At 39.8% G+C, this 110,335-nt stretch overlaps 8 protein-coding genes across 13 annotated transcripts; 5 read left to right on the top strand and 3 right to left on the bottom strand.

Annotated features, from left to right (window-relative positions):
• Positions 1-32,728: 32,728 nt before the first annotated feature.
• henmt1 (HEN methyltransferase 1) lies at positions 32,729-42,005 on the top strand. Its single transcript, XM_026346204.1, has 10 exons — positions 32,729-32,814; positions 33,045-33,157; positions 33,489-33,623; positions 33,734-33,916; positions 34,040-34,226; positions 34,637-34,826; positions 35,421-35,532; positions 35,785-35,942; positions 36,650-36,784; positions 41,353-42,005. Exons 1-9 carry the CDS (start codon positions 32,731-32,733, stop codon positions 36,751-36,753), a joined length of 1,266 nt encoding a protein of 421 aa, XP_026201989.1. The 5' UTR covers positions 32,729-32,730; the 3' UTR covers positions 36,754-36,784; positions 41,353-42,005.
• Positions 36,971-54,507, bottom strand: fam102bb (family with sequence similarity 102 member Bb). 2 transcript variants are annotated; one of them, XM_026346205.1, is made up of 11 exons: positions 54,247-54,507; positions 50,058-50,178; positions 49,168-49,197; positions 48,013-48,129; positions 47,779-47,825; positions 47,089-47,183; positions 43,846-43,947; positions 43,070-43,304; positions 42,015-42,151; positions 40,710-40,779; positions 36,971-39,544 (listed from the first exon to the last, which is right to left on the bottom strand). In XM_026346205.1, the coding sequence occupies exons 1-11, from the start codon at positions 54,390-54,392 to the stop codon at positions 39,502-39,504; spliced, it is 1,143 nt and encodes a 380-aa protein (XP_026201990.1). In that variant the 5' UTR covers positions 54,393-54,507; the 3' UTR covers positions 36,971-39,501. The 2 variants fall into 2 exon arrangements, with proteins under 2 accessions (XP_026201990.1, XP_026201991.1); XM_026346206.1 differs by having other exon boundaries at positions 43,846-43,944.
• A 1,586-nt stretch (positions 54,508-56,093) lies between these two features.
• On the top strand, positions 56,094-66,458 carry slc25a24 (solute carrier family 25 member 24). 2 transcript variants are annotated; one of them, XM_026345827.1, is made up of 10 exons: positions 56,094-56,636; positions 59,064-59,190; positions 59,389-59,476; positions 61,309-61,420; positions 63,261-63,419; positions 63,565-63,717; positions 63,861-63,968; positions 64,429-64,596; positions 64,715-64,865; positions 65,215-66,458. In XM_026345827.1, exons 1-10 carry the CDS (start codon positions 56,457-56,459, stop codon positions 65,394-65,396), a joined length of 1,428 nt encoding a protein of 475 aa, XP_026201612.1. In that variant the 5' UTR covers positions 56,094-56,456; the 3' UTR covers positions 65,397-66,458. The 2 variants fall into 2 exon arrangements, with proteins under 2 accessions (XP_026201612.1, XP_026201613.1); XM_026345828.1 differs by lacking the exon at positions 56,094-56,636 and adding an exon at positions 58,897-58,994.
• On the bottom strand, positions 65,792-68,437 carry LOC113152532 (transmembrane protein 69-like). The gene is made up of 3 exons (XM_026345829.1): positions 68,305-68,437; positions 67,876-67,920; positions 65,792-67,791 (listed from the first exon to the last, which is right to left on the bottom strand). Exons 2-3 carry the CDS (start codon positions 67,918-67,920, stop codon positions 67,027-67,029), a joined length of 810 nt encoding a protein of 269 aa, XP_026201614.1. The 5' UTR covers positions 68,305-68,437; the 3' UTR covers positions 65,792-67,026.
• A 1,413-nt stretch (positions 68,438-69,850) lies between these two features.
• Positions 69,851-73,501, bottom strand: tm4sf4 (transmembrane 4 L six family member 4). Its single transcript, XM_026345945.1, has 5 exons — positions 72,991-73,501; positions 72,088-72,177; positions 71,152-71,300; positions 70,705-70,891; positions 69,851-70,394 (listed from the first exon to the last, which is right to left on the bottom strand). Exons 1-5 carry the CDS (start codon positions 73,159-73,161, stop codon positions 70,377-70,379), a joined length of 615 nt encoding a protein of 204 aa, XP_026201730.1. The 5' UTR covers positions 73,162-73,501; the 3' UTR covers positions 69,851-70,376.
• Positions 73,502-74,867: 1,366 nt separating this feature from the next.
• On the top strand, positions 74,868-83,987 carry LOC113152903 (glutathione hydrolase-like YwrD proenzyme). Of its 3 annotated transcripts, none has more exons than XM_026346422.1 (12): positions 74,868-74,997; positions 75,869-76,022; positions 76,102-76,255; positions 76,679-76,885; positions 78,382-78,534; positions 78,614-78,701; positions 79,933-80,104; positions 81,232-81,388; positions 81,746-81,928; positions 82,042-82,126; positions 82,571-82,666; positions 83,782-83,987. In XM_026346422.1, the coding sequence occupies exons 3-12, from the start codon at positions 76,136-76,138 to the stop codon at positions 83,925-83,927; spliced, it is 1,407 nt and encodes a 468-aa protein (XP_026202207.1). In that variant the 5' UTR covers positions 74,868-74,997; positions 75,869-76,022; positions 76,102-76,135; the 3' UTR covers positions 83,928-83,987. The 3 variants fall into 3 exon arrangements, with proteins under 3 accessions (XP_026202207.1, XP_026202206.1, XP_026202208.1); XM_026346421.1 differs by having other exon boundaries at positions 74,868-75,055; XM_026346423.1 differs by lacking the exon at positions 74,868-74,997 and adding an exon at positions 75,089-75,256.
• A 2,745-nt stretch (positions 83,988-86,732) lies between these two features.
• Positions 86,733-91,902, top strand: tm4sf18 (transmembrane 4 L six family member 18). Its single transcript, XM_026343572.1, has 4 exons — positions 86,733-87,050; positions 89,135-89,203; positions 89,718-89,860; positions 90,706-91,902. The coding sequence occupies exons 1-4, from the start codon at positions 86,871-86,873 to the stop codon at positions 90,902-90,904; spliced, it is 591 nt and encodes a 196-aa protein (XP_026199357.1). The 5' UTR covers positions 86,733-86,870; the 3' UTR covers positions 90,905-91,902.
• A 973-nt stretch (positions 91,903-92,875) lies between these two features.
• cp (ceruloplasmin) lies at positions 92,876-100,822 on the top strand. Of its 2 annotated transcripts, none has more exons than XM_026346193.1 (24): positions 92,876-93,170; positions 93,625-93,869; positions 93,966-94,178; positions 94,432-94,605; positions 94,684-94,775; positions 94,896-95,058; positions 95,184-95,322; positions 95,437-95,576; positions 95,701-95,841; positions 95,938-95,982; positions 96,076-96,290; positions 96,864-97,014; positions 97,149-97,361; positions 97,536-97,740; positions 98,130-98,269; positions 98,427-98,555; positions 98,977-99,083; positions 99,188-99,243; positions 99,396-99,467; positions 99,628-99,719; positions 99,817-99,956; positions 100,065-100,121; positions 100,413-100,518; positions 100,630-100,822. In XM_026346193.1, the coding sequence occupies exons 1-24, from the start codon at positions 93,010-93,012 to the stop codon at positions 100,653-100,655; spliced, it is 3,222 nt and encodes a 1,073-aa protein (XP_026201978.1). In that variant the 5' UTR covers positions 92,876-93,009; the 3' UTR covers positions 100,656-100,822. The 2 variants fall into 2 exon arrangements, with proteins under 2 accessions (XP_026201978.1, XP_026201977.1); XM_026346192.1 differs by having other exon boundaries at positions 93,966-94,184.
• The last annotated feature ends 9,513 nt before the right edge of the window (positions 100,823-110,335 follow it).

Genomic DNA, 110,335 nt, shown 5'->3' with positions numbered 1-110,335 from the left:
GTAACACATGACACCAGGAAACACTAGCTTGTGTGCATGACAATCTTGAATCACACAGGTCATTTTATCGCACGCCTCTACTGTGAGCTAATTGCACTCCTAACAATGACAGTGTGGTCAGATGTTTTAGGGGATTTTGCCATTAAAACACTCGCCCAGGCACCAACTTCACAGGGTATTTATCCCAGAAACATGTGCCGCCCTGCCTCTTTTTCCCAGCACAAGTGTCTGTTGACCCTCCAAACACAAAAGAGATGGTTCTAGTATATCCCTAGTGCACTGTGGAGAATAGTGGCCTTTCAAAGCTGAAGCACTGAACGTGACTTGATGAAAAATGCAGCATTTCCTTGAGACATGCAACTCCCCCCACTGAAATCTGAAGGTCTTTTAGCAGCTTACATAACATCCCTCAGTAGGGAAAACTGTGAGAGAAAAACAAAGATGAACACTTCTTGCCATACGTGCAGAAACCAATACATGTACTGTACAAATTATTTTTCTAGACTGTGTGAAATCTCTGCTTTACTGCAAACCAGTACATTGATGATACTTACTTACTTACTCATGGCCAGAGTTGACTTCTTTTTTCTTTTGTGATTAATATCAGTCTCCTGAGAGCTTATTATGGTATCTGACCTGGTCTCATGCCATCATGGTGAAGCTGTGAAAGATGTTTTGTTGCAGCATAATAAGTAATTGGATCACATTGCTCTCACATTCAGGTTTTGTTGTTTGTTTATTTAGTTTTTGTAAACATTACTTAAGAGAAAAGTATTTTACATTTTAAACATATTAATCTCAGAGCAGCTCTCTTTAAGTAGAGCTTAAATGTGTAGATCGGGGGATTTTAATGCAGCTGGCACCTCCTACAGCATGTAATTTATTTGGTTAAGTTCATCAGGAGTAACATAATATGTAACATGTATGGGGAGACTCCCAAACACAATTCCCTGGAAAGACATAACACTTCAAAAGGATATCTCACTGTCTTAAAATTGCCTCGAGGTGCTTTAACCAGTCCTATGATGCAGTGTTTATACATCGAGTAACATGTCAATATCTAAGTTTTAAAAAAAAGTAAAGTAGATTACACTACGCTCCAAAATACTGGAACATGTGACTGACAGGTGAGTTTTGTTGCCCAGGTGTCCAACCAATTTGAAATGTCCTAAAAAAAAAAAAAGAAGAAAGAAACCACTGGTGAATTAAGTAACAGACGTCGGATGGGTAGATTAAGGAAGACAATAACAGCTGATGACAGAAACATTGTGAGAGCTGTAAAGAAAGACCCTAAAACAACTGTTAGTAAGATCAGCAACGAGCTCCAGAGGGCAGGAGTGAAGGTGTCACAATCTACTGTTCGTGAACAGAAGGACAGAGGGTACACCAGGAGATACAAACCACTCATTAGCAAGACGAATAAACAAGAGGAGTAAAATTCAATCCACCAAAGACTCCATTTTATTATTGTTTTTGGGGTTTGCAAGAATATCATGTTAATTTTTATACTGCTACCATAGAGTCTGTTGTGTTGTTGCATTATTAGCTAACTTGGAAACCTTATAGGCAAATTAAAGGTTTGATTTTCTCTGCTTTGTCAACAAGCGGAGAAAATTATGGGAGCACACACATACCTATCCCCAAGGGTCATCTTTGAGCAGTCTACTATCCAGCAGGCTTGCAGGATCCTATCTGACTCTTCTCTGAGTATGTGCTGATGAGGTATAGGATTTCTTTGTGTTAGCACAATCTTTATAAACAATCATGTGTCTCTTTATTAAAATTAAACTCATTAATACTGTTAAGTGAGGACATTTTCCCAAAGTAAGGACAGTCCTCACTTTTTCACACCCCTTATAACGGCCATTTGAGGGTTAAGACTGGGTTTTTAAAGTTAAGTTTAGAGTGTGGGTTAGTTCTTATGATAAGAGGCTAGAATGCATTATGTCAACACGTGTGTTTTTATCCTTTAAACTAATTAAATGTGTTAAGCAATTACCCTTATTTCAAGACAGCTTCCTCTAAGGGAAACAATTAAAGTGATGTTGCCGCACCTGGCCTCTCCACTTCTGCATATACTTGGGGGATAATGTTCTAATAAGTATTTTCTCAGAATATGTAGATGAATGCTGTCTGTTTGAAGATTCTCAGTCATCCAGGTCATGGTTATCCCAAGATTGCTCTTCAGTATTAACTGGACTAAGTTCTTGAAGATGTTTCGTCCTCTATCCATCAGCAATCAGTGCTAAATGACTAGAGAAGTTTATGGAAAGTTGCATCACTTAATGCCTTCTGACCTGTAACAGTGTCTACTTTGGGATAATATCACAGTCACATAAAAATACAATGAAATATCATGGTGTTCACATCACTTGTTCTTCTTCACCATGTTTTAAAATTGCTCTATTGTTTATGCAGGGCAGCTAAAGTTTCTTGGCAGCTTTATGGACTGTATCCACTTTCATGTTGACTTCCTTTTTTCTAATACACGAAGAGGAACTAGGAGGTAATAGCCCTTTATTCTACTGTGATAAAAGATTCCTTTCAGCCCAGCATGTAGCCTACATAAGGCCATCTTAGAGATTAGCCCATCTGGGAAGAAGTTCATTTGATTTAATCTAAAATCCATAACCAAACTCCTCCGAACCTTTTAAAGCTAACAGTGTAAAGAAGGCCGGTGTTAACACTTTAGAGGGTGATGTATTTTGTATGTACGTCCCATTTAAATAGAGTCCCATTTGTCAAGTTTGCATTCCTGACTTCGGTTTCAGTCGCACTTTGCTTGGAGAGCCCCTCCCAAGCTTTTATGTTTTTGGTTAGGCCATTTACAGTGTTCTCGTGTATTGTCACAGGGATAAAAAAAAAAAAAAAAAACTGTTAACCCAGAAACAGGGCCATGTGTGAAGTCAGAGCATGGCTTTAGTTCTTTGATATTTACTGTAACATGGATGAGGAAGACTGAAAAGAAAGAAGAAGATAGAGTGAATAAATGGATGACATTTTAATTTCTTGGATAGTCTTTAGACAATATGCATTTGGTTCAACTTAGGTTCATGTTGGAAGTGATCTTAAGTGTCTACTCAAGGAGCGTGGGCTGCGCTCTGAATACACAACTTATCACTGCTGCTTAGACACCTGTGATCAGATTTATATTTATAGGTAAAGTAAATAAAAGAGCAGTTCACAGATTGATGGAAGAGATGTTGATATTCTATCTCTCATTGTAGCCTGATCCTAAATTCTCCTCAAAAAATGCTTTGACATTTATCATATGAATCAAAATATCAAAATAATAGTGATTAAAAAACACAAATGTGTAAAGTAAGTCTTTTTGGCTAAATGCAATCATAATGCTGAGTGCTTAGTTCATTTTTTCCCAAAGTGTCTTGTTTTAACTTAACTATGGTTCATGTGAATTTTTTTAAATTAGATCTCATTCCTTCCAGGTTTTCTTACTTCTTGTTTTTTTGCTAAATGATGTATACATGCTGTATGAATAACATGTTCTCAGTTTTGTTTTTTGTCTAAGTTTTGTATTCTGGCTCTTAGGGCCACTGTATAAAAGGGTAGAAGATATCCTACTATAAAAATATCATACATCAACTAATGAGACACACACATTTTTGTTCTTTGGATACTGGAGGTGTAGAGGTGAATAAAACGTACACAGAGCAGATTCAAATCTATTGTTTTTAACATTATTTTACTCCTCTGAAGCAGATTATTGAAACACTGAACAGACATGGTGAACAACGCAAATTAGTTCAGGAGGTTGTGTAAACTGATAGATGCGTGACAGCCAGTGTGTGAGCAAGAGAAGGGCAGAATGAGAGTCTTGTCATCCTCACTTCAGGTAAATTCACCAACATTTCCTCTGTCCGTCCATCCCGCCCTCTGTCCCTCCCACCTGTCCTGTTCTCAGGGCAGCTCTGACTGCCTGGGGCTGTTGGTGGGACAGCCTGTCCCCATTTGGAAAATACTGATTGGTTCCCCAACTCCCTGGGTTGAATCTCTAAAGAATAAAGAACACCTTTTGTACTTGACTCCCTTGTATACTAAACTAATTGTAATCCTCCAGTCAATGTCAAAGATGGGATTGTTGGGAGCCATAAGCTTTTCTTTAGTATTGGTATCTTTAACTCAGGTAAACAGAAGTTTGTTTTATGTTAAAACGTGTAAATCTGTTTATAGATATACTGTAGTATCAAAATTTTTGCACCATGTTGCTGATTACATTGTTTTTCTTATTTACAGATACCCAAAAGTGCAGAAGGTGCAGAAGGTAATCAAATCATTTATCTGAAATAATATATTAGGTCCCATATTATTAAAGAGCTTGGACTTTAACATTTGTTGTTATCAATCAATTACTAGAAATCATTGATCACTGAACATAAAATTGAGTCTATAAGTGAAATCCAGATGCTAACTAATGCCAAATATCACACACAGTGTTTCCTGCCCATGTAATGTTCACTGTTCAGTAAACTTAAATAACACAGAATTATGAATTGCCATCTTTTGCAGAATGCAAAATCTTGTCAGCGACTTCGCCAAGCGCCTCATCCATGGTGATAAAATGGGAACCATATACTGGGGCAGCAAGTTATTTTTTGGACATTCGGATAGTAAACAACACAAACGTTGTACCGATTGTGTTGAGCCTGCAAGCAACTGTGACAGAGAAGACGGTACAAGGTCTGCGCCCCGGAACCGAATATATTGTGACTTTCAAAGTCTTTAAGTTTTTATTCTCTGCAGTGTGTGTGACTTCAACTACGGTGTGGACAGGTAGGCCTAAAGAAGGAAACAGTTAATACCACATTTACGAAGAATTACAGTTACAGAGTTGTGCGCAATTACGCGCGGATAAACGCAGCTAAGACGCATCCTTACAAATGTTTTCTCCACTGTTCTTTCCTCTCAGTTCCCGACACGTCGCAGATAGAAACTGGCCTGGCTCTAACGAGCACTTCCATTATTTTAAAATGGACTCAGGTACCTTCAGCACAGCTCTACTACCTGGAGGTAATTTCTCAAGCCACCGGAAAAACGGTTACCTTCACCTACACCAACTTCTCCGCTGTCGTGGAAAACCTGCAGCCCTCCACCATCTACGACAGCTTCATTACCACAGCTAACCAGGGCGGCCTGGGAGGGAAAAGCAAAGCGAGGACAGTCACGACCTGTGAGTAACCAGTTACAGTCCGTTTGGAGTGTATGCACAAATCATATGAATTATATTAATTAAAGCACACAAAATCAGCAATAAATTCAATATGCCCAGTGTTTACAGATTATACATTTCTGCTTACTTGCATAAGATACATTGATTATCAGGGGATGGTGACTTTGTTTCAGGGATAACATGTTATTACTTTACAAAATGCAGTGTAAAGATTCGAAACGTTCAGATGCTGAAAGCCATTTCCTTCCACCCCAAACCCAGCACCTAAAAACAAAACGATTGGCTCCTCCAGAAGTAGTTTTGATTTGGTTCAGCACATTATTTAATATACATTTACTATAATAACATTTGTAATTTGTTATTGTAGCAGACTTTTTTCTTTTCAGAGATCATAAGTGTTTCAATACTTATTTCTTAATATTATTATTATTATGTGCTTGTATGTACAGATTTTGTAATCCCAATTGTTATATTGTATGACATTTCCCTGTTTGCTTTTAGTGGCACAGCCTCCAGTGAACATCACAGTAACACAGATGAGCGTGACCACAGCGAGGGTGGCGTGGCAGCCGGTTAAGGAAGTTATAATATATGGATTCAGCATCCAGAACGTGAATGACCCCAACGTCAAACTATTAGTCCAGAATGTTTCAGACACCAAGGTGGATGTTTCCGGCATACTGCCATGTTCCACCTATCTGATATTGGTGTCCTCACTCAGCAAGTTCCTGGTGCCAAGCGAACCCACGTCTTACACATACACCACCAACAGTAAGTGAACAGAGCCACGACAATATCAATAACTGGTTGATTATGATCTAGGTCAGCTATTCTCTCGGAGGTGTTCCTTCCAGACTTGCAGAATATGATCCTGAGGGGAAAAAGAATAAGATGCCCTGAGAGCCTAATTGGAGTTGAGACTTGAACATAAACATAAATATGAAAAAAAAAAAGATTTTCCAATTTATTTATTTTAATATATGTCACACGGATCTGTTCTCATGTCTCCTCTATGTCAGTGAGTTAAAAACAACAACACCACCCAGCTGAACTGAATAGTTAAAAGTCGAATAGGTTTGAAGCTACGACCATAAGCACAAACAGATGTAGACATTCTGTGTTGCCTACAGTGGCATATGTACAATGAACCTCATATGTACATTCTGTACAAGTCCTCTACAGGTACATCCTGTTTTTACCAATTTTTAATTCTGTATATACTGTAATTGAATTGCAGAGCTGGAACCAGTTTCATTCATAACAGTGGACTACACCTGCACCACTCAGTCTGCAGCGGTGTCTTGGATAGCTGTGCAAGGGGCAGGCTCCTACATCGCCACAGCAACATCCGAAAATGGCACTCAGCTGACGTGCACCACCAGCAGCAACAGCTGCCAAATCACTAAGCTGAGCTGTGACCAGAACTATGTGGTGAACGTAACACCCATATCAGGGAACTGCAGGAACACACTGAACGTCACATCGGCTACTTTTCCCACTGGTGAGAAAATTTCTCATGCACACATTATCATGGGCCTCCTGAAGATGCCTGTGTAAGCAACAAACACACAGGCATCTTCTTCCTGGTCTGTTTCGACCAAGTTTGTATCTGTACTTATGAAATCAACCCAGTAATGCCAGCACAATGTTTATTAAATGTTTGTATGACGCACATATTTACTGCTCCGCCCTAACATCTCTTTTGCACAGGTAGTTAATCCTTTCATCTCACATATCACTCTATTCTGTTATAGAGCTTGGTTGAGTGTTTCTATGCAACCCCACCCCTGGTGCCACATTATGCACAGCCAAAACTTAGGTGATGCTCAATATGACAAGATGCATGTTGTATATACAGCCATTTTACTGTGATCTACACTTAAATAATGACATTTAATGCCATTTATGACACTTTGATTTCCTTGTTTTCTTTAGCGTCTAAGTTCACACGTTTATTGAGTCCATCACTAGGTGTCTCCTTTGAAACTGGGTCTCCTATTGAGCTCTACTGTCTGTGTCTTATTGTGTTGTGTTAAACCTGAAACCTCATACATACAAATCTCATACAAAGCAACACTAAAGCTTAACCTTCTGTATCAGGGTGTTTTAATCTGAAAAGTGATTTGAGAGCTTCATCTTTGATGTAGATATGAAAACCCTATTAACTTACATCTATCTGCTGTTGCTCGTGGAGCAGAGTATATCTGTAAAAACACTTGAAAAACATAGTTGAATTTATAATTAATGGATAATTATCATTTTTTTAAGCTCCCTGTCCTCCCAAGAACCCGAGGTTGTCTCGCAACTGTTCCAACGAAGCCATTGAGTTTTCATGGGACAAAACGAACAATACAGACTTCTATCAGGCGACGGCAGTAGACTCCAAGGTACAGTATTATGGGATAAAAATGTTTGCAGCAACAGTATTCAATGTATTAATATGTCAGACAATCCCAGCATTGCTGGCAGAATGAGGTTTGGTAACCAAGTAGGCTGCTGAATTGAATTAGAGTATCATTTATATTTAATACTGTGTGATTTGTCTCCATACAGGGGGAGGTCCAAGAGTGCGTGTCTGTAGCCAACATGTGTAAATTCACACACACAGTGTGTGGACGACACTATTACTTCACAGTCTATGCAGTCTCAGGGATGTGTTTAAGCCAGGTTAGCTCCACTGTTGACATTCGCACAGGTATGACCACATAAATATACAGTACATTAATTCTGTAGTTATTTTTATGCATTGTGCCTATATCTCTGCAGTAAACATAAAAATCTTATTGGTTATGTCAAATGATTTTCTATAAATTAAAGTTGCTGCAGCTTTTGGACTATACAATTTAAAATAATTCTTACTGCTCTATGAGGAGTCGAACTGAGCTCTGGGACAGTTATCTACTCCAATGCCCTCTGGTGGATACCTTTAAAAAACATTATTAAGTTGCTTTAAATCTGGGCCTGTACTGATCAAATACTAATAAAGGTAAAATAATAATAAATGTGCTTTTAGTTTTATTATTAGTCTTATTTGTAAGATGAAGAACAGGGAACTAACAAATGTCTTTATTAAAACAAACAAGCTGTATTTTCCTCAGCTGCTGCATTATAACTATCGGTCTTTATTGCTTACATTTTTCAAACTGCAGATAAAAACATAAAATTAGCTTAAATACCTTTTGTCTTTCTCCAGCGCCATGTATTCCCCAGAATCTGCAAACATCGTCTGACTGCAGATCAGACATTCTGCTCAGCACCTGGGACCTTGCAGAGGGGGCCCTAAGCTACACCGTGGAGGCCTATAGCACCCGTGGAAATAACACCTACCACACCTGCAGCTCACTGTCCAACAGCTGTGCTATAGAGGGCATCGAGTGTGGAGACTACTTGACCATCTACATCACAGCTTTTGATGATGAATGTGCCAGTCCGAAGGTGCTCGGGACAGAGGCTGACACAGGTGAGGAACAACTGCTAGTGCCTGTTTATTAGCTATCTGTAGTGGTGGATAAATAAGTCTGTGTTGACATGGTCCTAGTTACAAACAGGCTAAAACTACAAGTTTTAATCATATCGATATGTAGATAAATTGTTGTCTCCTCTCCTCCAGGTCCGTGCACTCCCCAGAATGTGTTAGCAGTGAAGGAATGTGGAGCAGATGCTATCACGGTGAACTGGGATTTGTCCAGCGGTGCGATTTTCTATGTGGTTATAGTGGAGGACAGCGACGGTGTCATTCACAACTGCAACTCCATGGATCTGACCTGTAAGGTCGACGGCTTGAAGTGCAGCACCAACTACACAGCCTACGTCATTGCGTCTAACCTCGCGTGCAACAGCTCTGATAGCAGGAGTGTCACAACAGAGACAGGTACTTCTATTACTACTGTTCTTTATTTCTACATTAAAGCTGTTTAGGTGACTTTTCAGATGGACAACAAGGGCAAAGAATCTTTACCTCGTAGATGAATTTTCCACTCTACAAATCTCAGAAGGAGATATCACTGCTATTTGTCAGCATCCCAAGTACAGTGTTGTTTTGTCTCACTCCGTGTCCCTTTTTCTCATTTCAGCTGCTTGCCCACCAACCAGTGTCACTGCCTCCTTGGATTGTGCAGCCAATGAGGCTCTGATTTCATGGCTTGGTCAGCCCACACTGAACTCCTACACTGCCACTATTGTGGATGAAAACCAAGGACTTCTCAGCTGCAGCTCTACCACAACCAGCTGCAGGATACCAAATCTGACATGCGGCAAGCTCTATACTGTGACCGTCTGCTACCATGATGGCATCTGCCCCTGCCTCCCCTCTAGAGCCATCTACTTTGACTCTGGTTGGAATATATTTTGTTTGCATCTTATTTGTGTCTGTTGTTTAGACTATAATCTGTAAACATCTTAGACCAGCAGAGCACCTGAAAACCCCAAACTCACTCACTGGGTACTGATTTATTTGTTGAAATTCGATGTGATTGAGAATATACCCAGTTAAAGCTGATTAAACTTTTTTTCTGTTTAGTTCCTTGTGGTCCAGCCAATGCGCAGGCACATGTCGACTGTGCATCAGGTGGACTGACCATCGGCTGGAACGCAACGAGAAACGCAGAGGGCTATATTACTGTGATCTCAAACAACAACACTCAAAACATTTATAACACCACGCAGCCAGCGTTGAGCATCAACACGCTGCAGTGCGGATTGGAATACACAGTGAAGGTGACGTCCTTCAATCACACTTGCGTCAGTTTTCCCTCGGTCCTACCTGTCAGGGAAAGTAAGTTTGTAATAACTTTACGGTAAAACATTCCTTCATAATACACAATAGATTAAACTAAATGAATTGAACTGATCTGAGATGTCTCTATCCCCCAGCACCATGTGTGCCTTCTAATGTGGTGGTGAACAGAAACTGTAACCAGAGTTTTATGGAAGTGGCGTGGCAAGCAAGTCGTGGTGCCAAGAACTACCTTGCAGCTGCCGTGGGTAAAGATGGCAGCCACCTCCAGTGTGTGTCCAATATGACGTCGTGCAGGATGGACGGCCTAATATGCAGCCAGGTCTACGATGTCAGCGTGGCTGCTGTGGACGACACCTGCACCAGCACAGGGAGCCCCACGGTGACACATCCAACAGGTAAAAATTGTCAGATATCAGTGTTTTGTTACTCTGAAATGTGTACGCTCAAATCATCATGGGTCAACTCATACTGTCCATCTCCACAGCACCCTGCCCTCCTTCACAGCCCAACGTCACTCTGAACTGTAGCACCAACACTGCAGTGTTAACCTGGAAGAGCAGCCCAAATGCTGTGTCCTACACTGGCAAGGCAGTGAGCACTGATGGACACACTGTGACCTGTGATGCAGGATCATCGCTTAGTTGCCAATTGCAGGGTTTGCACTGTGGCAGAGAGTACAGCTTCACTGTGTCGGCCTCAGACGGCAACTGTCACAGTCCTGACAGCAAGGCAGTCGTCCAGACAACTGGTGAGAGGAAGTGGCTCCTACACTTTCTATTTAACCCCCTAAAAATACATTGTTTAATCTGCTGTGTTTCTGTAGAACAACTAAAAGAAAACTGCATCTGTCTTCTTACATCTGTAATCGAACTACCGCTGAGTGTAACTCTTTGTCTCCTGTGTTAGCCCCATGTGTTGTTCAGAATGTGGTCAACACCCTGAACTGCAGCACCAACGTACTCACCATCAGCTGGGCGCTGGGATCCATACCTCTTAACTACAGCACAAGAGCCTTGGCCAAAAATGGAACTGCACTTGTCTGCATTACACAGGAATCTAGTTGCGCTCTCACTTTGATTTGTGGCGAGCAGTACACTGTGACAGTCAAAGCCATCAGCAGCACCTGCGAAGGACAGAGCAGTGTCCCGGAAATTGTTAATTCAGGTGAGTTTGATGGTTACACGTAAACATTGACAATGTTCTCTCTCTCAGTTATCAACTAGTTCTCTGCTTTTCATTTTCTCACGCCTCTCTTTACAACATCATTTCTCTCTCAGTTCCCTGTGTTCCTGCTAACGTCCAAGGCGTTGTGGAGTGTTCCACTAAGACGTTGAACACATCCTGGGATGCAGCTGCCGGTGCAGTGTCCTACACCTCCACATTGAAGGGACCACAAGGGACCAATTCCTGTTCCACCACTGACCACAGATGTGTCTTCCCTGGCCTCCAGTGTGCTCAGACTTATACGTTCAGTGTGGTCGCCCTCAACGACAGGTGTAACAGCTCTAACAGCAACATCATTTCAGCAAAAACTGGTATATTTACATTTTGGTTCCAAACTAATTTGACCTTTAGGGCACCTCAAAAGTCAAACAGTAAAGATTTTTTACAAAACAGCTAAACAAACAGCAAAAGAGCTAATAAAAAAGGACTAAAAACTTATTTGATGACATTTTAATTCACATTAATAATTTTAACATACTGAATATTATAACTTAATAATTGCTCTCAGGTCAGATTGTGAACTTATAATAGTCTTAATCTTAATCTTTCCTGTGGTTCTCCAGCACCCTGTGACCCTACAAATGTGACTGCTGTCCTGAACTGCCTCTCTGGTGTGGTGACGGTGACTTGGGGGGCCAGCGCTGGAGCTAATTATTACACAGTTGTGGCTGAGACCAGCACACTTGTTGATTCCTGTAATTCCACCGGCACTTCCTGTCATCTGAGTCATCTGCAGTGCGGGGAGGTTTACGCTGTGACAGTGTTTGCAGGGGATGGGAAGTGCAACAGCTCCATACTCGCCAAAACCGATGTAACCACAGGTAAATGCAGACATGATAAAAGTAAAGAGTCGTTATGTTCCGTTTTACTAGGAAATGATTGATGATGATGATGATGATTCTTTTATATACCTTTTATCAATATACTGCATTAAGTCAGTTTTTAGGTTGTTAAGAATCCTTAAGTGCAGCCGCCCAGTCAGTGGTGCAGTGGGTGCTTCACAGCTAGAAGGACCTGGGTTTGAATCAGCTGACTCAGTTGGTGCAATCCTTATGTAATCCTGTGTCTAGCTCCCTGCGCTCCAGTAATCCGGGACCACACCCTGAACTGTAACTCCAACCACGCCTTTATCTCGTGGGTTGAGGACAAGGACGCCATTAGTGTCACAGTCAATGCAACCTCCAGCCTGGGGCACTCAGCGTCGTGCACCTCCTCCACCAACAGCAGCTGTGTCCTGAATGATCTGAAGTGTGGGAACACCTACAGCGCCCAGGCTGTTGCATTAGGACCCCAGTGTATGAGCAAACCCAGTTCTACATTTCAGATTGTCACAGGTAAGTTATTATTTAGGCAGTTTTGACAAAATACTGTGAAAGAAATTATTTTGTGTACAAATCTGGCCTCTAGGGTTTGTGTGTATTTGGATGGGAGATAATCATGTAAAATAATATACTGTAATTTCTCAGTTAACTCAACCAATAATCTGTTCAAAACAAACTCCTGGTTGTAAATTCAGTTTTTGATAATCTTCAGAGTGTGGATATTCTACTACTTCAGTTGTCTTTTACCTGAGCATTGGATTCACGGTTAAGAAAGGATTGTGTTAGGTATTTAAGAAACTTTTACCCTCTCTCCCCCCAGCGCCTTGTACCCCTGCACATGTGGAGTCCACATACTCCTGTGTCACCAGCATTGCCGTCCTGACCTGGGATGAGACTCTAGGCAGAAAAAGTTTCTACGCCGTTGTCCAATCTGGAACCAGCATAGTCTCCTGCAGCACAAACCAAACAGACTGCTCCCTTCCACCACTGCTCTGTGGTCGCACATACGATGTGAAGGTGATAGCTGTGGCTGACCATTGCAACAGCAGTGTGCCGGGGGTAACACAGATACAGACAAGTAAGAGGACGATCTGCAGGCTAAACCTTTATGCACAGTAAACTTTACAGCTAAACATTGACAGCTGACATTATATATAATTAATTCCATACAGACAGTGATGATTAAAGATTTTCAGAAGACTTCATGTGTTATATCAAAAGGTTGGATTTTGTTTGTTCTCCCATCAGAAACATTAAATTCCTTTGTCTTGTTTTTCATCAGGCCCCTGTGCCCCAGCGAACGTGTGGGCCTCCCTGGTGTGTGACAACAACACAGCAGCCGTGAGCTGGCAACCCAGTCTGGGTGCAGTTTCCTACAAGGTGACGGCAAACGGCAGAAACGGCGACACGAGACAGTGTACCACAAACGACACAACTTGTTACCTACCCAACTTGGTCTGTGCCCAGACCTACGTGATCACCGTCAGCCCCTACTCCTCAAGCTGTAAGGGCGTCGACAGTAACCCATACAACTACATCTCAGGTGAGACTGACCACAACAATTCACTTTCACATTTGCACTTTGTCATGAATTACATTTAGGATGAACACAGACCACTTCGGTTTTTGGTCCCAGGTAGGCCCACCACAGCCAAACTGCACAAGAGTCAGTGTACAAGTAATTTCCCATCTGTTCAAAGGGTTCTTTAGTTCTTTGCACCAGCCTAGACTATCTAATCCAAACCAGCCTATACCAACTAAACTGCACAATCAGCTGAGGTCTCAAAGCTCCTGAATACTAAGAAGAAGAACTAACATATATGTGCGGCAAATTCTTCATCATAGGACCTCAGTAGCTAATCTCAAGTGTCTTCAACATTTGATGTCTCTCCTTTTCTTCCACTTTCAGGCCCCTGCCCTCCCACCAATGTTCACGTGTCCCTGCAGTGTGCAGGTAACGTGGGCCTTGTAACATGGAATGCTGCTCTGCAAGCAGATTTATACGTGGCCACAGCTGTCGATGAACACGAACACACCTGCAGCTCTGACGGAACAAGCTGCAACCTCACTGGCCTCATCTGCGGCGAGACGTCCGTCGTCACTGTGGTCACCATCGAGAGGGGCTGCAGTAGCAAACCCAGCCCACCTGTCACTTTTCAGTCTGGTCAGAATAAAAATAAAAGCTTAGATCTTGTATTTAATTGATGAATTCATCATTTTTTCTAATCATTATCTCTTTCTTGTTTTCACAGTTGTCTGCCCACCCACCAATCTGACTGCAGTGACAAATTGCAATAACAATGACATCACGGTACAGTGGAACCCAAGTCCTAGAAGTGGCGTTAACTACTTGCTCTACTCTCAAGAAAGTGGCGGAGCCAGTGCCAGCTACTCCACAAACCAGACATCTTATGTTATCACTGCTTTGCAGTGCGGCATGGTATATACGTTCACCGCAGCTGCCAGGGACAGTTTCTGCACCAGCGTCCTCAGCAAGCCGATAAAAACGGAAACTAGTAAGTATGCTGATATATTATGGTTACTCGCCTATGGTACCATGCTGTATCCTGGTTACAGCACATGCTATGTACTTTTAAAACATTCTTTCATTTCTTATCATCTGTTAAATGTCTTTCTTGACAGCTCCATGTCCACCGACCAACCTCACTGCCTATGCAGAGTGTGGTACCAACTTGGGAATGCTGAACTGGCTGCCAAGTGCCAACGCTATCTCCTACACAGCTACAGCGACTAGTAGCCAAGGCCATATAGCATCCTGTTCTTCCAACACTACAGCCTGCTCGGTGAAGCTGGACTGCGGACATCAGTACTCAGCAGTCGTGGTGGCTTCCAGTGCAACATGTTACAGCATCACAGGAGCTAATTTAACATTTCGCTCAGGTAATTAACCTACTTCTCATTGCATGAATTGCAATCTTAATGCTCAACCATTGAATCAATGACTCAGTAAATAATAATCCTTGCCCTCCTTCCACTTACCACAGCTCCATGTCTGCCTGACAAGGTGGTTGCAGAGGTGGACTGCATTTCCAACTCCTTTTTAGTGCAGTGGGAGGCGACCATTGGCGAACCCGTGTCTTACACTGCAATTGCTATTGCCAATAACAGCACACAATCATCTTGTAATTCGACTAACACCACCTGTAACATTATCAACCTGGAATGTGGCCTCACCTACAGCATTGTTGTCACTACATCGTCAATCAACTGTGGCCCCATCGAGGGTTCGGACTACAAAATGCAGACAGGTAGCAAACGTTTTATCAGGAGTGTTGTTAAAATGCATAATAATAAATAAAATAGATATTAAGGGCACATGAAATTACTACTGCACGTACACATGGCCACTAGTGGGAGTAGTTTTATGAGGAAAATCAGATGGTACAGTATTCATGATCCTTTTTATTATTCAGGAATCTTTCATTCTGTCTCTCGTATCTCTTCTTCTGCTCGTCATCAGCCCCGTGTAAACCAGACAAGGTTTTGGTGAATCTCCAGTGCAGCACTAATGAGGTATTGGTGACTTGGGAAAACTCAGGCCCAGACCAGATTCAGGTGGTGACAGCTGTGGACAGTAAAGGAGACATCAGCACCTGCACCTCCAGCAGTTCCAACTGCCACTTCAACAACCTGATCTGCGGGGAGAGCTACAATATGAGTGTAGTCGGGCACACAAATACATGCAGCAGTGAACCGGCTTTTGCTCAAGTGTTTAACACAGGTAGAGTCAAAAGAATAAGCCAGGAATAATGCTGGTCAGAAAATAAAATAAAAGGAAAAATTACATCTGTGGATTAATTAAAATCCCTTTTACAGTAGCTAACAAACGTAGAAAGTACTAAACTTACAATAAGTCTTTTCTCAATACATTTAAAAAGAAAAGAGCATTTAATTAGACACTGCTTTTCCAGCTATAAGTCTAAATGGCTCAAAGAAGTACAGTACATTAAATGCACATATGTTTCTGTTTCTCTCTCCCATTAGCCCCGTGTGTTCCCAAACACCTCACAGCCCAAGTGGATTGCCAGACCGGCATCACCACAGTCACATGGGATGCTGCAAGTGGTGCAACATCTTACATCGTCTATGCTCACAGCAGTGTTGACAACCAAGAATGTAACAGTACAGACACTAACTGTGAATTCTCCAGCCTGGTATGTGGGGAGAACTACAGCATTACGGTGGTGGCTCGTCATGACTTCTGCATCAGCTTGGTTAGCGATCCCATCAGTGTCACGACAGGTGATAAAACACAACTAGTACAATTCATAAATACATAAGGATATGTGCAGGTATTCTCAGTCTTAGTAGAGGGAGCTTCTAAATGTTCTATTTGGTGGAGAAATGCACATTTCTGCAAAGAACAACAATGACCAGGAGGGTATATGGGGCATGAGCCTCTGTCACATCTGTTAAAGGCCAACCTCAGGATTGGTTGTAAATCCACATGAACCTTTTCTATCCATTATTCTAGGTCCTTGCCCTCAAAGTAATCTAAAGACTACATTGGAATGCAACACCAACAAAGCTGTGGTGTCTTGGACGCCCGGCAGAGGGATCTTGTACTATAATGCCTCAGCTGATGCCTTGTCCATCGGACAACAGCGGACCTGCTCCACCAGTAGCTCCTCCTGTAACATCAGTTCTCTGAGCTGTGGGGTGAGCTACAGGGTGAGCGTCAGTGGACAGGGACAGAACTGCCCCAGTCCAGCCCAGGACTGGAATATAATCAACTCAGGTAACTTATTTTAACAATTAAATTAGTTATATTAAGAACTAATATCTATCATATCTATCTATCATATGTTATTTAACCAGCACCATTCATCATGTTTTAATTATAAATGGAATCAATTCAGACCTATTGTAGCTTTGAGTCTTTCTGATAAAGCTGAACAGTCAAAGAAAACATAAAGTCAGTAATGATGTATGTAAATAATTAAATAATTCTCCTTCTATTCCTCCAGTTCCCTGTCCACCCACCAACCTTAGTGTCAGCACTTCCTGCAATTCGAACACCATAACGGTGTCATGGCAGGCATCGCAGGGATCGATCTCGTATGAAGCGGTGGCTGTGAATGAACAGGGACGCCAGTGGTCGTGCAACACCACCAGCACTAGCTGCCAGATACCTGAACTGCTCTGTGGGCAGCAGTACCAGGTCTATGTTGTTGGTGCTGATGAAAAGTGTAATGGAGCCAAGAGTAAGACTGAAGTGATTCGCACAGGTCGGTCTTCTGAAGTCATATGTGACTTGTCTGCATGTTTAAATTTAAAGTAGCCTAACTAATGGACAAATAGTGATTCATTTAGCAAAGACATTTAAAAAGCTGTAGGAACCTTTTCACTGAATGCTCTGATATGTGCTGATTTATCCCCATCTCCATGAATCAGTACAAGAGATGTGGTTAATGCAACATTAACACAACCGATACACGATCAAACATCGAACACAAAAATATTCCATTCAAAATAAACCAGAATCATACAAGAGGTCTCTCAGGTGTACGAGGAACTAGTGGCACTGGTACAACAGCATTTGTAATTCACCTAAAAACTATTTCTCTCTCTTCTCACTCTCTAGCTCCCTGTGTGCCACAGAACGTACAGAACTCTCTGGATTGTCTGTCTGGTGTCCTGAATGTCACCTGGCAGTCGACAGGTTACTTTGTACAGTTCCGCACCATAGTGGTGAGCAGCAAAGGTCAAATCAGCACCTGCACAACAGATAAGCATCAATGCATAGTGCAAGATTTGCAGTGCGGTCTGACCTACGGTGTTACAGTGGTGGCGGAAGATACTGCCTGCAACAGCTCTCAGAGCCCCACACAGCACATCCTTACAGGTTGGTAAATCTGCAGGTGGTTTTAGCCATTTGAATGTTGCTGCTGTGAGAAAACCTTGAGTTTCTTTAAGTACAAGAGTTTATTTTTCTTGAGTTTGTTTAAGCCCTAAGAAAATTAGCAAATCATACAAAGTTGAGATGTAATGCTTTCAAGCGACAGCAGGAATAGTGTCATATTTTACTGTCATACAGTTTAACTTTGTTTTTCTGTTTTCTTATTTTGACTTGCCAACTGCTCTTCTTCCTCTGCTCTTCCCCTCAGCCCCCTGCCCTCTTGCGTCCTTCCTTCCCACTCTCGACTGTAGCACTGGAGTTGTATCTATAACCTGGAACAGCAGCGAGGCAGGAGTCGTGCACACGGTGTCTGCAGTGGACGGAGCAGGTCACCAACACAACTGCAGCGGCACAAGCAGCGGCTGTAGTCTTAGCACACTGGAGTGCGGGAAACAGTATGATGTCAGCATCACACCCTCCAGGAACGGATGTGTCGGCAGGACCAGCTCCACAACAGTCATCACAACAGGCATGTATAAAACAAATCCTTGTTTTACTCTTTATGTATGTGTTGTTTCCGCGTTGGACTTGTTGCAGATAGGTGCTCACCTTGCCTTTATTTTAAGATAACAACAATGCACGAAGTCTAATTATCAAAGCTGTTTTTGGTCACCTCCAGTTCCCTGCGTACCTAAAGTGTCTCACGTGGAGATCGACTGCCTGACAAACTCAGCATGGTTGATATATGACGAATCTGACGGCGCTGAAGACTATGTTGCCATAGTGACAGACACATGGGGAGAGGTCCAGACGTTAGAGTGTAACTCCACGTCAAACGGGGTATGCTCTCTGCCGGAGCAGGAATGCAGTCAGAACCTGACCTTCACCCTCGAGGCCCGCAACAAGCAGTGCTTCAGTGCACCCAGCAATGCTGTCATAACCGAGACAGGTAAATGGAACATAGAGTTAAACTACACAAGAAGCAAAGATTCAAGGTTTGTACAGGATGAGAGGGATACGCAGGAACCAAAATGTACCTAAAAGTGTTTCTCCTTCCCCAGCTCCCTGTCCTCCTGTAGATGTAATAAATTCAGTCGACTGTGACAACAACACAGTCAGCATCTACTGGTCGCCCGTGCCTGGTGCAGTGAAGTACACGGCCACGCTGGAGCAGGTAAGCGGAGGCACCACCTGCTGCACGTCATCAGGCACCAGCTGTGACATTACCACTCTACCATGTGGAGAAATGTACGTCCTGCTCGTCACGGCTGAGGGACGAACCTGCAACAGCACCCAGAGTGAAGGGAAAATGTCCAGGACAGGTATGATCCAGGACATATCACACATACAAAAACATACACAGTCCCACTTTAGAGAGGAGTGGGAACAGAAGATAAAGTGAAATAAGTGTCCATATTGGCCTCTCCCACCAGTGCCGTGCATTCCTCAGAATCTCAAAGGCAATCTGAGCTGCAGCGACAATGTTGCCCATGTGTCGTGGGACCAGAGCAAAGGAGGACAGCTTTATAGAGTGAGGGCAGTGAGTAGCGATGGCCACGAGGACGAGTGCATTTCCTATGACAGCCAGTGTGAGCTGATACACCTGGAGTGCGGACAGAGCTACACAGTAACTGTGACAGCAGAAGACATAGACTGCAGGAGCAAACCGAGTGACAGCATCACAATCAAGTCAGGTATGTTTAGACAGATTTTAACTGCTGAAATCTGCAACTGTTTATGACAAATACCGTTATTTAGTGTGTGCTACATTGAAGTTTTTATAGAAAATATGCGTTAACCAAAATGTCACACAGCATATTTTCACAGACCTTTATGTGAAAGCTCTCTAACAATCACACCATCACTACACATTAATGCTCATAATTTTAATAGATTTTTTTACTATAAACTGTTTTTGGTCACTGAATTATATTTTCAGTCCTCACACATTAAGACTTTTAGCTCTGCCTTAAACCTTCTGTCCCCTTCTTCTCACCAGTGCCGTGCACCCCTGCAGCGGTCACCTCTGTGGTAAACTGTGAGGCCAACTCTTTGATTGTGTCCTGGTCCCAGAGCTCGGGAGCTGATTCTTACATCGCCACAGTGCAGGACAGCAACAGTCAGACCACGACCTGCCAGGCTACAACGGAGGGCTCCTGCAACGTGACGGGAGTCGGCTGCGGTCAGATCTACCATGTCTCCGTGGTGTCCTCTGATGGACACTGCAACAGCCCAGCCACTCCTGTGGTTGACACACCCTCAGGTAGAACAGAACTATCTGAAAGATACACTCAGTTGGCAGTTCTTTTTATAAAAGATTAGGATAATGTTTTTTGCTTTTTTGCTTTTCTGTCAGTACAAAAAAACTCCTCCAGATGATGTCATGTGGTGTTTTCACAGATATGAGATCTTATGTTACACAGTGTAAATCCACATTAACCTTCTATATCCATTATTTTAGATCCTTCCCGTCAAAGTAACCTGAAGACTGAAGTGGAGTTTAGAAAGTGCCAGAAAATAGACAAAAAAGTCAAATTCTGAATATATATTTTAAGTTTTGTCTCTGTCTTTTCACATAAACTCATATTTTATTTTTTAGCATCATTAATAAGCTTAGTGTTAGTTTTGTATGTATAAATAAGTGTGAAACATATTAAAGTCATGACTGCCAGCTTACTTTATCTGTCCTTTCTCAGTCCCCTGTGAACCAAGAAATATCAAGGCGGTGTTTGACTGTGACACGCAGACGGCCATGGTGTCCTGGTACCCAAGTGATGGAGCCTTCCTGTACGTGGTGACACTCACCACCACATCAGGCCCCAGTGTCACCTGTGAGACCAACAGCACCTACTGTGATCTGAATGGGCTGCTCTGCGGTCATAATTACTCCGTGTCTGTCAAAGCTGTGGGACAGACGTGCAGCAGCATTGCTTACTTCGGTAGAATGCTGGTCACTGGTGAGTAATGGCGTGTGTACTTAAATGTTATGTATTATAACATTATATTATTAAGACAATAAAATTCTGCTTGTTTTGAATTATTCTCAAGAATTTAGTGTCAGTATCTTGATACTAAACAGAATATAGGTAAAATCTGCACTAGAAACAGAAACAGTACTTTAATAAAAAAGCAGATTTTTCCAGATAGATAGTGCATCTATTTTCAGTAATGCAGTACATCACTTTTTCCAGTCAGTTAATTAAAGACCTGAAACATACAACCCCTTTTTTAATTTTATGTTTTGTAAAGTTGCAGATTATTAATTCTCTGTTGTTGTACTAACTCTTGCTCCGTCTTCTCTTTCAGGACCGTGCATGCCTGTACAAATCACTACTAAGTACAGTGTGTCAATCGGCCAGGTGGTGTGGGACGTAGTCGCTGGTGCTGATTATTACACAGTGAAGGGGGAAACACAGCAGGGCAGCGTGGCTTCCTGCATCACTAACGACACCTACTGTGTCTTGTATAACTTAGATTGTGGCCAGTTGTACAGCCTCAGTGTCACAGCAAATAACCAAGTGTGCGTAGGTGTGGACACCTCAAATGAAACAGTTACAATTACAACAGGTGAGAAAACTGTAAGAGTTTCCTGTTTCTCTTTGTCCAATACGGTAGTAAACATTATAGGAAAACCTTTAGAGACTTTGGCTGACTCTTTCTCTGCCCACAGAACCTTGCCCGCCCAACAATGTGGAGACCAGTGTTCAGTGTCAGACTGAAATTGGAACTGTGTCATGGGAGCCCAGTTATGGAGCAGTGAGCTACATGGCCAGTCTTGCTGGGCGTGATGGCCACTCTCTGTCCTGCATCACCAATGACACCTTCTGCAACATCGAAGGTCTCCACTGTGGAGTTGTATATTACACTAACGTTATTGCTATTGGAGTGGCACTCAACAGCACTGCCTCCACCACTGTAACACTGATCTCAGGTAGGTAAAGGAGGTAGGGGGTAGGTTAAGATGGTGGCTTCAGTTTATTAAAATACTGTATCTAATTCCCCTTCTGACACTTTTCTGAGAGCTTATAGAATAAAACCAGAACCTCATTAATGGTGCACTATTATACCAATTAAAGGTACTCTGTGGATTTTCGGCCACTAGTAGTGCTAATGAGCAAAGTTTGAGGATCTTTGGTTTATTCACATGAAGGCAAGTGAATATAGCTCAGTTTGTTTAGGCAACTGTAATAGAGTAGTAACAGGAAACACAAAGTGTGGCTTCATAGATTCAATGTATATTACTGACTTCACAGAACATATTTTATGTTCAAATCATTCCTCTATCACTGTATGTCATGCATATGCACCTAGTATGTGTACATAAAAAATTAGTGCAGCTTTATTCTTGCTTGTTCATGTCCTTGCTCTTCTTCCTTTCTTTCTCAAGCTCCCTGTGCTGCAAGCCATGTGGTGGCTCACGTGAACTGCAACAATAGCACTGCTGAGATCTCCTGGAGCGCAGCCAGTGGAGCCATCTCTTACGTGGTGACTGCTGAAGCAACTGACGGCGTCCCAGCTTCATGTGAAACTAACGGGCTCCGGTGTGAACTGACGGAGCTGCGGTGTGGTCAGACTTATAAAGTTAACCTCCTAACCGTCAATGACCACTGCCAAACTGAGACAAAGACAAATGTCAGCTTCAGAACACGTGAGTGGAGTTGAAGAGAATTTCTCCTGGATAGGATTTTTTTTTCCATTTGCGATACTAAACTAAATGTCTTGTCCAGGTCCTTGTATGCCTTTGCACGTTGGAGTGGACCTGCACTGTGGGACACATACAGCCAACATGTACTGGGAACAAAAAGAGGGAGTGGAGCTCTATCTGGCTACTGCCTTCAGCAGCCTCGGTTTGACTTTGCAGTGCAACTCCACCAACTCCACCTGCCAGTTCTCCAACTTGCACTGTGGAGAAACCTATGAATTCTCTGTAACTGCATATAGTAACAGGTGTTACAGTGAAATCAGCAGTACTGTGGACACACACGCAGGTATAGCTTTATCAGAAATATGAATGAGTTAATAGACAGGCCTCCTTTCCTGTCTATCATGTCCATTACCCTCTACTGACAAAATAAATAAAATATAAATATATATATATAAATATCCAACAGATTAAATGTTTTTCAAAGATTTGACTCAAGATTTTTTCAGTTAAATTATAGAACTAATACACATTGAATTTGACAGACACCCACAAACATTTAATAGAAGTTATATCAAATTTAATACCAGTGGTTAGTTATGGCAGTACAGTGAAGCAGTATTTATGCAGTAATGTGTTTGTTTTAACACCTTCTTCACCAGAACCCTGCCAGCCAACTGGCCTGACAGTTCACGGGTCATGTAACAGTGAGACAGTGGTGTTGAATTGGTCTGTGGTTAAAGGGGCACTGGTCTATGAGGTGACGGCTACAGGAAACTTGGGATACATCATGTCTTTCCAAACCAATGAAACAACGATAGAGACTGAGCTGCCCTGTGGACAACTCTTTACCTTCACTGTAAAAGCACAAGATGACCAATGTGACAGCGCCGTGAGTTTGCCTGAAACATTCAAGACAGGTATGAGTCTCACGGTTTTTTTTTGTCTCGTGAAATGCACAGTAGGTTTGTCATGATTCAGTAGTTCACCTTTCCCTCAGGCCCCTGCATCCCTGAGAACGTACAGAGCTACACACGCTGTGAGAACAATCTGGGCTCAGTCAGCTGGGGCAAGAGCGACGGGGCAGAGTCCTACCTGGTTATTGCAAAGGGAAAGGACGGCCATGTCCACCTGTGCACCACAAACACCACAAGCTGCACATGGGATGACCTGCACTGTGGGGACGTGTACACCGTTCATGTCATCGCCAATGACCAACTGTGCAGCAGCATGCCAAGCAACAGTACTTCAATATGGATGGGTAAAGAAACTTTTACACGTGCACAGTAATACACTATATACAAGGACCACACAGTTTTCGTAATATTGGTAAGACAAAACAAAACTATCCAAAACATTACCTTGGCCTCTGGGAAATTATAATAGTGATTATACATATGTCTATTTCTGACATGGTATCACAACTTTTTGTTTTGTTTTTAGCACCATGTATACCCCAGAATTTGAAATCCTCTCTGGACTGCCGTTTAAAGGTGAAACATTTTTAGTCTCTCTCAAAGTCTCTTTTCTTTATTATTTTTAATGTTGTATCAATTAAAACTAAAATATATCTATTTCTAAGGTGGGATCTTTGACCTGGAACGCCAGTGAAACAGCAGAGTTCTACATCGTGACTGCAGAGAACACAAACAGGAGCCACATAGTGCAGCTCAGCACCAACGACACATGGACCTTCATTTCTGAGTTTCAGTGTGGCCAAGATTATTTCCTGTCTGTTCAGGCGGTAGACTCTGTGTGCACAAGCCGCCCCAGTCAGCCTTCACCGCTTACATCAGGTAGAGTCCTGTTACCCCCACTGGTGATTTATCATCCATACCACTCAAGACTGATCACCTAATGGCCATGTTGCAGTTGTCAAACACTATAGGAGAAAACCTCAGGAACATAATCCCCACACAGATGCACAGATTATACCAGAGCCATCTACAGGTCACTAGCTCCTTGTAAGGCCTCCCAGCTTTATCCATTCTGTTCTCCTTCTTTTCCTCAGAGCCCTGTCCACCCACTGGTGTCTCCAGCTTCATGAACTGCATCGCTAACATTGCTCTTGTGTCGTGGTCCAGTGCAGCAGGGGCGATGTTCTACACGGCCACATTAACACAGGAAGATGGATCCTCAAAAAGCTGCTGGTCTGATAGCGTGCAATGTGGTTTGCCCAACGTGAACTGTGGACAGAACTACACAGTCACTGTCACTGCCTCCAATCTGCACTGTAACTCTGACCCTAGTAAGGCAAACACCTTGAAGTCAGGTAGGTGAAGTTACGCAGTTCATTGAATATTTTCAAATAAAACATGTAAACATGATATTGGAACTTGCTTAGGTGTCATTTTGTTGTCGTTGTAGTTCAAGATAATCACTCTTTCTTTCCCAATGCCTTTCTCCAGCACCTTGTGTTCCTACTGATGTGGGTGTACAGATAGATTGCTCCACAAATCAAGCTCTTGTGTCCTGGAACATGAGTGAGGGGGCTCTGACTTACACAGTGACAGCTCAAAGCACACAAGGACCCATCTCCTCCTGTGAGAGTACAGACCTGAAGTGTACTCTGACCAACCTGACTTGTGGACAGTCCTACTCTGTCCAGGTGGTAGCACAAGATGATATCTGCTCAAGTCTGCCTAGCCCAGCGATAAAATTCGATTCAGGTAGAAAGACTGTAATAACAGTTTATCTGAAAGTGTCACTGCCTTGTCTGAAGGTGACCTAACAAACGCACGTTTTCTTTCAGTTCCCTGCAAACCCAACATTGGCTTAGTGACTCTAGACTGCTTCACCAACTCGGCCCTACTTGAATGGTCCTACGCTGAGGGCGCCCTGAACTACATTTCAACAGCTCGATCCTTGAGCGGCCACGTTGCCACCTGCAACTCCAACAACACCAACTGTGAGCTAGAGAACTTGCAGTGCGGTCAGACCTATAATGCGATTGTTGTGGCCTCCAATGAGAACTGCAACAGCCCTCCAAGCAACAGGGTCAGTGTGGACTCAGGTAAATGCTTGTTGCAGTGATGTAGAAGTACATTACTGTGTTCATTACATGCTGCATATCTGACATGACTGATACACCTGCTGTAGGTGTGATTACAAGAGCAAGCCACTGACACTGAGACCAACCTTATCAGTCATCTGTTACTGTACTTAGACTTTCTCTTCCCTCCCTACCAGCACCTTGTCCTCCTCAAAACCTTGTTCCTGTACTCGACTGCTCTACGAACACAGTCTGGGTGGAATGGGAGGCCAGTAGGGGGGCTGATTCCTATATTGTGCAAGCCTTTGGTGAAGAAGAACCTGAGTCTGTCTGTGAGACAAGCTCACAGTCCTGCAACCTCCCAGACCTCATCTGTGGCTTCACCTACAACATCAGCGTGATTGCCCTTAATAGCGTGTGCAATGTATCGGAGAGTGATATTAAACAGCTGAAAACAGGTAAGGATTTATAATATATTGAGACCACCATTATTATAGAAAACGATTTTACAGTAGTGAGCTCATGTTGTATGAATGATACCTGAACCTATAATGATAATGAATGCAAGATCAATATTTCTCTCTCTTTGTGTTTAGTTCCCTGTGTACCGCAGCAGGTGGAGGCACAGGTGGATTGTCAGTCTGGTGCTGTAGCGGTATCCTGGGAGCCGAGTGCAGGGTCATTATCATACACCACAGTTGCTCAGGGCAACGGCGGCTATGCATCAACCTGCAACAGCACTGACACAACATGTCTGTTCAGCAACCTGTTGTGCAGCCATGACTACTCCATCACCGTTCACGGTTCAGATACGACATGTAGCAGCGCTGAAAGCTCCGCTGTGAAGATCAGCACATGTAAAAATTCAGATTTCACCTTAATCACATTGCACCTTTGTTAGAGAGAACTGTATTAATAGCTTCAATAATTCTTACCTGTCTCTCTGTAGTGCCATGTGTACCACAGAAAGTAACAGCAGAGATCGTGTGCAGTAATGACACAGGAGTGGTGTCATGGGAAAAAGAAGACGGTGTGTCCTCATACGAAGTACAAGCCTTTGGGCCCGATGGTCACAAGATTAAGTGTAACAGCACTGAAACCAGTTGTCAACTACCCAACTTGCACTGTGGTCAGCTCTACAACCTGACAGTGACAGCTCAGGATGGACGGTGCGACAGCAGCCACGCCTTCCTTGACCTGCAGTCAGGTAAGTGTAAGAAAAATGAGAGAAGACGTTAATAACTTGAATAAGACTTAAACAAGAATTTATTGGAACCAGATAAAAAAGGAAACCAGTTTTCACAATCAAATCTTAGTGGTCCTTTGCTTACACCATGTGTTGTGTACCCGCGAACACAGCACTTTTAATATTTTAATTTGCCGTAGTCAGTCTTTTACTAAACGAGTGATCACATATATTGCAGAAACTGTCTCACCTCCTCCTCCTCCTCCTCCTCCTTCTGTCTCTCAGTGCCATGCAAAGTCACCTATGTCCAGGCCTCACTGCACTGCCAGTCAAACTCTGCTGCAGTGACATGGGAGCCAGCCAGCGGAGCACTATCGTATTATGCAGTGGGTGTCACGGCAGACAGCATTCATCAGAGTTTGTGTAACAACACCATGACTTACTGTGATCTGAACGACCTGCAATGTGGTCAAGTTTACAATGTCAGCGTGTTCAGCCAGGATGAGTCTTGTTCCAATGTGCAGAGTGATGATGCTTATGTGCTGACAGGTAAAGTTTTCTTTTGATGACAACAATAGATCTCCTGCATGGTGTAACTATACTGTATTAATCTGTATTAATCTGCCCTCTATTTCCCCCCCTCAGCCCCCTGTCCACCCCAGAATGTGATTGTGAACTCAGGATGTGCTGAAGGTACCATTACGGTGTCTTGGTCTCCCAGCCCTGATGCCCAGTACTTCCATGTGGCAGCAGTGAGCAGCAATGGGGCGCGACTCCACTGTAACTCAAGCGGCACTACTTGCACTATAAACATGCTACCATGTGGACAGAACTACAGCGTTACTGTGCTGTCTGTGAGAAATGGCTGCGAGAGCAAACCTAGCACTGTGGTGCAGACTTCTTCAGGTAAAGTAGGAGCAAAAATGTACAGTTTAATTCTTCTCAAGTGGGAGTTGAGCAATTGCTATCAGACCAAATGCACCACCTGTAGCAAAGGATAGTAATAATTGCACCACCTGCATGATCATATAGTTGTTGTCATTATTTCTTGGCAAATAATGACAACAACTACATTGTTTTCAAGTCTTATTCTTAAAAACATGATGATAAAAAGTTATTTCTTGAAAATCAATGTTAAAAATTGAATATTAATACTTGTAATTTGTCAATATGAATTGTTTCTATTTCACCCTCCACAGCTCCATGTGTACCCAGGAACATTAAGGGCAGTCTGGACTGCATATCAAATTCTGTCTGGGTGACGTGGGATAACTCAGAAGGAGCCCTCAGCTACTATGTGTATGCCCAAGGGCCCAAAGGTCTCAACTCCAGCTGCAGCACCACATCCTCTACCTGCAATGTGCCAAATTTGAAATGTGGAACTCTTTATACCTTCCACGTGACGGCTATCAACAATTATTGCAGAACTAATGACAATAACACCTTTAGTCTCGAAACAGGTATTCAACAAAGATCTATACCCTTGAAATACCCACATTGTGAAGATTACTATCAGTTTTAGTTATTACAGTCTTTGAAAAGCTACTAGAAAACTCATCTAGTTAGCATTTTACCAAATGACTGCATCATCACCTCACCCCAGATGTTCGCCCATTTGACGTTTGGTATCATGGTGTGGTGGAAAAAATAGCATAATTAAAATTTAAAGAAATATAGTTTAGTTTTATTTTTGGTTTGGGAAATATTCTGGTGCAAATCTTTGATCATATGTGGTTCATCCTCTAGGTCCTTGTGCTTTGAGCGCTTTGAGTGTGGTAACACAGTGCAACAGTGACACCATCCTGGTTCAGTGGGAGCAGACGGTGGACATGCCGCTGTACCTGGTGACTGCTGAAGACCAAGATCAAACCATCATTTCCTGTAACAGCTCCTCCAATTCGTGCGAGCTCCAGGGTATCCGCTGTGGCAAGCAGTACAGTATCATAGTGTCAGCGTCATCTAATAAGTGCAGCAGCCTCCGAAGTCCACCAACAACTATTAAAACAGGTATTTCTGTGCTTTCAGGGTAACATCTCCATCTCTACTCAACACGTGTGTAACATGTAAATGTTAAAGGTTATTTTGTCTTCTTTAGCACCCTGTGTCCCAGACACTGTGACTGTGGTACAATTATGTGAGGGGAATGGGGCTGACGTGAGGTGGAGAAACTCCTTTGTGGCCACATCCTACCTGCTGACAGCCACAGGAAGGGATGGACACGTCGCCAGCTGCAACACTTCAGTTAACAACTGCACACTGGCTAATCTGCACTGCGGCCAATCCTACAACTTAAGCATCACTGCCAGGGGAGACAACTGCACGAGCAACCCCAGCGCTTCATCCTTTACAACAGGTAGACACACAATAATACATTATCTGGTGACTCTTTTTTTTTTTTTAACACGAATCATATCTGACAGGAGTTTCCCTCTGTATTTCCTCTCAGTGCCGTGTGAGCCGTTTGGTCTCACTGTGGATACAGATTGCAAGACCAACACTGCCTTCATGTCGTGGATCGCCAGCGAGGGTGATGTGATGTTTTACGGTCAGGCCCAGTCTATAGATGGAAGAGCGCTCTACTGTTACAGCAATGTCTCTTCCTGCACCTTCGAAGGCCTGAAGTGCGGCGACATATTTAATTTCTCCGTTAAAGCTTCTAACGGCGTCTGCAACACCTCGTTTAGTCCACTACTGACAGCGGGAGCAGGTAAATATTAATGGTTAAAATGAATGTTGGTTTAGTGTTGTTTCTAGTCCTACATACATGAAAGAACATTTGGTCTGATATTACAAGTTGAAAAGCTGGACCACTACTATAAAGCTTTAAAAATGTAAGTGCACTTATTACACTGGTCTGTTTCGTCCTTAGTTCCGTGCCCTCCGGCTGCTGTCCATGTTCGTTTGCAGAGGATGGAACATGCTTACTGGGCCAGGACAACGTGGGACAGCGTCAACTGCTCTGATATCGAGTACCTGGTGGAGATAACCGGTCGAATCAAAAACAACCCACAGACTCTGATGGAGGTCTCTTCTTACTGGCTACCCAGGAGATACTTTGAGATCCCGCTACCTTGCAGCACCGCTTTTAGCGTGACTGTGCGCAGCAGGAACCCAGCTGGCATTGGCAAACCTTCCAGCGCCTTAACTGGAATAACAGGTAACTTTACACTGTACTTATTCCTGATTTTATACAGAATGGAAATAACAAATATAACTCAACTTAACTTAACTTAACTAACTAAACGGAGGCTGTTTCATTAACAGATAATAAATTACAATGAAATAAAAAACTGTGTTATATCCCTGTTTTGTCAAACAACATACATTGAAAGCGCTCATTGTTTCCTTCCCAGAACCCTGTGCTCCAGAAAACGTGAAATACAGTGGTAATACACAGTCTGCTGTGCTGTCCTGGGATGCGTCAGTATTTGCCACCAGCTACACAGTCTACAGTGTATCAGGAGGAGGCTATACTGTCCTTTGCAACACCACCGGGCTCTCCTGCTCAGTGACAAACTTCAATGCCAGTGCCACTGTATTGACAGCGAGCAATGCTGTAGGAGAGAGTAACCCTACCCAAAATATCACAGGTGAGACACTCTAGTCTTAGCAAACTAACTCTCCATGATTTCATTCTGTTGTGGATGCAACTCATTGGATATATGATATATTTCTCATCTTCCTCAGGTCCAGTGGGAGCGCGCAGAAAACGAGATTTAAGGGCCACTGATGTCTATGCTGATTTAAATGATTTAAATGGAGGTACTTGTGGTGTTGTTACATGCTGTTGACATCAGTCACTAATAAGACTTCATTACAGGTCAACGGTTTGTCCTAATAAGCAACTGTTAATTTCTCTTTCAGATCTTAAAACTCCAGAGGTGCAGACTGTAACAGTAAGTGGTGTTTCATTGTATGTGAAGTGGGCAACGGTGAAGGGTGCAAGCGAGTACACGCTCATCATTGAGAGGGAAGAGCAGCACAATGAGGAACCGATAGTGAGAACGATTGAAGGTGATTATCACAATGAGACTGGTCTGAACCCCGGGACCACCTACTGCATCAGGCTCGCAGCCAAAAATGCCATGAATCAAAGCAGGTACTCCACACCAATGTGCCGGAAAACCGGTGCCTCGTAATGAAACACCAGAGATCAATTTAAATATAAAATGGACTGTCTTCTCTGCTCGTCCTGCTCTGGCATCCATAACAGAAGTGTCACATTCAATTTCTAAGCACATTAGGGGTAAAAGTCTAAAAATAACAAAACAATTACAAAGCTATATGTAATGATACACATGTAATGTATGGGGTACATTTTGTCAAAGATAAATCATCAAACCTGAGGAAAACCTTAAGATTTGAATGCTCATGAATCTGTGGTAGTACTAGTATTTACATAGCTCATGCAGTAATTGTGGCTGGTATCATAGCAAACTTTATTTATCTACTTTGTTAAAATGACTATTTTTGACTTAGATCTTCTGAATGATTAAGTGAAATGGTAAAAAAATTGGTGAAATGGTTAAGCTAAGAAAAGTAGTGTAAACAAATAAACAGATAATATATAAAGCAATGTTTTAAAACCATGCAGTATCTGTTCTTTATGGTGTTTCATGTGACTTCCTTTGTGAACTCCGACTGATTTTGTTTTTTAACAATCCCAGAAATAAAGAAACAAAAAAGATCTGTGAAACATTAAATCATCCCTCTGTACAAACATCACTGAAAACCTTTCATTTTCAAGTCAAAGTGTGCGTGCATGTCTTTATTACATTGTGTTGACAACCTTTATGTCAATAAATATAAGTCCTTAAGAAAATGGTTGATGTTATGCTCTGTGGATTATCCAGAGTAACATTGTATTAACATGTGCGTCTCTTATATATTTTAAAAGTAATATATAAGGGTTTCAGTATCTTGCCCAAGGACACTTCGACATGTGACAGGAGGAGCTGGGAAACAAACCACCAATGCCGTGACTGGTCGTCGACTGATGTACCTGTAGATAAAACAGACATCACTATTAAATAAATGTTCTCTTTCAGTCTCTTCCATCTAAACAAAAACAATGAGTCAGTGTGCACAAATGCATGACAATGAAAATGAAGTGGCTAAATGAAATTCAAGCATTTTTAATGTCTTTGTCAGCTTTTCCTAATGCAACATGAAAAATATGTTTTTATCTCCTCATAACAAAAAGACCTGTTGATTGGGATCAAGAAATTAATCTGATCTGATTCCCCTTAATTAATGATAAAAAAATCTACTTGTATAGCATATTTTTGAAAATATAATTCAATAAATCCAACATATTTATAAGTAATTTAAAAAAAAAGAATTCATAAGAAATGTACACTTTAGTTAGTAATAAAAAGCAAAGTGCTGAGGGCTACACACAACTGAAACTAAACTGTTTTAAAGGAGAAAATAATTATTGTAAATGTTTTTGCTGTGTCACAAAAAACATAAAAATGTGACAAATAGAGACGGAAAATTTAGCAAATAATAAAAAACAAAGAAACAAACAACGATAATGTTCAATGATCTCTTACAGCTGTCAAGTAACAGATTGACAAAACATTTTAGTTTTCTTTTTTTCTTTTTTTATTTAATGACATAGCCTATCCAAAATAATTGGTTTATACTTGCTGATGCATTAGTGTGCAAAGATTAAAGCTGCACATGGTCTAAATTGAGCGAATTTAACTTTGTTTAATGCCAAGTGATGATATCATAATTTACAGCTGTACAGTAATTGAGTAAATGTACTTGGATACTCAGCACCACTGCTGCCGCGGCAGCTCTACGCTGTTCGACCAGCAGGTGTCGCTGCTAAACACTGTGTCGAATGGGGCTTCAAGTATTTAATTCTTTGTCGATTAAATTAGCTGCAGATCTCAATGGTGGACGTAAAAACTTAAATCAGAGCTACTACACGTGTTAAAAAAAAAACATTTCTTTAAACACGTCTTTAGTTTCCAAGCGTCGTGTAGCGGAGGAACAGCGCGTCCACGCTGGATAACAGCAGCTCCCTCTGGCGGCCGGCGGCGCTAACGTCAGCTAAGACAAACAGAACATGGATCCGATGTTTAGTCCGGCGCTTCACAGGCAGCGACATCAATTTGTCGTTGATTTTGTGAAGGAAAACAAACCCAAAAAAGTAGGTGAAATGTTTATCTTTTATGTCAAACACTTTAGCTTCACAGTCTGCGTCTGTTGGAGTGACGACAAGCTAACAAGTAGCCTCAGCTAACTTTAGCTTACGTCGCACTTTAGCTAGCGTTAGCTGTGCGTTCACTGCAGCGATGACGATAAATTAGACATTTTTCGTGAATGCGGCCAAAAAGTCGACAATGAAACGTGCAATATTTTGTCCCTTTTTCTCCTCAGGTGGCAGATTTGGGCTGTGGTGAGTGCACCCTCCTCAAAAAGCTCAAGTTTCACCGTGAAATTGAACTTCTGGTGGGAGTGGACATCAACGGGGCTAAAGTCAAGAAGAAGATGTATGTTAGCTTTTAAAAGCACTGTGCACATGGTTCAAATGTTATTATTGTTTATAAAGTCACTGTCTGCTCTACATTATGTAATTTAGAGAGCACTATTTTCTGACATAAAAATTCATTTTCACTTAAATATTGACTATTAATTTAACATATAGAGTAAAACATTTGTAGTGTTTAGTAAATGTAGTTTCTAGACTGCACCTCATCTAAAGACCTTTTCAAATTGAGGATTTTATAATCTGTGACTTTTTGTCACAAAAAATAAATGAATGATTTGCCCCTTGGTGCCCAGTTGCTCATGATAATGTGCTGACTCTTCTCCTTCTTTCAGGAATGGTTTGGCTCCTATATCCACTGACTATCTTCAGCCAAGTTATGATCAGCTGCGCATTGAGCTGTACCAGGGCTCAGTCACACAGATCGACGCCCGACTCAGAGGATTTGATCTGGTGACCAGTATCGAGCTGTAAGTGATTGCTCATGTTTTGCGCCCAATGTGTGGCTTTTCCTCTTTCTGTTTCTGTCTGTGTTATTATTTTTCCCCCCCCACGCGTCTGCCTCCCTGGCTGTTTCCAGCATTGAGCACCTCTCTCTCGCTCATGTGGAGAAATTTTCTGAGGTGGTGTTTGGTTACATGACCCCTCTGGCTGTTATAGTCAGCACCCCGAACTCGGACTTCAACCCCCTTCTCCCTGGACTGGCAGGTTTCAGGCACAGTGATCACAAGTTTGAGTGGACCAGAGCTGAGTTCAGATCTTGGTACAGTACATCGTTTTAAAGATTCATTTTCAGGAATTTGTAATTGTAGTGGTTAAATGATAAGGAATATAAATTAATAAACTGAACAGTGCTGTTAAATATATTTTCTGTGTCCCTGCTCAGGGCTCTGAAGGTGTGTTTGGAGTTTGGTTATGAGGTGGAGTTCACTGGTGTTGGACAAGCACCGTCAGGGCTGCAGGAACAAGTCGGCTTCTGCTCTCAGATTGGTGTGTTTCACCGGCTCGGGGGTAGAGATGGCTGTAACATGTTGTTTGGTGATGACACAGAGGATGTTTTCTCATATACGCTGGTGAGTACATTTGATTTGTAGAACAGGGTTTTTTAAAAGATTGTCACATACATCGCTTTCAGCATCTCAGATATTTTTAAATTGTGTAGAAATACGAATACCTGGTTCCTGACAACTCCTGCACCGACACTGATTATAGATCTGCCGCAGAAAATAAAATGGATGAAGAAGCAGTGAAATCTTGTCTTGAGTGACATAAAATCTATAATTTGGTGATGAAAGCAAAGGTGCAGTCCACATGTAGCAAGGCTAGAAATTATAGGACTGATAATAACTGTACATGTGCAAACATTTGTTTAAAACCAGTGTTTGGATCTCAGATTTTTTCTTAAAGATCCATCATTCTTATTGGAAATTAAAATGCAAATGAGAAAAGATGATAATGTTTTTGTACTGTGTTTCTATATCAGCTGTATAGCATAAACTACCCCAGCCTGCGGGACAACAACATCTTGCGGAGAGTCTTGGTGAGTGAGGTGTTGTACTGGGCAGAGAAACTGAAGAGTAGCAGGACAGAGCAGGAAACTGATGAGAGGAGCAGCGTTTCAGGGGAGGAGAGCCTCTTGGAACAGCACATGGAGATGGAGGAACTACAGACAGGTAAGCATCTCCACAAATTTACAGTTTCTAAAATGCTGTGGCTGTATTTTGTCTGATCATGTGGAAACTATTTTTGCAAAGTTCTGTAGTTAGTAAAGGCAACAAGCTGCAAAGGTCATATTATTTTTCTCAGTTCCTTTGATATGTTTGTGTAAATCCAAGGTTTATCCAGAATATTGATATATTTGTTGTGGTACGGTGCAGTCGTCTTAGGCACTCAAACTAAAAGGATACTTTAAAAACAAGGTAGTTCATAGTTTTTGTTCAACAATGAACTGAAAAAGATGTCACCACCTGTTGTGGTTGTGCACAGTTTGTCCAAACATCTCGGAGAACTTGCCACAGTTGTTCAGTAGATTCAGTTTGTGTGTCTCTCTGCATTTACTGTAATCCCACAATGAATGTTTAGATCAGCGCTCTGTGGGGCCTGACCAGCTGTTGCAGGACTCTTTGTTCTTATTGCTGAAGATTATTATTTATGACTCTAGTTTTGGTTTGTTGTTGTGCTTCATATTGAAATTGGGACCTCCCTGATTTGATATAACAATATTAAATGCACACTGTGTGCCTCCTTTTTTATATTACATGTCACAGCAGCATGTGGAGTACAGATGAAAAATCCATTGGAGCAATTTGTGAGGGAGAAGGATGAAGAGGTGCTCCGGAAATGTTGCCAAGGACAACAGGAGTCTTGTACATTAAACAGGTGTGTTTTCCTCAAGGTAAAGTCCGACAGCACTTTATGACATACAGGTGATGACCAGGGTCCTTGTAGATGTTTTACTTTTCATTTGCTACCAACTGTTAAAGGGTATTGAAATACCCCATTTAATGTGGATCTTTCATTGTTCAGAAACATTGTTTGAGAACCTGCTATCCTACAACTTTTATCCTTAATTAAGGTAGAAGTAAATCTGCCACTGATGTCATTTCAATTACCTTGAGTTTGCATTTCTAGGTGTGTTCCTGTATCCCTGGCTGTGCTGTGGTCCTGCTGTCCCAAAGTCAGTGCCCTGAGTGGAAGTCTGAGCAATCTCCGAGCTCTACTGATGGATGAACCAAAAGTTAAACTGAGCCAGGACGGCTCTGCTGTGCTTCTAAACTACCAGGAAGAAGGTACAATTATCAGCCTTTTACTAAAGTGTAGGGTAGAGTGTCAACATTAAGAGAGAAAAATAATTGGTAGACTACAACTTCAGGGCAGAGCAGCTAAATCAAAACTGATATAGCATGTTAGTGCTAGCTATGTGTAATTTGACAGATTTTGACTCAATGAGTGTGAGTTACGACACCAGTCCAGGACTGTACAGAGCATATAAGTCATTCATGTTTTGGAGGCTCACCATCATTAGCACGAAATGGTCTAGACTCTTCATAATGTAACATTTTCTGTACAAGACAGCAATGATTCATGTGCACTTACTGGTCACTTCATTAGGTACACCTGTATAATCTCATGCAATGGAATACAGCTACTAACTCAGTTTTTGTTGAAACTGTGGTAGGTGATAATATTTGAGGTCATAGTGGGTGTTGGAGTGCATTTTGCCCCTAACATTTATGTAAATACAGTATCCCCCACCCCTTCATAAAGTGGCCAGTGAGTCTCTTTATTGTCTGAATGGATTTAATTCTTCCATGCAAAATGCAACACTAGCATCTGTCCAGCAGATGTCACCATTTCTTTTCACTGCACATGAACTTCATAGCGTTAAGCGGAGGTTAGTTTCCACAATTGTCACTCTCCAAACTTAGATCACTGCATTTGCCCAACAATTTTCACATTCTATGAATTTTACTGATTTAATATTTCTGTGTTGTAGAAGAGGAAGAAGAGGATCCTTATGATTTGGAGGACAGCGGGTATGCAGAGGCCCGTCAGTGCTCCCACAGTGAGGAGCAAGAAGACTGGGAGGCAAATATTTGATCACGAGGGTACAGCTGTTTTTTCAAGACAAGTAGGTGATGTGTTCAAATTTAACAAGATTTTTCATGGACAGTGGAAATCGTGGTAACAAAATTAATCTTTAGGAAAAAGGATTGCAAATTTTATTTTTTATACATGGAACTTATGTTTAAAGGCAAGTTAATACGATAAAATAGATTAACCTAAAATATGAATGTAGAGACTTAATAACAATATAAAGTGAGAAAATTGCGTATGTTGTGACTTATACACAGTTGAAAGGGAAACTTTTAAACAGTTTTATTCAACAGTGCGAGGTACACATTTGAAGCATCCAGTACACTTGTTAAGGAAGCAAATGTTGGTCAAAAGAACAAGTGTGCAACAGGAAACACTGGACAGAACATCACTTTACAGGAGAATACATTTTACAGTTTTATATTGACAACAGCTTCACAGAAGAGAAGAAGCAACCATGTTTGTAACAACATGTTAGGTACCAACATACCTGTTTCACACAGGTGAAAGTGATTTTATACAAATAGACAAAAACAATCTCCAATAATTGATATTTGGACGCCAGAAATCATAAATTTAATGCTGTCATAGCTGTGTAGTGAGAACCCCCCCTTCCCAACAAAAGATTTCGCAGTGATATGGCACAATTAATATCAATAAAAACAATAGTAGCCAAAAGCTGTCATTTCCAACATACAACATTGAAACCAAAAAAAACACAGTATTACACTTATACACTTAAGTGTGTGCAGATATCTGCTCTTAACATGATGTAATGAGAACTAAATGGATTCCTACATGCTAAATGAGCAAGTGTAATTGGTCCTTCAGTGTGGAAATACTGAGATCAAAAGGTGGCACAATATCAAATTAGGAGAAACATGACGTGCTGAGTTTTCCAGGCTAACAAAGGACATTTAGTCATGCAGAACAAAACGGAGAACACTGACGTATAGTATAGTTAGAACACCATACACTGACGACACTTGTGCAGATACTGATATCATGTATAGAGCTTTTCTAGAAGAGGTGTTTATCCTCCTTCTAATATGGCTTATGACAGGAGGCAGAGGATTGCAGATACTGTGCAATCTGGACCGTAATAACATACCTAACGTTCTCAATACAGATAATGCATAGGCCTGACGGGGCCGCAGGTAATAAGTGTGTAATTTGCTCTGAGCCAGATAAAATGTGCACTCAATCCCCTATTTGGCTAGAAATGCATGCAGGGTTTAACTTGTAGCAGATTTATACTGTTTGTAGTTTAGATTTCTGTCTATAGCACTATTTAATATCTGATTGCTTGAACTGTTAAAGCCAAAGCCTTCAATTTTTAAGAACGGACATAATGAGAGATACTAGTGCTGTAGTTTCTTGGCAGTGGATTACTTAAACTAGTCCTTTGCTCTCCAATCCTAACTTAAGCAAGATGGCATCAGTTGCACGTTCTGCCAATGAACAGGTGAGTGTAAGTCTCAGTTTACAATAGATGCATATCTGAAAGGCAGAAAATTATATATATGGCCTTTACAGCATATTTGTTTGAGCTCATTTCATTAACTGTCCTAACTGAACTGGTTGTAAGTCGTTAGCCTGCATTTGGAAGCTGTGTAGCACATAGAAAATCTTAATAAGTTTATTTTATAGCTTTTAGGATGATCATTCTACCACCCATATTAATGCCATTGAATTTACATCTAGCTAATAATGCAGATAATGCTTGTGGATTTTTGTAAGGGAGGTGAACACACCGTGTGTAACAAGCAATTCAGTTTTCTTGTTGATTTAGGTCAAAATTGATGCTGTTCATTAATTTTACAGATTCCAACTCAGCTTTGACTCTATAATTTTTGTACTGCGTTTTGCAATTGTAGGGCAGCTTATAACTGTGAATTTAAAAAATAAAAATAACCCACAGCAGTTTTCCAATTTAAAAAAACAAAAAATAACATCTTATTAAAAGGAAGCAAATTTGTTCCTCCCATTTTCTCTTTGCAAGTACCAACATAACATTCCTTCTAAGAGATCATATCACATCCATCCACACATTTAAGATGACAGTGCAACTGTTACTACACATTAGTCTCCTTAGCACATACCAGACACACACTCACATTATTATACACATTCACACATCTAACAGCTCAAGTCTGACGCCTCATTTAAAATAAAATGTCTCACCTTCAAAAACCAGTTGTCAGAGTGCAAACAACTACAGTTTTGTAGCAGCTTATAGGTGAAAATTAAATAGCACATCCTGTTAAGAAGGATGTCCAAAACAAACACTGAGAGATAAAAGGAATGTATTGAAAAGAAACATGGCGTACTCCTCTTCAGTGTAGATTTCACCTGTCCTCCAGTCCTTTGTTAGAAATACAGACTTAAAAGTTCTCTTCCCAGTCCTAACAGGTTAAAATAGGCTGAATTTGGGTGCTGGGTGATAATTAAAACATGTGGCCAATCTACACTCGGACAACTAGAAGTGGCAAGTTTCTGTTACATGTTAAAGGTTTTTAACAATCTTCTTCTCACTGATTCACAGTGGTCTGTTTGCATTGAGGTTTTAACTGTCCATCTTCTTCTATCTCCGAAAAACTCAGGAAGCCACATTGTCACGTAGCAGATATGAACACAGGACGACACAGTTGTAACGTACCTCTGGTAATGAGCTGGAGGAATGGAAACTGTAACAGACACCGCCCTTTCTCCAGGTTTGGGATATAAGGAGTGCCAGTCCATCACTAAGTTTTAGCGCTTTATTACCACCTGCTCGTATGCTCCAGCTCCAACCCTGGCAGAATGGGAAAGGGAGAAAAATGTTATAAACCTTAATTATTACAGCGTGATGATATATTTACTACTCCCTGAAATAGTCCAATAGCTTCAATATGCAAGTACTGGAAACTAAATGTAAACCACCAATTTCCTGCTCAGTTAAATTATGCTCTGCCCTCCACCTAAGTCCTAGACACGGTCTTGACTAATGTAGATGTCAAAAGATCTATGATCATATGTAAAACAGCTATAGTGACGTCTTCTAGCAGATGATATTCGATATGTAGTAATTGACACTGACCTGAAATTGGACTCTTTCGAGGAATATTTTACCCAAAATTCAAAAGAATTAAGTCTTCTTACCAAACGTGAAGGTCTTATCGGCAAGGTGCCAACAGAGGTGGCAGCAAAGTTCACCTTTTAATTTTGGGTAAAATATTCCACTACTAGCCTAAATCAGAACAAAATATCTCTGCACTGCTGCCTGGCTTTTGACAGCACCTCCCCACATTAACGCTATATACAAATATATTTATATTGTAAAGCTACAGTATGTATCTTTTCCTGAACTTTTTTAACTAGAAGTACGTTTCAAACCTCTTGTATTGTGGAGATGTGCTGTTGATGTTGATGATGAACATTGCTTTGTAATTTTAGCAGCTTTCTCACTTATTCTTATTCTTGTACTTGCATATTGAGCTTTGAGCCCAAAGCTACAGAAAAACAGTAAATGCCATTTAATATATTTTGCACGCTTTCCTAACATTCTTTTTAAATTTTTATATAAACCTAATTTAAGCCACATACACAATGCTGCTGCAGTAAATACTAAAACTAGTATCTTTTAATAATTATTCCCAGAAATTAAGTAAGTTTATCAAAACTACATGTTCAGGTTTGATTATTACTGTAATAAGTGACACAGTTGTGACAACATTTTCAGTGTTTATAGTTGGGTCCAAAAGATCTCATTGGAAATCTGTGATCTTTTCTGTAGTCAAGACAACACAGATGGACTCAATGTGTTAAATTTCTTTCCATGTCAGCTGTCAAGTACTGAGAAAGTGAAGCAGTACAATTACTTATCATTATTCTCCTAGACTGCAGCTATTTGTCAGAATCATCACCTACTGACCTACTGTTTACATTTAATAAGCTTTCAGGTCAGTGATGACGCTCACCTGGTGGGAAGGTGATGGCTTCCTAGGGCTGTGCTTCCCCCAGGCCCAACAAACAGACGCAGTCCTTCCTCTGAAAAAGACACAGTCGTAGTAAGATTCAGTTAGTAGAGACCACCCGCATCCTCCTGTACAGTTCTAATCGTGAGGAACAGGCAGTTGCTAGGCAATCTATAAATAATCATGTATTGACAGCAGCTTTCTTTTCCCAGCTTTGAGCAGGATGAGACCTTGGAGGAAAAAAAACAAAACAAGAAACAATGCCCTAGTCCTCAAAGCACACACACTGACTCACAGAGTAACACAGTGATGTCAAGTTCATTATTGTGTTATGCAAACTAGTTGTGCTCTGAACACACACACAGCCGTACCACAAAGCAGATCTGCAACTAACGATTATCATTGTTATTTTTATATAGCCATGAATAAATAAATTAGTGGAATATTTTGATAATCAATGAAAGGTTTAAATATGTTTTCAAGCTAAACTATTGACTTTTGTTTGATCACACCAGCTTCCCAGTTTTGTCTGTTCTATATTGTGGTTTATTACAATTTTAATAGTGATAATCTCACTTTACAGTAACAGATTTTAACTCTACAATGACAGAAAACACAGATTTCTGAATTAACTTTTTTTTTGCAGGTTAAGAGAGGAACAGAGAGTGGAAAGAGACACAGCTGATACAGACGGTTTGCACTGTATAAATGTAAAAGAAATCCCTGGAGGAAAGCAACTTAATCAGTATTATTTGTGTTGTATTACGTATGTTGTTATACAGTGTTATCTCACTATCTATGACCTAAATATACAGATATACGGATATTCTTTTGTTAGGTACTCAGTTTTCAATTTTGATATTTAATAATAATATAATTATATTATCATTTTATGTTTGTTTGTTGTTGTTCTTTTACCTTAATGTGAGATATCAGTAATATTTAAGTGTAACTGCACTGTTAAAATGTAAAAAAGCTACCTCTCAGCCTGACATCATCTCACTCATCGCAGTGAACATTGGAGGAAAAAACTGAGTTTAGACTGTTTATCTACCAGTTTCCACACAGCAACATTTTCTTTAATTATAGAATTAAATTGTGTGTGTGCCATACTTCCAAAATAAGTCAAAGGCAGAAGGCTAATCAGATTACTTATCTGCTGTAGATAAACATAGATTTCCAGTAACTAGGTTTCGTTGTCTGTGTAAACTCATTCCCTGATTACCTGTATTATCTGATTTCTCTAACCTGATCACTTAAGTGCATGTAAATACACTCATGGCAATTGTGTAAGACTGCGTATTTTACCTTCAGCACTAGAGTCCAGTAAGTTGGGTGTGAAGTCTTGACTCTGGAGAATCTTTTCCACAACATCGTCAGCGTCCACCCTCGTGTCGTCCATTCTCTTCAGCTGAGACTCCATGGAGTCCTGTTTTACTGGGTGTCTGGGGAGAGAATGTAGAAGGCATTTTGTGTTTTTTGTGCCGATGCTCATACCTCACATTTCATTTAATGCTGAGAAGGGATGTGGTCAACCAGGGAGTCAGGGACACCACTTAAGCAGCTGGAAGTGATTTATGTTTGTAGGTTTTACAATCTATGTAGGGATTCAATTATTAAAGCTATCCTTCAAATCAATATTTTCACATATAATATATATATAGTTGTGTATTCTGTTTGTGTTGTTGGTTATTATTGGTTTGTAGGAAACTACCCAGCATGCCTTGTTCCAAAGATAACATGATTTTCCTACCAGCATCTCTAAATTTCAATAATCATATGCCTTGTTAAAAAAGCAGGGGTTATAGGCTACTAACAGTCTTATATTTACATATAACAATGAGAGAGAAGTATCACTGTGCTCATTTAACGCTGCTGGAAAATCAAGAAGCATATTTCACAAAAATTTAAACAGTTGCCCTGAAAAACCAACCAACGTACATAGATGTAAAATGACTTGAAAACTACAAGACACACTTGCCTGCAGAGATATCTAAAAATAAACTGCACCGTAAGACGCAGAAGTACTCAAAAGCAGTCTGTTGGAGCTACTTCGCTTGATTCATCTGGACATTTTTAGATCCAACAACACAATGACTAACTTTTCTATAAATAATAAAAGCCCCTGTTGACACCACAGATCTTTCTCTGCAGTATTTTACTGTGTGACAGCTGCTTCCTGAATTGTGGCACAGATCTCAGGTGTGATTATGTAAGTTAACTTACAACAACTTACTCTAGAATAACAGTTTGTTGTTCTGTATAATAAAAAGAGGTTACCACGTTTGAATCGTTGAGTGCTTTCTTTTTTCATTATTAATAAATCTTTATCTCTTACTTCACTTAGAAACCCAAAGACCCACCTGTTGAGTCGTTCACAGGATGAGGCACTCCGTACTGGTGTGGCTTGTGGGTTGCTAGTGGCGGCGGTGGGGGCTGGGTGTTCGGGCAAAGCAGGACAGGGTCTGGACTCTCTGTCTCGGTCCTCGTTGGGTTCTGGGATGCTGCCGATTCCCGTTGAGGCGCTGCCCACTGAGTGGTTTCTCCGGTGGCTGAACTCTGATATACTAGAAGAGCGGGAGTGACCTGTGCTGTAGCCTGGGAGAGAGAGAACAGTTCTGCCGTTGAGTAGACCTGAAGTGCAACTTGCAGACGTGCTTAATGATTTAGCAGTTCAGTAGACCTGAACTGACAGCAGTGAACTATTTAAAGAGACATTTCATAGCTTCAATTTTCAGAGCCAACTTCCCACACACTCATGAGGTTCAGATAAATCCATCAAGACCTACATGTGGCCGGAAATACATTTTAAAATTGAGAATTAGAGGACCATTGGAGCTGTGCTCAGTGCTTCTCTCCACTTCCTCTGATCTTTTATTACTGTCACCTGATCTGCCTATAATGGAAATTCGAGCCTCAGGTCTGAACTGCTCTGGAGGGTCACTGGAAAATAATTTTATCACTTCCCTTCTGCTTTGTCAGAAGATTTTCTTAGTCTTTTGTCCTCCATAAAATATTAAATATGACTCCCCTGTCATATCACCAATCTATTGCTTCTAAAAAAATATGATCGTATAAATATGTATCGCCTGTATGATCTGAAAACATATTTCCAATTTCGTAATGGGTTGCCCCCTACCTGAGAGTTTGGACTGTTGGCTGGCGTAGCTGGATGTTCGAGAGTGGCCACAGCCTCCGAGCTCATCAGAAACAACAGGACACTTCCCTTCTCGACTCTCTGCTGGATTAGACAGAACACAGGAATAGAAAGACGGGATTACAAAGAAGGAAACAAAAACATCCTAATATCAGTAAAAATACTACATGTACAACTTTTGTTGGAAACTGGGAACAATTAATCCCTAAAACATCAATGAGCTCCAAGCTGTGAACTTAGTTTACACTATGGTTCGTTCTCAGCTCAAAACACAAGATATGTTTGAGATAAACCAGGAACAACTGATCAAAGTGATCCAATGTGTGTCTGCAGTAAAAAATCTGTGTCAAACAGACCTCTACAAAAGTAATTTAAATTAATTAAAAATATAACTGCATAAGTATTTATCCTCTTTAAAGTTATTCACCCAAATTATCTTTGGTGCAGTCAGTTGGTTTTAGAAGTCACACATTAAGTTAGATGGAGATCACCTGAGTGCAGTTAATGTGTTTAAAGTAATTGTAGTATAAATACATCTGTATCTGGAAGGTCCAGTTACTGGTGAATGAGCATCTTGGCCAATGAAAACAAAAGAACACACTCAAAGCTCAATTCAGCAAAGAGCTTACTAAAAACCTAAGCCGGGATAAATACAAGAGTCATTAAGAATATGTCAGAAATGTAAATCTGCTTAAGGCAGAGCAACCTCAAAAACTGAGTGACCATGCAAAAGAGGATTAGTGAGAGAGGCCACCAAGACACCTATAAGTCCTTTGAAATAGTCACAAGCTTTTGCAGCTGAAATGTAAGAGACTATACACACAGCACCTGTTGCCCAGGTTCTTCACAATCCAAATGAAATGAACCATTACTCAATGCTGTGGATACTTGGAATGGAGCCAAAAGTGGAAAAACCAACACGTTTAAAGTTTAAATATCTCCAGAAAAGGATGGGAAGGTCTTTGCCTCAGCTCCTACAATTTTCCTTTAAAGTACCAATAGTTAAAAATCCAAATGACAGGTAAGGCTGTTTGTATGTTTTATGCTATATGATTTTATACTTTACTGTCAAAAGCATTAAAAATACTCTCTGGAGAGTGATTATTGTAACGCTTAGACCTCTACTCTAGCTCCCTGTGCTACACACCCCAACCTCCTGACTGTGAAATAAAGTTCTTTGAGACATGCACTATATCTGGGACAAAGTATAATCAATAAAAGTATGAATATAAGAATATAAAAACATAGAATCCACAGTATCTGTATGAGCTTCATAATACAACAGATGTACTGGGAGTACTGTACAGTGACTGGGGCAACACCAGACACTAACATAAGCACAAAGCACCCCACACAGACCTACAGGAGACTGGTGGTGCAACCAGAAAGGCAGAAATGTGCTTGCTGCAGTAAATGAGACAATCTGGACCCTACATGCATAATATAAGGACCGCAAGGTGCAAGACACCAGGATGAACTTCAAGGTACTTGAACTTCAAACTGCAAGGTAACGTGGTATTAGCAAAGCTACTGATTGAAACATGGTTTGTTCTTCAGTCTGTTGCATCTACAGTTTAACACCAGAGGTGGTAAGTATCAAAGTACTTTTACTCAAGTACTGCACTTAAGTACAATTTTGAGATACTAGTACTTAAATGGAGTATTTCAATTTGATTTTACATTTACTTCACTACAAATAAATTAAATATATTTACTTTTACTCTTCTACACTCATTTTAACATCATTATTCCGCCTCCACCAAATCCTACATTGTTTTTATTACTTATCACACTACTACTTGCTGTAGAGGAGGAGGAAAGACTTGCTCGCAGTCCTATTTTTACCATGTAGTGGCCTAAAGGGTCAGAGCAGATTGTAGCTAATCTAAAAGAGAGCTAGTTTAAATTATATATGAAAGAGCTGCTACACTAAAGCTTCCAGGAGGAACCAGCATTCAACACTGAGATATGTTCACACATGACTACACACATACACAAAACAAGGGGAGGTGGGGGGCGAAACAGGAGTGAAAGATGTCGCAGAAAGGGGCAGCTGCAAGATAAACTGTTTCATAACACTGGATAGGAAATTAATGGCACATGAAGCAAAAGTGCTTCACAATGTAGAGACAAGTACACAAAGATGCACGCAAGCACAGACTCACCCACTAAAAAAGAATCAGATGTGCAGCTTAACTAAAGAATTTGCCAAAGTGATGTAAGACGCAAAATAGTTGAGGTTCATTTTAATAAAGTTGGACTAACTCCACTGTGATCACAACATGTGATCTATACACTCGATACTTCTACTTACGGTAGGACACTATAGTGAAAAACACTAGTCTTAATAAGTTGGAGATTTTAAGTTCAACAACCCACCTGCAACATGCATGTGTTATTACTTATAGCTTTTTTTTAAAGCTGTTCACTGCTACACCAATAAAAAATGCTGAAAAATGTGCCAAGTGCTGTTGTGAAACAATCCTTCTTGAAGCTGCTTCACATTAAAAGCCTTCTAGTCGTTCATCAGCAGGCATTCATCAGTTTGTATTTTCAGTAACATCTAAGTGTGCTTTGAAAGTTGGTAGGGACTCTAGAGTGGTGTGAAAGATATCAAGGAGTGATATAAATCGGAGATTAGGATGTAATTAATTTAATAAGTGATGCACAAATGCTGAGGGTGTTAAAAAGCAGAATATAACTCAACAACATTAACATTTTATCAGACGGGGCTTAGAATAAGTTACGCACTTCCCTGATCTTGAATTAAGACATCAAAATGTTATGCACCTTATTTTGTCACCATCATCGTTGGTTAGACGTGCTATATAGATAGCAGTGTAGAAGAGAAATTGATGTTGCAATAAACCACAAGTGAAGTAATGTTGAGTGAATGTACTTACTGTATGCGTGTGCATTGAGTGTGTCTGACTCTGTGATTATTTACAGGACATAACTATGACAGTGGCAAACATGAAAACGTATTTCTGCCTTGTAACTTAATACAAAATGTTACAGGTTGATAAAAAACAATCTATCAGACATAATTTCAATACAAGTCAGTCTGTGAAAAACAGGTATCAACAGGACTGTGATGCAGGAAAGATGAGTGAATCAGAAAACGATAAGGCATCTGTTAGAAAATCCACAGAATAGCATGGCTAATGAGAAGCAAGTGCTATGACTAAGCAGAGCAGGAGTGTAATATGGCGTGACTGGTCTTACCAGAACAGCCTTTCTGCGTCTCTCCTCCCCTCCTCTCCTCCAGCAGGCTCTCTCCATCCCCCTGGATGCTGATCACTGTAGCTGTGGATGGAGGCCTGAGGACAGAGGAAAGACAGTGAGGCGTTATTTACCCTCTCATGTTTCAATGTGTCAGTTATGTAAATCAGTCTTAATAAAGAAGGAAAGCACAGTGCTAAAAACAAACACAACGAGATGATATACATTTATTAAGGGAAAGACCAGCTTACATTGAGCTAGGGCTAAAATTTAATACACTGGACATATTAATAGAAGGAAAAATATCAGCATTTGGCATAAATACACACTAATGAATACATTTTAGGTCACAATCTGAAATATGCTTTCACTAAAAGCATATTTCTACTATAAGAACAGGTCTAACAACCTAATATATATTACCTGAGGCATGAAATCAGTCTGTGTTCTGACATAAGAAAATCTGAAGCGCTAACAGCTACAGAAGGTTGCATAACCGTGTATCATTTTATTCCCACGACACTTTCCCATGACTGATGAGGTAGAATTTTAATAGCTGTAGTACCACACCTTCTGCTAACATTCTTGGAACAGCTCCCAAACAAATGTAGCCAGCAGCAAAGTTAATGTCATCACTTTGATAAAGAATTAAATTAAAGTCACCATATAAATGGAAGTGATAGTTTAACTTACGTTTTAAAACAGGGATCCCCTGACATGAGCTGTGTACTGATTATAACCTATGAAAAAAAGATAGACTTATTATTTGATACTAGTAGATTTGAGCTACATTCCTGATTTTTGATTCACAATTTAAAGAAAAGTTGTAATAATGCCAACCTTACAACAACCAAATCAATGGAAAACCACAGATTAACCACATAAGGTCAAATCAGCACGCTTTGGAAGCTTAGTGGCCAAAGTTACCTTGAGAATTGAGTTATCCTGACGAGTATTTTTGGTATCGTAGCCTTCTAGCAAACATCTGCGGGTTGTGTTCCCTGAGCCTGCAAACTCTGCTAAATTCAGATCTGCAAAACCAAGCTGAAGGAGAAAGAATGACACGGGGTGAACTTTGTTTTCTCTGAGGAGAGTGATCTCCACCCCACTCAGCATTGTGACAATCTCTTGGTGTAAAATGACAGTTTTCAGAACATGACAGAAACTTCTGAGAAGTTCAACAATCTTGCTAAGTCAGTAAAAGTTAATTTTGATAGACATGCATCAGATAGACAATCGGGACAGTTATTTTTCTGACGTGTGGTTGACAAACACAACTGGGTGTTGTCCACAAAAAATTATTTGATATATTAAAATAAAGAATTATAATAAAACCTAAAAGTAGACAGATTGAAAACACAGTAGGGCCAAGAATAGAGCCCTGTGGCACCCCATTGTTCAGAACACACTCATTACATAAAACTGTCCAGGACTACTTTATAGGAGAGAAAATTAAAACTAGAGCTGAGATCCCAAAATGAGCTTGCAAGAGAATATTATCAAGTACCCTTAGGAGAGTTGTTTTACTACAATGCTTCAGACAAAATTAAAAGCCATGAACTGGAATGTGACACTATGTCCTTATAGCTATTGGGTGCTAAAATAAAAACGTATTATGCCTAATATTTCTTCAATAATATGAAATCTTCAGGCATTTTAATATTTAAAGGAATAGTTTGAGTTTTTTAAGCTGGTTTTATAACAGTCTTGATAATGATGTCGATTGATGCATTTACTATGTATGTGAAAACCCAGTGTTTAAAATTCAGCTGTAAGATAATTACACTGTGAGAGAAATCAGAGCCAAAGCACAAAGTTCATGAACGCCCTTTGTTCATGCAAAAATGCACTCCAAAGCTCAGCTGAGGCACATTTACATTTAGTTATTTGACGCTTTTATCCAAAGCGACTTACAAGTGATATACAAAGCAAGAAAATATCTAAGCCAAGAAGGCGAACTTTAAAGTTAAGTGCTCTAGAAAGAGCTGTTTCAGCAGTTTCATGGGGTATAAGAGCAATTTATTAATCCAGAAAAAGATTTAAGTGACCTGGATATTGTGTAAAAATGTGGTGATGAAATACCTTTGCATATGCCTTCCCACCCTTCAGCTCCTGTAAAAAAGAAGCATAGAGATTTCAATTGAAACATTACACAAACGTTTAAAATCCAAATTAATCCATATGAATCCATTCAAATCTAAATTAATAAGAAAGAATAGATAGAATTGGATAGAAAAGTGGTTTCATATAAAACATATTGAAAAGATTCCTACTCTATAGTCCCAACTAGTAAATTGCAGTGGCCCTTCCACAAGATATTAAACTTATTGGCTTGTCAAGCTATATTGATAAAAAAAAATTTAAATTTTACATATATTCCTCTTTTCACCTGCAGAAACATTAGGTAAATTTACCCCTATAAAATTTAGACTGTTCTGAATGTTGTTGGGTCTAAATTGTAACATGGTGCAGCTGCTTTAACTGTTTTAATATCACAGCTAAATTATTATTAAACATCCAATAAAAGCAAAATAGCAAAAGGTTTGTCTACTTTACAAAAACGATACAATATGGATACAGAACACATTTTACCTGGAAGTCTTATTCATTTACTTATTCTTACTGTGGATTTATCCCTGACATCCTTAAAAATGATCCGACACAACATTATTAATCTACGAAGACCACACTCATGTTAAAACAGAAATAGGATGCCTGGCTAAATATTTTACAATGATGAGTCAGATTCCTTCAGAATGCAGTGCTTGCTGTTATGTACCATTTTAGTGAGTTCACATTTCAGGCTCAAATTTCAATTTTTGACATAAAACTGTACCTAACTGAAGTTCATGAGAGGCACTTCTGCTTATTAAAACTATTGACAGGACTTGTAGCATTTACTTTTGTCCAAAACCCTGACCTGGTATATCTTTAACATGACATTCCTTCTTCACATGCAAAGCATACTGTACCTTTCTGACAGATACACGACATATGCAGGGGTCCAGTACGCCAGTTCCTGCACTGGCACTCATCTTACAGGGGAAAGAGAACCGCTTCCTCCATCGAACACAGTTGGCCTGCACTGCCTCCCTTTAAGAGGAAATCACAAAGACTTCTTTCAGCACTGTAGCCAAGGTCAGATGCCATGCAGTTGTTAAGCACAGATCGCAATAGTGTAGACAGTCAAAGACAGTCAGACTGGGCATGAGACATGTTAGACAGCTTAAGGTAGCCACAGACATTTTTTAAATGTATTCTTTGGAAAATTATCATAAATTCCTGTTCTCATCTCTAAATTCTGGACTGCTGGATCAGAAATGATTAACATCTTGTCTGAGCTTGAGGCTAATGATATGAGCTTAGCTGCTTCCTCAGATTCTTCTGGTATATAAAAACAAATCATTTCAATGTCTTCATTCACACGTGAATTCAAAGGTTGTGGTTGCAGATGCTGGTTATATTGGCATGAGTGAAAGAAAGAAATGCACATCCTCCGCTCACTGGAGGTTAAAATGACTGTAAGGTGTAGCATACTCAGTGAAGGGGTGAGCTTAAGTGAAAGAGAAGGACTGTGTGTGCGTGGAGAGTGTTACGATATCACAGATGGCTTGTCTTTCAGTGGCATCCTCTCCCCTCCCACTCACCTAACCAACTCCCTTCTGTGAACACAGCCCACACGCCATTCGTTTTGGATTTAAATTTTCTTGGATTTAAATACATGCAAAATACAAAATACTGAAAAGTTTAACATCTGACAAGAGCCTGCATGTCAAATAGTGACACACGGAGACCAGGACAGGTAAGAAATGCTGTAGAGGAAGCACCACTGATGGTTTAGGACTCAAACGATTAACAGGCTAAGACTGACACGACTGACTGTGCACAGCCCTGTGTTGTGCAGCACATCCTGCCTTGCTATAAATAAAAAGCAGCAGATGCGTGACCAATGTTTTACACTGATTTCATCCTGAGGTTTATACATTTCAGAGAGTGAACAGAGTTGGAGAGGGAACTCCCAGCCAGCTGGACACTGTGTGCTTCGGGAATTCTGGCTTTATTACAGTATATATACTGTATCTCACAGAGCTTTACAGCACATAAAAAATCCTATTAGTCAGTGTGAGTAAGTCAGGTTTAAAGCACAAGCTGAGGTCATCTCTCTCATCTCTCTACATAGGACAACTATCTTGTTAAACTACAGCTGCTCTCCTTTTAAAGCCAGCTGTAGTCCGACATCAAGTCTCAGAAACACTGTTATGTGTAGCCAACACTCTCTAAAACTGCAGGTAGGGAAGAGTGCTCGGCTGCTCAAGCTATTGCAATAATTCCAGGTACTACACAAACAAAAACCCTGCAAAATACGGTAAGTAACAGCACAGCTCATATATCTTTTAGCCACGCATAGTAAATAATACAATCTAGTAGATTTCCCACAAAGGAACCATCAGAGCAGTAGTAAATTTGATGTACTAAGGGAGTGATAGCATCTATAATAAACATTAAAACCCACTGTAGGTGAACATATGAAAACACAACTGTAAGAATGTAGATAAATAAATCTTTCAGAAACACATGGTCACAATCAAAATATCTACCTGTCATGAATTTGAAGCAGCGTTACAAGAGATCAAGTCCAGATGTGTTCATGAAGTGATAGGTTTTTAAAGAATAAAACTATATAACACACAGAACTCGTGAGGGTGAGGTCTTGAAGACAAGTCACACCAAGTGGAAAAAAGGCTCATGAAACAACAATCCTTACTTCCCTTACACAAACAGTTGACACACAAAGAGTGTCAGAGGAAATCTAGTTTGAAGGTTTAACAAAACTGCTACAGAGAAAAATGTATTTAAAAGTTTTTCAGACTTGTGATTACATCTTCTTTTGAGTTTTTGTATTTCAGAACAAAGGGTTGGTGTATGAAACATGATGCAGCGAGTATGGTGCAGAACAGAATGTTTTAATTTCAGTCAAAAATTCACTGCTTAACATAACCTCATACAGTCTTTAATTGTGCAGTAGTGGTTGCTTTAATGTGATTAAATGAATGAAGAAAGCCAAATTAAAATGACCCTAATAGAAGATTGAGAAAGTCTAGTACTTTCTATTGAGCCACTTTATGAGTTATGTATTGTCAAGCAAACAGAAGGCTGGTTATATAATCAGGGTGAAGCCATCTAATCCCTACAGCCTCCCTCCAAAGGAACGATTTCCTTTTGTTCAGTGTAAGAAGCAAGTAATCTATGAGTGAAAGCTAGAAACAGGTTACAGCGAAGAATAAGATGTTTGTGCAATAGTAAATAGTGGACCACAGCCTGACACTGAAAATGGTTATCGATCATCTGTTTATGACCAATTATTTGGAGTCACATCTTCTAGGTCCTTTTAACAACTGTTTCAGTGTAAACATAAATCATATTTTGTACAGAATTATTATTGAACCTTGTCCTTTCCGTTACACAAAACAGTACTTCCACTTTACTTTAAGTTAAAGTCATTTGTCAACTTATCAGATAATTTAGAAACAGCTCAATTCAAACACATAAATTCTTACTAATATGTCCACAGCCTGGTGTCATAGTTCTGAAAGATGGAAACACAAGTCACAATTTGTGCTGCGAGGTGTTCAAGGACTGTGCAGGGTGTAAGCTGTCTTTGCTTTCAAAGAGCTCAGAGCCCAATAGTGTTTAGTGTTACAAAGTGTTGGTGATTTAATTCTGCTCCTGTTCCATCAATGAATGTTTACTAGTTTTCTATGATAATAAATGTAACATCTGTGGATGATTGTACTAAAGCTGCAAAAGTTAAATTGTTAATTAATCGAACAAAAATAAATTGCCAAAAAGCCAATCAAGACCCAGTTTGAGCTTCTCAGTCGTAGTGATTAGCTTGATTTTTATGCAATAATTAGTTAAAGATCTATGGGTTTTATACTTTTTTAATAAGAAATCAATATTCAAATGTTGCCTTGGGCCTTTGTATCTGGTATTTTTTACATTTTACTGAACATATGAAACTCAAGTAAGTAATGTGATCACTAATAAATGATGAACATATTTCTCAGTTGCTGTCCTAAATGTTTTCCCTTTGTAGCTTATAGAAACCAATAAGACTGTATCCTATGAGAGAAATACTAAACCAAGTTACAGAGCAGAGGACAAAGCACTGTCTTCGCTTGTATCAACTTACAAAATAGCAGCATTATCAGGACACTGAATAATGGTGATAACCCATTTTGTAGTACTTCCAAGTATTTGCTATCCCCTAATTGCATTGCTTAAAACCTCTGTATACTGTAGTCAACACATTTAGAATTCCTGATGATCTGGGTGCGGACGAAAAGGCTCTCAAATCATGATCTATTTATTAGATTTAAAGAATAATTTAATTCACCTTGTCAGCAAAACTGATAAATATTTAATATTTTAGCTTTTCTAAGGACTAAGTATTTGTTTTTGACATGACTTGATCATTAGAGTAAAAAAAGAAACGCAATTGTCAAGTAGAGGTGCATTTACTGCAAGAAGTACCACTTCAAAGTGACGTTGAACTACTGTCAATGCTCCAAAATGTACTTTATGTAGTAAAGCACAAGAAAATCCACTAAGATATAGATTTACAATATTGATTTTGATGCTACTGATAATGTAGCTGTGCAGTCTAGTCTAGTTTAGGTTGTTCTACATCTGCCCCTTCAATGATAACTAACATCAGGTCTAAGCATAGACAACTCATGACATTACTAACACCACAACAACAACATTAACAACTGAAGGAGTCCTCTTCACCTTTATGGAAGTTAGCAATGTGACAAGTCAGCTAACGCTAATAAGTAATGAATACCACAACCCAGCGATGAAGCTAGACTCTTAAATACTAACTTATTAATGGACACTGCAAAGTACTTATTTATAGTATCACATGTGACTTTTATCCAGTTTGTATCTGTTTATCCAGTCGACTTCTACCTAGAAACGTTAATTTATAGTAATACACACCAACAGTAGCTAACACTAGTTTAAACATGTTAGTCAGTTAGCTAGTTGCTAGCTGTTCACATAGCTAACGGGCTAATTGGAGCTGCTGAGATAGTTTATCCTAAAAGGAAAAAGTCCAGTCTGTGTTTTTGTGTTTGTAATAAAACGAGATATTCTCACCGAGAAGACTCCTCGGAGAAGCCGCCGTCCAGCAGCCGGACTTTACAAAAGAGGACACCGTTGACAAAGGGGACCGACGACAGCTCGTCCAGCTCAAAATCCACCTTAAACTTAAATTTCTTCTTTTTCATCATCATTAAATCCATACACAATGTCAGTACTGCAGAGAAGATGCGCTAATCTCGCCCGTCGCTGACATTACAGCCCCATTTTGCAGACACGGATCCGACACAGACGCCGTGTTGTGTTGTATGAAGACGGTGAAGCTGCTGCAAGTGGAGGGCACGTCCGGCGGAGGAGTTTCAAAACAAAAGCCTTGACTTATCATCATCATCATTATTATTATTATCATTATTATTATTATTATTATTAGTTATTATTGCAACTCATGAATTGTCTAAGAATGACAGGTAAAACGGGAAAAATATCTTACAGGTAAGAGTAGCAGTGGTTCAAAAATCCACAGAGATTTAATGAGCACCTTAACATTTACATGTATGTGTCACAGATCTATACCACAACAAACTTGTTTAATGGTAACTTTTTTACTGATTCATTGGATTTTTCCCTATATTCATAAACAGGCATACATATCTTTTGGTATCTTGTTCTTGGTGTGCAAGTGTGCAGAGAACCTTTAGGTTGATTCTGGACTATAAAAAGAACAGAACAGAAACTAATCATACAATTTAACAGTGTAAAAACGAACCACTCTGCCATTATTACCATATAAAACGGTGAAAACCCATTTAGTTTTCTCTTTTAATTACAAACACATACACACACACTACTGAGGTTGGCAACCTGGAAGCTAGAACGTGTTACAAAGACTGTGACATCCAAAGTGACTAAGACATATTTCTGTCAGGTGTAAGACACAGATACTTGTAAGCATGACATATGAAAAACATATTTAGTAATCAGTGTGACTTCCTGCATCACAGCTTTAGTGTTTTAAGCAGATGTTTCAGCATTGCATAACAAATGTGTGCACATATCAATTTTTTAAATTTACATTTCACTTAAAGTGTCCAGGAGCAATCAAACATGTTATTGCAAATATGTCCATAGAGCATATTACTACAAACTCATGAGAGACTTATGTTATTTCTGCTCTTTTATTTTAATCTAGGTTTGATTGATTTGACGCATGTGCAGTCCTTGTTTGTCTCCTCTGTGTCGCCCCCTGGTGGTCAGTCCGGATAATGGCACCAGCTGCTGTTACACAACATTTGTCGCCACTTTGAGGTAGAAAGAAAGCACTACACCCCACTCTTCATGAATAATTCTCGATGTCTTTTTCATATTTATATAAAATAAATAAAGGCGGCATCTCTTTCATCCTGTGTAGAAATAGACCCCGGTGTGAAACCACTGGAAACATGAATCCATTCTTATAAAACATCCATGCATGCACCAGGCTACGTCTTGTCCGGACCAGCTGCAGATTCCTGTGGCTATGAGTCACAGAACTTTGGTTACTCACATTAACTTTGTACCGTGGAGCTCATGGAGTTAGGGATTATATACAGCATAACATGAATTTGCAGTAGGCTGCAGCGCGTTTGCGTGTGCGCGGTTGTGCGTGTGTGTGCGCGTGTGTTACCACAGCACCACAACAGTAAGTTTGAAAAAGCAGAAAGTAAAAGCTTGAACAATGCATGAAAACCCGAACCATCGGAAGCAAACTAATAAAGGAAATGACGATTAAAGCAGCCGCTTCGTCGGTCTGGACATAAACCTCATAAATAACTATTTATACTATAAAATAACCTGTGAAGCCAGAGGAGTGTGTGCTCTTCTTGTAGGGTGTGTCTCCACAGTGTGTGTGTGTGTGTGTGTGTGTGTGCGCAGTCAAAGAGGAGGTCTGAGGAAGCTGAAACGAGTCTCTCCACCCTTTTACCCAGCGCTGCCAACCTACCTCATCCAAAGCCAGCTTTTTGCGGATCTACATTATACATTATCGCTCTTTTACCGGTTTATATCCCTACATTATCCCCACTGACACAATCTACGAGGACTTTTCCAAGCTGGACCGCGGAAATCTCTTGTGAAGTCACTCGGGACCATCCAGCCGCAGGAAACCAGAACCACCAAACATACAAGAAGGAGGAATTCGGGTTGTGGGTATTTCCATAGCGGTTTAATTGGCCTGTGTGTGTGTGTGTGTGCAGCCCTGCAGGCCCAGAGTTCCCCCTCTCAGTTTAACCATGTACCAGGTCGTGAGGAAGCTGTTTTTTACGGACTGCCAGTGCGCAGATGATGCGTCGAAAGCGTACGAGGAGCTATTCGCCAAACTGGACACCAACAAGGATGGAAAAGTGGATGTGACCGAGCTGAAGGCAGGACTGGAGGCAATGGGCATTAAAACCGGGAAAGGAGCTGCTCAGGTACAGCCAGTAGTAAAATAAAGGACGTGGAGGGAGAGGGAGCTGTCACAAATACTTGTTGTAGTTGTAGTACTGCATTCTTGAAGTAACTGAACAGGCTGCAGCTACTCTACCCTAAGTAACCCTCACATAAGTTACAGGATGCTGATGTTTCATTAAGATACTAAAAATGCTCATCACAGTTTCTGAAACACTTCGTATTGCAGTACCATCTTTTTACTAAAGTACTATTCAACAGTATAAAGTTCCAAATGCTGCATATTCAGATTTACATGTTAAGTCAGCTTCGCTTCAGAAACAAAACATTGTATTTTAAAACATTATCTAAGAAGATGAGGTGCCATTCTGACTGAAAGGTCAATTTAGTAGCTGTCACATCATCAGCAACATGTTTGTTCACTTACTGTTGTCTGCCGTGGATGCTTGTATTTCCCAGATTTTTCAACAAACTGTCTATTTAGACTCTGTTATGAGACTGTCAGTCAATGACTCAGTATTAATCAATCAATATTTGTATTTGAGCTTTTTGTGTGATACATCCAGGTCAGACTGTGCGTGAACAGAGATCAGCTTTCAGGTGTCTAGTATGAGGAGGTTCATTATTTACATGCACATGTTATAGATTGATGTTACTTTTTTCTTTATTTAATGAAAATAATGCAAATGAAAAATGTTCTCTGGCTGTTCTTAGGCTGTTTAATAGCAACAAGTCACCAGGAGCATACAAACATTTTATATCTTAATAATTCTTTAAGAGCAGCACATTCACAGGCTGGTGAAGAAAATACTTTTACCAAACTGTGTCAAGGTTCATACTGTTGTGTAGGTGAGCTTTTGATTGTGGGGTGTGACAGGAGGACGGTCCCACCTTTACTGGTCAAATAACGCTGCATTCCTGACGCTCATCACTGAGTCATCATTGATAACCAACTAAAAAAGGGAGGAGTCAGAAAATAAAGTAAGGAGAGTTCACTGCTCCGTGACCAGGTGCTATAAAAATTTCCATATCCATGAAATAACATGATAATCAGGCTGTAAACATGCGTCCTGGCTGCTTTTCCAGCAGCCTTATTTGGTCAGTAGTGACAGTCGTTTACCTGTTGAACTCTGACTTCATTTATTTTCATTTTAAGGTTGTTATTCAGTTTATTTTTTCTTTCCATGTGAATGTACTATCGACATGTCTTGACAGTACTTAGAAAAAGTAGTTAAAAAATATCAAATGGATGTTGATAGAGACACACAAATAGTCACAATGCTAAAAAACGTTAGCATCTGACTTGTTCACTAGAGTCCACATTAGGATATTGATTATTCAATTAGCCAAATATTGTTTACAGGTGAGCTGACAATCCAGCTTCCAACTTTAACCTGCTGTAAATAAATGAAACAAACAAAAGTAATCTGGAGAATATACCAATACACCTATATAGAGTTACACATGAAATCCAACAAACCCTCTCTGAGCAGAGTTAGATGACAGAGGTGAAGAAAAAGAAAAACTGGCAGAACCAGGCTGTATTTGGGCGGTCATCTGCCTCGACCGATTGGAGTGAGTGGAAGGTGGAGAGAGAAAAAAAGTGAAACAACAAGCTTCATACTGAAGAAGTTACTTAGATGAGTAGTGAAACGTTTCAACCTTACAAAAGGAAGTCCAGTTGCCATGACTCAACTTCCAGATACTTTTTAAAACAGTTGCTTCGGCCTTAGTGCAGCTCTAAAGCCTTCAGTTTTGTTACCACTACAACAGTCAACTTCAACTTACACCTTTTTAAACAGTGTGAACAACTTGAAGACTGGTCTGAACAATAACTCATGACTCAAAATTGTAGTAAAGTAAAGTTATTTTACTGCTTGAATCATTATGCAAATGTGAAACAAGTTAAACTACCATTAAGCTACTGCAAAATGTGGTTAAACTAGTAATTTAAGTACATGTAGTTTACTAATCTCACAACATAACAAAACAACTGAATGTAATTTTCTACAGGTCAAATACTAACTAGACTAAATTTACTATATATACTATACTATACTAATATAACTATACTAAACTCAAGAAACTAGAGGACAAGTTTCCCAACTTTACATATTATTGAATGAAAAATGATCCAAATCAGAGGTGAAGCAGTGAAAGGAAAAGCAGGAAATGTAAAAGCAAAAGGACACAAACTATGTAGGGGAAAGATAATGAAAGATAAAGAGAGAAAATGAGGCCAAGCAAAGCACTGTGCACAGGAAGGGAGTGCAGGCAGTAAACTCTGTGTTATTCTGCCTCCAACTGGCAGAATTGAGCAGGAGGAGATGGCAGGCTTACCTCATGTCTCAGCAGAACCACAACCTCTCCCTTCACCCACGGTGAGAGAAGATTTCTGGTAGCCAACAGTCAGAGAAAGCGGATTTGCTAATATTCTGTGTTTCCTGCAGAAAATAGTTTCCTCCGGAGACGAAGACAAAGATGACAGCCTGGACTTCAACGAGTTTTCCAACTACCTTAAGGATCATGAGAAGAAATTGCTGCTGACTTTCAAGAGCTTGGACAAAAACGATGACGGTATGATTTAATGTTGTTATCCAGCAAGATACGAACTGTGATGGAAATAATCTGCGAGTTACTATTAAAAATGTGCCTTTAAATGGTGCAAAAACGACATGATTTACACAATTCTCTGCCACCAATAATCATATTTCTGAGAGGGAGTCTCCGTCAGCATGTGAAGTTTCAGGCCTACTGTGTTTTTATTTTCAACAGGTCGGATAGACTTCACAGAAGTTCAGCAGTCACTTGCAGATCTGGGACTGGAAATCAGTAAGGAGGTTGCAGAAAAGATCCTTCGAAGGTGACTGTGCTTATTTTGTAGCTGTTTGTAAATTAGGTGTCTTTTCTTACTCTGAGGCTAAAATGTGAGTAAAATTTCTTGACTCGGTTATTTCATTAAAATGTTTTTGCTAGTCGCAAAAGTGTCGTCTTAAAAATAAAGAATGCAGTTTAGTGCTCAACATGTGAAGGTGGGGACCAGTGTGAGGGACTGATAACCAGCTCAGTGTCTAATGTGGCTGCAAAGGGGGCTGATTGCACATGATAAAGAGCAGGCAGGATCCGTGTACATGTAGTAAAGCGTGTTAGTGGGAGAAGGTTTTCTTTTTGAGTTTGACAAGTTTGATTAAAAATAAGCTATCAAGCAAAAAAGTTTGTATTTGAATTTGTATTAATACGGCTCAAATTACAGCTCACTAAGTAATTACCCAGTAACTTTCCACAATTTAAAACAAATTACTTACAATTAGTTTGAAAAAAGTAAAAAATAAATATTTCACCCAAATACTATGGAAAAAAAAAGAAATTATAATTATTTAAGGTAAATTTACAACAACTGAAATTGTCTCTTCATAACTATATAACGTAACTTCATAAAATCATATTATGAATAGAACGTGGAATTAAAGAAAAATGGTTATTTGTAAATTAGCTTTTTTCTTATGAAATAAATTTTTTTACAGTAACTGGGTGTAATATTAATCAATTATCAGGTAATTCAGACTTTTTTCACACCAACTGATTTGTAATTTCATTTAAGCTGTGTGTGAGTTACTGTAATTTACTACAGTACTGGTTTAAGACAAGTGTTGCTCCATTTTCCAGATGTTTTGATGCCTGAACAGACATAAACATAGAAGTAGATTTTCAGTGGTTGACAAAAGTTGAATAAGAAGAAAGTGATGACACTTATAGTGGTAAATGTGAAGTAACATTTAGATAAGGAACCATTTGGTTATCATTTGCCTCCCAGTGAGCATCGGTTTGAAGTTTTTAAAGGAGCTTACACAGTTTTGTAAGAATTAAAAAGGATGCCTGCTCCTTTCTGTACTTAAATATGAAATCCGTATGAAGAGAAGCTCATGGTGGAAGAACTGTGGAGGCTTTGTCCATCAGTTAAAGGATCAGTTTATTTACATGAATATTTTGTGTCATCTTGTCACTTTAACGTACACTAGAGGTATTGCAATATATTGTGTCTTAACAGGTGATGGTATTAGGAATGGTGGCTTGCATAAGTCAACTATTTTGCCACTCATAGAGGAAGTTCAGGGATCTAACTTGTCGTTTTGGCAAGAATACTGGAAACAGACAATAAAACCAAATTTAAATCTGTCCTAACACTTTAAAGCAAGCTAAGAGTCACAGTGTCAGCAGGGTTTTACTAAAAATGAAAACATAAGCCTCTGTAGGATCCTTTTAAACATAATTCAGCTATGCAAAACTCATCATCATTATCTCATTTACTGATCTGCAGCTACACCTGCAGGTTGATGCAGGGAGCTGCACAGTAAGCTGCGTGTCTGCTCTAAATTTAAACCTCACGTGCACAGAAGCAAACATGACGGTGACATTTTAAAAAGAGAAGTAAGACAGGATGTGCTTGACTGTGAATCAGACAACGGTATGCTTGAAAAGCGTAGAGGTTGATTAAATGAATGAGTGTTTCGCTCAGCTGAACTGATACAGGAAGGAAATGGAGAATGAAAAAAAAAGTTCAGGACAAGTGATTTTGACTCAGGACTTTCAAATCCATATGAGCACAATTAGTCTTAAATACATCTTGGAATATTTTAGGTCCAATAAAAATAACATGAAACCCATAGTTGTTTTCTGTCTGTTCTTGTTGTGTAGTATCGATGCAGACGGCACCATGACTGTGGACTGGAATGAATGGAGGGAGCATTTCCTGTTCAACCCAGCCACCAACCTGCAGGAGATTATCCGCTACTGGAAGCACACTACGGTAAGGGAGGGAATGTGTGTCAGGACTCAGTAAGTCAAGTGTCTGTGCCTGTGTGTGCATGTGAAGAGAGATCAGAGGCCACAGTGATGGATTTATTTTTTAACGCTCTCACCAAATATTTACCTCCAAACCAAAGATGGAACTGTAGGTTCAACTCAACATAAAGCAGTTCTTACACATTTTTATCTGGCTCTGGAGCCAGTCTGTGCAGGACAAGCCTGTTCTCACAAGTTATAAACCTTACTTTAATTAAACGTACAAATACATAGAGGCTAAATAGTTAACTGTGCCTCCAATGTCCTTTGAGTGTCCCAGACCTCACTTTCAGAACCACAGGAGAGAGTTGTCCGCTGAGCCTGGATTTATATTGGAACCCTGGCAACCGATCAGTACGTCTACGTCAGCAGATTAGACTCATTCATTCAAGAAAAAGGCTGATGGCTGGACATGCGTTAGAAAATCTATACAATCAGAAATGTGCACATAATTGTTAATAAACATTAATATCAAATGCAACATTGCAACTGTAAACACCTACAGTTTGTAGAGTGCAGATTGTTTGTTCTATGCAACTTATACAATGACATATATAATGATTGCATGCTAGAAATGCAGCCAGTTCCAGTCAATGGCTAATCTCTGACGTTTGCACAACCTCATAGGTCAAATAAACCTGTAGTTACTAAGCTTGGCAGAGATAAGAGATGGAGCTAATTTCAGCCTGACCCGCAGGGGGATTAGCTTGTCAGTGAGATTGACACAGGTCAGGTAGGGAGGAAGTTAGTCCAGAATGGGACAGGAGTGAGGAGGCATTGGTGAGGCTGAACCAGTGGTTCGAAGCATCCATGGCAGCAGGAGCGTCCCATCACCTCCAGTGTTCATGCCGATGGTTGTTAGCCACCTGGTATTCAGCTTGTCTCAGCACAGACTGGATTGAATCAGCAGGGACTTCAACATATGTTTGAGCATTTTATGAGACGCCTCCTGATCAGTCTGTGAATCAGCGTTTAGGAGGGAGCTTGTGTTGTGCTAGGACTGTGTTGAACTGGATCAGCAGCTGTGTCAGGGGCTTGAGATGGCCATGGCTCTGCTGCAGCCTCAGCAGCACTCACAACAGAAAAACTGTTTTTTCCTTGAGTTTGAGGATGATGGGGGGTTCTATGAGGTGGAGGTGGACATGGTAGGTTCATATATTTAGAGTCACAGATTACAGCCTGTACATCTGTGTGGCCAGTAAGTTTATCTGTTTGCTTAATTTCTCAGCAAGAATAACAAGGAGGGAAATGCTACAGGGCATTTAAAACATGACATGATAATAATGTTTTTCTGGCAGGTTTATTTTTAACTGTAAAATGTTCAACACATATCAAAACATGTCTTGTTACTCTACTTAATAACAAAATGTAAGATAACTGTCAAGACAAATATACTGTATTGTCACATTTTATGGTCAGATACCGATGTTGTCATTGGACAAACTGTATGTTGACATGATATTGCTGCAGATGAAAACTCTGAGGGAGAGAAAAAGAAAACTTTTATGACTTCATGTTACGAAACAACCCGGCGTGGCGTGCTGTGATGTAACTGATCACAGCATGGGCCTGTAATCATGATAATCAAGATTCTGGATGAGGACACGGCGTGTATGTGGTCCTGCCAGACATTAAGTTGAAAGTGAAGTTGTGAATCACATGGATTTGAAGTTGTGTTAAAGTAAATCTCAAATTTTCAAAGAAGTACACCATGGCTTACATTCTGTTTTGAGAACAACGAAATGTTCTTTGCAGTTCACATAGTATTGATTGAACATTCATGACTGAGATTTTATTGTGTGTAGGTGCTGGACATTGGTGACAGTCTCACCATCCCAGATGAGTTCACAGAGGAAGAGAAGACAACCGGCTTGTGGTGGAAGCAGCTGACAGCGGGTGGTATGGCAGGAGCCGTGTCCCGTACAGGCACTGCCCCGCTGGACCGAATGAAGGTCTTCATGCAGGTGTGTCATCAACAGAAACATGGTTTGATCCAAGCAGAGTGTAACTATAATTAACGTAGAATGTGTGATAATGTGGCAAATGTGCTTCTAATACATAAACTATGTCCGTTCCAAACTTAACATTGCAAGGTGTTTACGTTTACAGGTGCACTCTTCCAAGAGCAACAAAATCACGCTGTTTAGTGGCTTCAAGCAAATGTTAAAAGAAGGTGGTGTAATGTCTCTTTGGAGAGGAAATGGTATTAACGTCCTAAAGATTGCCCCAGAGACGGCCATTAAATTCATGGCGTATGAGCAGGTAAAGTCATTTCACTTTCTTTTATGCCCATTACAATGCAGCCCTAACACTGACTCCCACTCATAATAATTCTTATTATTTCCACTATTACATGATCCTGAACAGTTTTCATTCTGAGCTTCAGTGTAATTTTGTCTCATCAGTATAAGAAGCTGCTGGCTAGTGAACCAGGGAAGATCCAGACACACGAGAGGTTCATGGCTGGATCGCTCGCTGGAGCCACAGCACAAACTGCCATCTACCCCATGGAGGTGAGCAGAGGTTGAGGCATTAACAGGTTTATCTGTTTATAGTGTGCTTGTTGTGAGGTATATAATTACTTTTCATTTGACGTGTAATTTAATTTCTAAAGAAGATAACTGGAACTGTTTTAATAGTGCAAACAACATGTTTGTCAATGTGCACCTGCCTAAAAAGCTCTATTACTTTCCCCATTTAAGTCTGTCTTTAAAATAAATAGCATTTAGAGCAGACAGCATGGTACAATCTGCTACTGAGCCTGCAAAGCTCTCTTGAAAGTACTGTAATAGTTCTCCGTCTCTTGCTCTCATGTCATGTGGGGCTATTAGGAGTGTACCTTAATGAAGTACAGTGGTGCTCACAAATAAAGAAAGTGTCTGTGCACTAGACTAAATATCTGGATGCTGCCTTCCTCGTTCTAATAACACTACTTGGTGAGCAGAGCAGCATTGATGGTTTTTGTTCACCCAGGTGATGAAAACACGTCTGACCCTGAGGAAGACTGGACAGTACTCAGGGATGTTTGACTGTGCCAAGAAAATCCTGAAGAAGGAGGGAGTGAAGGCGTTTTATAAGGGCTACGTTCCAAATATTCTGGGCATCATTCCCTACGCTGGAATAGATCTGGCAGTCTATGAGGTACGTGGTGATCAGTCACAGATACAAAGCACCTGTCACTAAAATCAGCTGCTATTTGCTCTTTGTTGAACATGACTGAGCTAATTTTCTCTTACACCGTCCTCTTTATCGTGACCAGAGCTTGAAGAACCTCTGGTTGTCCCGCTATGCTAAAGACACAGCTAACCCAGGTGTTCTGGTGCTGCTGGGCTGTGGCACAATATCCAGCACATGTGGCCAACTGGCCAGCTACCCTCTGGCTCTGATCCGCACCAGGATGCAGGCACAAGGTATGGCCCACCAAACCCCATTACAAAAATCAAGGAATTTAGTTTAGTTTAGTCATTTCACTTATCTTTTTAGTCTGTGTGGTAGGTTTTGTGGGTATAGAAACTCTGAACTGACTAGTTTTAATTGAAAAATGGTATAAAAGACAACACGACATTCTGAATTTGGTGCCAGCAACACATCTTTTTAAAGTTGATATGTTGCCTGTGTACTATTTACAATCACATTATTTGCAAAATATTGCTTTCTCTTTGTATATGTTACTGTACATATTGTCCTAATTTTTCTGGGAATCGTTTGTTCAATGAAGAGGAGAAGTATTTAGATTTTAACTCGCTAATTTGTCCTCAGCTTCCCTCGAGGGCTCTGAGCAGCAGCCCATGGGCCGGATGGTGAAGAAGATTGTGGAAAAGGAAGGCTTCTTTGGACTTTACCGTGGCATCTTGCCCAATTTCATGAAGGTCATACCGGCTGTCAGCATCAGCTACGTGGTGTATGAGTACATGCGGTCTGGCCTGGGTATTCAAAAGTAGGCAGCAGAATCATCTTTGACTGTGTGTTTTCTTCTCTTCTATGGGAAACTCTTGTGTATAAAATCTGTTCACCTGTATCTAACCAAAGTCTTGAATAAACTGCTGCAGGTGGTTACACTGTAAAGATTTTAAAATATTTGCAGGATTTTGGCAAAACTGTTGAGCCATCATAAAAAAATAGTTTAGAAATTCCTGCACTACTTTACAATGTTTCCAACTGCACAGCGTTTGTCCATGCTGTGTTTACGATGCACCCGTCAGATGACTTTCGTTTTAATTAACCACAGAGGTGGAACAAATTTGAAAACAAAACACTTGGAAGAGGATATTTTTGTTGGGTTTACTTGTTGGCTTGAGTAGAAATGCTCATTTCATATAAGTGTGTTTGGTTCCTGTTTTGTTGCTTCGCCAGACATTTGTCACACGTTTCTCTAATATTTGACCACGAAGCACCTTTTTACTGATATTTATACTGAGATGAAATCCAAGATATCACCCAATCTCTTAACATTTTTTTCTTGTTTGAGACCAAAAGTTGGAAAGTCACAAAATTCATTCATTTCCAGACACTATTTGAGCTTTATACAGTTCTCAAAAATATCTTGTAAGACGTCCCTTGTGAGTGGGGAGTTGTTTCACTTAGAAATCTGAGGAAACTTTTGAAGTGCAATACTGGATTTACACTTAGTCACGTGTGAGATGAGGACAGTCTTTTTATCAGTAGATTTCTGTCAATTGTTGTTGGTTTCATAAAGGGCTCCTTTACATTGGACATCATTATTGCAACTGTTCAGTGATGCTGGTGACCGGGGGAGTAACGTGCCTTCATGTTAGGACTTTTCTCAGATATTTGTGGACTTCACCCTCCCTGATTCTTGCCTTTTTTCCAAGTATTTGGTTCATAGATGCTGGTGTTTACATTAATAAACTATTTGAATACAAACATGGGAAGATGTGAGTGCATTTAATGTAGCCTGTTATGTTTGAAATATATAAGAATGGTTCTATTTGAAAATTGTATTCAAAGCGGCATGTATTGAATTAAATTTCCTCAATTGGAAATGTTGTTCTGTCAAAGCCCTGTTTGTTCCAAACTGAGTACAAGCTGTATGTGTCATGTCTTTTGTAAGTGTGATTTGACTCCTGAGGCTTTAAAACCAGATTACTCTAGTTAAGATCTTGCGTAATACCCTCTTTCTCAGGGATGTCAGTGCTTCTGGCTTGAGCTGTGTTACCACAGGGACATGAAAGGGCATTGTAACAGTGGCTCTGCTAAAGGTACTATATGAAGGAAAGACAGAAAATAACTACGTTTTTTTTTTTTTAGCCCTCCAGGTCTTGCTGAACAACTCATTACTCACAATTTGAAGAAAAAAAAAAAGTTACTATCAACCAACCAGTTAATTGTGTTTGCTTCTTAGATGTGCCACATATAAGTCTTACATGTCCTAAAGTGAATACCAGGGGGCATGCTCACAAAGAAATGCACTCTCTATCTCGGATATTCAAATATGAACCTGTTACATTAATATTTTCAGTTTTTATTACTTTCTTTGACTGTAGAGGATTTTTGACGGAAAGAACTAATTTGTTTTTTGTAAATTAGGTGTAATACAAAAATTTCTGAAATTTATTCTGAGAAAATTTTCTTTTCTGGGTACATGCCATTCATTGTAAGTGTACCAAGTAGAGAAAAAAACGCTACTATGGTCAGGACAGAGCGCAAGGCTTTGAACCAGCTGGGGTAAGTAGGCAGCAGGGACAGATCATAATGCAATGAGATTCCGAGTCCCATGATAATCATGGTGCCTGCGGGGATAATGCTGTCACTCATCAGCATGGCCACCCAGGCTAACAGGGAAGGAACCACACTGTTGGCCAGGTTTATCCAGTCAGGTTTGGCTGGGCTACTCTCAGGAAGAGCAAATCCCCACCGAGCTCCACCTAGGAAGGACACGATGGACGCACCGTAGGCTAACTGTGCAAAGGCCAACTCTGGGTAGTAGTTCTCAGTCATAGCCATAAACAGAGTAGGAGCCACAAAAGGGATCAGCCCTGCAAACCCGAGGTACAAGGCAGGTTTGGGGCTCTTCCACAAGTCCTTCATATCATAGCGCAGCAGATCCAGCTCTCTTGGAGGAAGCTCAGACTTTTGTCGCTTCTTCAGCCTCGCAGCAGAGGAGTGAAAATGTTGGTTGCTGACTAGAAATTGTGAAACACAGACCTGAGTCCCCAGGAAGGGCTCAGTCCTCCTGAAACCAACAGCAGGAGGTTTAAAAAGTCCAGTATGTGTAGATGCAGACCAGCAGGTTTGCAAGGGGCCAGATCCAGCATCATAAGCTCCACTCAGGGTAGACGTCCAGCATCTTTGTGAAGGACCGGCCCAGTGCAATACCTGTGAAAGAAAGTATTAAAATTAACATAGAAATGTCCATTTAAATTATTTATTCTGAGAAATTTTAAACAAATGGTGTTTTACCCTGCTGGCTGCAAATGTGCTTCTTTTAAGTACAACAGAGATCATCTGAAAAAAGAAACGGAGATAAACTTAGGCAGAGCAAAGACACCCAACATTTAAATTCATCTACTCGGATAAAATAAAAGAACAATGCATTTTAATAAAAGGTAGAAGAGAATAAAAACATAGATACGGTCTGCAAATTACGATACTTTAATTACAGACAAATCTTCAGATGATGTTGTTGAGGTTTTAACTGGTTTCTATATCGAGTTCTGTCTGTTAATATTTCCAAGTTTCTCCGACAGCTAACAGGCACAGTGAATGTCACATTATTATCTAAAGCTTGGACACCGCTGCTGCTTTGACGTAATACTGAACAGAGTCACTGACAACTTGCAATCTAAACCCTATTCTTATAATAGATATAGTTTTATTCAAGTTAATTACCTTTATTTCACGTTGAAATCCTCATGCTTTAAACAGTTTTATTTACTGCCGGGGTCAGGAAGTAGCTGACCTTGGTAACACACTGGTACGCGGTTTATTTCTTCCGTGTACACAAAGCGGTTTCCTGGAATCCGCAACAACAGTTCCACTACAAAACAGTGGGTTTAAATAGAAACACGCATAATTATTTATTCTATAACAACAATAATCGCTATAAACACAATTATTTACACTATTTGTTTGTAACTGGTCGCATTTTTAGTTTATTGTTTTTTTTTTTAGCACAGTGGGAGATGCTCTGTGATCACTTAGTAGACCTTTTCTTTTAAATGCTACTAAATCTAGTTTCATTTAACTTCCATGCTTTATTGAATGAATATACACTTTGATAGCAAAACCCCGCATTTTTGACTTACGCAATTTTCATTAATGCATCCAAACTCAGACAAAGTTTTATTTTTCAATATAAATTGGTGTGAGTGACAAAATGTTAATAATGATGATATATATAATCATCATCATTAAAAACTAAATGTACACATAACAATGTGTATTGTTTTTCACTTTTGTTGTAGCCCAAATATTGTGTGCAAACCTAGCAGTATATCTTGGCCTGATATAGTGTTACCTTTTCATTTGTCTGTGTTTTTATTAATTTGTATAGTTGTGTTATGTGTAACATTGTGTTTATTGCATATTATTGGTGCTATTCAGAAAGGATCTGATCTGGTTTTGTAGGAAGGAGCTGTTTATGAAACCTGACAAAAGCATGAAGGAGAATTGTAAAACACTGTACAAACATTCACAGAGAGAGGAGATATTGGACAAACCAAAACAGATGCTACACAGGAGGACGGCACAGCGCAGGAGGAGTAACACATACTGTACCTGTATCATTTGAGGACAATGATGTTCACATATTGGACAGAGGTGGAGGATTTTGACACAACCTGTCCTCTATTTATCATGTTGCCCTTTCATCCATTCCCACAAGGATCAGGCCCAATTCCCACCTGCACCAGGTTGGACATACCCAATGATCCACGTTAGGGGATAAGAGAGGTTGGCAGAGGTGTGACTATTACATTCTACACTTGATGCCATGGTTTATCATGGCTGCCAAATTATTGCAGACTTCATGGGGAAGTTGGAAACACAGAGCAGATCTTAACCACAGAACCTTGTACAGATGGGCAGTGGCAAACAACATTTAAAGGACGACGAGTCACCAGTTACATCTTATATAACATCTTATTGTAACAGAGCTTCTTTTAAATGTATCAGACATCCTCCTGTCTGGAGAGTCATAATAAAGCACATGACATTGCTAGGGTGTAAAAAGTATAGAAGAACACAATGTCAAATTCTGCCTTAATGCAGTGGAGAGCAAAATTATGTTTTTTTAGTGTCTTTATATTTCAACAAAACCTTTCTGAGGTCAATTAAAAAAAATCGAATTATTTACTAAAGTCACACAATGACTTGAAATGAGACCAGTAATTCACAGACTTAAAGAAATACATCTTTTAATAGTACATCAGATAAATCAATGCTTTATGAGATTGTCAACATGGGTAAGAAAAGTGCAAAACACAGTGATAATTATATCAACGCACACAATGTGCAATCAGTCAAGTAAAGGTGAATAAAAGGGTCTGGTGTTGAAATGCATTAGTGCGAGCTTTGGAAATCTTGTTTTAGTACTACAAAACCAAAATGCAGCAGGGGGCAGTGCTGCAAAGAAAACAAAACTAAATTGTCTTCTTGATCTATTTATTTTCAACTTGTTACTGTCGACTTTTTATCTATATATGAGAAACAGTGTATGTTTGTAGCCTAGTTATTTAATATAAGACAGTACATGGAAAACCCTTTAACTTAGAGCTCTGTCATTTTACCAGTGCAATTCAAACACTGTAATCAATAAGCTCAAAATGCTAGACCAGCATAGTAGATAAGAAGAATAAGTATCATAAGTAGAATAAGTAGAATAAGAAGCTACTGTCATCCTCTAAAACCAGAATAAATACAGGAGTAACCGCCGTCTTCTGTCTCACTGCTGCACAAAGTGCTCAGACAGCTCCATCACTCTGAAAAACAAACATTAATAACATTAATATATGATATAACTCCTCATTCAGCAACAAAACCACAGACTACTGTTAATATTTCCTTATGTTTATCTAATATTTAACTTGTTCAATCATAGTTTTCTTCTTTAGCTTTAGTAACTGGATAAAAACGTCTGCTCTCTCACCTGTAATTTCAGAACTTGCTACAGTTTTACAGGTACAGAATTCAATAATACGCTATCAGAAATGGCTAAATTCACATTTATCTTCACATTTATCCAATATCTAAACTCAGCTGAAGTGAACTTATGTCAAAGAGGATACTGACTCCTCCACAGCAGCCACAGCAGTCCCCACACAGAGCTCCCAGCAGGCCGTTGATCACCTGCACAGCACACAGCGCTATCTGGATTAAACCCATGACCAGCAGCACAGAGAACAGAGACAGATGCCAGGACACCACATTGCCCGGCTCCAAACATGCTGACCATGCTGTTTGGTTGGACAGGTAGTCTCTGAAGAAGGAACATGACAGAGAGACATCATATTTTTTATCACAGACAGTCTTGTCATGATACCACTGTATGTCCATGAGCACCACAAATGAAAGTATTGTTGGAACTATCTCACAACCGGAGCAAGCGAAACCAAACGCTTATACGTGTTTGAACTGTTAAATACTTACCTGGACATGCTTAGGTTAGGTTGTAAGATGGTGTTTAAAAATATTACAACATAATACACAATCACAAGACGTGTAATATTAGCGTCTCACCCATTTGAGAAGGGATAGTCCCACACTGTGTCCGAGCCGTTCTTGAAAATCACACACTCAGGCCCGCGGTTGATGGCCACAGCAGAAACTATAACTGAGTAACCAGCTCCTACAACACCCACAGCTGCAAACAGTATGGAACTCAGCATCTATAGTGAGAGAGGAGGGAAAAAACTTTTTCACTCTTATTAGGAATCAATACATTTATTAACCTGGCATTTAACTTGACTAAACAGTGACAACAGTGAAATTCTTCTCTTTGTTCAGAGACCAGGCGGAAGGTTATGAACCAAGCACAACCAACACAAAGCTACTGATATGGTGTGAGTGTGTGACTTCTGTTGGCTGATTCTTTCCTCGCACACTCACACATTCCTGAATTATCGATCTGTGTTTCTGTCTACAGCAGCACAATACTCGCTCTGTGTAAGAAAGTCATGTGAAACTCCCATCAGAGGAATTCCAGCTACAGAAATCGAAATCCGTCTGTGTGTGTGTGTGTGTGTGTGTGTGTTTGTGTGCCATTGCCATTTATTTTGTGCCATTTATTTTCCACTGAGTATAGTCTGCAGGTGACTGACAGTAGACAGGAGATGACACAGATGTCACAGATGACATTTAATGCTCTATTCTTTGCTAAACCATCCATATTTTTCCCCAATTACACCAAAAATAGAAGAAGTGGCTTTAAACAGTTTTTCACTGATGTGTTTTCTGCATCAAGTAAACACACTGCACACAAACTATCATAGTCCTTCAATTAAAGGCATACATAAAACCATTTCTACTGCACAAAAGTTCTAGTAATTTAATTATTAAAACTACCAGTTACTTGTATTATTGCAGTTATTGTGATGTGTCAAAATGTTTTTTTTTTTGCTTTAGTTAGAAAATAAAACCTAAAGCGAGAGTTCAAACTGTGAAACATCTCCTCACCGCAAACCTCCGCCCACAGCTTTCGTTGCCACAGCAACCGCAGCAGTCATTGTTCTTCAGACCCAGGAAGACCAGAGCTGGAAAGATCATCTGGTGACAAAAAACCACACCCATCATCTCAGTGACAGCTGATAAGAAATTACTTGTTTCTTCACTTAAGGTGGAAATTCCTACTGTAATCACTAATACACATTAGATATATAGATGATATATAGCTAGATCCTAACCCGAAACACCAAAGTTTCACCAGGATTGTCTAATTTTTGTTCAATTATGCCACAAACACAAATGAGTCAATACACGGAGACTTGAAACATATCAACAATATCTTTAAAAATCACTTATATGATAAAGTTCTGTTTTAATTCCAGTATTTATTAGTTTGGATTAGCTGTACCATAGAAGATTTAAGGAGCTTATGAACACATTTAAGTGAAACAAAACTAGTCATATAAATATTTTTGCTGAAACAATTTGATTTGTTGTTTTATTGATGAGTTAATTAATTTAAATTTATTCAGGCAAAAATGCTATTTTTTTTTTAATTACAACTTTTAAACTTGAGACTTTTTCTTTTATGTTGCTATAGAATAGTAAGTTGAATAGTGGTTGTGGACTATTGATGAGAAAAAGCAATCTTAAAACATCATGCAATAATCTGTTATTTTATAGTGACTATTTTTGGAATAAATTTACAGATTCTAAATAATAAAGAACAATGTCAAAAGCAACTATATTACAAATGTACTATGTAGAAGCATCTTTACAGTTGCCGACTTGATGACAAAATACTCTATGGATTACACTATGGTAGCAACATTAATTTATTACAATCCACGAAAGCTGTCTCTGGTATTCTGAATTTAACATTATCTGTTAATACTGTAATTCTAATGTACTCACCAGCACTCCAGATCCCAAAATGCCTCCAAAGTACCAGACCTGCTCTGTGATATGCTCGCTCTCCACAGACTTTCCACCTGGGAAGAAGAGGAGGATGTTGCACAGCACACACACGATGGCCAGAGGAATCAGTGTGATCCCAAGACATTTGGCAAAACTGCCTGAACACATTCTGACACTGATGCTTCAGCCTCCTCTACTACTAAAAACTCCTGGAGTTATGAAAGTATCGTGTAAACTTCAAGACTCCAACCAGGCTGGTCTTTGAATTGAATTATCTCAAACTGATAAAACAAAGACGTTTTGAATCTACAGTAAAATTGACGTTTGGGCTTTAATCTGGTCCAGTCTGTGCGCACTCCAAGGCGGGTGTTAAAATCCGTTATAATATTAAAATAATAACACTATTATCTCCAGCTGCTGCTTCCCCTGTCCTGTTTATGAGGATACCGTTGGTGCTACAGAGGCTTTAAAGCCCCGTGTCTGTCCACGGGTGTGCTCTCACTGACTCACTTTTACGGCAGCAAGCTTTAATATTAAAGAATCACACAAGCACACACATACAAATACACATGCTTGTGGCTGCATGCACATGCATACACAGCCATTAATGTGGGATTGTGCACACAGACACACCAGTGAAGACACAGTGGTTAATGTTTTACCAAGTGTTTGGCATACATGGAGACCAAAGAGGAAGTGACAGACAGTTGGTCAATATAGCAGGGGCCTCATCGCTGATCAGCACCTACCCAACATTTAGTGAGTAGCAGGAAAGACTTCCTCATTATTTAGCCTATAATTATTAATTTAATTCCTTATAATACTGATTGATTGTTATAAACTGACAAATGAGAGGAACCCTTCTACTGTCTAAAATGCCTGGTAGAAAAATAACCTGAACATCACCTGACCGCAATCCTGACTGGGGATCAATTTACCAACATGTGTAACTAACTGGGCTGATCAAGTAGTAATATAGTTAACACATGCATCCTGTTGGATTGAGTCATTATTAAGTAATCATAAACTAATAATATACAATATTTAATTCTGGAAGGTAGGTGCTTTATGTGCAGTAAAAAGTCAAACAGAAATTATTAATCTGATTTAATAAAATATAACAATTAGTAAAAAAAAGATTAAAAGACTTAAAGACTTTAATTTTTAATGATTAACTATGGCCTCTTAAACTTATTATTTTGTGTGATTTCATGGAATCAGTTATGAACAGAGTAAAAATTTCTCTCTTAAACTCTGCATCTGGCAGGAAATGGTATAAAGTCAATAACTATTCTATATAGAGAATGTTATACTACTAAATAAACCATGGCCACCTTTTTACACTTTTATACATCTTAATTTGAATGATCAAACAGTTTGTCACTGTTCTACTCTTTATGAGATCCAGCCAATGATGATGTTTTCCAGACAGTACTTGTCAGGCCTCTAAGTCACAACCAAGGATAACAGATGACAGACAGAAGATATTGTATTAAACACAACAAATAGTTCATCCTACCATGAAGTGTTTTTTGGTTTACTATAAAACAGCATTGAAAATAATCTTTCCAATAAAGAAAATGTAGAAATGATTATTTCACTGAAAACGTAGCCTAGATACAAGGTCATTCACTTTTGTAAAACAGAATTCACATAGTCTAAAATATTATTTATGTAGTTGAAAGGTAAAAATCTACAAATCCATGATAATTAAATTTGCTGATGCAGACCAGAAGCACAAATTAAAGAAATAACATAAGCTCAAATCATCATAAAATCCTAAATGATGCTGCTGAAACCTCAGCATCCTTTCCATCGATTTAATCTGTGATCTGCTTCTGGAAGCTGAACTCAATCGATACCAGAGTAGCCGATCTAAAGTTGAAAGTCCAGACAGCGGTCTAATTTTATGTCGTTATATAACTCTGATGTTGCCAACAATCGGCTGCTAGTTAAAGAAGGATGGACACCGACTTGACCTTCTCCTCTCGCCGGTCTCCTGTGGTGAGTTTACACGGATGTGTGGCGTCCAGTCAGTCGTTAGCTACGAGCACTGGACTTGGTGAGTGGAACCAGTTGCCATGGAGACCTTGAACTTTTAGCTTTCACATGTTGACGACGTCCTGAACGAAGATTCACGGGTTTTTACAATATATGACTTTTAATTTTTCTATTTCCGCTCCTTCAACCATAAAGATAAAGATAAGATAAGAAAGATAACATTTAGCAACCAAGAGGACAGAGGTAAAACTGGAAGATAACGGTCAGTGCAGTGAGAGCTAACAGTGAAGTTAGCCTAACGTTAGCACACTGACGTTAACTTATAACAACACGAAGGAAAACTAGAGGATCTAAACTCTGATCATTAGAAAGAGACATGTTTTTATAAGTTTTAATGATAAACCTTATAGCTTAACATTATAGAATTTATAGTACAGGTATTATATGTGCTACAGTGCACCTAGGTACATACAGTAGCTCTGTTCATGTTAGCTACAGAGCTAATCACTAGTTAGTGGAAATGAAGTAAAGTCCCTATGTCCAATGTGACATGTTTAATTAACTGATTACAAAAATGTACGTGAATGGAATTGAACACAAATGAGCTAAAGGTGTGACATGGAGAATTAAAAGTTAAGACAGAATGAACCAAACAGTACCACTGTTGGTAAGAAGGAAATGTTTTTGTTGTTTTATTTCGGATTATGATGAGCGGCATTGGCTGCCTTACAGAACATCTTTAAATCTAAGGAATATGCTTTGGAAAATTATTCCACATGTAGTAAAATCTGTTAAGGCAAACTCTGATAGGGTCTTTTAGGTTTGGAAAGCGCCTGTGAGTCAGTCACACTAAAACTCTTGTGTTTGTATCCAGATGTCCTGAAGCGCGGTGGTAATGCTGCAGATGCTGCAGTTGCTGTAGCGGCAGCACTGGCGGTGGCAGAACCTTGCAGTACCGGCCTTGGTGGAGACGCATTCTGCCTGTTCTACAATGGAAACACTGGAGAGATCAGAGGGATTAATGGCAGGTGGCAGGACTTTTCTTTCTCTACTGTTGCTCTTGTCTTAAAAAAGAATGATTAACTGAAGCTCTTTCTGTGTCCTTAGTGGTCGTTCCCCCAGGGCTCAGACCCTGGACTTCATGGAAAGACGTGGTTACACTGCTGAGAACCCTCCTTTACCTTTTGATGTCTTGAATGTCACAGTACCAGGGGCTCCTGCATGCTGGTGTGATACTGTAAAGCTGTTTGGTAGTGGCAAGGTCTGACGTTTGTGTGTTTATCTGTCAGAAGAACAGTGTGTGCTAAGTGTTAAGAAACCATATTAACACACCGCCCGTACCCACAAGCATTCCTTGGAGATTGTGTGCATTCTATTCAGTCTATGCCCCAGGTCAAACTTTATTTTAGGTTTAGAGTGAGATAAGTAACTAAATACAGTGTAGTAATAAGTCAATCACAGATATATCAAAATTATTATCATCCAAAAACATTATTTCAAGTATCCTTTCTCACACAGGTCGCAAACAAGTAATTGAGTGTGTTTTTTTCTTTCTGGGAAAACCTTTAAGAAAATCATATCCCAGTCTTACTCTCCACATTTTTCTTTTTACAACAATGACTCACACCAAACAGAGGTTTCCTGTGAGGTAATAATTGTGAATTTCCTCTGCATTTTTCCCCAGCTGTCCTTGCAGGAGGTGCTGAGTGGGGCAGTGGAGCTTGCAGAGGTGGGGTTTCCTGTTGCCGAGGTGACATCTCACCACTGGGCGAATGGAGTGGCTGTTCTGAGAGATGCTGGGAAGGAATTAGGTGGAGATCTGCTGATTAACAATCGTGCGCCCAAATGTGGACAAGTATTCAAAAACCCTGCCCTGGCCCGGACACTGAGGGTAAATCCTTGAAACTAAAATACACATGCCGATAGGTGTGGGGGGTACTGGGCCCTTTTCCCTTAACTCATGTTATTTGGTCAAGAAGGAAGTAGAACAATGTGGAGCTCCACAGAAACCTCTGTGTTCATCCCACATCCTTCCAGAGGTTGTTTATAATTTTAAACTTGACTTAGCCTTCTATAGGGGAAGACCTTGAATGAACGCAGGGAAATACTGGGTAAAAACCCCTGACCCCATTAACGTGTTGGACTTGACAAAAGCAAAAGCCGATAGAGGGGAGGAAGAATAGGAAGGACATTAAATGAAGCTGATAAAGAAGAAAGGGTGGGGGAAATTCAGTGAAAGCAGGATAGGGAAGTGTTGATCAGGAGGGGGCAAAAAAGCAAATGCAAAATGGCCAGAAGAGAACCGTAGTGATAGATGGAAAAAAGTGAGTTAATGAAGAGAAGGAAATAAATAGGAGTGAAAATGGAGTTGGTTAAAACGAAGATTTTACACTAATAATTTGTAATAACATCCACACAAAAACAGGCACACATAAATTAAATTCAGCAAAATAAATCTGGTTTTCTTATCGCCTTCCGGTGTTCTCAGTCAAACTGAGGTCAGTCTAAGGAATTTCATGTGTCACATTTTGCCAATAACACACTTAAAATAATTGTTATAATTTCAGATATGTTCCTATATTTATGCATTGTATTTCATTCCAGTGTCAAAGAGACAGAATGATAAAATAGACAAGTAAATCCACTTCTCTACCACTTATCTGTGTGATTAAACAGCTAATCAAATCTATCAAATACTGTGTGATAGGATACATTCCTCTCCTCTGTGTATAGTAACTGTATGTATTGGTTGCTACTGCAACGAAAGAAGTGGATTTAAGTTTGAGTTAAATTATTATCTAACCATATTATTGGATTGATAATAGTTCATATGACACTGAAGAATTTGACTCATCCCCACTGTGTGTATATATTTATCTACTTGTGTCACCATTAAAGTATGCACTGATAAATGCTTTACTGTTGTACTACACTCAGACAGGAAAGCTGCTATGTACGCCCACAACTCCTTACACACACACACACACACACACACACACACACACACACACACACACACACACACACACACACACACACACACACACACACACACACATTTCCTAGACAGTAGAAACAATAGCTGTGACCTCAGCTTATGATTCCATGACATAATGGTCATTCCTCTGCAGTGATCATGTGTTACTTTAATTCTTTGGGCAAAATCACACATTCTCACTCACCCTCCTGTTTTTTTGATAACATATACTGGAGTCATATGGACGTGTCACTTACATGACTTTAAACTCTGGACTCATGTGGCCTGATATCATGTTAAATATAATATGAAAATATTCCTGTGTTTCCTTTTGTGGTTGTAAACACTGTGAGCAGTCTGTTCTGATTTAACAGAACGGATGAATGAGTGATGGACTTGTGTCTCGATAGGAGCTGGGTGAGCATGGCAAACCAGCTTTCTACCAGGGCATAGTGGCCCAATCCATTGTTGATGTCATCAGCCAACATGGTGGAGTCATGACCCTGGATGACCTCAGCAACCATGACAGTGAAGTTATCACACCCGTTAGCACAGAATACAAGGTAAGGCCAGCAACACAAGTATTTTATTTGTATTTTAATAATTTGCTAAGCAGTGTCAATGATTCCATTGTGTGTTTAGGGTGTGCGTTTGTGGGAACCCCCTCCTAACAGTCAGGGACTGGCTGCCTTGCTGCTGCTCAACATCCTGGAGAACTTCTCTCTCAAAGGTACTGAGTCAGGGGATGTAGATGAGTCAAACTGTTATGTTATGTTATGTTATGCACAGAGATTTAGAGCTTTCTGCCTCTAATACATCGGTTTCCAGCCAAATACAGTGGAGATGAATGGACCTCAGAGCTGCTAAAAGTATTCAAATCTCAACAGCAGTGTATCTAGAGTAAAGTCCATTTGTTTCTGGAAGGACAGATTGCTTTGTATGTGTTTAAAAAGATAAAAAAGGATCTTTAAAAACTGTCTGTTTAAAGATTACAAGACACTGATTGACTGTCTAAGTTAATTTAATGTTGGCCAATTCATTTGTCCCTTAACATACAGTATCGCACAATGTCGATGAATTGAATAGAATCAGCTTGACTCCCTAAGTATGCTAAAACATACAGGACAAGGAATTTGCTTCTGGTTATTGGTAGCACAGAATTTGCTCAACAGTAAATAGAATATAGACTGTAAGAATAACAGTTACAGACAATTTAGAAAAGACATAAACAAAAAATGCAAGGTGCAAGTGCGAGCAGTGCCAACTCAATTCCTTGTGTATCTAAGGTGCAGTTGATCCCAATCCTTTGTGTGGGTGTAATTGGCCATTATTGATAGGACAGTAATGGAATTTCGACTCAGGGCAACAACAACTGCCAACTCAGTGGCTCCACTGACATCTGACTCACTCACTGGATATAGACAAAAATCATGTGTCTAATTCATGTTGTGTATGTCACTGTTGGCTCTAATTTCCCTGTGACCGGATGGCCATCCCAAACCCTCTGAAAAAGATAAGCTAAGCTATATTTAAGCTATATTAGCTCTGTACATAACATATAACATGGTGAGAGAAAAGTTGCTGTAGATGGGTTTACAAATGATGATCAGGACATTTAGAAAGACACTCATCTGATCAGTCTACAGATTTCAAGTTATTAAAATATAGACATACTTTATACATAAACTCTTTAGGGTGAATAAAATCTGATTAGCTACAAAATTCAGAACATTTTTCTCAGACCTGAAAGCTGAGTTACATTTGTTATTACTGGCACTAATCATAAAAGTGGTTCATTAATATTGAATAATAATAATTATTATTCAATATAACACTTTGACTTCACTGATGTTCTCTGTATATGTGCTTATGTCAGAAATAGTTGGCTCATTTCTTTTTTCATGTCCTCAAATGATTAGAGTAATAGAAATGCAGTCATAAAATGTACTGGTTGTGTGAAGCTTTAGGTCACAACAGCCCCGACTACATCCATATTTTGGTGGAGGCTGTGCGTCTGGCAGTAACAGATGCTCTGCGTTACCTGGGCGACCCAAATCACGCAACCCTTCCTGTGGAAACCTTACTGGACAAGAGCTACAGCCACAAGCGAGCGCAACACATTACCATGGACAGGTTTGTAATTTTGTGTGTGTGTGTTGTTGGTACCAGTGTGTACCAGCCATGCTCTGTTGACTTTAGATAGCGGTGTAGACTTTTACCCCCCACCCCCCACCCCGCCCAACTTTAACGTCAGTCCTTTCATGCCTGCTCCCTTCTCCACTGCTCTGTCTGCTCCATGTGTGTGTAGTTTTTGGCACCAATGTGCATTTAATGGCCATAACTGTAGACTTTGAACTTTATCAGTTGTAAGACAAATAGGCAAACATAATATAAAAATATAAAACAACATAATGATCTCTTTACATGCACACACACATACAAACATTCTGTGTGTGTGTGTGTGTGTGGATATTGCTGTTTTACATTTTAATATCTCTAAATTACTGAGGGTGAGTTACAGCATTAGGCAACACATACAAATGCATACACCGATACAACACCCTCTATTTCTTCAGTTTCACATAACTTAGCATTAATGCTTCAAACAACCTTGATAGAAATGTGAACCTAATGTTTGTCAGTGTCACAAGATGTAGTTGTCTTGTAAAAGTGACTTCACAGTTGTTACGTTCACATGCACTTAATAAATCAGGTGACAGAGAAATCAGGTGAGAGTAGGAAATTACAGATAATGTTCACTGATACTCTGACACATGTATTTATATGCAGCTGGTCGCTAATCAGGTTTCCCATCTTACACTGTATAATATTCTTCCATTAGTTGTATGGTAAGATGATGTTGCAGGCTGATCACTGCAGTTGTGCTTTCTAAAAATGCACTTGGCAGATAAATGCTTGTAATATTTCTATTCATTCAATCTTGATTTACAGGGATGTGCAACTGCTCACAAATAAATTTTTGCTGCTAAATCCTGCTTTTTTCAGTGCCTCAATTACCCTTTTGGAAATATTTGCAGCTACATGAATCATGTGACCTGCTATTGTTTTTGGACCCTCGCTGTTACTGCTTTTCCATCTCTAGGGCTCTGAGGGAAACACCTGGGCAGCAACTCTACCATAGTCAATCACTAGTTTACATTAGTGATGCCTTTAAGATATTTGAATGCAACAGCAGTTCAGGTTATTTTTTTAGGCCGTATGAAACAGGGGTTATTTGTTTTTTGTGCATCTCTTTGCAGGGCCATGGAAGGTGTGAAGCCTGGCCAGATGACAGGAAGTGACACAGTCTATTTCTGTGTGATTGACAGCCAAGGGAATGCCTGCTCATTTGTAAACAGCAATTATATGTGCTTTGGGACCGGGCTCGTCCCTAAAGGCTGTGGATTTCCGCTACAGGTCTGAAGGGAGTGTTTGCATGTAAAACTAAGGAGCTTTTGAGCCATACCCTAAATTTCTTTAACAGGAATATGAAGCTTTCAGCTACCCAGAAGTCATGAAAAAAAGTTGCACATTTTCATATTTTATTATGCTGTTTTGCATGTTAACACTGCTGCACCTTGTTTTTTGTCTGGGCTTATGTAAGTGTGAATGTGATGCTAACCTGAAATTTGTTTGGTAATCATCAGCAAGACCTACAAAGGCATATTCTGTAGTAATGACAACATGTAATGAATGTAATGTAGAATTAAAAGAAAAAGGCAAAGTACTTATCATTCTAATGTATTAATTAAAATCTCCTTTTCCCTCTCGTAGAATCGCGGTGCCAATTTTTCTCTGAATCGTAACCATGTTAACTGTGTTGCTGGAGGGAAGCGACCATATCACACCATAATACCTGCTCTCCTCACTGGCTCTGTAACCACATCACAAAAACCCCAACTCCTTGCTGCGCTTGGGGTGATGGGGGCTTTCATGCAACCACAAGGACATGTCCAAGTATGGAGCAATCAAGAATAAACTCATAATGCATACAATTACTCTGTTAAATCCTGGTTCAGTCTTATAGAGCATGTTTATGATTTATTAACTAATGTTGCTCTTGTGTTTAGGTGATGTTGAACATGTTGGAGTTTGGCATGAATCCCCAACAAGCTCTGGATGCACCAAGAGTTTACGTACAGTATAACCAAAAAAGTATGCCTCCCGCAGCACACACCCACAGCTACCTTCGGTTCAACATCATGTCCTGATCCTTGACTATATGTATTTAGTCAAAATACTTTATGGTGATGTACTTCCTCTTCAAATGCACACCAATTATATAATGCACTCCTTCCATTTTGTTATAATAGACTTTCAGTATCAGTGCTGCCTTAATACTTTAAACTTTCACAAGATGTATTAAAAATGAAGCAGCTAAAAATAATGATTTCTACATTTGTTATGGTGTATCATTACACTTCAACTGCACATAGTTTGTTGGCAATAGGAGACTTAGATGTGTTTGTCATCATATGATGTGCAGATAATTATATAGTTATATATAGTTTATATATCTTATGTTATAATATCTTATAACTTCTGTATGTTGTTAGCACTTTTTAAATTAAGATCATATTTTAATGTGTATCTGTTTAGCTGATGAGTGGTGGGTTAATCTGGAAGAGGGGATTGACCAGAAGGTGGCGGAGGAGCTGAGAAGACGGGGCCACAAAGTCAACTGGCCAATCACAGGTACATTCTGTAATTCAAACATTTACTGTATAATCATTCTCTCTGTTATTCTTTTGTAAAGCACAAATAGAAAACTAAGAAGAAAGAAAGAAAGACGAAAAATACCTTATAAGTAGAGCAAGATGTTAGTGAAACTGTTGTGAAACTATCATACATGTGTTTTATTGGAGACATTGTATAATAACTGGGTGTTGTCTGCATCCTACTCAAAAGTTAATGTTCTACATTAATTGTTTTATTGTTTTATAATAATGGCCATTAATAAACAGAGGCTAAGAATACCAATCAGTGGTCTTAGACCACAGTTCCCATAAGCCCTGTTAGTTCCTGTTGCAAACAGGATGCTTCCCTTTTATGAAGAGCATGTTGTGAATGAAGTTCCCAGTAGGTATTAGACACTGTGGAAAAGATTTTGCTTTGCATTGTTCATGTTTCCACCCGACAGACCAGATCACCAGTGAAATCCAGCCCATCAACACACTCATTATAAAATGTTGTGAAGGACCTTAGTCAGTATTCTTGGTCATTTACATTATTTAAGGAAAGTTTCTATGGTAACATGTAGAATATTTGTACATCTTTAATTATTGCTAATACTAAATTGAACAAGTCTATCAGTGGCTTTACATACTTTGGCCTGTGTGTAGATTAACTGCTCATAGTCTCACAAGGGATATAGGTTATGACACAAATCAAAAATTCATTGTCATTTTTGTATTTGTTAAATCTTAATTCTAAATAAATATTACTGTAGGTGATTTCTGGTTTGTAGCCTACATATATCTTCCTCCTCCACTCATTCAGAGATTCTCTATATTAACTAAAGCAGGAGTACCACACCCACAGAGACATTTTAGACACTAACCTTTAATTATCATCACACAGAAAAAATACTGCACAGAATAGTTATTTAGTTCTTATCTTCCTGCCTTTGTACCTTGTACTGCACTGTAAGTCACTTTGGATAAAACCATCTGCCAAATGACTAAAAGTAAATGTAACTCTTTAAAACAAGATTTAAAGTGCATAACAGTGACAAATGGAGAAGAGATAAAGGAGTTTAATGGACTTATTTCAACGCATTTTTGTTAATTTATATTTTCATTCAAAAACAGGCCACAAGAGGTCGCAGTTTGGGCGGGGACAGATCATCACAGTGGGGGATTGGTGGAACCCATCTGTCAATCAAGGCGACCATTCAACCAGGGTGTTGTGGGCAGGATCAGACCCCAGAGCTGATGGATGTGCTCAGGGATACTAGACATACTCCATCACACTCCTTTTTAGATTTATTAATCAGAAAAAAATGATTCCAAAGGTTTCTGAAGGCAAATTCCTGAATATGAAATGTAGAGAACAAATATTTGTCTCAGTGTACACCAAACTTTTAATTCAGCTTCATATTTACCTAGTTGATTTTATTAACACCTACACAATTATGAAGTGCCTTATTTCACCATGTTCTTAATGAACTTAGTGTTCATTACATTTTTTGTTTGTTTACATACACATTTATGTATTTAATGCACAACTTCCTCTGTGTGTCTTGTATGTAGTGACATACTAGCAGCAGAGTCAATTTAAAGAATCTAAATTAATAACAACGACGATAAAAGTCAAAGTTCTCTTAACAATTTCAATTGTACATGTTATTTTATAATTCAGAGTCGTTGATCATGTAGTTTACAGAGGATGTTCCTACTAGGTTGCATGTGGCTGTTTGCTTCAATCTAAAACAGGAAATTGAAAAACGTTTTTTATTGTTATATTACATTAGAGACCAAAGATGGCCTTCCTCAGGTGTCTTTCAGTTGAGATTATTATCCGTCTGTCTCATTGATTGTTACTGGTCTGGTGCTTGATTAAAAATGAAACATCAATATATACATAATCCTCCTTCCTTTATAAATGATAACTGCATTTTTACTCTGAGTGATAAAACAACAAGTGGTGTTTTTTAAATGAACTTAATAAGTTTTATCTAATAACATTTTAAAGAAGAGAAGAATATTTGTTTCTGCTATTGTCTGTGATGCTAAATCAAACTAGACAATAGATGATTTCCCAATGACTTTTTACATCTTACATCTGACAAATATTTATTTTCAAGCTGTGTTTAATTCCCATATGTGATGCCTGCATTCATAGTACAAATTCTTATGTTAGCTGATTTGGATAAGTGATATCTACATGTTTTTCCACTCGCTTTTGAACCATTGCACAGCTCTAATCTCTGCTGTTAGTCTGTTACCATCAGAGATTTGTTGTGTACTGTATGTTCACAGGAAATTAGAATGTAAATGCTGCATTTTGCTTATTTTTTTTAACAGCACCATCATCACTTTTACTAAACACTTTCAGGCACCCTTGAGGACAAAGCCTTTCTGTTTCACACTCTTCATGAACTATGGTTTAGCACTGCCAAGCCAAAATGTCAGCTGTGCACAAAGGATATGTTGCAGTTTCTGATGCAATCGTGAAAAGCCCAATTATCCTAAACAGTTCTCTGATACACGATAAATAATTTATTTCATTGCCAGCAAGTTGCTATTTTGTACATGTGTTGGAAATGTATCCAAATTTATAACCACAGACTGACAAAACATATTATATTGTTAGTAAACGGCTTGTAAATCACATGTACCCTGGAGCAGGGAGCTCAAACATGTTTCTACTTCAGCACAAATCTCTTGATGAAGAAACATAATGTTGGACTTTGCTTCAGTGTTGAGCTCCTTACGGCCCTGGTACCAGCCTTTTACTTCTAAGAGCCATGTGTTGCATCACTTAAACACACATCATGTTTTAGATAATCTGCCTTAATAAGACACCTTGTTAGTGCAGATCAATAGTGGTCAGTCCCGGCTCACAGCACAGTTTAAATTGATGTGATACTTTCCAGCTGGATTAAAAAGCAGTTCACAACATGCTGGGCCTCTGAAACATATACAGTCTACAGTCCACCTACATTTTTTGTGACACAGCACTATTGGGACCTATGTTGTAACCGGTTGCCCTACATAGAGCTGCTCGCTGTTGTATCATTCTGACCCAGAAAGATGGGGACTAGCCTCATACTATAGACTGGTGCCCATGAACACATTTTTAAGGGAACATATATGAAACATTTAATAGATAATCAATTAGTAAGTCAAAGTTAAATGATGTAGAACCACTTGTATAGATGAGAGCAAGTGTGTAAGTACTAGTTGCACCATTGTAATAACACAAAATGTTGGGACAGTTGTAAAGAAATAAACACAAAGAAGTGAATTAGCAAATAGCAATAATAAAACACGTCTGCATGGGTGTCTCCATGTACTCTGGCTTCCTCCCACAATCACAAAACATGCACTTAGATTACCTGGTGACTTCAAATTGCCCCTGTACCTGCACAAAATAGGGTAGAAATACTGTGTAATGGTGTACACAGTCTACTGTACTGAGGTAAAAAATCCCCTGTGTATTCAAACACGTCAACCTGTTGTTGTGACTTAGTAATAATGAGGGATTTCTTTAGAGTGTGAGGCCGCTGGTTAAGAAGTTGTGGGAAACACACACACAAACACACACACACACACACACACACACACACACACACACACACACACACAAACACACACACACTTTTAAATGGCAGTCAGTGTTAGGACACTCATTGACATAATGCTCAGGCCCCATGCTAATTACTCTGTTTCAATTTTTTTTATTTATCACATTTATCACATGCCTTACCCCAACCATCACAACTAACTTCCACACCCTGAACTTTAACCTAACCCTAACTCTGAAATTGCTCTTTAAACACCCTTCTCATTGTGTGGACCGACTAAAATGTCCTCAGTCCAATGGTTGTCTGAACTCTGAATTCAGCCCACTTCTTCCTGTTAGTATGTTTCCTTTCGCACGTAATGTAGTGTCATGGCAGAACCTCAACAGTGGGAGAAGAAATTCTTTAACACACACACACACACACACACACACACACACACACACACACACACACACACACACACACACACACACACACACACACACACACACACACACACACAGGCTCTCGTCATCACTTGTTTTTGTTTCCTGGCTCCCCAGCTGCTCTGACCCTTCCCTCCCTCTCCCTTTTCTCTCTTTCTCCTCGCTCCTCAGCCCATTCGAGTTTTCTGCTCTCCTTCCTGCGGTTGTGTGATATCTTGGGTGAGGGATGTGTTGCTCTGTGGGTTTTGCCAGGTCTCTGGGTCTGGCCCTGGTGCCTCTGGCCTTCTGCTGTATCCTGGCCAACCTACTGCTGCTGTTTCCGATGGGAGAAATCACCTACATCCAACAGGACCGTCTGGCCAGCTATATCTGGTACTTTGGTGGACTAGGTGGTGGAGGACTGCTGGTAAGTTTTCTCTAGTGCAATAAGATGATGAAGGTGTGTGATTTGTAGGTTTGTGGTGCAGGTCCTTGCATCCACTTGTTGCTGCTTAAATGGGATTGGCTCATAGTAGCAGCAGTGTGAACATGCTGTACAGAAAGTATAATGATTATAATTAAAGAGAAATAAAAAGTAAAGGTAAGAAAAGAGAAAAGTGAGAAGCTGTTAGTGATAAAATAAATTATATTTTTGGACACTGAAAACAGATGAAGATGAAAAATCATTAGAATCAAGCCACTAAAGAATGTTTGGTGGCAATAGACACATACTGATATGTGTGCTCTTATGACCAAAAGCTTTTTAGTCACTTGTGTCTGTTATTTAAAAACTAATGCTGATTTGAACTTTGATTCCATTTGAACTTTCTTTTCTTTATATGGAATGGTTGTAATTCAAACATTACTGTTACTTGTAAAAATTCCATTTAGACAAATATATTATTATATGCCACTTTCAGCACCACTTATGTCGAGTGTGTTTGCAGTTGTTCAATGAGCACAATGCAGTATTGTGAGAATTCACAGTTAATCCGACAGCTGTACGTGCTGCTGATCTGATGGGTTTATGCTCTGACTGAGCAGAAAGGAGCTGTTCTTTTAGTTAGGTTTTAAGGAGGAACAGAGGAGAGATTGTATTTACCAAGACAAGATTAACTGTGTTGATTGCACAGCAGAACTTGTGTTGGGTATCTGCAGATTTTATTAATGAAAGAAGTTTGAACTTCAAAATGACATGACTCTGACTTAATGTAAGTTTTTATCTTGTTTGAGATGAACTTTGCTTTCCTGTCTTTCCTTTTTTATCCTTGGATTTTTGCTTGGTTTGTGGAAATGGCAGAATGTTAAAGAGTCAAAGAGTACCCTGAACCCTAATAGAAATCTATCTTTAGCTCACTCCCTTCCCTTCTCTCATTTCTGCTTATCCCACTTCCTTTCTTGCTGTGCACTTCCCTCCACATTTTCAGTTTTTTTCTGTCTGTGATAGAAGATAATGCTTTCTAAATGTGTGTGTGTGTGTGTGTGTGTGATTGTGATTGTGTGAAATCCTGGGAACTTCCCTCCCTCTGTTGGGATGTTCTTGACCGCTAGGAGAGAGAGAGAGACAACAGCACAGTAAAGAGAAGGGGAAGAAATAATTAATCATGTTTAACTTGAGTTTTTGATCTGTGCCAACATGTGAGTTTATGGCTGTGTCTTGGTACAAGACTCTGTGACACATTAGTAGTGTGACTGACATTATTGCGTTTCATGTTCATGTCAAAAAAACATAATTTTTTGTTGTGTAGATCTAAAAGATTCCCAGTGCCCTTTGTGAGGCCTCTCCTTCATCTCTGTCAAATAAGATAAGTTAGCAGATAAGATAAGAAATTACTGCCTGTTTAAACTTCTATTTTATCAGTTCATCCATGAGTCCAAGTGGATGTTGTGTGCCAAATGGAATAAAATTCCCTCCATGTGTTCCAGAGATATTAGGTTGGCAAGAATGCAACAGATGTGAGATACAATCACCTTGATCTTTGTCCACTGAAATCGAATCAACTCTTCTTAGTGAATGTTTGTGCCAATTTTTAATACATTTCTTTCTCAAGACGTTCCTGGGATATCACATTCACAAACAGGGGACACTCATGGTTGGATGGACGCACAATCTGAGGACATAATGCTGCCAGTCACGGCTGTGGCCAGCTTGGAGGCTAAATAATACATAGAACAAAGAGAAAACAGAATAATTGTACAGACTATGTACAAGAGATGCTTGTCACTGAACCTAAGTACAGCCGAACAAGTCTTACAAGTGTCATATACAGAGGAAACACCTTTATGATTTATCCAACAACATGTCCATCACTCTGGGAACATCATTAAGCCGAACTCAGACCCATGACATATCTGATATCAAAGTGTGACAGCGTTTATTTGAAGTGTTCCCAGTAACTGTTGGTAAAGAGAAGCAGGGTCAGTGTTGTAGTGATGCCGTGTGTGACTACAACGAATAAATGTTGGTGTATAGAAACTGTAATTTATTTATGTACTTTTCTGTGCTTCCAGATGCTGATACCAGCTGTGGTTTTCATTACTCTGGGGAAATGTAGCTGCTGTTGGAACGAGAGCTTAATGGTAAAGGACTATGTTCCAAGTGTGATTAATACTCTAATCTATTGCAAGTTGACTTTTGCATGTAAGAAAATTCCCATTACCATTTAAATATGTCTATATAACTTCTTCTGATGCTCCCATTTTAACTGCCATTTCCCTGTTTTATTTCTCAGCACTTAGAATAATACTGTACAGTTGTCATTAAGCCAGCTAACACTGTGCCCTTATGAAGTGGAATGCTAATGCTAATCCAGCTATGATAAATTTAACAAGGGGTCCCATTGTTGGATAACACTTGGCAAAGTAAGCTTTGCTCACGCTGCTCAAGCTACATGCACAGCTGCACTTGTGTATGTGTAGAGTGTGTGTGTGTGTGTGTGTGTGTGTGTGTGTGTGTGTGTGTGTGTGTGCAGCTGCCTGTGCTTCTTATTTTTAAACAGAGAAATGAAACTGCTTACACTCGTACCTACAAATGAGCAGTGACACAAACATTCACAAAGACTTGAAAATGTGTGCACACTTTTTGTCCCTCCAGATGTGTGGGTCAGTGTTGGCAGCTGTGGTCGGCCTAGTGGGGTCTGGCTACTGTTTTGTCGTGTCAGGGTTCAGCTTGGTTCAGGGTCCACAGTGCTTCACCTCTCTGGGGTGGTCGTACCCCTTTGCTGACCAGGGCGGCAGGTGAGGATACATGTGATATCACCGTTATAATGCGAGTACCACAGAAACCTGAGCTTAAAAATTTTAGGTTTTTGGTTAAAACTGTGTTTTACACACTCATTTTCTTTACGAAGCTTTGTGTATTTACCATTAAACTTTGCACATGCAGTCTAAATGTAAATTACAGTTCCTATTAACTCTAATTAATAATGAAGCATGTACAGTTATAGAAGACTAATACAACAACAGATAGCAGATTCCTATAATGTTTTGTATTTGAAAATGTAATCATTTAAGTTTCGGACTTGGTTGAACTAAAACACCTTTTAACACACTTTACACTTGAAAGTCTAATTTAAGACTTTTCTGGAATTAGCTCATAACTTAACATAGTTTATATGTTTATATATATTCTCAAGCCAATTCAACGTAATTTGTTTTTAATTGTCAAACTTATAAACACTTTTAATGTAAAACTGAGTCGAATGAATGAGTTTCAGTGAGTTTACTCAACTAATTAATTTAAGATAAAAAACAACTTCCCAGCATGAATTGTTTGAGAGTAATAAAACGTGATTAGCTAGAGCACTAAAAAGCAGTATTAGTATTAGCTCTAATTACTTAGACTCCCAAAGAACTCTGATGTAGTGAATAACACATTTCAGCTGCACTTTGTCGCTTATTTTCATAAGTTGGCACATTTTGTTGCGTATTATTGTTTACTAATGTAATTTAACAAGCATCTAGCTAATTTCTTCTGTATTACAGTGCACATTACACAGATTCAATCATAGTGCAACTCAACATTTTGGATCTGTTGCACCGTACTCGATCTGTGATTCACTTTCTACACTGATGTGTTTCAGGTATCTGTTGCAGCCAGAGACGTGGTCACGGTGTCTCCAGCCGGTCCACATCGTAGAGTGGAACGTGACTCTGCAGTGTGTTTTACTGGGTTTGGCTGTGCTGGAGTTTATCATCTGTCTCCTACAGCTGGGGAACGGTTTAGTCAACGTCATCTGCCGACCATGCTGCTACAAGCAGGAGTATAGTCTTAATGCGTAGAGGAACACACACACCTGTATGTTGACTCACCTGCACAGACATCCTGTACATGCATCATATATGCAGTACACAGTCTCATTATCCCAGCACCATGTGCATGTGTGAGAGTACAACACAATGGTTTCTTGTTCGACATGATTAAACACACATGAGCACATGAATCCTGACAAGCAGGTCAATTATGTTTAAAAACTGTTTAGTATTTTTAGGCTGGAACAAAACTACTGCACAGTCACTGATGACACCAGGATGTTTGTCCATAATAATGCAGGGATGTGTGTGTCCTGTATATTCTTTAGGAGGATGAACTGTATCTGCTGGCATGGTTAAAGTGGTGAAAGGAGGCTCGGGAGAGTGACATGTACATATAATGAGACAGAATTGGAGTTTCTTAATCCTCATATTAAGTGTATGATATGGTAGGTGGCACTGGAGGAATTGCACAGTTATCACATAGTAACACTGTGTTAAACATTCTGCATCATCAGAGAAGCAACACCATCTAGTGCCCTTCTGTATTTGTTTCTTTGTTTAAAGTCATTGGAGAAAATGAACTGTTTTCGTGCTTTAGTAGTTCAAGAATTCCAAACTCTGAAGGTCAAGGTTGTTCACTTTATTCATTATTATTATATATTATTTTGCAGTATATTTACTAAACTTTCTCAAACCCAACAACTACAGTAGCAGTTTTAGAAATCTTCATGGCTCGATATGGACCGGCCACAGGTCACTGTTGATGATGTCCATATTGTCTGACAGTATTATCATAAAGCACATCAACATGTCCTTTTGGATCAGTGTTATTTTTATTGCTCCAACATGTGTATGTTGTTTTGGACCACAGACACATTACAATTTTAATTTTTTAAGTGTGCCTTTGTACATTTGTTTTCATCCAAGTGTTTTCTTTGTCTTGTAGATGTTAGTTTAGTGTTAATGGGCATTTTATATACATTTTAGTGACATATTTTTATAATGCACACGTGTTTGTGTTATCTTGAATAAAAATACATTGTCTATAAGTGGTGTTTAATTACAATAGAGATTATTTTACATTCTTTTTTTGCCCAAAAAGTAAATAATTAAGAAGTACTAATTACAGTGATGATATTCATCCAAAGCACTTAATCCCAAATTCTGCACAGAGACCAGTAGTAAACTTGGAGCCGTATTTCGTTCAGTATAGAAACCATCCTTTATCTCCTTCAGGATATTTCTGTCAATTAATTTTTGCCAGTTTATCTGATATTGTTTTCTATTGTTCAAATATATTATTTTGACCCCACTCACTGTTACAGACAACGACAAAAGGTTACTGACACAAATTCAATATTGGCTTACATGTAATGGGTCAAAATGCGGGTTTGTGTGTGTGCATGCAGCCTGCTTGGTGTGTCGTAATTCATTCCTGGACTAGAATTCATGTCCTGGAGTTTCCAGAGTTGTGCGTTATCGATTTATATGAAGACCCAAACTGAATGTGGCCTTTGACTCCAGGGGAAAAGCCCATTTAAAGTCCTTGCTCAGCAGATGACACGAAATCTTCCCCTTTAACATTCAGCAGTGCACTGAATTTTATCAGAATACCTTCTCAACCTTTTGTCATTAACACTGAGCATCAATATTGACTGGATCAAAAGTCAGACTCTTTTCCTCACTGGCTAAACATGACCACATTACATTTTTAGCTGTGTTTCCACAAACTGACAATAACATGGACAGCAACATGGAATCTTTTTAGCTGAGCTACTCATGTGACACATAGATCTTTAAGTAGTACACATCTGTACAAGACATAAATGCTTAAATCTGATCTCTGTAGCTTTGGACAATCAGATATGGCTGACCCAACATTTTGTGCTCTTATGTAAGCCTACCTGTTGTTAGGCCTCTGATAGGTTGGCTTAAACTTTGTCTGATGGTCAGTGACCCTTCTTCCCGGCTTAGGTGTTCCCAGCTCTCAGTCAGCTGTGGGAGTATAAAGACAAAGGGTCTAAAGTCTCAGAGACAGACAGACTACCAACTGTCCGTTGTCTGGACCGTCTGTTCTCTTGATCATAATCTACAGGAGTAGTGGACAGAAATAAACTCATCTTCTTGTCAAAATGCGTTGGTCTGGGTTGGGGAGAGTGTTGCTGCTGTGTTGTGCCGCAGTATGTGTGTCTGGGATCACGAGAGAATACTTTCTCAAGATAGAGGAGGTGTCTTGGAACTACGCCCCAAGTGGAATGAACATCATTCAAAACCGCACACTGGAAGAGGATGAGTAAGTACACATGAAATTTGTGGTTGTCACTGTTTTGGAGACACCCAAATCTCTCTTTAAACTTAAACATGTCCACATTTGAAGATCAGTTTTTATAGCGGTGCATAGATTGGCAACACATTATAACCTCCAATCTCCACAGCCCCAACGCTACCTTTTTCAGTAAGTACAGTTGAAACTCCATCTCCATACATACCATAAAGTCCTAGATTTATTACTTCAATGTAAAATTATGAAAACATTAGCATAAAAAGGTACTATTCCTGCAGAGTGGCTCATTTCACACCAATGAACATGATATTATTGGATTAGAATTATTGATGCACCTCACGTTGATGGAGTAATTTAATGATTTATAGAGTTACAGATTATATATATATTTTATTTCTGGTCTGGTGGATTATGGACAGTATCTTAAGAAAGAAGAATATCTTCTGTCTTTCTGCCTCTGCAGAGGTGCATCAACTTTTTTAAAGAGGGGCCCCCAGCGCATCGGCTCCACATACAAGAAGGCAGTTTATAAGCAGTACAGCGACGCCACCTACAGGACAGCGGTGACGAAACCAGACTGGCTGGGTTATCTGGGACCTCTGCTCATGGCTGAGGAGGGAGACACTGTTGTTGTCCACCTGAAGAATGCAGCATACAGACCTTACAGCATCCACCCGCACGGACTGAACTACAGCAAGGGAAATGAGGGTGAGAAATGAACGAACTGATGCACCACGAATCATTAAGAGTGTGATGTTCACAGAGTGGTGACTGTGTGTTTGTGTGTGTCATTTCCTAACACAGGAGCGCTCTATCCTGATGGTACAAGTCCAGAGCTGAAGCGTGACGATTCAGTGGCTCCTGGTACAACAGTAACGTACCTGTGGACCCTCCCAGAATCCCACAGCCCAACATCAGATGACAGCAACTGCCTGACCAGATTCTACCACTCACATGTCAGTCCCCCGAAAGACATTGCCTCAGGACTCATAGGACCCCTCATCACCTGTAAAAGAGGTACAGGTACATTTTAGCTTTTAGTATCTTGTGGTGGACCTTCTATATGGGCAGTAAATGTACTTATGCTCCATTTTGAGTTCCCACTTTCTGCTATTTTATACTTAATTTACATGCATTGTGTATCTGAGCTGCGTAATGGGGTTATTTTAATATTAGAATCCCATCAATCCTCGTCAGGATGATTAATATTACTATCTGCAAACATCTCAACATGACATCATATATATTTTATCCCCTTTTTATTTTGTAGGATCTCTTGACATTCACGGTGACAGGTCAGGAGACTACCTGTATGCTCTGATGTTCATGGTCTCAGATGAGAACTTCAGCTGGTACCTGGATGAGAACATCAGGACCTACATCACAAATCCTCCCAGAAACCTGAAGGAGGACGAAGACTTTATCGAGAGCAACAAGATGCATGGTGAGGAGGCGCATTATATCCACATCAACATGCTGTACATATAACAACGTGTGATTTAACCCTGAATGTGCATTGCAGGTATAAATGGTTTTCTTTTTGGTAATCTGCCTGGACTGAGCATGTGCCAAGGCAACACGATCCACTGGCATTTAATTGGCTTAGGGAATGAGGTAACTTGTGATTGCTATTAGTATTATTACTATTAACTGCATTTCCTGCGCATAATGCTCTGTCTGGCATTAAAGCACCTATGGGAGCTCATTTTAAAAACGTATTCTTTGTTTCAACAGGTGGACATGCATTCAGTACATTTCCATGGCCAAATTCTGACAGCTGAGAACCATCATACAGACACAATTAGTCTTTTCCCAGCATCCAGCACTACCGCTGAAATGGTTGCTGATAATCCAGGAAAATGGCTGCTTACTTGTAACGTCAATGACCATATGATGGGTGAGCTCATATCCTCCTTGGTGAAATGTCAGCTAATTAAAAAGTGTTTGTTGCCCATCTGGTTGATATTTCAGTTGCTCAGTGTTGCATACTTTTTTGAGTTATTGTTGTGTGGCTTTGTTCAGCTGGGATGCAGGCTATATTTGAGATCAAGAAGTGTTTCCCTAACGTCCATAAGCCTCGGCCATATGGTGAAGTTAGACAGTACTTCATTGCTGCAGAAGAGGAGGTTTGGGACTATGCTCCGACACTCCCCACTGACGGGTTGGTTACTGAATACACACCCTCCCTTCCACTTGCAAACACACACACGATCAACAACAATTCTAGTGTTTTTCTAACCAACCATTTCTTTTATGTGTGCATGTGTGTGTGCAGAGAGGCAGAGACGTTTGTGACCAAAGGTCGAAATCGTATTGGAAGCAAATACAAGAAGGTTCGCTATGTGGAATACACTGACAACACCTTCACAACGAAGATGCTTCGCAGTGCACAGGAGCAACACCTTGGAATTCTGGGTAATACAGGCGAGGTTGGGGTTGGAAAATTTAATAAAAAGACAATTGTTAGGACTGCATTGGCATTAATTACTGGCGCATAACCAACCAACCTGTGTCCATCTGTGTCCATTTGTGTCCTCAGGGCCTGTGCTGCGAGCTGAAGAGAAGGACACTATAAGGGTGGTGTTTAAGAATAAAGCCAGCAGGTCTTACTCTATACAACCCCACGGTGTTCAGTACAGTATAGAACAAGAAGGGACGCTCTACTTCAATGAACTGGAAGGTTACTATATGCACACTCACACAGTTATCAGTGTACTAGGCTGTACATAAAGACCCTGTTCATCTGTTTCCCTGATCCAACTTTCCTTCTCCTCAGAGTCCTATACGGCGAAGAAATTGCGTGAGTTAAAGAAGGAAACAAGTGAGTTAAACTGAGCTGAAAACCTGAATTTCAGTTAAAATTAGCAGAAACTCATATTATAATAATCGTCTTTCTCCCCATAAATGTTTCTAGGAGTGGTGACTCCTCCCCCAGCTGCCATGGTCAGACCTGGGACTGTGCACACCTACGAGTGGATGGTGCCTGTGGGTGCTGGTCCAGTACAGGGAGAGGCTGACTGTCTGACTTATATGTACTACTCAGCAGTGGACTATGTCAAAGACACCAACTCTGGACTGGCTGGGCCCCTTCTCATCTGTCGACAGGGATCACTGAAGAAAGGAGTACAGGTAAGGAGAGTCAGAAAAGAGTGAACGTTCCTCTCATCAGATTTAGTCGGAAAATCTTAGGGCAGCATTGGTGGTTTGATCCCCAGCTTGTCCAGTCCACATGTTAAAGCTTTCTTAGGCAAGATACTGAACCCTAAGTGTAACCCCAATGCATTGGTGAGAAGGTGGGCCCTTCTTTCAACCCACAAATACCCACTGTGACACAGGTGTCACCAACACACAGATACAAATGTGTTGAGGTCTGACAAACAATTTCATGTCCAACATCCAGATCCAAAATCAATATCAGTATCCAAATGCAACGGCCAACTCCTAAATCCAAAATCCAATATCCAAAGTCCTTTTAACTCAGTGTCTGCAATCCAAAAGCGTAGTGTTCAGGGGTGACAGGCAACAGGCTGGTGTGGTAATAAGAGGCAGAACAGGGTCAGGAAACTCAGGCCAAGCCAAATCCAAAGGGGGCAACAGGAGGAGGAGTCATTGATGAAATAAAACAAGTAAATAAAAGATGTTTTAGATACTGACTAACTTTCCCTTTATGTTGTCATAATGTCTCTGCTGTCTCCTGTGTAGAAAAACTATGACAAAGAGTTTCACCTCCTGGCTACTATATTTGATGAAAACCTGAGCTGGTATCTGGATGACAACATTAAGACCTTCACCACTGCTCCCGCCACTGTTAACAAGGAGGATGAGGGTTTTGTGGAGAGCAACAAGATGCACGGTTTGTAAAAAACACACATTCACGTGCTGATTGCTGGCTCAGTCTCCCAGAAAGGAGTTCAGATGTTGTTACCATTAATGCAGGTAAATTGAAAATCATTATTCTCTATGTTTTATTTCTGTGTTCCCTTCTAGCCATTAATGGGTTTGTGTACAAGAACCTCCCAGGCTTGACCATGTGTAAGGGAGATAAAGTAACGTGGCACCTGTCAGGACTGGGATCAGAGACGGACATCAACAGTCTTTACTTCCAGGGCAACCGCTTCATCTACCGCCAAAACAGACGAGACTCCATCAATGTTTTCCCTCACATTTCACACACTGTCACTATGGAACCAGACAGCATGGGTACGCATCATTAATATTAATATTAGTAATAGAAATGAGTGTTAATCTGTTTTCTGAAATGGAAAATTAACTCCAAAGTAATTGGATCAGGACTTAATGAATAAGTGAGATACCACCTCCAAGCAAAGCCAGCAGAAGCTGCATATGATGATACACGTTTGTGTTTGTTTTCAGGTCAGTTTGAAGTGGTGTCTCCCACAGTGAACAACTATCGCGGTGGGATGAGAGCCAACTACACAGTACAGAAGTGCAGTGTTTTTCAGCGTCAGGGTGAGGTGATGTTGCACTCAAAAACCTACTACATCGCTGCCGTGGAAACAGACTGGGACTATTCTCCAAACCGCACCTGGGAGACTGAGATGTTTCGCGGTTTAGAGAAGTACGGCAGCACCTGTGCTTATTTTTCCCCAGTTTACATTACTGGTTCAAAATAGCAACAAATATTGATACTGGTCTTCAAAATGAATAAGTTGAAACTAGATCCTGTACCTTACACTGATGCAGCATTATATAGAACTTGAAATTATAATGTTACTTAATGTTTTAGACTTTTAGTCACACGTCAACAATGTGTTATGTCCAGTGTTTTGTATTTCTATTTTACAAAAATTGCACACCTGTAGACTATTACACACAGATATTTACATCCAAATTGAAGGACATGCTCATCTACACATCCACACATTGTGATTGTTCTGTGGTAAATCAGCTCAAAACACACACCAAACCCTCACTCTGAAAATTAGCCTGGTGTCTGTCCTTCTGCAGTCCTGCTCCCGTCTTCCTGGACAAGCAGGGTGGGAACATCGGCTCCCGCTACAAGAAGGTGGTTTACCGCCAATTCACCAACAACAAGTTCACCACACAGGTGGAAAGAACAGCTGATATGGAACATCTTGGCATTATGGGTAAGCTGTGAGCAGCATGTGCGCTCATAAACTGATAGCAGGGATTGTACTGTAAAGGACAACTACTGTGATATTACTGCATGTTTGAAACGTGTCGTTTTTTTACTTAATTTAATTTTTGACCATTGTGTTAATTGGAACATCTCCATCCATTCAGGTCCAATGATTCATGCTGACGTGGGGGACAAAGTAAGTGTGGTTTTTAAAAACATGGCATCCAGACCTTATTCCATTCACTCCCACGGAGTCAAGACAGACGTCCCTGAAGTTTACCAAACCCCACCAGGTACAAGACGAACTAGAAACACTGGAAGTGAAAAAAAAAAAAAAAAAAAAAAAAGCTTATTTATTTCTGCTTGTTGTTGGCAAAAAGACAAAATCAATAAGCAATTTAGATCACAAACAGGTTTTTCCTTTTCAGTGTCTCATATGGTTGGAACTATTTCCTTTAAATGTGTAAATGCTTTCAGGTCTGCAGCAAATTAAGGGGCGCAACAAAGTTTAAAGGGATAGTAGAATGTGCTATCATCATTTCCTTTATGCTGACCGTGTACTTTTTAAATGCTGGCAAAGCATGGTCTGTCGTGTAATAAATGAAATGGTAGTCAGTCCTTAAAGATAAATGCCTATTAGTGGATCTGAATGCTAACTGTCCGTCCACCCAGCATGAGAATCACAACCTGAAAAGATGTTGATGTGTTGCACAGGTGAGACTCACACCTACTCCTGGTACGTTACAAAGAACACAGGGCCGACAGCGGATCAAGAAGAGTGCTCTGTGTCAGCATACTACTCCACTGTTGATGTTGTCAAGGTGCGGCTACACACACACACACACACACACACACACACACACACACACACACACACGCGCGCGCTCACGTTCACACGGTAACATGTTTACTCCATCCCTGTCAGGACCTGTACAGTGGTCTGATTGGTCCTTTGGTGATCTGTCGGCGTAGCTGGGGCAGGTGAGTGTTTACATTTATACAGATCCACTTTTTCTGTGTGTATTGGTAGTTTCCAGGTGTGACAAGGCAGGTGGATGATTTATGGTGTATTTATGTGCATCATGCTAAGTATAACAAAGTGCTAATGCACAGTCTCATAAACTTGCTTCCAGGACTCTGGGACTGAAGAAGGAAGTAGAAGAGTTTGCTCTGCTTTTTATGGTTTTTGATGAGAATGAAAGCTGGTAAGTAAAGCAAAAAAGCAATATAATGGAAAATTGGAAACACTTTTTACTGAGACCATTTCACCAGTAGAATAGAGTTTAAATTCAAAATGTGAATAAAGAGAACTTTCCAAAATATTCTTGTGAATGCAACGTTAACTTAACGGTATTTTTATTCCAGGTATCTGGATGAAAACATCAAGACCCACATCAAAAACCCTCGTGCAAACCTGAAGGATGATGAAACATTTATAGAGAGCAACAAGTTGCATGGTGAGATCAACTTTAACAGATGGGATATTTCTCTTACTTCATCTAAACGTTACATGTTTACATTTTCTTTTGTGCTTGTCTGTGTGTTTGTGTGCAGCTGTTAATGGTTTTGTCTATGGCAACCTGAATGGGTTGAACATGAAGGAGGATGACAAGGTGTATTGGTATCTGATGGGAATGGGCAACGATGTGGACATACACACCGTGCACTGGCACGGACACAGTGTGGAATACAAGGTATGAAAAGAAAGACAAAATGAAAGAAATACAAACATGTAGAGACAAATAAACATAGAGCAGTGCACACAAACGATAATTCCTACAAAAACCCTCTTCTCTTTCCAGCTGGGTGGAGGTCCACACCAAGCAGATGTGTTTGAACTGTTTCCAGCCACCTTCCAGGTACAACTCACAATATTTACATTACATAAAAATATTTTTCAAATCAGAAAATTAGTTTTTCCATCTTCCAGTGAGCTTAAAAGATGCAGTGTATCTTTAAGCAGGTCACAAAATAATCTGTAAAAAATACAAAATTAACAGAAACTGAAGATGGCACTAAAAGTAGGATATATATCCATAGTAATATACAAATGCCTGTGAATAAATTATAGGAACACTCTGTTTGCTTGAAAGTGCTGTCAGACAATGATAAAAATGAACAATGTATGTTCTCATCTTCCTCTTGTTCAGACAGTAAAGATGCGTGCCAAGTATCCTGGTACTTGGCTGTTGCACTGTCACGTTGTTGACCACATTAAAGCTGGCATGGAGGTGATGTATACGGTCACTGAAAAAGGTAAGACTGAAAATACAAATGTGAAATAGAGACACATTTTTACTAGAAGACAGATCATCATGGTGTTGATGACGCTGTGTGTACAATAACAAGTTTGTTTCTCTTGAACAGAAAAGAAGAGGGGATTTTTAGGTTGAACACAGAAAAAAAAAAAAAGATCCAGATGGAAGAAAACAGCAAATAAATGAGTTTAAAGCTTTGTTACATCAGCCTGAAATAAACGATTATACGTGCATGTCAGAAGACGTGCAAAATAAAACACCACAGAGAACTTTTATATTAAATGGGCATTTTTACAATCTTACTGACTGTCTTGATATTTTCCAAATGGCACAGAATTCTCTATTTTAAAATAAAGTTAGCTTTACAGGACCTGTGTCCACTTGCATGTGCATATTACAGAAAGATTGATCTCATCAAAAATCACAGAGAAGGAAAGGAACAGAGATCTAGCAGTACAACACTAAACAAAATAAAACTCCCACAGTCACCACAGACTCATACTGTGCAGCTAATATTTGTTCAAACCAACACTTTGTTATCACTTTATTTGAATCCCAGTGGAGGTCCCCTCCCAGTGTTACCTCTCAAACTGTAGCACTAAAATTTGTAGAAAGATTTCTAAAAGTATGAGACCACAAGAAACTTGGAATATGATTTTTAAAATGTAAAAAAAGAGGAATATGGATTGTGATGTTCTCGTGTGACACAAGCAAGGATTCTGTTTGGGTAGCCAGTAGATGGCAGTACTGCCCCTTTAACACAGACAGTGGTTTAATAGTAGTAGCTGTTTGTGACCAGTCGGTCACAGATGAGTGTGAACCAGCTCAGAGGTCGCTGAAACAAGTCTTTCTGCAGCTGCTGGACCGTGTCTGATCCAGTATGATGGTCTAACATCCTACACATGTACAGTCTAATCTACATGCAGTTGTAATCCATATGTATAGTTGAGCTGACCAACATGTTTACACAAAATCCAGGGAGCAATTTAGAGAAGGGTATTTTGACTCTTATGTGGCCACAGAGCTGGTAGTTCATCTATTATTTCAGTGGATGTCGCTCTACACAAGGCAGTTTGAAGGTACTTTCACCTCAGATGCACTGACTAAAGTGGCTTCAGACTGATGCGATGAGGAGCTTGAGTCTATCAGTGTCCCACAGGTTAGTACCACTAGGAGCAGTGAAGTCCTGGTGAGAAACTAACTTGAAAATAACACACATCCAGCATCCTACAATTCCTATAACTTGCAGTCTCCAAGGGACTGTTCAACAATGCACATTAGTATTCTGTAAATTATTCCGTATAGGAGTCACTTTGGGTTTGCCACTAAGATTAAAGACTCGGAGCCAATTAAAATAATACTGAAATATGCAGCTTGACAGGCTGTGAGGAGCCAGTTCATTTTGATTTGGAGCTTTTTATTGTTCAAATGAATGCGAGATGGTGAAGATTACTAGAGTCACCAAACACATACACATGTCTCTGTCTCCCACACACACTGTGCTGAGTGCAGATCAGTGTCTAAGCAGCCACCTGCAGTCCTCCATTAGCTGCAAGGAAATGGAATTTAAAAGATTCAGACCATGAAATGTGTCCAATAATGCTGGCTCGGATCTAAACCTGTCCTGAATCTCAATGCTGTGCTTACTGCTCTGCCACATTCAACTAGTGAAACTTTAGCTGACACTCGGTCTCACTTCAAACCGTGACTGCTCTGACACACACCAAAATATCATGTGTCTGTTGTTAGTTGCTGTCGAAGTCGTTTAAACGAGACACCGCTGCCTGATTTATGTCCGATTTTTTTTTTTGTAAAAGCCATGCTAACAGCATGTAGGACTGTAGTGTCCAGTTTACGCAAGAAAATATTGAGTGTTAAACAAAAACCTGGTGGGATTTCAAATTATTCTTGCATTGCAAATGGGGAAAATGTCAAATTAGGCTGAAGAGTGGCTTCACTATATTCACTGTGAAAACCCAGCATCACTCACACACAGTAAAAGAAAAAGAGGAGTTATCCCTCCTCTACAGACAAAACAGTCCCCACACTCACACAGCTGCTTTAAATACCTACTGGTCTAAACCACTTTATATTAGAGAAGGGTGATGAGACAAAAAATAAAGTGCTCAGGTTAGCTAACTACATATTTAATTTGAACATTCACTTATTTAACTGTCCCATAACTAAAGAACTACATTTAGAACTACTATTATTTTTGTAAAGGCTGATGACACAAACACACACATGGATCACAAAGCTTCCTCCCTCCCTCTAATCTGTCTTGGTAAGGTCCAGATTCCCTGCACCTGGTAGAGCTTTGGGAATTCAGGTGTGCATGCATTCAGGAATTCACTGTAATGAGATGTATTATTCAACCAAAGAAACCCTGCATTTACATGAGCTAATGACAAGTTAAGTCAAAATAAACCTTGATTTATGGATATTTAAGTGTACTAGGTGAGATATGCTTTGGCGTGCCTGAGAGCGTGGATGGATTACTGGGCAAATGTGCATGAGCTCAAGAGGCTCTAGAGCCCCAGGGCCAGAGACTCTGTAGAAAAAGTCACACAGCTCTGAGAGTAGATGGAAAATTACTGCAAAGTGATGCAAACAATCCCAAAGAGACAAATAAAAAGACCACAAATGTGACAAACTGTTGAAAAATAATGAAAAAAACAGCATGTGACAACGAAAACTAGACACAAAATCACAGAAGAGTGATGGAAAATCACCAAAGAGACACAACTAACAAAGATATGCACAAAAGAAAACACAAGAAATGAACAAAAACATGACAAAATACAGTACATCATGAAAATGATAACCATGCAATGGTCTTGTTTGACACATTCTCATAAACCATCCATGCCTGAGGGTTGTAAGTTTTTTATTAGACTATGTTAGAATTCTTATCACTTTACGATACCTTATTATTTCAATATTAATTTGGATAAAATTCATGCTCTATGTCAGAGCAGATGTTATGGATGTCAGGCTTATTATCATCGCCCTCATTGCTGTTCTGGCCATGTTTTATAATTCAATGTTTATTTAAATTTGTTCTTTAATTATACAACATTCAGTGCAAACAGGAGCTCTGTTTGCTACCAAAAAGAGAGGATGTCAGTGTAGATCTATTGTAGCAGGAAGGTCTGGACAGGATTTAGACAGACGCTCATTAACCTCAGCATGAACAAAAGGCCAAACAAGCAGCAGCACTGTAGATGTGTGTTCACCTGCTAAATGTCACAGAATCACATGCAAAACAACCTTTTGCTTACTTCGTTTCCTGCTGCTCTTATATCTGAAAAACAGAGCACAGTGGGGCAATTTTAAAAGTTGGTTAACACTGTTCAATGTGATATGAGGCTTTGTTTAGAACCATAGTGGCAGATTATTGGCTCATGCTGAAATGGTTTTATTCTTCACTTTACTGTGTATTAACTCGTATCATTGCCTAAGATTTAGTTGGTGTTATTTGCTCTGATATGCAGTATACAGTTGTCCACATACATTGCAACCAAGTATATAGATTCATGTTGTGAAGTGTTGTTTGCAATAAACTTGTAAAATTGCTGAAGTCTACAAGTCCTTAGGCAACTGTGGTTCAGTGCTAATCATAGCTGCAATTACTGGAATAGTGCAAATAAAAAATGTACACACTGTATAGTTTAGTGATTGTATTGAAGTTGTATTGCTACAGAGTCTTTTACACAAATGCTGAGCACCCACTGCCTGAATCCTGCTCCATTGGTCTGTGGGAAGTGCATCTTCAGCCAGCCAATAAGTGAGACGGGCTTGGTTTGGTCAATGGTAGCAGTATGTGGGTGCATTAAAATGGTCAAATCGATGTGTGCAACCTTTGTGACGCTTACTTTAGTTGGGGCAGAATTGATACACATTTGCACCCTGGACTTTTTTGTATCTTTAAAGTGGATTTGAAGGTGCACATGATCATGTGCATTTTGTGGCACATCTGCGCATCTATTTTCGTGTGTAGTTAAATATAATGGAGTTGTGTTTGTGGTAATTTATATAAGAAAGACTGCCCAGTATGCAGACCTTGAAACAGCCCTGTCAGTATTGTTACTGCTGAAACAATCCTGTTCTGCCTGGACAGAGGGCTGATTAGGACTGATCGGCTGCGACATCAGCATGTTGGAAGCAGATGGCTGCTGGCGCCTGCAGTCGTATCTCTCTCCCACACCAGACTCTCCGGGTAGATTCGACATAAGCTTAATTAATGATTTGATAACTGCAGAGGCGTTAAAAGGGGCACAGAGACAGGCGTGAATTCCAAATTTGAGAGCTAAACTGGCTGGTAATATGAATTGAAGGGATTTCTCGACGCATGCTTTTCCACATGCTCCCCCTTTCTCTCTCCGTCTTTCACACTTTCTTAGATCAGCCCAGTGTGAGCTCTACATCATGCTGCGTGTAAGAAGTAAGTTGCAGATCTAAGAACTAAACAAAGCAGATGTTTATTGAAGGCTGTGTTCTCATGAGACTTTGCACTACAGGGAAGCAGCCGGTTGTTCTTAAATCTAGATGGAGTTAACAATCTGTGAGATATACAAGTCGATTTGGGTGAGTGAAACTAGGCTGATAAATCTCGGCAGTGTTGAGTTTAGTTACAAACATCATGCATGGATTACTGAATGTACTTTCTGGGAGTTTAGGGGGCGTCCATTGGTGTATCTACAAAATGTCACTAGAAGTGACAAAAAATGACCACAAAGACACTGATGATGACCAAAAAGGAAAACAAAAAGTTGAAAAACAATCTCATAGACGTAAAAAAAATGGCTCCAAAGTTACACAAAATGACTAGAAAGAGACAAAGAAATTACTGCATAGAGACACAAAACAACTAGAAAGGGAAGAAATGACCAATGACTAGAAATGACCACAAATAGACACTGGAGAATCATTCAGAGTGGAAGTCTTGCATTTATTTTGGCAATTAGGACCTACTGACCGTGTAAACTACTACAACACCTCTCTTTTTTGTCTTGAACACAGATGTCACAGGGGATTTAGTTACTTGTTAAACTTTACTTGCCTCAGTGTTGTGCACTGGTGCAAAAATTACAACCAGCATTAGCTTGTGAGCTTCTACTAAATAAAATTAACAGAAAGAACTAAGGAGACTCACAAACCAGAGGATTTGAGCATAAAAACAAGAAGCTTTTTCCCGGTCAATCAGTTATAGATACTTGTTTAAGGGGTCCGATTCGAAACATTCAAATGATAAACCACTAACATTTATATATACAGGAGTTGTAGTACTTCTACTGTAGTGCATAACAGCGGTAGAGTAAAACTTTGCAGCTTCAGAGACCCAGCTTGTCTTTTTGCACCACAGAAGAAGAAAAGGTCCGTTTCCTCTGGCCAGCCCGGAAACAAACGTTCTTTTGCATTGTTTCTATGGAAACAGAGCAGGTCCGGTGTCAGGGGGCAGCATGTGTGATCTCTGTGTGTGTGAATTTATAAAACCCTGAGAAAAACACCACATTCATTCTTTGCTCTCCCATAAGAATAAAAACAACAAACAGCCACCTGTCAGCAAAAGAATATACCCTGAGGCCAGGTATGAGTCTGGCTAATCCACATGTACCGTAAGACCATACACCAATATTTAGCCATAAAATTTTCCACCATTCAAAAGCATAATCACCCTAATCCCACATGTATCTGTCTCCAGGCTGGAGACTTTGGCCTGAATCTGTCCTTCCACTTGCCATCCCTCTGCGTCTGTGCTTCTTTGGCATTTTGTGTGAGAGCCATCTGTTGTCGGACATAAAGCCCCATCTTATTTTCAGTTTAACACGTCAAAAACTCCCCTTCCTTTGGCAGAAGGCTTATAATTTAAATAGCCACAAACACAAAGACATTTGCATACTGTATAGAGTTCAGCTGTTCACTATGCCTCCACACCGGTGACAGCCGTGGCTAGAGGCAGTTTGTTTTTAGGTTGTCCATACGTCTGTCCCATTCTCGTGAACGCGATATCTCATAAATGCCTTCAGAGGATTTATTCAAATTTTACACCGGTGACCACTTCAAGGATAAACTGATTTGAATTTGGTCATCAAACATTCTAGGTCACTGTGGCCTCATGTCCATCCTATTGTTGTGAGCACAATAGGTTAGGACCACCTTAAATAGATCCAGTGCCTATATGCTTAATTGAGACTTTATGTTTATTGGGGCTGCTTTGATATAAATTGTAGGGTAACACACAGACCAACTGTCTACAGATATACAACTAAACTACATTAGAAATACTAATACATTTATACTAATACATTTCTCTAACACTTTAAGTGCTTTTCATTTCTAAATTATAAGACAAGCATTTTTTATTCCCTTCAACCACCTCCCTGCAAGTCACACTTTCCATTAATAAATGTAGTGTTTCATCAATAAAATAATGCATCATAACATAACCAACTGTTGCACAGGAACATGATTAGTTAAAATATATTTAACATTTTTATCAATAATCTTAAATTAAACCTAAAAAACAACAGTGTAGTTGTGTAGAATGTTTATTTTTTCTGTCCCATCAGTCATCTGATAACCTCCAGATTTATCTTGTAAGATGACCTCTGTGTTGGAAACAAGCAGCCTGTCTATAACTAAAGTAGATAAACTAAAAGGACCTCAGCCTGATGTTACAGTAAAATGATGCTTACACATTTGTATTAATATTTATTTGAATATTTGTTTATTCCCGTCCAGGGTTGCATACATTTTTCAGCAACATCACAATTTGAGCCCGGTGAATCCTGGTATTGTCATCTTGGAATATGCCCATGTCATTATGGAAGAAATAAATCCATTGATGGAATAACCTGGTCATTCAGTATATTCAGGTCGTCAGCTGACCTCATTCTTTGGACACAAAACGTTGCTGAACCTAGAGCTGAACAACTGCAGCAACCCCCGATCATAGCACTGCCCCCACAGGCCTGTATTGTACAGTAGACACTAGACATGATGGGTGTATCACTTCGTCTGCCTCTCTTCTTACCCTAATACTCCCTTCACTCTGGAACAGGGTCAATCTGGACTCCTCAGACCTTCTTCCATTGGACTGTTGGACCTTAGATGTTGTTTGCTTGATTCACACCAACAATTTGACCCTTCTGAAACAGATTAACATCTTTTCCACGACCACAGGATGTGTCTTAAGAAATGAGAACATACTAACTGCATCGTTATGGTTAAATAACTTGCTGCCAGCAGAAACAGTAATTATCCAGTGCAAGGCTCTTACTAATTTGTTTAATCAAATCCAAATGGTGACATTTTTTTGGACAGGCACTGTATAATAGGTAAGTCACATGGGAAATAAAGACCTCATAATTCCAGTTAAACAACATCTAAATACTTAGCAGGTCTGCAGCTGAGGGTAAGGTACTGGGATAAATACAAAGTCATGTTCTGGAGATAGATTTTCATGCAGATTAGTGTGGAATCAGCAGAAGTTGCACTGAACTTTAATGGTGGACATGAAGCTGAACTTGAAAGAGAAGCTCACTATTTATGTTCCAGTCCTCACATGTAGTCATGAGAATTTGGTACTGACTGACAGAATGATAATAAGGATCAAAGTAAGTGAAATGAGATTCCTTAGCAGGGTAGCTGCACCCTAGGAGAGCAGTTATCCAAAGGTACAGTAGCTTGGCTCAAAAAGGAGGTGGTTTGGGAAGCTGATACACTAGGGTGTCTCTCTTGAAAGCTTTTCTGGGTACATCCAGCTGGCAGGAGACTCCTGCAGCGTAAGCGTGGTAAAGAAAATACGTGTCTGATCAGGCCTGCAACTATATTAGGTTTCCACAGGTAGCTGGAGGAAATAGCTAGGGAGATACATGTCTGGGTTACCCTAACGAGGTACCACAATCTTGCAGAAAGCCTCCCCACAAGAGCTCTTATCACAGCAAATCAGTGAGTTTGATGTCCACATACTTTTGGATGAGTAAGGGGTTTAATATGATGCATATGGTGTGTCGGTCACATTGTTTACCTGGAGTGCTCCGATGTCTGGAAGATGATTGAGGATTGCACAAGAGTGGAATGTTAATTTCTCTCTCCAGAAGAAATGTTAGACACTCAGATTGGTTCCGACATACTCAAACCAGTGTAATTAAAAGATTTAATTTTAGATAAAAACAAGAGCAACAAACACTTAAACATACAGTGGAGAGATGAGTTTTTTTTTTTTTACAGTAGTTGTTGCCAGATAATTATCCTGAGACTAAATCTTAAACGTGCACAGAGATTGATTAAGACTGTCTTCCTGTTAGGATTTACTGCTTGTTGTCTGGAGTTATAGTAACACTGAGCAGAAGTGAGATGCAAAGGAAGTATCATGGGACTTTTAAAGTCCAGCGTGCATTTCAAAGCTTGTTTTTCTGTTTTAGTGCCAGCTGGTCATCTTGTCTGAAATAAGACAGTTCGAATGGAGTTTAGTCAAGGACATCTATGCACCCAGACATTTTAATTCTCCGAAGTCAACTCTCCTGGTGACAGAAAGCTGAGAAAAGACACCTCCTGTGTGTCGTTGTTATTGAATGACCTTGGGTTTGTTTGTTGCTGACAAATACTGAAACAATGTGCTGGTGAATCTGGGGACTTTGATTCTTAAGACTTTGGTTTTTTCAGCAACATTCATCAACAGATTAAGACCCCCTGAAGGTTTGAACATCCACTGCCGTCAGATGTCCTGTTTCTCTTTAGTTCTTCTCTAAAAGGGTAACTGTGCTGTATGTTGGTGAGCCAATGCAAAACACACAGGCTTCATTAGCAGCTATCATTTTGTCTAATAACACATTTAACAGGTCATTATTATTATTTTAATAATGACACATCCTTATTATCTTCTCTGAACTCACCATTTTTCCAGAAATGATCTGTTTTGGTTCGCCGGCAACTTCTCAGTACTTATTAGAAGTAATTATTAAATCATTGTTGTGAACTGCTTAAGTCATAAGTAATTATTGTCCCCTGCTGTAAGCCTGATCAAAAGGAATGGAAACTATTTAGTGCAGGGCATTTCCCTCTTTAAATACCTTGATTATGGCACTTGATTTAATATCTTAAGAAAGACTTAATGAACAGTGGGCTGAAAACAGCTGATTAGGTCAGACTGGAGGACACTACACTGGTAACAGGGGTGACCGGTTGGATAGAGAGACTGTGTCATAACTGATTTTACCCACAGAGTTCGAGGTAATCGACACTTTTGCCTGCGTGACATCAACTTTCATAGATGTAGATGATACACATACTGAATCGTGAGCTCCTTCTTGGAGCTGTATATCTCCAGAGTCCAGTTACTAATCCTACCGACCTGTCCAGTGTTTTTGCTGCTTTTGTTTTTTGTTGCCTTCTGTCCTTTTCTCTCACCCCGACCGGTTGAGGCAGATGGCCGCCCACCCTGAGCCTGGTTCTGCTGGAGGTTTCTTACTCTAAAGGGAGTTTTTCCTCTCCATTGTCTTCTTGTGCTGCTCCAGTGGGGTTGTTGGGTTTACTATATAATTCTGTATACTGTTATATTTTGTAAGGTCTTAAATCTTAAACACTGTAAAGTGCCTTTGGATGGCTTCTGTTGTGATTTGGTGCTATACACATAAAATTGAATTGAATTGAAAATGCCTTACGTGGCAGGAGAGTGTGTTGAGGTCTGAAATGTAAACATTATTGGTGAAGTAGTTGAACACAGAGAGAGAGAGAAATATTGAATTAAAGAATGATTACAACTGCAGGTAAAATGTGAAACCATATGAGGGTAAATGGAAATAAAAAGG

Source organism: Anabas testudineus, chromosome 4, assembly GCF_900324465.2.
Source record: "Anabas testudineus chromosome 4, fAnaTes1.2, whole genome shotgun sequence".
In the NCBI taxonomy this organism is placed as follows: Eukaryota; Metazoa; Chordata; class Actinopteri; order Anabantiformes; family Anabantidae; genus Anabas; species Anabas testudineus.
The sequence above is the reverse complement of the archived record's forward strand: the minus strand, read 5'-3'. Positions and strand labels throughout refer to the sequence as shown.

Excerpts from the sequence above, each read along its gene's own strand:
- henmt1 (XM_026346204.1), top strand. The coding sequence starts at position 32,731 with ATGGATCCGATGTTTAGTCCGGCGCTTCACAGGCAGCGACATCAATTT. Across the intron at positions 33,158-33,488 it reads GCTAAAGTCAAGAAGAAGAT|GAATGGTTTGGCTCCTATAT; the intron begins GTATGTTAGCTT and ends TCCTTCTTTCAG. Across the intron at positions 35,943-36,649 it reads TCTAAACTACCAGGAAGAAG|AAGAGGAAGAAGAGGATCCT; the intron begins GTACAATTATCA and ends TCTGTGTTGTAG.
- fam102bb (XM_026346205.1), bottom strand. The coding sequence starts at position 54,392 with ATGGATTTAATGATGATGAAAAAGAAGAAATTTAAGTTTAAGGTGGAT. Across the intron at positions 43,305-43,845 it reads CCAACAGTCCAAACTCTCAG|GCTACAGCACAGGTCACTCC; the intron begins GTAGGGGGCAAC and ends TCTCTCTCCCAG. Across the intron at positions 40,780-42,014 it reads ACTGGACTCTAGTGCTGAAG|AGGAAGGACTGCGTCTGTTT; the intron begins GTAAAATACGCA and ends TGTCTTTTTCAG.
- slc25a24 (XM_026345827.1), top strand. The coding sequence starts at position 56,457 with ATGTACCAGGTCGTGAGGAAGCTGTTTTTTACGGACTGCCAGTGCGCA. Across the intron at positions 59,191-59,388 it reads CTTGGACAAAAACGATGACG|GTCGGATAGACTTCACAGAA; the intron begins GTATGATTTAAT and ends TATTTTCAACAG. Across the intron at positions 63,420-63,564 it reads GAATGAAGGTCTTCATGCAG|GTGCACTCTTCCAAGAGCAA; the intron begins GTGTGTCATCAA and ends TTACGTTTACAG.
- LOC113152532 (XM_026345829.1), bottom strand. The coding sequence starts at position 67,920 with ATGATCTCTGTTGTACTTAAAAGAAGCACATTTGCAGCCAGCAGG. Across the intron at positions 67,792-67,875 it reads GCACATTTGCAGCCAGCAGG|GTATTGCACTGGGCCGGTCC; the intron begins GTAAAACACCAT and ends TTTCTTTCACAG.
- tm4sf4 (XM_026345945.1), bottom strand. The coding sequence starts at position 73,161 with ATGTGTTCAGGCAGTTTTGCCAAATGTCTTGGGATCACACTGATTCCT. Across the intron at positions 71,301-72,087 it reads GCTGTGGGCGGAGGTTTGCG|ATGCTGAGTTCCATACTGTT; the intron begins GTGAGGAGATGT and ends CTCTCACTATAG. Across the intron at positions 70,892-71,151 it reads GACTATCCCTTCTCAAATGG|AGACTACCTGTCCAACCAAA; the intron begins GTGAGACGCTAA and ends TTCCTTCTTCAG.
- LOC113152903 (XM_026346421.1), top strand. The coding sequence starts at position 74,956 with ATGGACACCGACTTGACCTTCTCCTCTCGCCGGTCTCCTGTGGTGAGT. Across the intron at positions 75,056-75,868 it reads AGCTACGAGCACTGGACTTG|ATGTCCTGAAGCGCGGTGGT; the intron begins GTGAGTGGAACC and ends GTTTGTATCCAG. Across the intron at positions 81,389-81,745 it reads GCTGTGGATTTCCGCTACAG|AATCGCGGTGCCAATTTTTC; the intron begins GTCTGAAGGGAG and ends TCCCTCTCGTAG.
- tm4sf18 (XM_026343572.1), top strand. The coding sequence starts at position 86,871 with ATGTGTTGCTCTGTGGGTTTTGCCAGGTCTCTGGGTCTGGCCCTGGTG. Across the intron at positions 87,051-89,134 it reads TAGGTGGTGGAGGACTGCTG|ATGCTGATACCAGCTGTGGT; the intron begins GTAAGTTTTCTC and ends CTGTGCTTCCAG. Across the intron at positions 89,204-89,717 it reads GTTGGAACGAGAGCTTAATG|ATGTGTGGGTCAGTGTTGGC; the intron begins GTAAAGGACTAT and ends TTGTCCCTCCAG.
- cp (XM_026346192.1), top strand. The coding sequence starts at position 93,010 with ATGCGTTGGTCTGGGTTGGGGAGAGTGTTGCTGCTGTGTTGTGCCGCA. Across the intron at positions 99,244-99,395 it reads TGTCGGCGTAGCTGGGGCAG|GACTCTGGGACTGAAGAAGG; the intron begins GTGAGTGTTTAC and ends ACTTGCTTCCAG. Across the intron at positions 99,468-99,627 it reads TTTGATGAGAATGAAAGCTG|GTATCTGGATGAAAACATCA; the intron begins GTAAGTAAAGCA and ends TTTTTATTCCAG.